The sequence below is a fragment of the Cibotium barometz genome, chromosome 16, assembly GCF_041138505.1.
Source record: "Cibotium barometz isolate CiBa-2024 chromosome 16, ASM4113850v1, whole genome shotgun sequence".
NCBI lineage: Eukaryota > Viridiplantae > Streptophyta > Polypodiopsida > Cyatheales > Cibotiaceae > Cibotium > Cibotium barometz.
The window spans coordinates 50,547,475-50,691,653 of NC_141061.1; the positions used below are offsets into that span (position 1 = coordinate 50,547,475).

A 144,179-nucleotide genomic window follows, 5' to 3' on the forward strand; every position below is an offset into this window, starting at 1 on the left:
TAGCTTCATACACAGAAAGAAAAGAAAAAGAAAAGCAAAAAATAGTAAAAAGAGCAAGAACACGTTAAGAGCAGAGATATCCGTATATACAATCAAGAACTTGATTGACCTATCATAAACCTACTGATGCTATATCTGTGTTTGCAGATATGGCAGATGCACGATCATCATACACTTCATCCACTCCCACCCTTGGTGAGAGGTATCATCTATACCTTTCTCAGATATTTCACATGTGCTATCCTGTTATTGAAACTGAATGGGATCATATAGATGTACTAGCCAGAGAGGAAAATGTTGAGGAATTAGAATGGCTAATTCGCCTATTGACCATGACTGACCCCTACTCCGTAGAGGAAATATCCCCGATAGCCCAATGCTTTCCTTTTCCACAAGATGACTATCCTCGCATGGTTACATTCTTGATGAGTTTATGTGGATGGGAAAATGAAAAGGAAATATCTGATAATGATGAATGGACGGATGAAACTCATGGCACTACTGAGGTTGACTTTATTTGTTTGGATGATGCGGATAGAGGCTTAGCCTTAGGGCTAGAGCCAGGACTCTACAACGTCCTCTTACCGTATCCTCAGTAGTAGTGTGGTAACTGGAAGGTAGGTTAGTGTTTTCTAGTTTTTTCTAGTTTGGATTCTTTAAACGAGTCTTTGATTTTCCACACTGATGTGCCTCTCGAGGTATAGTGCTTGTTAGTTGATTGTACAGGTTAAAAAGTTTGAGGTGGGTTCGCTTCCAAGTCCAGAGACTGCCGCAACGTTCATCAAAATATATCTACATCAAATTGCAAGCTGTCTCGTCAAATCAAGGAGATCTCCAATTACAGGTGTAATTCTTCCATACCCACTCTCTTTCGTTTTTTACTGTTCAATCAATTGCATAAACTATAATGCATGACCACATGGAAATTGTCAATGTACTACTTAGTTTTTGAAGTTGCTTGCATGCAAGTGTAAATCATTAATGAGCTTAACTTTATTGGAAATATTCCTAGGCAGCATGACGTCTTTAGTTAACCTTGGAATACAATTGTCTTAGGTCTAGGGTAAAACCATCTTAATGTTTGACACCTGGTCATGTGTGTGTTGACCTCTAGGACATAGCTATTACCCCTTTGTCGAAAGGATGCAAGACAAATTATAGTTCAGGAGCGAGGATCAAACGAAATAGATTAAAAAAAAAGCCTACAATAAATGGCAATACAAGTCTATGATGTGCTTTAATGTTGGCCTATCGCCTTATTGATACTTGGTAGGCGAGGAGTATTCTACTCCAAACCGATGCCTTGGTTGGTAGGGGGTAGCCTTGCCTAAAGTGAGCTAATAGATTCCTGGATAATGCCTTATGTTAAACATGGTACCAGGATCGATGTTAGTTTTGCCTTAGGAAGGTCGCCATTGTGTAAAAATTGTCACGTGCATTTTTTTTTTAAAAAAAAGGCAAAAGGCTCCTGTAACTCTAATGTTTCTTGTGTCCCTAGACTCGTGGTATTAACTTGTTCTTAGAGTAGACACAGTGTGGTCATCTGTTTATTTATTAAGCTTGGTTATTTACCTTGACTTAGGCCAGTTATAAACCTTGATTAACCTTTGACACCTTGCTTACTCTTGATTTACTTTCAATAATTTTAAACTCCTGTTAATTTGCTACACTAGCTCATTCATGTGACCCTTAAACTAAGTTTACATAACAACATCCATTGTGGTCTAACATGCTTGAATTTATACACTTTCTATCTTTTGAATTCCAGCATACTTTCACTCTACTTCCCTGTTTTGCAGACGGTCAACAACAATAACCCTCTCGAGCTTACCATACCATAGCTTCCGAGGACGGAATCTACATCAGGAAGGGGGCATGTTAACCCATGGGGCGGACATTGCGACGTACTATATTTTACGTCATTAATTTAAATATTCTGGGTCATGTGTCGGGCTTGTCGGCACCATATGTTAAGGATGAAGGGATTTGGTGATCGCTGATGAGAGGCGCACCTTGGATATCAGTAGGATAAGGGTTAGGGTCGGCCGGCCATGTATGGGCGCCCAAGTGTGAACGGCCAAGTCACCTATAAGAGTCAAATGTAACCCTAAAATCCTCATTCTCATGTGTTGTGAATACAAGAGTGCTCTTGCCTTATCTCTTTGGTTTCCTTCTCCTGCGTTTGTGAGAGAGAGAGAGAGAGTGAGTGAGAGAGCGATCGAGCACTGTGTAGCGGCACGGCGGCGGTGGCGGAGAGGCGGTAGAGCGGCGACGGCGGCTCCTCCTTCACGGCTGCGGCGCGAGAATCCTTCAAGGCGGCGATTGAGCGGTGAGTGACACACCCTTTGGCATTCTGTTTGAGCTTCCTTCCCTGGTTGTATGCTTGCAGCCATTCGTGGCTCGCATACGGTGTCTGGCAAGTCCCCAGCTACGACCTGTGCGGCAAAAGCGCACAGAGATGTTGTTTTGTGAGACGGAATCTCGTGAGAGTTAGTTTCGTGAAATGAGGTTCCATGAGAGTTTGTCACGTGAAATGTGGCTACGTGAAAGGGAGTTCTGTGAGACGAAATCCCGTGAGATGTTGTTTCGTGTGAGAACTATAAGTTCCGTGAAACAACAGTGAAGCATGAAGTTGCAGGTTCTTGTTGTTTTGTGAAACTAGAGTTTTGGGGTGAAAGTTTCATGAAACTGTAGGTTTTTGTGATGTTATTGTGTTTTATGTTTTTGTTTATCAAAAGATGCAATGTGTGTAAGTGATGATACCGCAAGGAATTTTTATAACACCGAACTCAAACGATGATTGTTAACGCCTTTGCCCCTGTGCTGCGTAGCCAGCCAGGCCAGGCTAGCCAGGCGGCGGTGGCAGCCAGCCAGCCAGGGCGGCCAGGCTGCGGCAACAACGACCACCAGGCAGCCGACCCGCCCAGCAAATGCCACGACATGAGAAGAAAGAAAAAAAAAGAAAAAAAAGAAAAGGGTTAAAAAACTATTTATTTTTTTTATATATTTTCATTATTCATTTTTATGAATAATGAAAACAACGGGCGGCCAACCCTTGATGCCATCACATATGGGCCTGCTGCGCACAGTTGGCAACGGGCGACCAGCTGGAATCGTGTGGACACTCCCCACCAACGGGCGGGCGGCCACGCCCGAAGCGACGAGGGCCGACCTGGCCCGTTATTTTATTTTATTTTATTTTTAAAAAAAACACAAAACAACGGCACCCCCCATGAAACAAACCCAACACGGTCGTCGTGCCGTGTGGCCATAGTGCCCGTTTTCCACGAAAGAGACCCACCGCACACGGCCGTAGCGCCGCGTGCTAAGAGAGAACCAAATCCCACGGCCGAATACCGAGTCCTTCGAGAGAGAGCCGTTCTATGGCCGTTGTGCCCGGCCGTAGCGCCTCGAGAATAGCACATGTGGTGATCACACATTTGGTTCGGAGAGACTAAATTTAAGCTGAGCATAGACTTTAGTATTAACCATCAAAGTCACGTAGTTTGGCTATAGTGTAAATCTGAAACCGCGGTGTGTTTTACTTGGGCTAAGAGAACCGACAATGGCGTCAGTTGTGCCCAAATTAGACGAAGTGCTTATCATGAGAAATCAAGGTAAGCCTAATTGAGCCGTAGTGCTCATAACCCTTCACAATCTTTTAACAGATGCTAGAAGATTGTGATAAACTTTGGCAAATGAGAACCATGTACAAGCGTAGTCTTGATGTGGTTATGCCTTGTGTCCAAACAAGTTGCTTACTATTTGTAGCAACAAGAGAATCTTGGCCCGCATAGGACAAGCTGGTCCTTGTTGGTAGTAACAAAATAGTGTCACTACTTGGGCCTACAGAGTAGTGACTAGTTTGATTTAGTCACGTAGATTGCCTTGTAAAAGTAATCCCTACTAAGGTGTGTATTACTTGGGATAAAGGGGCTAGCAGTGTTGCTAGCACTACTCAATTGAATGGTTTATCTAGGAGTACTAATCTGAAGGATTAGCATATGCCTAGATAATAATAGCAGATTTAGGATTGATTTGTAGAAATCAAAGGTAAATCTGAAGGGGTATAGTCTTGAGATGTAATGCTCAATGCCCTTATAGAAGTTGATCGACGAAGAGAACTATTCTTAAACTTACTAGCATGGTTTTCTCTTCTTTTTATTGCCATGCGTCGACATCCCACTGGACAGTTTCATGCATGGGGGACGCCCTATAGCATTTTGCAAGTGTAGTCTTGCCTATGTTCAACATAAGTGTGCGATTGTGAGCACATTTTAGTTGCTACCATATGAATTTGGGAAATATATTACTTTCCTACATAAGCAATTGTAATATTGCATGACATGCTATTTTGCTTACAAAGTTCATGTGCGTGTAAACCCTATAAGTCGTAAACTCAAAGTCTGGGGCTGAACTGGAGTGTTCGGAGGTAGACATATCTTTTGTTAAATCGGAGAATTTACCAAAAGATGAGCTTGGGGTGAACCATAGTACCCAGGAAAAAAGCTCTTCACACTAAAATAGTGCACAATAATTTTAGCGTGATAAAAATCCATCGCAGGAATGTTTTACAACTTTCCATAGATGATAGATGAAGACCATGTACTTTACGGAGTTAAAGTACATAGGTGGTGACTTCGGCGCCACATTTTTTGTAGGAAGTCACCAGTGGTGTAATTAGGTCAGCCGAGACTCCACAAGACCTATGCACTAGTTTTTAAGTTGACCTCTATGATAAGGACGTCCAAAAATTCGTGTTGTAATACCAGAGATTGTACTGCAATGTGCAATAGAGGGGTCAATTTGTGTAGTCACTTCTTAGCAGCAAGTGACTTAAGCATCTTGTTATAGATGGTTGTATATGGTACTCCCACTCGGGGGAGGTACGCCATTGGGTACGGAGTTACTCACAGACTAGTATGTCGATTTGTGTAGTCACTTCTTAGCAGCAAGTGACTTAAGCATCTTGTTATAGATGGTCGTATATGGTACTCCCACTCGGGGGAGGTACGCCATTGGGTACGGAGTTACTCACAGACTAGTATGGAGCTACTAGTGTGATGATAGTGGGTACGTAGTTACTCACTACTAATACATAGCTGCTAATAAAATTAAGATCCTCGAGTGAAAGATACTCTAGATCAACATTTTAAATTACCGAACCACAATCCATGAGTATCAAGGTACTCATAAATATGTTGACGTTGCTCAAATCGAGGGACCGATTTGTTCGATGGTATGTAATAAGCAAGGAGAGTGGAGTAACTTAAAAGTTACACATCACTAGTCCTAGTGAGTTGTCGAGGTTATCCGTAGTTTGATGATCCCCTCTACCTATCAAACAACATTCAATTTTGCAAGCCCTGGCATTTAATCTGTAGTGTTTGGTGTGACATATGGTTATGAAGTTCTTACAAGAGTATTCGTTTATTTGCTTGTCATTGGTTATAGCTTGGTAGAGATTGCCACCTGTGATGGGTAGGTAGCTTTGCCGCTATAATGAGGAGGCAGCAAATAATGTTCTCATAGTTATACTTCATACCAACACCAAACAGGGATAGGATGAAATTCCTAAGTTCATCATCACGAAGTACTGTGATGTTTGCATTTATATTGAATGTATGATATAATAAGACATTGAACTTGTGTAATTACCTAGCAACCTATGGCTTCGTAGCAAGCTCAGTCATTATCTGTGGATTGATAATGTGGTTATTAGTAGTTTAGAATTTTTCTTGATAGATGGTACAACCCACCCAAATAATTCATAAGTGTGTAACCACTTATGAAAGGTAATAATATGCAACAATGAAGCACTTTGTTACAAGTGTGAAACCACTGATCTGTTGCAAAGCAGTTCAATAGTACCACCATATGTGCGTAGACACTATACCACATCTTCGTTGCAAGATGTTTAAAAGTTTCTTGGAAGGACTCAAGAATAAAAATATATTAAACACGGTCTAGATTTATTCTTGGACCTATGACACCAGTGCGTAGTCCGCTTGAGAGTAGAGTTTTTGAGGACAAAAACCTTTCTTGAGGGAAAGGAGGGATATCCTCAAATATCACATAAACTCGAATAGTTGTGTGAGTCCAGACAATACTTGAAGGGATGTGTCTGGTAATAGCAACAAAGAATTGTAAGTGATTGGATGTAACTCCAGACACCCGTAGTGGTGCAAGAATCTTTATCAAACATCTCCACATACTATATGGTCTGCCCGCATATATAGTATGGCATAAGAGATAGGAAGTTTGATTGTTATATTTGAAGGGAAATCTTCGAAAGTTACATTTACTCTGAGTTAGAGTGGAGTTTAACCATCCGTAGATTGATGGTAGTTAGAAACTCAACAAGATTCTAGAGCATATGCTTGTGCAAAGATGTTACTCTAAGAGAGAAGTATCTCTCAACTTTGGAACTAATCCTTGTGATGCATGATTAGATTGGCTCTAGTTTATTTCTCCTATGGCCGTAGAGCTTTCCAAGGAGAAGTTTTAACAAGTTGGTGATGCAACATGGTAGCGTAGTCTACAAATATCTAGTAGCATAGTCTAAGAACTTGCGCTACTAGAGTGCTGTCCAGTACATTAGCTTCTGTGCTAATGACATGATGCAAAATCAAGGCATGAAATTTGCCTTGGAATTTTGGTTGAAATACCACATCACGGCTTGCGTGAGTACTACTAGACATTACCAATGACTTCCCCAGTTAATGGCACGTCGAATTGCCCGTAGATAGCGGTGGTCGAGCTCGACCGGACACGTGGGAGAAATATGCTAATTACGCCATTGACGACGACGGGTACTCACTTTACAAGGGTAGAGTATGTGTACCAACTATTGGTGACTTTCGGGCCCAAATTCTTAAAGAAAGTCATGATAGTCCAAGTGCGGGTCATCCTGGGATTCAGAAGACCTATGCACTAATAAAAAGACAGTTTTATTGGCCTAGTTTGTTTAAGAACGTCCAGACTTATGTGCTGAAATGCAGTAAGTGCCAGGTCAATAAACATGAACATCTTAAGGTTGGAGGACTACTACATCCGCTTGTAGATTCCTCAAGGGAAATGGGAAAGCATTTCCATGGATTTCATTATTTATCGGTTTACCCAAGACGAGTCGAGGGAATGACTCGGTGTGGGTGGTAGTGGACAGGTTAACTAAACTAGCAAAGTTTATTACCACGAGAAAACTATAAAAATGCCAGAGTTGGCAAAACTCTTTATTGAACATCTCTACAAGCTATATGGCCTGCCCGCGGATATAGTGTCGGATAGAGATAGAAAGTTCAACAGTCATTTTTGGAGGGAAATCTTCAAAAAGTTGGATACTACTCTGAGTATGAGTATGGCAGATCATCCGAAGTCTGATGGTCAAACTGAAAGAGTTAACCAAATTCTAGAGGATATGTTGCGTTCTTATGTTAGTAAGAAGCAATCTAATTGGGAAGAGTACTTGCCCTTATTGGAGTTTGCCTATAACAGCTCCAAACACTCAGCGACGACGACGACTGGATTTACACCATTCATGTTAATGTATGGATTCCAGCCAAGATCTCCGATGGCTATAGGCCTAGAAAAGGAGAAGATTTAATCTGTTAAGGATTTCCTTGAAGATATGAATGATATGCTCAAAGCCGCACGTGAGAGCATTCGTAGCGCTCAGGATCGCGCTAAAACTTATGCGGATAAAGGACGTAGAAAGGTGACCAGAAGGTGACTTTGTATTCCTCAAGGTTCCTGCACAGTCAGAAACCATGAAAACGGGAAAGTGTGATAAACTTTCTCTGAGATATTGTGGTCCTTTTAAAATCCTTAAGAAGATTGGGGACGTAGCATATAAACTTGAGTTACCGAAGAGTTCTCAAGTCCATCTTGTCTTCCATGTCAGTAAACTGAAGAAATCAGTTCACGGGTTAGAGAACGCAGTTTCTCTAGAGATTTTGGTGGACTTGATAGAGCCACCAAAGATACCACATGAACCTGAAAAGATTCTAGAGTATCGTGACAGACAAACCCGACATAAAGTGTACCACGAGGTACTTGTTAAATGGACAGATAGGGATGAGGAGGTAGCTACCTGGGAACGCCGTAGTGCAATTTCCAAAAGGTTTCCCCAGTTTGTTTTCGAGGATGAAAACTCTTCTTAAGGGGGGGGTAATGTCACGTAGGCTGTAATGCCTGTGTGACCGACGGCAGACCGAATGGCCATGTCCAGGGTTCAGTGGGGGGAGAGGACGCCCATGCGGAGTCATGGGCGGCCAGGCTAGTGTGGACGGCAGGCCACACACTATATAGCTTGGGGGATGAGGGGCAATCCTCATTCTTCCTCTATGGCTGGGTGGTGAGCCAGAGGCCGTCCCCTCTTGTGGTAACGCCCGTATAGCGGCGTTACGGACATCTAACAAGGTGGCTACCTTAATGAATAAGAGCACGTGGCATCTTGCGATTGGTCCGTGGAGGAGAAGTGACCGTTTCACGGCGTGAACTTTTTTGAACTAGTTCATGGCGTGAACTTTTTAGGATTGTCTCACGGCATGAACTTTTTTGGATTGGATCACGGCGTGAACTTTTTTGTATTAGCTCACGGCGTGAACTTTTTTGAACTAGTTCATGGAGTGAACTTTTTAGGATTGGCTCATGGCGTGAACTTCTTTGGATCATGAATGTGCAAGATTGATACCTTCTATTTTTTTCTTCATGCTCAGTCATTCAAACATGCATAAAATGAGTGAATTATACCCAGTTTACCTTGTATTGATTGGGCAACAAATAGATACCTTCATCTTTTATTGCCATGAAAACCAAGGTGACACGTTGGCACTTTTGGGTAGTTGTTGATGCAATCATTTTAGCTCCATGTGGGAATTTTTTATTCTTTCTTCCACCCAACTGAACAATTTTGTTACTGGGTCTTGTGGGTGGGGGCTTTTCTCCGTGTCCCTTGGCTGAGCTTCTTTGTTTCTTTCAGGGTATTTGTCCAGCTCCTTGATCGAAGTGGTTACTACTAACATTGCTTTGGCAATCCTCAACCCATCTTGTTGAGTTGTCTTCCTCCTCCATACTAATGTTTTAACATTGGTTTTAGTTGGGTGTTGGTGTTGCATGCTTTTACTACCGCTGGAACAGTTTGTGACGGTGGCCACTAAGTGGGGTTTGGAAACCCACATTGCCTCATTGCCTTGGTAGTATCCCAGCACCCGTAGTAAATCCTTTCGGACCCATTTCTTATATGAATGCCTTGTGGGATGTTGGTATGTGTGGAGTACTGCCAACTTGCTTGTGAATACCAAGTCTAATTTTTGGCTCCTTTGTGAATCTTTCTCCTTCTTCTCCTTCTTGTAGGGCTGGTTTTTGAGTTGAACCTTTCTGTGTATCCTGTGACTTTGGGTATTGTTCGTGTAGGGTTTGTGGGACTGATGCTTGTTCTCTTTTATGAGTTGATGTTACCATGCTCAGTGTCGTTCTCTCCTCAATCATGGTCCTTTTCCCTGTGTTTGTCAGGCTCCATAGGGGTATAGACATGACATTGTTGCCCTCGTTCAACAGTGCTATCCTCTTCTCCCATTGGATATTATATTTTCTGGGTGCAAATCCAGGATCATTTTCTCTTCCATGGAACCTGCAGGCATGACAAACACTTTCCCAACCAAGGAATTATTTCTGATGGAAGTGTTAACACTTAAAAATCGCTCAGCTTTTGTAGTTATCAAGTGCACGCTGCGTACTTGTGCATCAATGGGGTTCAAGGTATGGTCTATCTAAGGCTACCCATGTCTCATATGAGATCAAGTTATGACTTGATCTCGTATCTATTTGTGCAATGGTCGTTGCATGGCCTTTAGCTGTAGTAAGTTCTACCTTAAGTCGTGTTGGTTCAATGTTCAGTTCCTCTTCATCCGAGAGAGTCAAGGAGGCCATGTTGACGTGTAACAATCTCTTCTAGAGTAATTGTTTAGCTTTGGCCTCCCTTGCCTTAGCCTCTTCTTGAGCTTGCTGGATTTTTTCCTTTGCGAGCTATTTTTGTTGTTTTAAGAGCTGTTCTTGCAAGAGCATCTCTTGGGTTAGTGGTCCAAAATATTTGTTGAGTTTGCTTCCATTGACATAACCCTCCATCTGTATGCCATCAATTATCTCAATTCTAACCGATCCCTGAGGTGTGATCTCAAACACTCAGAAGGGTCCGAGACCTCTGTATTTGAGTTTCTTTTTTTGGGTGCTTTTCCTACACCATACATGAGTACAAGGTCCCCTGTTTCTAGTTCTTTTTATTTTAATTTTTTGTCGAACCAATGCTTCCTGTGTAGTTTCTCGACCATGAGTCCATGCGATGCTATTAGCTTGGTCTCATCAAGCTTCTCTAAATCGATTAGCCTTTCAGTTAATGCATTCTCTGTCAGACATTCTTGCACTGCAATCCTTAAGCTCGGAACTAGGTATTCCATAGGCATTATTGCCTCAACATCATAATCTAGATGGATGGGAATGTATCCCATCCCTACCTTATATGATGTTCGGTACGCCCATAGGGCCGCTGTCAGCTTATGTTCCCAGTCCGTTCGACTTGCTTCCAAGGTTTTGGTCAAGTTAACACATAAAAATTTCTTTGTGCTCTCTCCTTGACCATTAGCTATGGATAATAAGGTGATGATTTTCGATGGACTACTAAGAATCCAGTAAGTAAATGATCAATCACCTCATTAATAAAATGTGAGCCACGATCACTAACTAATTCTAATGGGCAGCCGAATCTCGAGATAATTTGCTCATATAAGAATTTTGATGTTGTTCGTGCATCAGCTTGCGAGGCTCTAGCTTCTACCCATTTGGTGAAATAGTCCATGGTGGGTGGCCACAATCACATATCGGGCTTGTGATGGATGTGCCGCTAGACTAATAGGCCCAACAAAATCTACTCCCCATTTTTTGAAGGGTTGTCTTACAATAATAGGGGTGAGCGGCATCTTGTCCCTTTGTTGTGGGATAGCAAATCTCTGACATTCTTTGCACCTTTTGACAAATTCTATGGCATCTCCGAACAACGTACGCCACCATAATCTTGCTTGAAGTACTTTGCAAGCCGTGATCTCACCAACAAAATGCCCTCCTTCTATCCCCGAATGAGCTTCATCCAATATCGTATACAAACTCATCGTCTTAGGACATTATATTTACCTAGCTTATATAGTTCTCCCGCAAAAATTAATTGATAAGGTGCAGCAAGCTTAATAAGCCGTCGCATTTTATCTTTATTCAAGGGTGTTTTTTGTGGAAAACCATGAGCCAGATAATCAGATATCTCCTCGCTCCTTTCGAGTACCATGTCCAATTTGAACAAACAAGCATCAGGGAGATCATCTTCGACACCAGTTTCCCATTTGGAATTCTTGACATATGATCGGCTAACACATGTTGTGTCCCTTTCCTTCTTCGTGAACTGTAAGTCAAATTTCAACAATAATAGCAACCATTGTGTGATTCTTCCCGTGGTGCAAGGCTTATTCACTAAGTACAATAAGGCTTGATGGTCCACAAAGAATACGAATTTGTTGGCCAATAGGTAATGTTGATACTTCTTGATAGCGTAAACCATGGCCAATCCTTCTCTCTCTATGGTGGTGTAGCTCACCTCTACATCATTTAATTGACGACTAGCGAAGCAGACTGGATAGTCCAATTTGAACTCGTTTGGGAATCTTGAAATTGATGAGTCATATTAACTTTGGGCTCTCTAATATGGCCTTAAAGCTAATTCTTGCAACAAGCAAGGTTGATAAATTGTAGGAATGTGTAGTGTTAATGCATAGGGCTTAAAGGATGTGAATTAAAGAGTAAAAACATACTAAGGTAGCTCAAAAAAAACATGTCCAAGACATCCACTATGACAGTACTATAGCAGAATTCTATGTCCTACAGAATAACACGCAAGTACCTGTGTTTCAAACCACGATACAATGGAAGTACAATGGAAGGGCAAGGACATGAACTCGAACATAAGGAGAGGACCACTACAATGTTTTGGCTATGGAGGGCCGCATCATCGAATCGCTGAGTGCCCAAACAAGAATATGGTTCATACGCATCAATCCCAACAAGTGACAGCTTCGCCCAATGACATGCTAGTCCTCACTTGTACACTAAATGTGGTATTGATCAAGGATTGTCCATATCACGCAAGTGGTTTGGCTTCCACTTCAAATCAGGCCACCATCTAAACCATTAGTGTGCAGCCTGGAAATATCAGACCACTCAATGTTCTGACATGAGGCCAAGACCAATTAGGAGACAAAGGGAAGAATCGAGCAGCAGATGCGACCATTTCCAGAACTGGCCGCCGCAAGAGAAGAGTGAAAAAAGTGGGTCAGGGTGACACAAGGGTCACAATCCAAGATGGATCCGAAGAAGATACGATTGACACCAGATCCACCCAATCGAGAGAAGAGGGGGATCAAAGGATCAACCACAAAGGGCCGGACCTAGAGGAGCAAAGGGAGCGACCGTCAACTCCTAAAGGAGTCGATGAGTACCCCAATTCCGATGAGGAGATAAGAAAGCTCGAAGACACTAGGGCCTTAGTAGAAGAATGTCAACGACTTCATGAAGCCAAGCTAAGGGGGCTAACCGGGTCAGGAATACAATGTATCCACAAAACAAGCCAACAAGGGAAAGGGAATTGGATGTACCTACTCCAATTCCAGAAGAAACAAAAGAGGGATCTCAAGAAAACATAATGTCTAGATTGTTTGAGGAAAATGTGATGGGTGAGCTATCCATTCCTTCCCTATGGATGAGTGCCAGACACACACCTGGGGAGAACCCTCAATCACTAGAGAACCCAGAGACATAGGAAGTCTCGCGACTGTACTGCCCCCAAGCCTGTACAAATGCCATTGGGGCAACTGTTACGTAGTCCACCAACCCTATGGACAGACATAAAGGAATGGGTAGAAGGTGGACTAAAGCTAGCTGATACTATAGAGGAAGTTCTGCCACCTCTGGCAGAAAGAACCCTAAGACCCAGGAGGAAAACCCGAGTCGTTAAGATACCAGTTAATCAAATGCTACAATCCCGATTCATCATAGTGAGTACCAAGCACTGGCTATCGTGGATGGTGGGGCGAGGGTTAGCATCATCACAAAATGTTGCTAGGAGAACTAGGGAAAACCCGATCTAAAAAGGTCAGATCTAATCATTAAAATAGTTGACGGAACATCTTCAAGGCCCATTAGACTTCTGCAGAATGTGAAACTCAAACTCTTTACGTTTCGCTACCATCATACATTTGTGGTAATGGACTTCCTATGCCAACCTGACTCATGAGGGAATCCGAATTGGTGCATGATTGGGCATTAGATCACATGTATGTGCGTAGGGATTGACAAATTTTAAAGATAGATCTGAGAACATGGAAAGCACACCCCATGGAAGGGCAATTGTTTGGAAAGCACACCCCATGGAAGGGCAATTGTTTGGTAATGATTCAGTCACACAACAACGGAGAGCGGAACACATCTGTACAAATATGCCAGCCCACGGTGGAAAATTCCAAGGAAAAAGAGGAAACGGAAATGTATGCATCACTTCCTCCTCTGAACTTCAGTGAAAACTGAATGCATGTGCTAGCTACCATAGATGTGATGCAACCCAGGGGAACTCAGTATATGAAATCTAGAACTGTCCCTACGACCTCTATTTGTATGGTTAATCGGCAAACCATTAATGAAGCATCAGAAGAGGAGACCTCTAGCATACAAGGGATCGTAACACAAGGCCATACCAGTGTTCAATGCCTCAGAAGATGGCGAAAACATAAATGATATATTGCTCGACAAAATGCCCTATTACGAAGAAAACCCAACGGATGCCCAGTGGGGCTGAGATACCTTGAGGGCCACTAAGGTACACGATGAGTTTTCCAAGGATTGGGGTGAGGAATTAAGATATCATTGGAGGGAAAACACAAGGAGAAATTCCCTCTTCAAGAGCCAGAAACACCTAAGCTTACGAAAGTTGGGCATCGAAAACAGAACAAAGCTTTGGCAGAAGCTGAACGTGAGGTAAGAAAGATCATGGCTAAAACAAAAAGTGAAAATGAGGATAAACTAGACTTGCTCTCAGTACCCAATCACTTTAAAACCTACAATGTTGTGGCAAATGGAAAGTGGGTTCCTCACAAGGAAGAAAGATCTCAAAGGAGCAGCTTGCATGTATTAATGTCTACTATTCTCAGAGCTCTACGGGATTCATACCAAGGTTTTGCATCTACACTTCGTCTCATCATAATAATGAAGGGTAGCCCCACTACCCTTACTTTTGATAACATTACTTTGATAGTAGTACTAGCAAGCACATTACTTTGATAGTAGTGCTAGCAAGCACATTACTTCTTAGCATTAATTTTCTCCCTTGAGTCACATGTGGAAACAACTCCTCGTATCTAGTGAAAGGAGTTTTGGTAAGTAAGGCTATGCTCGCAGCTTCTTGCAAATGGTGGGACAATTACTCTCTCAGAAATCTTGTGTGTGCCAAGTATTAAAAAGAACTTATTGTCATTCTTTGCCATTACTAGGGTAGGCATAGTGGGCAGATTCATCGATGATAGATGTACACTTCATGTTTGGAATGATGGAGACATCACTTTGGTATCTAGTACTCTAACCCATGGGCTTTACAAGTTGAACATGTATGAGAAATTGGCACATGCTTGTTCAGTTACTGTGACACGTCCTTTAAGAGTGATGCAGAGCTATGGCATGCCCACTTTGGTCACTTGAATTTTGGTAGTTTGAAAGGCAAGAGATAGTGTTAGAGTTTCCAAATCTTGAGGCCCATGTCAAACATGTATGTGAGGTGTGCATTTTAGGCAAGATACAATGGGCATCATTCTCAAAAGATGGATAAAGGCTATCCAAAAATCATAGCTTATATGTAGTGATGTATATGGTCCTATGAGGACACCATTGATCAAGGGATATCTCTAATTGGTAACTTTTATTAATGACTACTTTAGGAACACTTGGTGTATTCGTTTTACTGTCAAAGTCTAAGGTTTTTCCATGCTTTAGACACTTTGTTTATATGGTTGAAAATGTGTTTACACGTAAAGTTATCACCCTTGGTATACAGATCGAGGGGGTGGAGTATATGTCAAAGGAATTTCATGCATATATGGATGAAAGAGGCATAAAAAATCAATGTATATTATCTTACACACCTCAACAAAATGGTGTGGCTAAGAGGAAGAACAAATCTCTCATTGAGATAGCACATTGCTTGGTTAAAGGCTAACATTTGCCTCTAGTTTTTTTGTTAGAGGCAATCATGTGTGCCACTTATGTTATGCTAAACAGATGCCCCACCAAGGCCTTGTAGATAATTGCCCCTTATGAAGCTTAGAATGGTAGGAAGCCCTCTGTGGCTCATTTATGTGTTTTTGGTTGTCTTGATTATGCTTTGGAGCAACAACATAATAATGTGGATAATAAGGTGATCAAATGCATTTTTGTGAGATACAACTCAGAAAGCAAAGGGTATAAACTCTATTATCTAGTCATAAAGTGGATCTTGGTGAGCAGAGATGTTATCTTTGTTGAGAACTCAATTCAGCCCATGATTTTATGCAAAAAAACAACAAAATGTCACAATACATCTTTGATACACTCCTATCTTTGTACAATGCCGGGCAGCAGCCATATGTGGAACAAATGAATGCTCAACAAGGTGTTGTAATTTAGCCTAGACTAGTTGAAAATCAGCTCAAATTTTAGCCCGCATATTAACCTATTGATAAGGCAATTGTGGATGATGTAGCGGCAGATGAGGAAAGGGAAACTATGTAGGCATCCAAGAGTATGCCAAAATGGTGGGACATAGCAAATTAGCTACTCCTTTACCTAGCAAGACACGTGCACATTCCTTTACCTAGCAAGACACGTGCACATTCTTATCATGCATCTTATTCTTTTGTAGATCATGCTTTCATTGTCAGTATATGCAATGAAGAAGCATAATAAAATGATCATTGGATGCAAGCTATGCAAGATGAGTATAACTAGATTCTAAAAAATCTTTCTTGGTATTTAGCAGATCTACCTTATGGTAAAAAAGCCATTGGTACAAAGTGGGTTTTTAAGCTTAAGCTTAAAGCTAATGGTAGTGTTACTATGCTATAAGGTAAGGCTTGTTGTTGCAAACGGTTATGCTCAAGAGAAGGGCATAGATTATGATATCTTTGCATCCATGTCTCATATGACTATGATCAAGTGTATTATTGCACTGGCAATGCATCATGGTTGGAATGTACATCAGTTGGATATTAAAACTGCCTTCTTGAATGGTAATTTATATGAGGAGGTATATGTATCTCAACCTCGTGGTCTTGTTGAGGGGGACACGAGTCTAAAGAAGTATGAAGGTTAAAGAAAGCTTTATATGGCCTTAAGCATGTTCCCATAGCATGGTATGAGAAGATAAATGTATACTTGGTTACAAATGGTTTTTGCAGCAGCCAACTAAGAGTACCCTCTATGTAAAGAGGAGTAAAGATTGTTCTTTGTTGGTCATCATTTTATACATTGATGACATGTTTTTTGGTCATCGTTTTATACATTGATGATATGTTGTTTTTGGTCATCGTTTTATACATTGATGATATGTTGTTTTTTGGTCATCTCGGTTTATACGTTGATGACATCATGTTTTTTTGGTCATCATCAGATGACATGCTACTCACATGCCCCAATGAGGAAAATATTTCAACCTTCAAGGCTGAATTATATGTGTCATTTGAGACAAATTCATTGAATTATTATTTCTCATTGCATTATTATTTCAACATACAATTTATGCAACATGATGATGGTATTGTGATGTTGCAATCAAAGTACATTCAAAGGGGTTGCGCACACGATTTGGTTATAACGAATGTAAGCATGTTTCTACATCAGTAGAGACAGGTGCTATGCTTTAGTATTCAGGATGTCGGTGAACCATTTGATGTATCGGTCTATTGGGTGTCTCATCTATCTATGTAATACGAGGCCAGATATTCAGTTCAGGGTCTCCCAGTTGAGCAGGTTTATGCACAATCCTAGAAACAAGTATTGGCTCCCAAGCAAGTATCCAGATACTTGCTTGGGATTATAAGTATCCAGATACTTATAATCCCTTGGCTTATTCTATGCTGGGGTTGATATTCAATTGCACGCTTTTATTGATTCCGATTGGGGGGTGATATTCAATTACACTCTTTTCAGTGATTCCAATTGGGGTGGGTTTTATGACACACAAGTGTTTAGTGGCTTTTGCTTTCACCTTGTTTGATTCATATATATCATAGCTCAGTAAGAAAACAGTCGTGCGACAATGGCAAATTAGAGTTATGAAACTAAGTACAAGGTAACTTTTTTAGTGACTATGGAGTGTGTATCACTTAGTTACCTTTTGGCAGATCTTGGTGTTGGGACAGCAATTCCCCACCTCCATCTTCAAAGTACATTAGTCATTTGTAATGAACCTAGTGTTTCATCATCATACAAGTCCTATTAAGGTACATTATCATTATGTCAACGAGAGGCTCATTATTGTAGGAGAGGTTACCTTGGCTTATGCCTCTACACAATGCCTCCATCTTCAAAGTACATTAGTCATTTGTAATGAACCTAGTGTTTCATCATCATACAAGTCCTATTAAGGTACATTATCATTATGTCAACGAGAGGCTCATTATTGTAGGAGAGGTTACCTTGGCTTATGCCTCTACACAATGTGGCAGATATGTTCACAAAGGCGCTGTCATCATAAGAGAAGTTTGCAACCTTTCACAAAGCTTTCAGATATTTTATTAAGGGATTGATCATCCACCACATGATCCCTATTCATGTTCACATCATCACTACAAGGAGGATTTATAGTCATTTATATGGTAGTGATGTGTGAACATAGGGGCTAATAATGGGCTGGGATACTTTTTGGCTCTTTAGGAAGTTCTTTCCCTCGAGCATATATATGCACTCTTATGAGTGTGTGAAAGTGACCTTATCATGTCCCTTCACTTGTTCTTCTCTCCTCATTATTATCAATCTGCTTTCCATCTATTCTCCTTGCTTTTGCTACATCTATGTGTGTATTGCTACATTGATCTCCACTCCAACAAAGATAATATTATGGGCGATGCATTGTTCTAGAATGTGGACATGTTCACTTATGGCTATTTTAGAGATGCATTATGATTAGTATGTGTACATACAAGAGGATATGCGAATAATGAAGGTGTTGTGGCCGCATGATAGAAAAATCATAACAAGGGTCATATGAAGATTTTCTTCACTTTTGGGTACAAAATGGTCTCCTTTACTAATATCACGAGAGTGAGATTTTTTAGAATATTTTATCATGGGAGTGAATCCAATTAATTATGTATGATGTATGGTTCCTGTGTGGAGCATGGTATTAAATGATTTCCATTTGTTAGAATTATTTTTGTTGAGTGAGTCCAAAGTAATTGTGATCTAACATTGTGGACTATGTTGAGTATAGATCATAACATAAGTTCGAAACAACCAAGGTGGACATTAGATGAGATTATCTTACCAAGCACATGTGTGCTAAATATTTGATTTTGTATGGTTTGGCCCAATGTACATATGTTAGGCAAGGTTTATTTTTTATGAGATACTTTAAAAGCATTGGACTAAGGTTCAATTTTATAAATTTCTAATTTTGGAAAATCTATACTATATCTATGGTTCCAAGGGCTAAATTTATGAATATGATTTAAATACCGTGTATGTGGGAGTGGGGCCACACATCGAGGGGAGATTGCACCCAATCTTGTGTTCTTTTATTTTTATGCTATGATGTTTATGGTTTATTTCTTCTATTATTTAATTTATGAAATATTATAATCTCTATGTACCATGGTAAGAGTGGTATCAGAGCACGGCAAATTCAAGTATTGAATTCCGGGGAAAAGAAATTCAGCAAGTGATCAGCTCGGTATTCTTCTTCGATATTTTTTCCAACTCTTTTAAAGACTCTTTCAAGGAGTTATTATTTGGATTTTTGTCGACATCAAAGCATTACTGGATTATTATTTTTTATTCTTCATGGGACACCATCGACGTCAAGCACTTCAACAACCCTTCTTTCGAAATACACGACACGGGAGTCAGATAAGCTTGCTACCCTTTTCTATTTTATTTCTACATTTTCATATTATTTTACTTGCTTTTTTTCTACAATGGCAATCTATCCAAAACCACCTACTATCCAAGATCAAGTAAATGCACTTCAAGCTCAATTGTTAAGTGAGAAGAGGTAAAGAGAAGATTTTGAGCGAAAATTTACTCGTAAAGAACCGAAGACGTGCATATTCTGAATTTGATTCTTTGGATTCTGACGAAGACAAAGGCGACCAACCTAAATAAGAGGGTACTCCCAATCATGATTTCTACCACTAGAGAGGTAAGCCTAAAACTCATGCTTATGCATTGTTCAATTATTTTTTTAAAGAATTTAGAGTCCTTAGGTGACCTTTTTGCCAAACAAGAGAGGAAAAACTGTACTTAAAATTTAAATATATTGGTCAAGATGGTTCAATGATTGATATGTACTTTCTATACACGGAAAAAAATACATATTAGACTTCACTATCAGGACTCGAGTGAACTAACAATAATGCATATGTTTTTCGACTAATCACCGAAGAATATATGTAACTTATTGTTATTTCACATTCAACCTTTAAACTTTAACACCTCATTTAAAACACTTTATTCAAATTATTCTCTTTTCTGTTTCAAATAAGGTTAACCACGTGTCTGTGAAAGATACTTGTGTTGGTGTCTGTGAGAGGTACTTGTGTCGGTGTCTGCGAGAGATACTTGTGTTGGTGTCTGTGAAAGATACTCATGTTAGTGTCTATCTAAGTGATATTTATCTGTGAGACAGATAACGTATCACAATCTAGTGTTGAGAGGGATTCTATCTGTGGGTGATAGATATTATATTCTAATCCTCTTCACTTGCTAATTTAATAAACAACTGAGGTCAGTTGCAACCCAAACAAGAGGGAATGTTACGGTAATTAATTTATTATTGGGTGACCCTATAAGTGAAAAGAATAACTTGGGTGACCCAAGTGTGATCAAAGAATTATTGGGTTGTGTGAATCCAACCAATTGTGACATGTGTGACACATCTAAGAAATGTGAGTTTGATTTTGAGTGAATCCAATCAACTCTTTTGAATTAATTTTTGATGAGGGCGACCGTAGTTGGTTGTGAAGGAATTCAACCAATTGTGACACGTGTGAAACGTGTGGTGTACTCTGTGAATACGTGTGATGCACATGAAAACATTGTGGTGAGTAAATCCAATGTAGGAGTTTGATTATGAGTGAATCCGACTAACTTTGAGACATGTGTGATGCGTGTGAGTGTGATGCATGTGAGGACATGTGGGAGTGAATCCACTTAAATACATAATGACATTGTGAGTGAATACAATGTGGAAATGATTAATGTGTTTGATCACTCGTGTGTGTTGATAATTAAACTAAGCACGGTTGTCTTCTCAAATAGGAGGACTATCATGGGAGTGAGATTTTTTAGAATATTTTATCATGGGAGTGAATCCAATTAATTATGTGTGATGCATGGTTCATGTGTGAAGCATGGTATTAAATGATTTCCATTTGTTAGAATTATTTTTGTGAGTGATTACAAAGTAATTGTGATCTAACATTGTGGACTATGTTGAGCAAAGATCATGAGTTTGGAACAACCAAGGTGGACATTGGACTAGCCGAGCACATGTGTGCTAAATATTTGATTTTGTATGGTTTGGCCCAATGTACATGTTTGGGCAAGGTTTATTTTTGATGAGATACTTTAAAAGCATTGGACTAAGGTTCAATTTTGTAAAAGGCCAATTTTGGAAAAGCTATGCTATTTATGGCTCCAAGGGCTAAATTTATGAATATGATTTAAATATCGCGTGTGGGAGTGGAGGCACACACGCCGCGGGGGAGATTGCACCCAATATTGTGTTCTTTTATTTTAATGCTCTTGATTTATGCTATGATGTTTTTGGTTTATTTCTTCTATTATTTAATTTATGCAATATTCTAATCTCCATGTACTATGGTCCTGTAACAACTAGTGCCAAATTCATCCTATAAGATGAAGGTGCTTGAGGAGATGCATTCTACCCTAATGGCAGGGCATTGGGCCTTTTGAAGATAAAGAGAGGACAAGTTTCCATTGGAATGGTAAGTGGAGATCCGTACATGCTTTTTTTTTCCCAAATAATGCCTTGTCAACTCAATAAGGATCCCACTCATAAGCCCTCCCTTGCACAAGGAAGGGATGGGACAATATTTATGTGGTTGTAGATCGGTTGACAAAGTCAACCCATTCAATCCCACAAAGGTCACATATACAGGATCTATGGTTGCCAAGAAATTCATGGAACATGTGTTCAAGATGCATGGAGTATGGCTAAATGGAGTGGGTTAACAAACGGTTAAAAACCTACTTGAGGTACTATTGGGTGCCCATGGCTGAATTTGCATATAATGGTACTCACCATTTGAGTATTGGGATGTCACCATTTGAAGTAATGTATGGTTATAAGGTGAATGTGCCTATGGTTACATTCAAGCAAGAGACAATGAATCAAAATGCAAAAAGGAAGAAGTTAAGAAGATGCAAGCAGTCCTCCATCAATGTAAAGAGAATATGAAGAGTGCCCAAGCAAAGATGAAACAATATGAGTATGCTGATAGGAGACCAATGGAATTCAAGGAAGGGGATTTTATGTTCATGAATTCCCAAGTCAAGATATGAGTCTCTTAAGGGAAATACAAATACCAAGAGTAATGATCAGCTTTGAGAAGCATGGCACGAGGTTTTGGAAGAAAAAATGTGAGGTTAATGCTTGCTAGAACTTTTTGATACTCACAGTTTTGGAGGCCTCATTGTTGACATTTATGCATGTCCATGCTTGAGAGTCTCACATGATACATATACCCTCATGATACATCTTGGAGGGTTGTTTTTGGTGGCTATTCTTGAGGCATTGGAGGGTCCATAGAGGATGGATTACTCTTTTGGATAGATTTGGATCTTTTGACATGATTGGATGGCTTTTAAGGTACATAGTGACACTAATGTTTTCCTTCACTCAAGAGAGTTTCATGGACTCTTGCTTCTACCATATGCATGGTTTTGAGGACGAAACCTATTTGGGTGGGGGTGGCCTGTAACATGGTAGCCTATGGGCATGAGTCTTATACATATGAATTAATGTTTGGGCCAAAGACTAAGGGGAATAATTGTAATGAGCCAAAGGGCATGGTCATGTGTAAAGGCCAAGGAGTAGTATAATGTGAAATGGGGGCTAGGTATAAAGGACAATGGGACAAACCCTTAACGATAATGGGCCAACAAACCCTTAACCCTAATAATAATTAATTATAATTTGAAAGCTTCTTGCTCAAGCTTCCATGGTGGTACTCCCTTTGAGTGCATGTGGTAATCCATCATGAGTGCAAATCTCATCTCTCTCTCTCCCTCCTTTCTTGCAGTTGGCTTAGACATACGTGTTAATTATATATAGCTCCTAGCATCGATGCCTAGAGTGTTCCTACTTCTAGGAGTGGAATGGCTATCAAAAGTGGCTCCTTTGAATGTTTTCAACACGGGTGCTAGAGTTGAATGTGAGACTTGTTTGGCTCCTGCAACCACAACACAGTGGTTCGGGAGGAGTGTTCGAGCTCACTAAGTAATGAAAAAAAGAATTTTTCAATTATGGGTGTGTGAGTTCTCACCAGGTCTATAGGCTCAGTGGGAGGGTGAAAGTCTAGACCCATGGAATTAGATGGGGCTAGGCTGTCTATGGATCTAGTCGAAGTAGTAACGAACCAAAATTAGAAAGTGCGAGGTCAGTGGACCCAAGATTACGGGTTCTTTCCAAACATGCAACCCAATATACTTGAAAAAACTAGAAAGACATGAAATAGATTTAGATATAAAGAATTAACAAATTTTGGTAGAATTGGTCACCTCCATAGTCAAGGAGTTAGGACATCATGTTGAGCCTTAGGGAGTCGTCGAGGTCCTACTTGTGGAATGTATGAAGAAGACACTTATTCGGAGGAATCAAGTTGCATAAGATCTACTCCAACGTAAGAAGACACTTGTGGGATACATGAAGAAGACACTTATTTGGAGGAATCATGTTGCATAAAGTCTATTCCAATGTAAGAAGACACTTACCTAGAGGAATCATGTTCATTTCCTAGCATAAGGTCTATTCCAATTCAATTATTTGAGAAGACTTCTAGATAGACAAATGTTAGGATATTGGTACATGGAGGCCCCGAGTGGGATGCTCTACCCTCATAGTAGCCTTTTATTGTTATAGATTTTTAACATTTTTTGTTTGAGAAGTGTGGTGCCATAGAGCACATGAAGAGGTAGGGAGTGAGTAGGTGAGCATGAAGCCATCTGGAAAAATCACATTATCCCACATGCGTGGACCAAAGCAAAGATGTACTCTAACCATATAAGAGGGGTCATTTTCAAGTAATAAAATACAAACACTTGCACACATCTCAAGTCTCTCTATAAGTCCAAGCTAATCTATCTTGGAACCTAATTGATTTGAGTCTATTACACACACAAATCATCATGGGTGTAATTAGACACCATCCACCCTCCATTGCATTAATCTCAGCCTATATTAGCACTAATATCCCATTAGCTTCACTAATCCTATCTTATCCTCTTCTCCCCTCTTTGTGGCTAATTTTTGAGCTCTTAATTCTCCCATTTCTCTTCACCATTGCCCAAGTCACTTTAGGGGCCTCTTGATTAGTCCATTTCTAAGCGCTACCTCAAGGGAATTAGTCAATTTTGCCACTAGCAGCTGTTGCAAATCGTGAAATAGCGCTCACTGTATTTCTACATCATTTGTTGTTTGTGTTCACAATTAGGGCAAGCCCTCTTAGATGTGGTTCACAGCAATGGTATGAGGACCCTACATATCAAGTTTCATGCCAAATGATCCACTGGTTGAGTCACAACAAACAAAAACTAGTCAACTAATTTCTATCAGATTTGGGATTTTTTTGATGTTTGGAGCTGGTTTTTGTGCTTAGGCCACTCAATCTCATCAAGGGCAAGAGGCCTATGAAAAAGCCCCATCAAATTGGGCTTTCCACCACAAGGTCAATTTGAGCCTCCACTTTCTTGTCCACTTAATCATTGTAGGGTTGCATTTAGTGTGTTTACACATCAAACGTACTAAATTGGCATTGGGACTATCCTCATGAAGCTCTAGAAGGAAAAATTGAAAATTGGAAGCACACACACTACTTTCATTTCATCTTGTTTAAAGCACCCACATTTGCTAAGTTGTACGAGAAATTGAAGCATCATAAGGTCATTAGTAAAACCTTTTTATTATGGCAACAACAACGATCATCACTTCGCATATGTAGAGAAGTTCAATGGGGAAGAGTTCCATACGAGGGCTATACGGATGAAGTACCTTTTACTGCATAAGACATTGTGGAAAATCATTAAGGAAAATGTGTTAGATGAACCATGTGAAGGGTGGATTGAAAAATATGAGAAATCATTGTCACTTGTTGGATTACACCTGGGCACTAGTCTTATTCATCACATTGACTCTAAGGAATGTACAAAAGATGCATGGGATACATTGAATCTCATGTTTGGAGCTATGGCAAAGAACGAAGAAATTAACTTAAAGATTGAATTATATGGTCTAGAAATGAACTTCAATGAGTCTTTGGCTCAGTTTGTTAGTAAAATGAAAAGAATCACGACCTAGTTAGATGGTATAGATGCTAAGATTAGAGATAAAGGTAGAGTTGCAATAATCTTAAAAAGCATGCCAAAGGAATATAATGCACTTGTCTCACAACCTTGAAGAATCTACCAGAGCCAACATCTGATGGGATGTCTCTCCTCCCTTTTGGAGAAGGAGAGAGAATTAAAAGGAAGCAATCCTAACATCGTTGAGCATGCATTATTCAACAAAAGCAATGTGAAGTGTCACAATTGTGGTAGGAAATGACACTTTCAAAATGAATGCAGGTTCAAAGACAAGCCAAAGTGATCACTACAACAAGTTTGGGCACAAAGAAGAAGATTGCAGATTGAAGAAAAGTGAAGGAAACTTTATGGAGACTACTTCGACCACCAAGTCCGAAGAGATTCCTAGTGATTAGCTCTTATAAAGAGCAAGGAGACAAACACCACCACTACCCTAGCCATCTGTTGTAAAAGAGGGGTCACCATATGAGTAGACAACCATCTTATCATTTCATGTTGTTTGTTGTGTATATCCATGTGACCACCTAAGAGTAGCCAATTGAGCACCTACTAGGGGGGGTAATGTTTGTTGTAACTCACATCCAACCACCTCGAGTAGCCCAGAGATATGGCACCAAGGGGGGGTGTTGAGAAGTGTGGTGCCATTGAGCACATAAGAGGCAGGGAGTGACTAGGTGAGCATGAAGCCATATGGCAAGTCCCACATGCATGGACCGAGCAAAGATGTACTCTACCCATATAAAAGGGGTCATTTTCAAGCACTAAAAGTACAAGCACTTGCACACATCTCAAGTCTCTCTACGAGTCCAAGCTAATCTATCTTATAACCTAATTAATTTGAGTCTATTGCACACACACATCATCATGTGTGTAATTAGACACCATCCACGTTAGCTTAGTGTAATCATTCATCATTAGCATGTGATTAGCTTAATCTACTTGCATTAGTGAAGGTACCATAGATTTTAACATTTTTAAGGGGAAGGGGTCTTACATTTGGTATTAGAGCTTGGTTTGCCTTTTGGAAATGAAACTTACAGTACTTTACTGGTTTTCTTTTTAGATGGCTCAGTAGATGATTTGACCTTACCTCTCCAAGATTCTTGGGTTATCTCAAGAGTAAGATATAATTGCATTTGCCTTTTAACATCTCTTGTCTACTATGGGCTAGAGGAGAGAGATGCTCTTGCTCGACATTACAAGGAGATTTGCTTCCCTACTCGTATCCTTTGGAGTACTGTGGCCACATGATTATTGTCATGGCTAGCAGTGGGATGTGGTCAGAGCAGGTTTCACTTGCGAGATGATTTTGATTCACATTGGTGTAGTCTCAGAGTTAGTAGCCTCGTACGGGCCCCTAAGACGTGACCTCAAAGTTTATCGTAGATTCTATAGAGTCCTCTGTTACTATATTCTAGCTCATAGGAATTATCACATAAGGCCTATGTAATCCTTGTCCGTTTCTCTCCACCAATGGATAAGGTAACTCTTCTCCTAGATTTGTAGGAAAGTTGGAAACATCAATGAACACCTTGGTCAAGAATGCAAAGCCAGCATCAATAGCTCAAGCGGTTAGAATGGCTAAAGACTTTGCCAAAGCTTTTCCCAAAGAGGTTTCTTTGTGAAGAAATCTACCACACCGATGGCTCCTAAGAGATTTTAATTCCAACATGCAATCCAAACTTTCCCAAACCAAAGAGGATCAGAGGTTAGGGCCAGAATCAAAGCTTTGAAAGTATGAGACCAAGAAGAGAATATTCTCGTATGTCTAAAGGAGCATTGCAGTAACTTAAGAGGGAACATAGATATTTTTGATGCCAGCAATAACCTACACATATGATTAGTGATTTCCCTAATACTCTTATTGCTACCCATCCAACCCATAGTGTTGTGGGCCCTTGTTATCAAAGACATGCATCATTTGTTCAAAGCAATCAAGGACCTTCAGTATACCTTTTGAGGTTATCACACAAATGCAAGTTGATTTGCTATTGGTGGGATCCTTATGTAGGAAGGATTGCCCCCATAGCTTACGAATCCTGAAAATTGAAGCCTCATGAGTGTACTTATGTAGCTCATGATTTGGAGCTTTTGGTAGTTGTGCATGCATTGAAACTATGGAGACATTATCTTCTTGGGTAGAGATTCACTCTAGTAATTGACCAAAAGGGCCTAAAGGGAATATTCACTTAGAACGATATCAACATGCGTCAAAGGAGGTGTAGACTCTGCAAGAATTTGATTTTGAAATAAAGTTCAGGTCTAAAAAAGAGAATGTGGTTGCTGATGCTCTTAGTGGAAAAGCTTCCTTACTTGCAGCAGTAACCATGATCTCCAATCTATTATTTACATAAATAAAGGAAAATATTGGGACAGATGAGTTCTATACCCAAATCATTCAAGGATTGGTTAATGCAAGAAAGCAAGACCGCCAAAGAATTGGAAAATTCTAGGATACAAACTTAAAGACAATTATTATACTTCAATAATCGCATGTGCTTTCCATTGGGATGATCCACTCATCAAAGTAAAGGTTTCTAAGCAAATGCTTGATGAGATGGATCATCAAATGGAGTCTATAGGGAAGGATATTCAGGCTACTTAGGATAAGTAGAAGATGCAGCATGCTGACCCAAAGAGATCCAATCTCGTGAGTTTGAAGAGTGATATGGTGTTTCTTTGTGTATGAGGAGTTCTCTCTCATTAGGAAAGTACAAGAAGTTATCACCTAAATATTATGGTCCATAAGTGGTTACATGGAAGATTGGAGATTAAGCTTATCAGTTTCTTCTTTCTCCACATCTTCAAATCGATAATGTCTTTCATGTCAGCTTGTTGAAGAAGTATGTCCCAGATTGTCCCAGATCTTGAGCATATGCTAGAGGATGATCAAATAAATATACTAGTCCAAGGACAAGTGGAGTTGGAACCAGAAGAAGTCTTGGATGCTAGAGAAAAGCATCAAAGGAACATAATATTGAATAAATACTTAGTCAAGTGAAAGTTCTCCCAATAAAAGATGCCACATAGGAGAAAGAGGAAGACATAGTTAAAGACTATCCCCATTTTGTGAGATGAGGACATCAAGATTCTTTAAGTGGGGAAGAATGTAAGATATCTCTTACTCATGTATTATTTGGACAATGTAAAATTAGTATAAGTCCCATTCTGGAGAGCGAAAATGTGTATACACTAAAAAATGTGTAAACTCTTATTAAAATTTTATAAAAAGTTATATTAATTTAGAAAATTCATTTTTATGTAAAAATAGCGGGGTTTATATGCATAGAAAATCAACTATGATCCCATGCATATACTGCACACAATTAGTTCAAAATTTTGATTAATGGGGGTAGAGTTAAGCCTAATAAATTAGAAAAATAAAAATAATAAAATTATAGTGAAAAGAAGCAAGGGGGTATGAGAAATAATATTAAAACATGTGTAGATGGTGTGCCCAAGGCAAATAAATGATAAACTATGCATTTATAAGAGGATGTATGATTGCTTCCATAAGGTCAAATGGTTAAATAGTCTAAAACAAATGATGATCGTAGTAAAGGGAGTGATTTCAGAGAAAAGAAATAAAGAAGAGTGGTGTCATGTACATTTTAGTCTATAAAAGTTAGAAAGGGATGGTTAGCTAAAATAATGGGCAAAAGAGTGGAAAGCATGAAGAGTTAGAAAAAATAAGCCAAAATTTAAAGAAAAAGTAATGGAGGCCAATCAATATGACCCAAACCTATTACCCAACCATCACAATTTTCAATAAATAGGGGGGTGGAGCTCTCTTTTTTCTCTACGCTTCCTTCTTGAGAGCTAGAGAGTCCAAATCTGCTTAGATTTTAGTGATGTATCTTGTGTAAATAGTCCTTGGTCCCATACCTAGCCCTTGGACTGGTCTCCTTTTGCCTTGGACTAGTCTCCTTTTGCACTTGGTACTTTCTACACTTTGGGGGAGGAGATTTCTAGAAATAGACTTTTTTTAAAAAGAGGAGGAGACCTGCAACATACAAATTCAACCCCATACACATCCTCCAAGTCAAATATTCAAAGGTACATTATGTATATATTCAAAATTTATCATTTATTTCAAGTTCTTCTTTAAATTAAATTTTTATATTACTTCAAACCTTTGTAAATGTTTATCCCCTCTACATAATTTTCAAGAACAAAAATTAACCTTAGGTTCTCTTTCACCCTTAGTGAATAAATTCATGCATGAACCTGAGCCTATCCTTCCAATTTGTTTTTAAATGAGCATATGGATGTAGAATTGATTTTTGCCAAGGAATTGGAATGATACTTGAATTAGGATATGTCCCAATAATTTTAAAAAATTAAAATCAAAATACTCGTTAATTGTATTTTAGAGAGAGAAAATATATTTATGCATAAATTAAATTAGTTATGGTATTAGTTTGACCTTACAAAAATCTAGGATTATGGTACATAGATATTAGTTTAACCTTAGAAAAATCTAGGATTCTAGAATTATGATGAAAATAGGTGTAATTACATTTTAGATTTAGGTTTGGGAGAAATCCTAGAGAGAGAAATAGAGATTGAACTTAGATTCTAGAGAAAGAATAGTATAAAATGAGTAGTTTACGTATATCAATAGTAAGTAGAATCATAAACAAATTTTCTTTAGGCTTAATTATCAAAGCTCTAAGCTTGCTTAAATTTTAGGGTAGCTATTATGTATATTTTTTGAGAGAGAATAGGTAAATTACACCAATTGAGAGAGAATATGTGGGATTAGCTTCTAAATGCATGTAGAAATAAATAAATAGATACATTAAGGCTAAAAATTCAAGAAATGTAGGATTGCCCATGTGAAAGAAATCATAGAGAGAGAAAAAGAAAGCAAGGAGAATTCTAGAGAGAGAAGGAGAAGTTCTAGTAAGAGAAAGAAAAATGAACTTCTAAACAAGTAAAGGTATGGTCAACAATAGATTAAACCCCTAAAATTAATTTTAGATTATCAAGACGGTTTCAGTTTATGATTATACTAAACCCAAATTCCCTTAAAGAAAGGTAAAAATTTAGAGAGAGAAAATCCTTGTTAACCTCTAATCAAGAGATTTAGAGTATCCTATTTTAAAAGTAGAGTTATATCTCTAAAACAAGTTTAGAGAACCTTGAAAAGAATAAATTCAATGAATTTAGGAGTATAGTTTTAGAGAGAGAAACATGAGAAACTCTCTCTATCTTTATATATATATTACTAAGGCGCGAGAAATTCAATAATTGAAAGTACAAATCATTTTTTGAACTTTAGGAATCAAAATTTAAGAAGTTGTGTGAATTATGGGAAATATTCTTTCTCTCAAAGTCAGAGAATCAATTATTAAAGCTACGTATATGACCTTAGATTATAATGACTTTAGTAAGAAACTGAGGCAAATCAATAGATGTGTAAAATCTTTGATCCTTATCGAGGCATAGGATACCTTTTTAACTTTAGCTGCTAATTTAGATCCTTAATTTGATTAGAACCTTAGAGAGATTTAAAACAAATAAAGAGTACTCTCTTAAGTAGGATGAGGATCTTAGCAACTATACGCTAGAATTGTAAGGATTGATGAGAGATTAAGAAAGTTGGAACAATCCTTAAGAACTAGACTTGGCTTGTGATCTTGTGAAGTCCTCGCTAAAATTATGTGGTTGGAGGATTTTCAGTCAAAGTTCCGACTAAAGAGCAGAGAATGTCTTATCGGTGGTTTACATCGTCTCAGTTGCTGTAATGCATGATTACCCAAATAATTACTTTTTCTATTGACATTGTATTAATTTAGGGTATTGTTTTTGTGGAAGCATATGAAGGTACCACACATGTTCATGTTATGCTATGCGAATGTCATTTGAGTGGTGAGTCGCGTCATGAAGGCGGTCATCTAAGACCTTGACTCATCTCAGTTAGACGTGGGTGTGCTCTTGACACGATTGGTGTGGGGGACATGATGCGGCTTCGGAGTGTCTCATGTAGGGGAGGTGTAGTGGCCTAGATGTAGGGGAGGTGTAGTGGCCTAGATGTACATGTCAGTTATATTATGTGGCTCCTGACATCGATGCTTCAGAGTGTCTCATGTAGGGGAGGTGTAGTGGCCTAGATGTACATGTCAGTTATATTATGTGGCTCCTGACATCGATGCTTGGAGAGTTCGTGCTTTTGGGAGTGTGGCATTGCTACCAGAAGCGGCTCCCTCGGATCACAAATGTTAGAGTCGATTGCGAGACTTGTTGGGCTCCTCCGGCTTAACATAGTGGTCTTGGAGTGTTTGAGCTCAGTATACATACATTCTTGGAGTGTCTGAAGATCATGGTCATGGAGTTGAGGAGATACTTTGGTGAATTTTTACAAAGATCTTCAGTATTTTTATGTTGATACATTATGGACATTTTTTCTATGCAATAGATAGTTAAAGTATTGCAGTGATAGCACTTTTATTTGCCTCACCCATGCAACCTTGATTAACCAACGTCGCAAGGTGGGCCCCACACTGGCATAGTCAACTAAAGAGTTGAAACTTGCAAGCATTATTAAGGGTGCAAATGCAAGTCGAAGATTTGAAGATGACCTTTGTGAGCACTTTGAAGGTGGCCCTTTGTGGAGAAGCCTAGCACTTAAGAGGATTGATAAGTTGTGGGCACTCTTGTGGTGCTTTGCTTGGCAAACCAATGGTGGCTCTTGGCCACAATTGTTTGGGGCACCTCTTTGCCAATAGGATTAATTGTTTACAATTAAAAAAAACACCACAAGTGAAGTCCATTAAAAAAAAAAAGTGAAGGAAGAATATTTTAATTTATTAGGTTCCGAGATGGAGAACAGTGAAGTCGGGAAAATAGGGAAATTGCCAAGAAAATCTATGGAGACCTTTCTTCTTCTCACCGTCTCCTTCTCCCTTTCCCTCTTCCTCCTCCTCCTTTCTCTGATGGATTGATTAATGAAGCTCGGAAAGTGGTCAGAAGCCCTAATTGCGGACAAATTAAATCAGGATCCACCGTGATTGAGTGAAACATTATCGCAATCCACCGTGATTGAGTATAACAGTATTGCCAAAACCCTACGGCCGTGCAGACAGTGCAGAAAATCTGACACAATACATAAGCCCTGGCACAGTAGAAGGCAGTCGTAGGTCAATCCTTTCATTCCCCGCAACACCTTGAGGGTTCTGCAAAGTCTTAGGGTTTCTTGGGCTTCTGCAGGGTCTTAGACCATGTAAAGAGAGCATCTCAAGGAGTAGAAGAATGGGTTGCATTTTCTCCGCAGGGGCTGACAGTAAGTGTTCTTTGCCCTCTTCCTTCATAAAACATTTATTCAATGTGTATGATTTGAATTCATTGAAAATACAATCCAATTATTTAATGAATTTCGGGCCCAACGTTTTCTTCTGTCTCAGACCGTAGACGGTAAGGCTTTTGAGTTTGGGAAATGCCCAATATTCAAAACCCAATTGCTGCAGTCGCTCTCAACGCCTATTGCTAAATAAATACATTACACTTTCAAAAACAAAAGCCATGTGCTCATATCCAGCAAGGGCGGAGTGTTTGTAGAAGACTAATTGAGATGGTCTTGATGTTCTTTTTCTTTGTGTTTTTGTGTACGGGGTCATGTGGCACATGACAGGCGTTGTAGTAGAAATTTTGCATCAAATGAACTGTAGTGTGAGGCTCCCTTTGTCCTCCTCTTAGCGAGAGCTATCGATGGCCTACCCAACTGCCCTCCAGGTAATAAAGCGTGATGCCATCTTGCTGAGCTGTCTGTCAGACAGTCCCAAAGGTGGCGATGCCGAGATTGACTGTGAGGTCTCTCTCGTCACAAAACCTCTGCAGTGCATCGAAATGTCTGAGTAACCACTCTGCAGAGGTTGAGATCATAATCATGCCATCTGTATATAATAGAATGTGCACCACTGCCTAAGCCAATTGTGAGCCTGCATCCCCATATCTGTCCACAAAGAGTGAGATCTCATCAATATACAAACCAACTGCAGTAGAGAGTGGGCAGCCCTGTTTGACCCCAATAGTGTTGTAGATATCTATCCCCAAAGAGACCCCCTATTGCCCACACTCTGCCAGTCAATGCCTCATATAAAACCAACACGCCCCATGCCATGTCTAGTGGAACTTGGAGCTCTCTTCCAGGACTGAGATACAGAGTCAAAGATTTTGCGTAAATCTACAAAGCAGCAATATAATATACATCTCAACAAGCAGGACTGAGGTACAGAGGCAAAGGTTTTGCGTAAATCTACAAACAGCAATATACATGCTGTTTCTGTGCCCTTGCTCCCTCTATGATGGCCCATAGGGTAAAGATGTGATCAAGTGTGGAGTAGCTTCCCTTGAAGGGTGCCTGCTTGCCTTGATGCTGTGTGTCCAAGCCTCTTTGCCAGGAAGCTGATCTCAGACTCTAGTACTACATGATTCTTGGCCAATCATAATATTCCTATAATTATTTGGATCCATGGGGTTTCCTCCATTAGGGATGGGAACAAGAGTGTTTGTGGTCTGGGCCGGCGGGGGGGGGGGGGGGGGGGGGAGCTTTCATATAGGGCTCTATTAAAGAGTTCTGTGAGAATGGATTCTAGAAGCTAATATATGATGTCCATGTGCGAAATTCTCCACATGTAGATCTTCATGATCTTTCACCTTGCCATTATGCAACTTTAATAGAACCCTATGATGTTTACAGTGTTGAGGAGGATAGATGATGTGGGACATATGAGGTGTGGGCTGATCTAGGACATCATGAAGGTGTTGTGCATGAGCTTCCCAAAGGAGAGGTTTGGTGATGGGTGTTGGGGTTTTCTTTTCCTCTAGAATGTGCCATGCGGAGGTGTAACATGCAGTGGAAATATTCGTAATTTGAGGATCCTGTCACACAAATGCTCACACCGTCTTTTGTATCTTGAGTTTCGCGAGTTTAGCAATCCACTTTAAGACTTCAAACTTTAAGAGATTTGAGAGAGAGAGAGAGATGGAAACTGTACACCGTATGGGGTCCCAAATTACCCACTGAAGGGCCCCCTATCCCGTTATCGGAATAGTATTTGCTTTATTACTTTGAAGAGACTGACGGTGGACTGACGATAAGCCAAACGCGAGATCTCAGAAGACCAAGAGTCGGGTTGAACTGCACACGGTTGTAGAAGCACCAATGATGACCAATCTCGAGCCTATGCACTCTTCCCAATGGAATGAGGGAAGGTTGCAAATCTGAGGTTGAGGTAGGGGCTGATTGGGACTGTTTCTAGGCTGTGAATGAATGCTGAAATGAATATGAATGTTGAGTTTTACCTTCACCAAAGTGCTGTAGCAAAACGATGAAGATATGTATGCTGAAAACTGCTCCTATGCAGAAAACGCAAGGTATTCTGAAGGCTGAATGCTGTATGCTGATGCGTTTTGATGATGGATGCTGATTGCACATGCGTTGATGCTCCTAGTTGCTGAAGGATGAAACGATGGCTGAAAACGCTGAGGGCTGAAGTGCTCTAGATGCTGAATATTCAATCGTTGATGCTTCTTAGGCTGAAGGCTCCAACGCTTGATGCTTGATTACTGAATTATGATATGAATGAAAGGATGATATGTTGGGCTATTTTGACTGCTAGATGATATTTGAAGGCTTTTGCAATGGTCTAGATGACCTACATACATATGGAATGAATGCTATGCATAAATGCACACATGTCCTGATGAAAACTCTAAGGTTTCTACTGACTCTACATGCATGAATGCATCTCTTCAAGTGGGTTAAGGGATTTGGACTGACTGAGTGACTGTCTAAGGCTGAGAATGACCTATGTAGCTCGTGCTTGACTTATCCTGGACTGAGGATTACAATGGGGTCATGGCATATGACAATTATCATCCTAAAAGGTACTAATAATGTACAATGTTGCATTGATGATGATGAGCCATCTTGTCACCATGCACTACAGTGCAGAGTGCATGTGACATTTCCTCCTGCTTAGCTTGGCGGCGGCAGGTTCATGGCTTCCAAGTAGTCCGCTAACAATTTGGGGTACTCTTGAAAGAACTCCTTGTCTAGCCAAATGGCTTCGTGGATACCTTGATCTCGGAACTTCGTATAGAATTGACGTATCCGTCGACCAGAACCATGCTTCCAACGATGAAGAAGGATCTGCTTAGGCTCGATGACTTCTGCTTCGTTTACCACGTCTGGCTGCTGTTCATCTGAAACATCAAAAACTTTTGGTCCAACATATAGTTTTAGCCAAGAAACATGGAAAACACCATATCTCGCACGAATTAATCAGCGTGGAAAATTTCTTCTTTGGTTCTAAGAGTACAGGTAACAAGACTGGCTTGCCATAGATGATCTCAAATGGAGCTTTACCTATAGAAGTGTGTACTATGTTATTGTAAGCATATTCTACCAATGGTAGGTACTTCTCTCATTGTACTTCTCCCATTGTACTTCTCCAAGATGGTGAGACTTGCTATCTTGCTCTGTCCATCTATTTGGGGATAATAAGAAGAAGAAAAAGTTAGCTTCGTACCCATGTTATCAAAGAGAGCCCTCCAGAAAAGACTGGTAGTTCTCGGATCTCTGTCTCCCACAATGGATTGTGGCAATTCATGATGCTTAAAGATTTGCTGGATGAATAACTCAGTCATATGCTCTGCCTTGATAGTTTTCTTCATTGGAATAAAATGAGCCTGCTTTTATTGAACCTGTCAATTATGGTCCATATTCCATGATTTTCATTAATTGACTTTGGCAAATCAAAATGAAATCCGTAGCAATACTTTCCCAAGGTTGGTTGGGAATTGGTAGTGGCTGCAGAAGTCCAGCTAGTTTCTGCCGATCAAACTTGACCCTTTGATGATAGATCAGGCATTCCCTAATATATTGCTCAAGATCTCTTCTCATACTTGGCCAAAAGAAATACATTTCCAAGGCTTGATTTGTGGCTAAAATACCAAGATGAGCCATGTAAGGAGGAGCATGACATTCCTTCATCACCTTAGATGTGAAATCCTTTGTCACACAACCTGTCTTGCATTAACAGAAACCCATCCTTGATGGCATAAGAAGTCACTATTTCACCATGCTGCCATGTGGCACCACAGGATGTGCACAAAACAGCATTCATAACAACAGTTGGTTTGTATGAGTTATTGGTTATGCTGTTTGGACTCACGGATTCCCCGGCCATGTTTAAGAGAATGATGGATTGCATTCTCCGTGAGCATTGGAAATTCACCGGTGTGTTTTTTGATGACATCTTGTGTTCTCCAAGAATGAGGAAGAACATAGCCAACACTTGGCTATTGTGTTTGAAGAGCTTTGTAAGCACAAGTTCTTTATCAATGCGAAGAAGAGTGAATTTTTCCTTAGAGATTCACTATTTGGGGCACATTGTATCTAAGGATGGCATCAATATGGATCCTACGAAGATAGAAGCCATTTGAAATGGGCCTGAGCTATCTTTCGTACATGAAGTACGATGTTTTTTGGGTTTATGTTCATACTGCAAGCATTTTATCAGGCACTTTGCATGGATTGCTTTTCCATTGCATGAGCTCACTAAGAAGAAGGCTGTAACTTGTCTCCGACCTCTTTTCACATGATGGAACTGTTAGAAGTCATCTCCTGTCTATTTTTATACACCAGGGCCTCTGTTGTGGGTGTGCCCGCCCTGTATAGGTGTTTTATCATTTTTTCTCACTCCCCGTATTTTTTCCCCACTTTTCCCCATTTTTTCGTGGTGTGGATGGATGCCAGATGTTGGTAGGAGCCTCTGGTGGCTGGCCGACTGTCCATTCAGCAGTCGTGTGGCTGGCCGACTACCTATTCAGCAAGCGTGGAGATTTTCTACTGGCCGACTTGCTTTATGCAGTCGTGGAGGGCCATCATGCACTGGCCGACCCCATCTATGGGGCATATAAATATGCCCCATGCTCCCCACCACTTTATCATTCAGTTATCTGCGGGATCTTGTGTATAGAGAAGAGTTTACACACCTATTTCTCTGTCTCTCTTGTGCTGTCTATTTTCTGCACTCTACTTGCTCTTGTCAACCCAAGTTTGGTTATCATTTCCGCTGCATATTCTGACAGGAACTCATGCCTGGACACTTGGACAGGTTGATGGACACATGGGAAAAGGGATCCTTTGGTTGGGACAGGAAAAAGCACTAGTCTTGGTCAAAAAGTAGGAAGAAGCAAAAAGTCAAACTATGTTGACCAAAAGTTGAGGGCACCATTGGAAAAAGGACATCGAACTGGATCAAAAAGCTAAAAGCCACTTTTCCAAAAAGCAACTTGAGGGCCAAAAAGCCTAAAGCTATAAAAGCACAAATCAAGAACTTTGGCTATTATGAATATTTAAATGAGAAAAAGCAAAAGCAAGTAGATAAAGTGAAAGCAAAGCAAGGCAAAAGAAAGGACCCCTTTTCAAGTATATAAAGAAGCTTGCACCCTCTTGGAGAATCATCAAAATTTTGGAGAGCTATCTTGGGAGACTCATCTTCAAAGGTTTGATCATCATAAAAATCTCCCTCTCCACCCTCACCCTCAGCCTTGTCTGCAAGCCCCGCCTTTTTCGGCTGAACCACTAGCAATTTTGCCGGCCTAGATACACCTGCCCCTTGCTGCCGCTGCCTAGAGCTCAGCTCCGCTAGCTCCGCCGCCTAGAGTTGCCTTCCGCCCCGGCATTTTCCGCCACCCAAATTCGCCTATTTTGCATGTTTTCCGCCGCCGCCGCCGCCGCCGCCTATTAGCACCCATTATTGCCTCTCTTTCTCTCAGCTGTGTGCCGCCCACCAGTAGTGCAACCGAGCTAGTAGCACTAGCCATGCTAGCAGCAAGCACTGCTGCCCTTGTGCAGAACCTCCAGCACCGCCATCAAGAAAATCGCCGTTGCTCCACCTCCTACCACCTCTGCACCAACCCAAGAGAAGAGCTGCCGCCTTGAGCTGAATTCTTGTCCAGACCTATAGCTACCATCTTGGAGTGTACCTTTTGGGAATTCTCTTTGTCTAGTTTTGACGTAGAAACACTTGTGGGTATTTGTGAACATCAGACTTGATTCAGACATTGGATATTGGTACTCGCCCGGTGTAGAGACTCTTGTGGGTCAACCTCGTGGTGAGCTCAGCATCAAAGATCTTGTGCCTTGACACTGACTTTAGCTCGACCTTGACGTCAGCACTCTTGTTTGATATCGTATTCATTTTACTGTATTGGTCCTGGCTTGGAAAAGCTTGTGGATTGTTCAATTCTTGAAAAGGGAGTGGGGCTTGTTCCCCACTTAGCATGGTGTACTGTGTAAAACCCCTATACCCCTTGTATGTGATCAAAGATGACTATCTCATGAAAGATAACTGCCTATGAATTGTGTCAAACATGAGGCAAAAAGGTCATTGATGAGTGCCATGCTCCTCCCTATGCAAGACATAGAGTTATAATACCTACTACGCACATGATTAAATTCTATTTCTTTTGGCCAAGTATGCGCAAGGGTATTGAAGCATATGTACATACATGTATCACATGCCAAAAGGTAAAGTTTGATAGGCAAAAGGCTCCAGGTTAGCTTTAGCCGTTGCCTATTTCCTCATAGCCATGGGAAAGTAGTGCAATGGACTTTATCATGGATTTGCCTCTTACTCAGCAAGGCAATGATGCTATTTGGACCATTGTTGATAGTTTTAGATGCAGGCACACTTCTTGCCAAAAAAATATTGTAGTGGACTTTATCATGGATTTGCCTTATCCTTAGCAAGGCAATGATGCTATTTGGACCATTGTTGACAGTTTAGCAAGTAGGCACACTTCTTGTTGGTCAGATAGACCATTATGCTTGAGTGTATTTGTGGCACATGTCACCAGCCTAGACATTTCCCCATATGAAAGGGGTCTGTGTGTGGGAGAAGGAAGAATTAGGGTTAGGTTAATTCATGTGGGAGACATACACAGAGAGAACAAGGGAGAGAGAGAGTTGTGGGGATAAGTCAACTCACCAAGAGTGAGTGTGTGACTCCCCTATCACACATGTATATTGCACTAGTACACATAGTGCACTTAGTACATTAAAAGTACTAAGTGTACTATGTACTATAACTTATGGGCTTGTACACACTATAAGGGTGGGCATAGTGCCTTTACCCCAACAACCTCCCACTTAAAGGCAAAGTGCCCTTAAATGAAGAAAAAGAAAAAATCAGCATGTACATGATAATATACAAGGTCATATCAAGGCTGAAACTGGCCTCATCCAATGCCCATCAAGTGTCTGCAATGAGCAAACCGCTCCGGAGGCAAACTCTTTGTCAACAGATCTGCCGGGTTGTCATCCGTATGAATCTTAACAAGCTGAATTTGCTTGTTCTCTATCACCTCTCTGATGAAGTGATACTTCACATCCACATGCTTCGTCTTTGCATGAAAGACAGGGTTCTTTGCCAACTGGATGGCACTCTGACTGTCACAATGCAACAATGGAATATCCCCTGTATAACCCAAATCAACCACTAACCGAGATAGCCATAATGCCTCCTTGCAAGCCTCTGTGGCTGCAATATACTCGGCCTCTGTAGTAGATAAGGCTGTGCACTTCTGCATCCTGGATATCCATGACACAGCACCTCCTGTGAATGTAAACACATAACCGGTAGTAGACTTCTGGTTATCTGGATGACCGGCATAATCCGAATCCGTGTAACCATGCACTAATGCATCCTGTTTGCCAAAACATATGCACATATCCTGTGTGCCCTTCAGGTATCTCATGACACCTTTCAGTGCTTCCCAATGCTTCTTGCCAGGGTTGGCCATGTATCTAGAAACCACTCCCACTGCAAATGCAATGTCCGGCCTAGTAGCAACCATGGCATACATGAGACTGCCACAAGCTGAAGCATACGGAACCTTGGCCATATCAGCCCTGTCTCTATCCGACTATGGGCTGTCCATAGCACTGAGTTTCACATATGGAGGCAAAGGAGTACTAGCCTTCTTCCCCCCGTCCATATTGAACCTCTGCAAGACTTTGCCAATGTATTCCTTCTGAGACAAATACAACACATGCTGATTTCCATCCCGAAGTATCCGCATACCCAAAATGTGATTTGCATCACCCAAATCCTTCATATCAAAGGTTTGATGCAGCCTCTGGTTCAAGGCATCCATCTCTTTACGAGATTTCCCGGCAATCAACATATCATCAACATACAAGATGAGGATCAATAGACTGCCATCCAAAGCTTTCTTGGTGTATAAGCAGTGATCTATGTCACTTCTCCTGAATTTCTGAGATTTCATGAATGTATCAAATTTATGATACCATTCTCTTGGTGCCTGTTTGAGCCCATAAAGACTCTTTTTCAGCTTGCATACAAGCTTCTCCTTTCCACTCACTGCATAACCCTCTGGCTGCTGCATATATATCTCCTCATGGAGATCACCGTGAAGAAAAGCAGTCTTCACATCCATCTGAATCAAGTCCAGATCATCATGCGCAACCAAAGCTAACACAGCTCTAAGTGTGGTCATTTTGACCACTGGAGAGAAGATTTCCTCAAAGTCCACACCATATTCCTGCTTGAAGCCCTTAGCCACTAACCTGGCTTTGTATCTTGGCTTTGCATCTGGTGCAACTTTGAGCCTGTATACCCACTTGCATGGCAAAACTTTCTTGCCTGCAGGCAAATGCATTAACTTCCATGTTCCATTTTTGTGCAGAGAATCCATCTCTGACTTCATGGCACGCTCCCATAGAGCTTTGTCTGCCCTCTGTAAAGCCTCCTTATAACATGAGGGCTCCCCACAGTCAGTGAGCATCAAGTAGTCAACCCCTGGAACAAACCTGTCAGGGGCTCTGGAGGGTCTTGTGGACCTCCGTACCCAATGACCATCATTTGCAGGTTGCTGTCCAGCCTGCATATCACCCATTGGTGGCTCCTGTTCCATGCCATAAGGCTGAAATATCATGCCCGGTATCTCCTCTAACTGTGGTATATCCATAGGGATATCTTCTGCCATGTCTGGCTGTCCATTTGGACCATTTTCAGCACCATTTAAGGGCTGGTTTTCCTGCTGTAATGGCTGATTTACAGCCCTTTGTTGTTGTCCATGATGTCCATCATCATCAAAGATGACTCTGCTAGGCTCCTGTTGCCTTGCAGGCTCCTTATACATGCACGTTTCATCAAAAATGACATCATTGCTGCGTATGATCTTTCTATTCATGGGATCCCAAAGTCTATACCTCATTTCACCTCTGTCACCATATCCTAGGAATATGCATTTGTGAGACTTAGGATCAAGTTTGGTGCGCATTTCCCTGCGTATGTGCACGTACGCAACGCAACCAAACACTCTCAAGTGCTTGTACGACGGAGGCTTCCCTATCCATCCTTCCTCTGGCACTTTCCCACCAAGCCTCGTGTTAGGTGACCTATTTATAAGGTGAACGGCTGTCATAACAGCTTCAGCCCAAAAACCATGAGGTAATGCAGCATGTGACAACATAGAACGGACCTTCTCCTGAATGGTCGTGTTCATCCTCTCTGCTGTCCCGTTTTGTGGAGGATCATAAGGAGTAGAGAGCTCCCTCTTGATGCCTTTAGCATCACAAAAGTCCTGAAACTGTTTGGACATGTACTCTCCACCATTGTCGGAACGCAAAGCTTTCAGTGTTTTGCCAGTTTGATTCTCAACAAGAGCAACAAACTTCTCAAACACTGAGAATGTATCACTCTTCAAACGAAGAGGATAAACCCACACCTTGCGTGTGGCATCATCTATAAAAGACACAAAGTATTTTGCCCCTCCCAAGGAAAGCTGAGGCATCTCACATACATCTATGCACAAGCTCTAACTGAGCATCTTTCTGTCCAAGAGCTTTCTTGTGGGGGCACTGTAGTTGCCTACCATATATACAATGCTCACAAAACTGAAAACTTGAAAACTTTAGAGAAGGCAAGTAACCCAAACGAGACAATTGCTCCATTCCTTTGACACTCATGTGTCCCAACCGGCTATGCCACATAGAGATTTCCGGCAGCTCGGTTGCATTTACATTAGCATGGTGACAAACACCTGCATGCATAAAGTAAAGAGTGTCCACCTTAGAGCCTCTAGCAACAACCAGTGAGCCCTTACTAATTTTCCACTTTCCACTACCAAATGTGGTAACATAATCAGCATCATCAAGCTGTCCAGTAGAAAGCAGATTCTTCTTGATCTCAGGCACATGTCTGACATCATGGAGCATAAGCTGTGAGCCATCTGAAAACACAAGCTTCACATCACCTCTGCCAAGAATCTTGCATGCATGGTTATCACCCAAATAAACCACTCCTTCATTGCCAGCAGTATACCTGACAAACAAGTCTCTGCAACCTGTGACATGAAAGGAGGCACCTGAATCAATGATCCATGAGTGCATACCATGACCACCTGTAAGAAGTGAATGGGCATCAAGTGAAGAAGTAAATAGGACCTCATCCTCACTGCCACCTGCATGTGACATTGATTTCTTCAATCTTGACTCCACTTTTGCCCTTTGGCTTTACATCTTTGGCTTCATCTTTCTCTTTGTCTTTGCCTTTTCCCTTTTCTTTTTGATCATTTTTCCATTTGTAGCATTGCTTTTTAATGTGTCCCTTCTTGCCACAATAATGGCATTCCAAATCCTTTTTGGAGCGAGACTTGCTCCTTCCCCGTTCTTGGCTTTTACCCCTTTGTTGGGATCTCCCACGTGCATTCATTGCATTGGACTTTCCAACAGAGTTGTTTTTCCTGTTCATCTCTTCTTGAAGAAGAGCACCCTCAACATCTGCATATGACAGCATAGCATGCGAATTGCTAGTGGCTGTCCTGAATGTGTCCCAACTCTCTGGCAAAGTGCATAACAGAAAAGTGGCTTTGAACTCATCGTCCATTGCCAACTTTTGATTAATGACCTGGCTGACAATACCATTAAACTCATTTAGATGGGCTGTCATAGACGCCCCTTCCTTCATCTGAAGACCTATGAGTTTCTTCAACCAATACACTTTGCTTGAGGCACTTTGTTGGGCATACAAGTCCTGCAATCTCTGCCACATTCCCCAAGCTGTCTTCTCTTCACGAATGCTGAAAAGTAATGAGTCTGACACAGACAACATGATAGTAGATCTTGCCAGCTCATCCATATCTTCCCACTCTTCAGCAGTAAGAGAAGCGGGCATCACACCCCTTTCTTTGATAGGCTTGTGCTGCTTTTTCTGGAGCAACACATTGTAGCACTGGGTTTGCCAAATATCGTAATTATGCGAGCCTTCAAGCTTCTTGATGTGAAGCAATGAAGAGCTCTCACCTTGGTTGCCATAGCAAAATGCAACCTGTCAATGCCTGACTCCTTGCAAAATGTGCAAACACTGCACCAAAAAGCACACAAAGTGCTCACAGTTGTTCTTCCAAGCTTTATCTCCCACTGCGGAAGCAAGAATGCAACTTTTCTCCCACTGTATGTGATGAAAACACCAAAATCTGGTTGCTGCAGATTTAGGACAGCACCTTAAATGTGCTCTGTTGCCCTTCCAAAGTACTGTACAACAGTACCAATTGCTCACCAATGATGTACCAAACCTGTACCGGCAAGTACAGCAGCTGAAATTAAACCTTTTGGTCACTCAAAACAGTGTACAGCCATGCCAAAACTTGCACAAAGCTGTGCCAAATCTGTACCAGTGGTACAATAGCAATAAATGCTCTCCTGGCTGTCCAAATGAGTGAAAATCAGACTTTTACAGTCCCGAACACTGCATACAACAGTTCCGAACAGAAATTGGGCAAAAGCCCCTTGACTGCAAGCTGATTTCTGAGGATTCAAGGCATAAAAGTCTTGCCTGCTGCTTTGCCAAGCTCAACAAGCATACGAACTTGAAAAGCCCCTTGATGTAAGATCAATTTCTGATCATACATGGTACATTGACGCACATGAAGGCATCCAGAGTGATCACGATGCTTCCCCCTGGCCACATATACATCAAATACATGAAAGCCCCTTGATTTACAGGCACATTGAGTGCTTGTAAGGCATCAACACATTATCCACAGCATCAAATGCGATTTCTTGCATGCAAATCAATCCAATCGGCACAAAAGCCCCTTGATTTGCACTACAATTTGCTGCAATTTTGCCCAAATGTGCGATTTCTCACATCATACAACATGTATGAGTGCTTAATTGCACAATTACATCAAAAGCTCCAAATTTCGACATCCAATTTCCTGCAAATTGATCCTGATTGTGACCAATTTCCTGCAAATTGATCCTGATTGTGACCAATGTCACCCAATTTTGCCAATTTTGCTCAAAATTGAGCAATTCGACACCTGTACCTGCTCAATTGTTGATTGTACTTGCTCAATTGCAAATCCCAAAAAAAAATTGAGGAAAATACCTTGTAATTTCTGATTTTTCTTCAATTTGCAGGCTGAATTTTGTTGTTGCAGGAAAAGGGGGTGATGATGATGCTGCTGTTCTGTGCAGGTGGGGGGGGCACTTCTTGCTGATGTGCCTGCAGTGCTGAAGTTGTACATGGCTGCATCTACCACCAGCTCATCCTCGAAGATGGGGATTCTGCTCATGACTGACGTGGCCTCATCTGTTCGTTGGCGGGATTCCTAATGCCATGCTCCACCAATACCTGGCGCAGCCGCTGCATCAATGGGTAGCCTGGGCTGGCGGGATCATCCGCATATGTGAACACGTGAGAGCCGTCGAAGCGCAGGCCTGCAGAGAATGCGTATGTTGTCTTTCTCCACGTCGCCTACTCACGCGGACCACTACCCTGCTTACGAGCTCGCCTCCGACTTCGTATGCGTGTCTCTGATTGGCTGTTGGCTACCTATAGTCCACGTAGGCGTGTCGAGCTTGCCTTCGCTCCACGTCACCCAACTTGAGCGCCGCCCGCCAGAGCTACACGGCTCACCGAAACTAGCGACTATAGGGACTCGCTACGGGTCCTCGCTCACGCCCAGCAGCCTTGCGTGTGATTCAGCGCAGAAGTGGCTGCCCGCCACCTTCTCCTTCCACCCACCTGCCTGCGACTGCTGCCTTGTGGTTCGCTTCTGGCCTCTTCACACACAGGCTGCTGAATGGGAGAGTCGAGCTGCTGCCTGCATGCGTCAAAGAGGTGATAGAAGAAGAAACCCCTACAAGCCAGTGATTCAGCACTCGAGAACAAAACCAGTGCTCTGATACCAGTTGTGTGGGAGAAGGAAGAATTAGGGTTAGGTTAATTCATGTGGGAGACATACACAGAGAGAACAAGGGAGAGAGAGAGTTGTGGGGATAAGTCAACTCACCAAGAGTGAGTGTGTGACTCCCCTATCACACATGTATATTGCACTAGTACACATAGTGCACTTAGTACATTAAAAGTACTAAGTGTACTATGTACTATAACTTATGGGCTTGTACACACTATAAGGGTGGGCATAGTGCCTTTACCCCAACAGTCTGGTGGACTCTAGGACATTGGAAAGTACAAGCTTTGGTAATGGGGGATTATCTTGGAATACAAAGGATCACACTCCTAAAATCTAGGAGGGTTACTATTTTTGGCCCGACTCCGTTCACGTCATTACGTCTGGAATTGAGAAAATGGGGGGACATGCGAAAGCACATTTGGTAGGAGGTCTACCCGTTGGAATATTTTTAAAGGTAAAGATTATGTGAGAACCCATCTCTTAGATTGAGACATGTGGCAAAAGTGGATCGAAGTGAGACAAGTGGCCTCACACTTGTCAGAAAGTGGATCAAAGTGAGACAAGTGGTCTCATACTTGTCGCTTCAGCTATTGTGTGGCTCTCCACTTGTCATTATAACCTTCTCTTGCCATTTTAGCTCATGGGAGGCCCAAATCTATAAATTGGAGCCCTCCCTCTTCATTAAGAGAGGCTCTCTTGCTACACACTAGCCTCTACCACGGGTACAGGGTGCCCTAATGATGGCTACTCTCTTTCTCTCTCTCTTGAAGGCTTCCCATGAAGTATACCGCTGTTGGGGATTGTTTTGGAGGCTTCCATCGCCGCGAAGAAATATTGAAGTCTCTATACTAGTTGCACCAACCCTTGGACTTGCTGTACCAACCACTATACTTGTTGTACTTGCTGTACCAACCACTATACTTGTTGTACCAGCCATTGTTCTTGTTGTATCAGCCCAGGTTGTTGCTATACCGGCTGAACCAGCTCTATTGCATGAAACCTGTGATTTTTGGGGAAGAATTAGTACCCACATGGAGAGGTATATGGATTATATTGTTGGCTCGGCATTTCTACAGCTGGTGTTCCGGTTGAATTTTATGGTTGTCTCGTGTTGGGCCATGTTATGGCATTTGTATATGGATAATCCGGCATCTCCCGTGGGGAGAGTAAGGCCCTCAAAGCTTGTACATGATATTATTCTCCTTGGGTAATAAAATACTCAAAGTGGGGGGGGGGGGGGGGTGTCGGCCTATTCCAGTCTCTATGTAGTGTCAGCCGTGCGCATCTCTCTTTTAGAGTTTTGTGGATTAAGTGGCATATGTTTAAGGTTGTGGCCAATTTCAATGTTTAATTGCATCAATAGTCATAAGTGTTTTGCGAAACCCCGGAAGTTACATGGTACCAGAGCATTGACTCTTTCACACTCTTGTGTGAAGACGATCTTGTTGGGGTATAAAGACTGGCTATTAGTGTAGTTAAATACTCCCAGCCTATCCACTTAAGGGAGCAATCATGCATCAAGGCGTGTGCAAAAGACAATCTAATTTATGATTTTTCAGAATCTATTTTGGAATCGTGGAATTGGCTTTATTGCCCGTATTCTCGTCTATATGGAATTGGCTATTTATGCCTGATTTATGGATCTTATTATTAAGCTCGAAGGCAACCGATATGGGAAAATATCTTTTGGTTGGCATGGTGGGTTCATAACCCTCATGTCACAGCATCGAATCAAGAAAATAAAAGCTAAATATACTTTGAGTTTGCAAAGTTGGATCTTTTGTTACTTATTATGAAGTGCTTTTGATATTCACTTACCCTTGTATGCTTGTACAAGGAGAATAGTGTGTTGTTGTTTGCCTTGAGATGGTTTTAGGGAAACATTGTTTATGGCTCTCTATTGGGATGGATTATGTTTTTGGCTCCCTTTATTTGGGATGCATTGGACTTATGAAACTCATGGCTATCTCATGGATTGAGATTTTCTTGTGGCAGCCGAATTGCCTATAAACTATGTGTAGTAGAAATGCCTATGGAGCACCAGGATATCTATTCCTGTGATGAGTGATTCTTATCTTATGTTTTACACCTAAGCCCGTCTCTCTTTCAAGGTGTGTGGTCAAAGTACCAACACGGAGTGCAAGTGGTAGAGTGGACATGACGCCTGGTTCGCGGGAGACTTATGTCTACGCTAAGGGTCATGTGGACTGACACCTTGTTGGCAGGGGACTATTTTTATGCCAAGTGTTAGTGGACTGGAATCTAGTATGTTGGAGACTTGATGTTTGCGCACAAATCCGGTGGACGTTCTACATCTGCATGCACGGTCAATCGGTGTTCTATTTCTCGGCCTGGTGTTTTCATGTGTAAGCATGGAAGCCAGTGGAGAGTAGCATGAGTTTTGACGTGACAGTGGTGATTGGGGAATGAGATTTCTCCTTTGAGTTGGTGGATATGACACCAACACTTATTTGTTTGGATATACTCTTCGAGCATGAAATCTGATTTGGATTTATGGGACCGTTTTGTCTTCGCCCATTTATTTTGGGACATGGTTATGTAATCTGGACTTATGGGACTGTTTGTCTCGCCCATTTACTTGGGACATGACTATGATATCTAGACTTATGGGACTATTTTGTCCTGCCCATTTATTTGGGACATGATTTTGATGTTGTTATTATGGAGACTTATTTAGTCTCACCCATTTGTCTGGGACATGGATTCGTTCAGTTATATTGGATTTATGAAACTGTCTCCTCTCGCCCACTTGATGACACATGATTATATCTTGGATATATGGCTTGAAACTTAAAGTTGTGGAAAACTTTTAAGAAGCTGGGGAGTATGAAAGGGGTTTGGTGGACTCCAGGACATCTAAATATTTGGGAAGTACAAGCTTTGGGAATGGGGGATTATCCTAGAATACAAAGGATCACACTTCTAAAATCTGGGTGGGTTACTATTTTTGGCTCAACTTGGATGGAAATTCCATTCGCATCATTATGTCTGGAATTGAGCAAATGGGGGGACATGCCAAGGCACATTTGGCAGAAGGTCTACCCGTTGGGATATTTTTAAAGGTAAAGATTATGGAAGAACCCATCTCTTAGATTGGGACATGTGAAAAGAAAGTGGATCAAAGTGAGACAAGTGGCCTCACTTGTCATGGCCCTGTGAAAATGGAACAGCACAAGTGTGGGCATGGTGGTTGCTGAGTCAAAATATTGAATGATTCACATGGGGGGTGCCCGGACAGAGTTAATGATGTGTGGACATCCCTAGGTGTGAAGGGGGGAACTAGAACATTAAAATTTTAATGTTTTATTGAAAGTTGCCCCTAGGCCTTAGTGGCCCCTAGGGAACTTTAATAACAATTAAAGTTGGGGCCCTAGGATTATTATGGGGAGGGCGCAACTCCACTTTTGGAGTGCATGCCTCTCTCTCTACACTCTCTCTCTTCTTTTTGGAAGAAAACGTGAAGCATACGTGCTGTTGTTGGAAAGCGTGGAAAAGCAAGAGAGGAGAACTAGTCGACTGCTGAGTAGGGTGCTGCTGCTGATTTTCTGTGTGCTGGAACTGGCCGTACAGCATCCGTACAGCCCTGTACGACTGCTAGTACAGTACGGCTACTGTACTTTGTTGCAGATTTCTCTATTGGTGCAGGCGGCGCTGAATTGCTGAGCAGACACAGGAGCTGCAGGTTCTGACAGAAGCCGTACAGCAGGTACAGCCGTACGACTGTTGTCTGGTGGCTGTACTGCAGGTACAGAACTGTACAGCAGGTACAATCGGGTACAACTGAGAGCAGGCGCACCAGAATCCTCAGGCGACAGCAAAACTGGTCGTACAATTCTGTACGGACAGATTCTGACATGTGTGCAGAGGCTGTACGGATTGATGCAGTACAGATTTTCAGGTCTGCACAGTTGGTTACAACACTGAAGTGGATGCTGAGATGAAGGTACAGACAGGTACTCCCACACGCGTGATTCAAAGCTGTTGAAACAAGTGTGCAAGTAGAGACTGGTACAACTACTTCCTCAAGTGCAGATCCACGAGGTGATTTTGGTAAGCTCCGCATCTGTTCATCTATCTCTCTTTCTATTGCCTTATGTCTGTTGCAGATTTGATCTATCTGGCCCCTTGTGAGAGGAGGGGTATGGCAGATTGAAAAGGGTAGAGACAGAGGTTGAACAGTGAATGTATGTATGAGCTGAGATGTTAAATCATGTGCTTGAGATATGCCAGATGTATGCTCATGGCTGCCCTGCTTAGTGGTCTTGGCTGAATAGAGGGAGGCACAGTGTGTTGTTTTGAGACACAGATCTGTGTGTGTGAATCCTCTGTGCTAAGAGGTATTGTGGGCTGTCAGATTGGACATACAGGTGTACTCTCTTGGCTGATTTTGGTGTACTCAGCCTTTCATACTTTTGAAATTGAATAAAGAAATACCGCAAAGGGCGCCAAGCTTTGGGGCCAACAGGTGTCGCTTTGTTTTCAGATTTGGGCACTCTAGCTCCAATCTATTTTACTTTCATATCTAGACTACAAGTGGACGGGTGACTGCTAGTCCACCGCACTTTGGTTTCTACCAGAGGCCGGTTTCAAGGTTCCGTTGCCGGGACCAATCATCAACTTTCTGAAGGGGGTGAGCTCGTGGTTGCCTCGAAGAAAGCCATCGCTGAAAAATTCAGTAAACATGTCTGATACAGAGGATGAGTACTTCTATCATGAAGAGGAAGAGCAAGAGACTTCTCTTGAGAGAGATGTATCTGAGGATATTTATGCAGGAGAACAGGCTGCAGATGTTGAGCCTTATGAGGATGTAACACAGCCAGAGGATGTACATGGTAAAGAGGATGATGATGCTCGGTTCAAAGATCGTTTGGCTAGTGTTATGGATGTATTTATGCAGCTCACTCAGAGTGAGAGATTTGGTGAATTTATGAGATCCGGCACAGAGCCCAAGAAAAAGAAGAAGAAGGTTCGTTCTAAGAATCTTCCATAGGGTCATAGTGGTGCCATCCCACAGGAACCATCTCTTGGCCAGTTTCCGAACATGCAGCATGCTTATGGAGCAAACTCACAGAGTTCCTTCTTTGGACAGCCATCAATTTCTTAGCAGAATATGCATCCAGGTTATTTTGGTGGTGGCTCGGTGTTCCAATCCATGACTGGGGGTTACCCTCAGGGAGGCATGGGTATGCACGGGCCTTTTGGAGCTAATTTTCAGCCTGGTATGCAGGGGAATATGTATGGTGGTATGCAGTCCGGTATGCAAGGAAATATGTTTGGGGGCATGCAACCTGGAATGCAAGGCAATATGTTTGGTAGTATGCAGCCAGGTATGCATAATGGAATGTTTGGAAACATGGCTGGAATGTATGGTATGCCTGGTGTGGGAATGGGAATGGGAAATGTTGACCCAATGATGGGCATGAATGTTGGGGGCAGCAATCTTGCGAAGCCACTTCCATATGATAATCTAATGCCTATGGGAAAGGCGAAGGATTACAAGGAAAGGGGAGCTGCAGCGAAGTTTGATAAATTCAGTGGGGCCAAAGATAAATTGAAAGCACTTACCTTTTTACAGCAGTTTGATGCTGCTTTTTCTGGTGGGAATTACAGAGAGTCCTCTAATGTTTTTCTCAAGGGCAATGCTTTGCAGTGGTGGTCTACTCTTCTTTTGCAAAGCATAGCACCCACCACTTGGGTACAATTTAAACAAGTTTTCTCTTCCGTATGGCTCACATCTACATTTGAGGTGGATGTTATGACCGCATGGCACAAGTTGGATGCTTCAAAGTGTGAAAATTTGGAAGATTACAATAAGAAGTTTTGGGAAGCTTTACTCCCAGTGACTTCTTATCGTGCAGTGCCATTGTTTGAGTAGGTAGAGAAGTATTGTTGTGGGCTGCCCAAAGAGGTGCGAGATTATTGTATCAAGACAAGAGTAACGAACATGTCACAGATGATTGAAAATGCTATGATAGCTAATGCGTTACTCACTGGAGGATCATCTGGGTTTAAAGGCAGTAAGAACTTGAGCAAGAAAGCTGAAAAATCTGGGCATGCTTCACGTGATCCTAAGGGTCTTCAGAGACGAAGTATAAGAAGTTGCCAATGCCCAAGAGGACTTCTGAGGAAAGACAGGCTTTGAGAGATGCTCGGAAATGTTTTTACTGTACTGAAGAGGGGCATATGTCATTCAATTGTCCCAAGAGAAAGTCCCAAAAGGACTCTGATAATAAAGGAGAGCCCAAGTCAAAGAAACCAAAACCTTCTGCGGGGTTAGTTCCTGATCTTGTGGGGGAACAGCCAGGTGGTGAAGAGACAGAGTTGTGCAGGGCATGGGGCAAAGTGAGAGATCAGAATGCCTTGATATTCTTTGACACAGGTGCTAGAGCCAACTTCATTTCACCAGATTTGGCTGGCCGATTGGGGATTTGCGCAGAGGAGATGGGGCCGTTACATGAGGCTAATATGGCTTGTCCAGGGTATGCAGAACCCGTTACTCCTATCATTGGGAAGCTTCGGCTTCATTTGCAGGGTTATGTGGACAGTGAAGAGTTATTTATCATGCCACTTGATGGCTGTGATGTTTTGTTGGGGATGCCATGGTGCCACGGAGTACATGCGGTGGTGGATACTCACAATAGGAAAATCACTTTGACTCATAGAGGGAAAGAACATGTATTGGATGTAAAACTCAAAGGGGAATCTGTTCCTATTGTATCCGCTTCGGCGATTTCATCAGTAATGAAAAAGCATCTTTCTGTGTACTTGATTTATGTAAAGGATGCACAAGATGATGAGTCTAAGTCTAATTTGTCTATGTTAGATAAGGACAAGACTGATTTCTTATGTGGGTTCCAAGATTGTTTTTCCGAATCATTGCCAGGAGAACTTCCTCCTGAGAGGCCAGAAGATCATGCCATTGATCTAATTCCTGGTAGTACTCCACCGAATAGACCGTCGTACCGTGTTAGTACAGCCCAACAAGAAGAGATTATGAGTCAGGTGCAGGAGCTTTTGAATAAAGGGTTGATACAGCCTAGCTCATCACCCTTTTGCTCACCTGTGCTCTTAGTGCAGAAGAAGGATGGTTCTTGGCGCATGTGTATTGATTACAGGGCATTGAACAAGAATACCATCAAGAATCAATTCCCCATACCGAGGATCGATGACATTTTGGACCGCTTACAGGGCTCCACAGTCTTTAGTCGTATTGACTTGAAAAGCGGGTATCATCAGATACGAATTAGACCCGAGGATGTGCATAAGACAGCATTCCGAACCACGTTTGGATTGTATGAGTTCTTGGTTATGCCCTTTGGATTGACAAATGCACCTGCCACATTTAACAGAATGATGGACAGGATTTTCAGGCCTCAGAGAGAGTTTGTGGGCACATTCTTTGATGATATGATTGTGCATTCACAAACTGAGGAAGAGCATAGAAGGCATTTGGCCATTGTGTTTGCAGAATTCAGAAACCATAGGTTGGTTGTTAATGGCAAGAAGAGTGAGTTCTTTTTGCAGGAAATACATTTCTTGGGGCATATTGTGTCTAAGCATGGAGTCCGTATGGATCCAGTAAAGATGGAAGCAATTCTTAATTGGCCAGATTTGAGGACCGTGCATGATGTACGCAGCTTTCTAGGATTGTGTTCCTATTACAGGCGGTACATACGGTACTTTGCTGAAATTGCTTCGCCTCTTCATGCCTTGACAAAGAAGGCAACTCTGTTTAGATGGGCTGATCGGGAAATTACAGCATTCAAAAAGCTCAAAGAAAAGCTTACTTCGGACCCAGTATTGGTGTTACTGGACCTCCGAAAGGCTTTTGTTGTCCAGTGTGATGCATGTGGAAGTAGCATTGGTGCAGTTCTCATGCAAGAGGGACATGTCATAGCCTATGAGAGTAGAATATTGCAAGATGCTGAGAAGCATTTACAGGTTTATGAGAAAGAGACGCTCTTTCTACATGGAAACACTACTTGCTTGGGGCTGATTTCACTGTGCAGATAGATCATCAGACCTTGCGCTATTTCCTCACGCAGACTAAGCTTTCAGAGAAGCATATGCGTTGGGCAAACTTTTTGTCAATGTTTCACTTCCAGATTGTGCATGTGGAAGGCAAAAAGAATGTAGTGGCAGATGCTTTGTCACGCAAGCCACAGGTCTCTGCAGTTTCACTTGCTTATCATCATGAGCTTGATGAAATGAAAAAGCAGTATGCCCATGATGAGGACTTTGAAAGGTTGTATGATCAGATGTTTGAGGGTCAGTGGCATGAGCACTATACTCTCAGGGATGGATTTTTATTGATGCATGGCAGACTGTGTGTTACCAGGCCATTGCGACTCAAGGTTATGATTGAAAGTCATGCTCCACCGTATGCAGGTCATAGAGGTATTGACGCCACAGTCAAAGCAGTGGAGACTTTCTTTTATTGGCCAACCTTGAGAAGAGATGTTGATGCCTTTGTAAGGCAATGCATCGTATGTCAGAAGGTAAAGTTTGACCGTCAGAAGACACCATGGTTATTACAGCCTTTACCTATTCCAGATAGACCTTGGGAGAGCATTGCCATGGATTTTATATTTGATCTTCCACGGACACAAACGGGAAATGATGGCATCTGGACTATCATATGCAGGTTCAGTAAGCAGGCTCATTTCATCCCGTGCGTAAGACGTTCAACGTGGATCATATGGTGAAGTTGTTCATGGTGAACATCTTCAAGTATCATGGCTTGCCTACGTCTATCATTAGTGATCGTGGTCCACGGATGACGAGTTTGTTCTGGAGAGGGTTGTTTGACAACATGGGTACAACTCTCAAGTTTTCATCGTCATTTCATCCACAAACAGATGGTCAGTCAGAAGAGGCTAACTCGACAGTGTTGGATCTTCTCAAGTGTTATGTGTCAGAGCACAAGCAACAATGGGAAAAGTATCTTCCTTTGGTGGAGTTTGCATATAACAACACTGTACATACCTCGACAGGCAAGGCGCCTTTTGAGATTGTAGAAGGAGGGAAGAAGGTACCACCCATTTTGCATACAAAGGATAAGATCTTTGAGGTTGATGAGTATGTGGAAAGTTTGGATGAAGCTTATCGGAGAGTTAAGTTGGCACCCCAGAAAACTCAGCAGAAGCAAACGAAAGTCGCAGACCGTCACAGACATGATTTACAGATTGCATTGGGTGATTGGGTTCTTTTGCGCTTTGAAAAGGCTAGACTCAAGAAGATGAAGGGTAAAGAGCGCTTATTCCCTAAATTGAGCATGCGTTATTATGGGCCTTTTCAGGTATTGGAAAAGATTGGTGAGGTAGCCTATCGCTTGAAGCTACCAGATCATTGGAGGATTCACAATGCTTTTCACGTGAGTCTCCTTAGACCTTTCCGTGGGGATGTGCCTGAGGATGTATCAGATGAGGCTCAGCCAGAAGTTGAGGAACTTGATGAGGTTCTGATTCCAGAGCAGATACTGGCACATAAAGAAAGGAAGGTACGAGGTAAAGTTTCCCGTCGCTATCTTGTGAAGTTCAAGAACTATTCACCGATGGATGCGAAGTGGATGGAGGAAGGTGACTTAACAGATTCACCTCAGGTTTTGTAGCTTTATCTCGATGCCTTTGAGTTAGAGCCGACTCTTGTTGTGGCTCATTCAGGTTCAGCAGAGCATGGGTCTGGAGCATTACCTGATGCTCAAGAGGGGGGTAGCACCTCCACTCCCTTGATACAGACAGGCTCAGATGACATCTAGAGGTCGCTTGGTGCCTTTGTAGGACCCCATATATCTGAATGCACAACATCTAGTGCATTTCTGCTCACTTATCTCACCCGAAGGTACTGAGGCTGAGAGTACATCTGTTTATGGGACTTCTATGATATATGTGTACTAGTCACATGGGATTTTGTGGATATGTATGGTTCACAGTGGTATACAACTTGGACTATTACTACGCCATTGTTTTGCAGTGAATGTTGATACATGTGCATGGCTTAGAGAGATTGGGACGCTGATCTTGCCATATTGTATATTTCACTTTGGATATTTTGCTGTATCACCAGAATGCAATCGAGGACGCTTGCCATTTTTCAAGAAGGGGGTATGTCATGGCCCTGTGAAAATGGAATAGAACAAGTGTGGGCATGGTGGTTGCTGAGTCAAAATATTGAATGATTCACATGGGGGGTGCCCGGACAGAGTTAATGATGTGTGGACATCCCTAGGTGTGAAGGGGGGAACTAGAACATTAAAATTTTAATGTTTTATTGAAAGTTACCCCTAGGCCTTAGTGGCCCCTAGGGAACTTTAATAACAATTAAAGTTGGGGCCCTAGGATTATTATGGGGAGGGGGCAACTCCACTTTTGGAGTGCATGCCTCTCTCTCTATACTCTCTCTCTTCTTTTTGGAAGAAAACGTGAAGCATACGTGCTGTTGTTGGAAAGTGTGGAAAAGCAAGAGAGGAGAACTAGTCGACTGCTGAGTAGGGTGCTGCTGCTGATTTTCTGTGTGCTGGAACTGGCCGTACAACATCCGTACAGCCCTGTACGACTGCTAGTACAGTACTGCTGCTGTACTTTGTTGCAGATTTCTCTGTTGGTGCAGGCAGCGCTGAATTGCTGAGCAGACACAGGAGCTGCAGGTTCTGACAGAAGCCGTACAGCAGGTACAGCCGTACGACTGCTGTCTGGTGGCTGTACTGCAGGTATAGAACTGTACAGCAGGTACAGTCGGGTACAACTGAGAGCAGGCGCACCAGAATCCTCAGGCGACAGCAGAACTGGCCGTACAGTTCTGTACGGACAGATTCTGACACGTGTGCAGAGGCTGTACGGATTGATGCAGTACAGATTTTCAGGTCTGCACAGTTGGGTACAACACTGAAGTGGATGCTGAGATGAAGGTACAGACAGGTACTCCCACACGCGTGATGCAAAGCTGTTGAAACAAGTGTGCAAGTACAGACTGGTACAACTACTTTCTCAGGTGCAGATCCACGAGGTGATTTTGGTAAGCTCCGCATCTGTTCATCTATCTCTCTTTCTATTGCCTTTGTCTGTTGCAGATTTGATCTATCTGGCCCCTTGTGAGAGGAGGGGTATGGCAAATTGAAAAGGGTGGAGACAGAGGTTGAACAGTGAATGTATGTATGAGCTGAGATGTTGAATCATGTGCTTGAGATATGCCAGATGTATGCTCATGGCTGCCCTGCTTAGTGGTCTTGGCTGAATAGAGGGAGGCACAGTGTGTTGTTTTGAGACACAGATCTGTGTGTGTGAATCCTCTGTGCTAAGAGGTATTGTGGGCTGTCAGATTGGACATACAGGTGTACTCTCTTGGCTGATTTTGGTGTACTCAGCCTTTCATACTTTTGAAATTGAATAAAGAAATACCGCAAGGGGCGCCAAGCTTTGGGGCCAACAGGTGTTGCTTTGTTTTCAGATTTGGGCACTCTAGCTCCAATCTATTTTACTTTCATATCTAGACTACAAGTGGACGGGTGACTGCTAGTCCACCGCACTTTGGTTTCTACCAGAGGCCGGTTTCATCACTTGTCCATAGTAACAAAAAAACCTATTTCTAGCTTTCGATGTGAGGATTACTGTTATTACTTAGTATTTCATCCACTATCTGTGTATTTAAGACTGAAACTGAAAGTAGACTTGAACACAAATGTTTGATTGATTGATTGAAATTGTGATACAACAGGCTCCTTATATAGGAGTTCAAGAGACACGAATGAAAAGACATCCCATGACCAATAGTCATGACTCTAGGCGAAGAGACACATCCTTTGGACGAATAGTTGCAACCATTGGATGAAGAGTTGCAACCCTAGAGCGAAGGGGTGTGACCAATCGTCGAAGGAGTGTGGCCCTTGATGAAGAGGCATGTCTCTAGAGCGAATAGTCGTGACCATCCGAGTGTAGGAGTCCTCTGTAATCATGTCACTTCAGTATCTGTAATCATGAGGAGACTGTATAATGAACTAAGTCACAATCGTGACATTCCCTCCCATTTAAAATAAAACCCATGTGATTAAATGAGAGTCGGTCGTCTGCCAAAGAATTCGTGGAGGAGTTGAGGATATTGTTGCATTTCTTCATCTGTCTGCCAAGTAGAATCTGACTCATCCAAGTCCACCCACTTAACAAGAAATTCTGTAGTAATCTTCCGTCTTGTTTCTTTCTGACGAACGTCAAGAATCTTCTCAGGAACAAGAATAATGTGATCATCTTCAATCTCAGGAACATAAGAAGATAACTCCGGAATTGATGAATCTCCTTGTAAGTATTCCTTGAGCCAAGAGATGTGAAATGTCGGATGAATTTTTCCCCAAGATGGTGGAAGATCCAATTTATAACTGAGAACTGAAACCTTCTTTATAACTTTAAATGGACCATAGAAATGCGGTCGCAACTTCGGAAATACTGACTTTACTGTCTTATATCGATGCGGTGCAACATAAAGCAAAACCAAGTCACCTTCTTGAAACTCAGTATGCCTTCTGTGCTTATTCGCATACTTTTGATATTACCTTCGCACCAAGCAACTGATCAAAGAGCTCATCGATGCGAGGCAAGGGAAACTTATTCTTGATTGTCTGCTTATTAAGGGCACGATAATCAATGCAAAGTCGCATAGATCCATCCTTCTTCTTGACGAATAAAACTGGAGCACCAAAAGGACTTTTGCTTGGACGTATATGACCTTTATCCAACAACTCTGCCAATTGTCTCTGAATTTCTTGAGATTCTGAATAAGAAACTCGATAAGGAGCTCGAACTGGCGGTGGTTGTCCAGGAATTAGATCAATCATATGATCTACAGAACGTCGAGGAGGCAATGTCGTTGGCAGCTCGTCAGGAAATAAATCCTTATAAGGTTGAAAGAAGAGCTGTTGTAAATAAGAAATATCTGATGGCGAGAATTCCGATTGGTCAACTGTATTGTCTTCTGCTTCTCGCAACATAACTAAGGCAGAAGTGCTGTCGCGTTTACGCACTAAGCGTTTGACTTGCATAGCAGAAACTACAGTAATCGGTTTAGAATTAAACAAACCTCGTAATTCCATTTCTCGATGATTATGATAAAGTCGAATGGAATGATCTCGAAAGCTGATCAAAGGATCATACTCATATAACCAAGACTGTCCAAGGATCATGTCATAGTGTGACAAAGGCATAATAGAGAAATTCAGCTGATCTTGATAGTCCTGAATCTGAAAATGCAACTGCTGAATCCGTTTACTGCAATGCAAGAAAGAACCATCTGTAAGTTCCACTTGGAAAATTTCCGCACTCTGCTGAGTAGGTAATCGTAACTTGCTGACGAGAGTAGTTCCCACAAAATTAGTCGAGCATCCACTATCAACAAGAACATTGATAGGATGCTGGCCAATAAATCCCAATAAGCTCAAAACTTGTTTGGAAAGGTTAACAGGCACTGAAGTATGGTTGTGGGCATTCAGCATTAAAGCATTGACAACTTTAGAAACCCGCACTGCATGAACCACCTGCTTGCCTTTTTCTGGCGCAGAAGGATGATGATGATGTCCAGGTTCACCTTCTGGGAAACATTCCATGTTGGAATTCTGGCGAGAATTATGCTTTGGGCACTCATACCACCTGTGTGGTCCATTGCAAATTGTGCAAAGACCTGGAGGGTTGGCTTGAGAGGTTGAAGGTGCCGATGTAGAGGCTTGCTGACCTGCTGAGGTATCGCGGCGAAAATTGCGGCGATTGTTGGGTCGGCGACCTTGCCAGTTGCGTCCTCGATTCCGATTGTTGTTGTTGGAAGAGGATCCTGTTTGTGAGGCTGCTGCCTGACCTGAAAATCTAGGCCGAAAGGGCTGTTGCCGAGTAGATTGCTGACCAGAGGATTGGGAATATTGAGACTCAGGTTGAGATAAATTTCCTCTGCGATTGGGCTGGGAGAAACGAGCACTGTTTGAGGACCGATTGCCAAAGAAGGATGTCCCGAGTTGTCGTCGTAGATCTCCAAGGCGCTCTACGTAGGCAATGGCAGCATCTATGGTGAGAGGGTTAAACTTTTGCACATCTTCCTGTAAGTTGGGTTCAAGCCCATCGATGAAGCTGTGTAGCTTGTCAGCGGGGCTGAGGCTCTCAATTTCCAGAGTTAAACGTTGGAACTCTGTGATATATGCGGCTGAGGATCCTGTTTGCCTCAGGCAGCGGAGAGCAGACCGGGCATGGTAGTCCGCACTGGCAGGTTCAAAGGCCTTGCGGAGGGCGCGCCGGAATTTATCCCAAGTAGGAGTGTGTTTACCATCTGCAACACGTCGTTGCCACCATAGAAGTGCTGTATCCTTGAGTAGGGAACTGGCTAAAGCAACCTTCTTGCTTTCAACCAAATCGGTATTGGTCAAATATACCTACATTTCGAATATCCATTGGTCAAGCACGCGCTTGTCGCGGCGACCATTATAAGGGGCAGGCAGTTTGACATCGAGTTTCTTTTTTTGTGCAGCAGTTAATATTTTATAAAGAAGTTGGAGTTCTGCATTGTTTACCTCGGCAGTTGGATCTGGTTCATCTTCATTTTCTGCTACCGAAGTCTCTGAAGAAGATGGTTGTGGATCACTGGCTGGTGTGCGCGCTGGATGGGGCCGCTGCAACTGGTCGAGCCGTCTGCTGATGGTAGAGAGACTTGTCGAAAAAGTCTGCTGAAGTGTCTCCATCTACTCGCGTAATAATGTAATGGCCTGCATTTGCTCGTCTTGTTGCTGGCCCTCTTCCTCTGAGATAGATGGCATGTTGGATCTGCTAGAGGGAGTAGCGCGGAGAAGCTGGTGAAATATGTGGTACTGCTGGAGGAGAGAGTGACAGTGAATCGTCTCCCAGTTCTGCTAAGAAATCGGAGCCTAACTCCGAAGGCTCGAAGTCTTCCACCTCGTCGAGAGGAGGTGTCTCTGCAGGGGTTAAGGGAGTGTAATCTGGCACAATGAGCTCGCTGTATACTCGAACCAAGGGCTGGAGCGAGATGATCCGGTTCACTGCATCCACACGGCACTCGTCCAGAAAATATGCAAGATGTGGGTACCGTCCCAAAATAAACTCGTAATGAGCAAGATGGTGTGCTGGACACGTCAAGTAAATATGCCAGATCACCCACGCCTGGAACTGAGTGGCGTGGCGGTGACTGACGTATAATAAAAAGTCCAGGGGACTGGGTACATGAACTGGAGCCGGAACAGGTTCTGCAACAGGTTCGGGTAATGGGGCGGGCTCCGGTGTGGGTGTCTCGCGAGGATTTTCGGGCAATATGGCCTCCGGGACCTCGTCTATGTACGAGATGTAAGGCGCGGGCTGATTCTGTTGGGTTCCATTGGACACCTGGTTGAGAAGGGGAGTGTGTGCCAGAGTGGAGAGAAGTCCCTGGCGTGGCAGCGTGGGAGAGGAGCGCACCGTGTATGGAACAGCGTGCAAGAGAGGCGAATGGGCTGGCCGGCGGATGAATCCGTTGTGCTGGCCCCATTTGCTCTTTTATATTTTTTTTTTATTTTTTTAAAAATGCGTTGGTCGGCTGGTGGGTGTCCTTGCGCTGGTCGGCGGCGGCGGGTGTCCTTGTGCTGGCGGCCGTTTGGTGCTGGCGCCCGACTGCTCACTTGGCTGGTGGAAGCCACGTGTATTAAAAAAAGCTTAAGTGTATAAGCCTTAAATCACTGTGAGGATTACTGTTATTACTTAGTATTTCATCCACTATCTGTGTATTTAAGACTGAAACTGAAAGTAGACTTTTGAACACAGATGTTTGATTGATTGATTGAAATTGTGATACAACAGGCTCCTTATGAAACGAGACCCAAGCAGGGGTCACCCCTTCCTGGACTCACCTCTCCAGTTAGCACTCTATTATACACTCTTAAAAGACAATAGCACAAGACAAAATAGCAAAAAGTAATTAACAACTCTGAGCATAGATAGATGACACCACACTGAGGCCGGAACGGCCGGCCCCCCCCCCAAGGAAATGATATTATTACTTGGGAGAATTTGTTACAAGTACACGGGCCCAAGGCCAGATTTCCAATAAGCAATGCACAATGAAAACAAAGTATCAAACCCAAACATGTTTGTTGATGCCGAGTCTGAAGTCACCAAGGGCTGCCCCGTCCATAGCACCTTCCAGAGTCACACTTCGCGTGCAATCCACCCGTCCCTGGCACTACGGATCACGCCGTGCCAGTCCTAGCGATGGGGCACCCTCACGGAGTTGACTCGGTGAATGGAAGAGGAGTCCAGACATAGGAGAGCAGGAGAATTCCTCATTCTTCGCGATGAAAATCTTCTGGAGCCACCGTACCTGCTGTTGTACCTGCTGTACGACGAGAATCAGCAATTAATGAAGGTACTGTACCTGCTGGTGTACCCGCTGTACCCGCTGTACGACCAGAATCAGCAATTAATGAAGGTACTGTACCTGCTGTACCTGCTGCTGTACCTGCTGTACAACCAGAATCAGCAACTAATGATGGTACTGTACCTGCTGTACCTGCTGCTGTACCTGCTGTACCTGCTGTACAACCAGAATCAGCAATTAATGATGTGCTCCAGCCTGTTTTCTCTAAATCCCAGCCAACAGTTGTGTTTTCTTCCTCCAAAATGCAAGGGAGAGGGCTGGAAGTGAGGCGCCTTCCTCCCATGCACATAATTGGGTGTGGTAGGTGGGGTAGGTGGCCAACCCCCACCCCACATGCTATAGAAGGGTGCCCAGGCCAAAAGAAGGTGCCCACACTTATAAAGTGTCCACCTACTTTTAATGAAGTATGAAACCTGTAAGTTATAAGACTTATAACTTAAAACTCTTATTAAAATAAGGATTTCCCACCTGTTCACACGCCACAAAACCTGTCAGAAGACAAGGCATTCCACGGCTCACGGGAGGGCGTCCCCGACCCCTGAGCTAGACACACATGTCAGGCATGCAAACAAAACCAGTTCACGCGAAAACATTTCAAAGGCAGGCAAACATGAGTGCACAATGCAACATTGTTAAAGGATAATCTCCGTTCATGTACTTGCACAATACTTGACATTTCCGGGCACAAACAAGCCCACCGGAAAGTCAATTCCAGGTACACACACAGTGTACAATCCACCCGTCCCTGGCACTACGAATCACGCCGTGCCAGTCCTAGCGGTGGTAATCCAGAAACATACACCGTGTGCAATCCACCCGTCCCTGGCACTACGAATCACGCCGTGCCAGTCCTAGCGATGGAGCACCACTACGGAGTATGCTCATCCAGAGCCCAAAGCTCACACAAGAAGATAAGAGGACCATTAGATAGCTCAATGGTGACATTTCCCCGTCTTCTAAACAGTTGTCCGCAACTGAAAAGCTTCCAAATAGTCATGGAGAAGCTGCGGATAATCTTTGAAGTAGTCCTCATCAACCCACTTAGCATCAATGGGGAGATAATTCTTGAACTTCACCAAATAGCGTCTTACAAGCTTGCCTGCAGATAGCTTACGCTCTTTATGAAACACAATCTGCTCTGGTTGCAAAATCTCTTCCAACTCATCCACTTCTGGTGGATCCTCAAGGATAGGAAGACTTGGTTCCGGACCCACATACTTTCGTAAGAGGCTAACATGGAAAGCATTATGTATCTTCCAATGAGATGGCAATGCTAAACGAAAAGCAACTTCATTGATTTGCTCAATGACCTTGAAAGGCCCATAATACCTGGATGAGAGCTTGGGAAACATCCCCTCCTTACCAGATCTCTTACGGAGTCTAGCTTTTTCGAATTTCAGCAATACCCAATCATTTACCTTGACATCCAAATGCTTTCTATGCTTGTCAAGTCCGGACCTGTGCAAAGGCAATATCCAAGTCCCTGACAAAGTCATCAGCAGCAAAAATCTCATCCTTAGTACGTAGGATGGGAGGCAATACCACTTTGCCATAAACTATCTCAAAGGGAGCCTTCCCAGTAGAAGCATGCACCGTGTTATTGTATGCAAACTCCACAAGTGGCAAATACTTTTCCCACAAAGTCTTTTGATCAGCTACATAGCATTTGAGAAGGTCCAATACGGTTGAATTTGCTGCTTCACTTTGACCATCGGTTTGAGGATGAAAAGCGGATGAAAAATTCAGCTTTGTGCCCATATTGTCAAAAAGTGCTCTCCAAAAGAGACTGGTAGTTCGAGGATCACGGTCACCCACAATAGATTTAGGCATACCATGATGCTTGAATACCTGTGATAAGAAAACTTTTGCCATATGATCTGCCTTGATCGTTTTCTTGACCGGCAAGAAATGAGCTTGCTTGCTAAACCGGTCAACGATAGTCCATATAGCATCATTACCTTGCTGAGTGCGAGGCAAATCCATGATGAAATCCATAGCTATACTCTCCCATGGCTGTGAGGGAATAGGCAATGGTAGAAGCAATCCAGGAGACTTCTGACGATCAAACTTGACCTTTTGGCAAGTAAGGCAAGCACGTACATAAGCCTCAATGTCCTTCCTCATCCCTGGCCAAAAGAAGTAGCGTTCAACCATATGAGTAGTAGGTAGAATACCTCTATGTCCTGCATACGGTGGAGCATGGCATTCTTCCAACACTTTTTGCCTCAAATCTGTGAGCACACAAAGGCAATTATCTTTAAGGAGATACCCATCTTTGATCACATATGATGCATGAGTATGACCAGCCACCAAATCAGCCCATAAATCTGAAAAATCAGCATCTATATGGTACTTATTTTGCATAGACGACAAGTCTCCATGAGAGGCAATTGAGATAGAGGCTACATACGGCCTTCGAGACAATGCATCGGCCACCACATTCTTCTTTCCCGGTGTATGCACAATCTGAAAATGAAACATAGAGAGGAAATTTGCCATCCGCATATGCTTCTCTGAGAGCTTAGTTTGTGTGAGAAAATACCGTAAGCTTTGGTTGTCGGTCTTCACCATAAACTCTGCACCGAGAAGATAGTGCTTCCAAATGGTCAATGCATGAATCACTGCCAATAGCTCCTTCTCATAGATCCCCAAAGAAAGCTCCGTATCACGCAAACGGCGGCTCTCAAATGCCACGGGGTGTCCTTCCTGGTTTAGGACAGCACCTAAACAATCTCCACATGCATCACATTCCACAAAGAATGGCTTGTGCAAGTCAGGAATGATCAACACGGGCCCAGATATGATTGCATCCTTTAGTGAATAGAAAGCTTTGCTTTCCAATGAAGTCCACTGAAAGGAGACTTTCTTCTTTGTCAACTGATGAAGAGGGGCAGCAATCAAAGCAAAATGCCATATGAACCGTCTATAGTATGAGCATAACCCAAGAAAACTACGAACCTCATGCACTGACTTGAGTTCAGGCCAATTCTTGATAGCCTCAATCTTGGCAGGATCCATTCGTATGCCATCTTGAGAAACAATGTGCCCAAGATAATGAATTTCGGAGAGGAAGAACTCACTCTTCTTAGCATTGATGTGAAGTCTATGCTTTCGGAGTTCTTCAAAGACTATGGCCAAATGCTTTCTGTGCTCTTCTTCACTCTTGGAATAAACCAAGATGTCATCGAAGAAAACTCCAGTGAAAGATCGATGATCTCTAAAAATCCTGTCCATCATACGGTTAAAAGTGGCAGGAGCATTTGTAAGACCGAAAGGCATAACAAGATACTCATACAAACCAAATGCTGTCCTGAAAGCGGTCTTATGCACATCCTCTGGTACTACCCGTACTTGATGATATCCACTCTTCAAATCAATCCGGCTGAAATATGCCGAGCCATCCAATCTATCCAAAATATCATCAATGCGAGGAATAGGAAACCTATTCTTGATGGTTAGCTTATTTAGAGCCCGATAATCCACACACATACGATAAGAGAGATCCTTCTTCTGCACTAGAAGTACGGGAGAGCAATACGGTGAAGAGCTAGGGCGGATCAAACCTTTTTGCATGAGCTCATTGACTTGCTTCATGATCTCCTCCTGCTGTGATGCACTCACACGGTATGCCGGCCTATTTGGTGGAGAACTGCCAGGCACAAGGTCTATACGATGATCCTCCGGCCGTGGTGGTGGTAGCTCCCCTGGAAGTGAATCTGTAAAGCAATCTTCATATTGTTTCAAAAATTCCAGCCTATCACATGTGAGAGAATCAAGAGAATGATCAACATGGTCTACTCTATCACGAACAAAAATCATGTACGAGCAAAGACCCTTTCTCATGGCTTTATTTATTTGTATGTGGGATACAATAGGGATAGAATTCCCTTCCACACCGGCATCAATAACATGCTCTTTGCCCCTATGCATAAATGTGATCCGGTTGGTCTTGTAAGCCTTGCGAGGATCAAGACGGGAGTGCCAAGGCTTTCCAAGCAATACATCACACCCATTTAATGGTGCAATGAGGAAGTTCTCATGGTCCAAATATCCCTGAATATGCATGCGAAGCTTGCCAATAAGGGGTGTGACCTTGACTTGCTTGCCAACAAATGCACTTCCGGCCTCAATCTCCGGTCCCATGTCATCCACACTAATGCCCAATGCTGTAGCCATTACCACTGAAACGAGACCCAAGCAGGGGTCACCCCTTCCTGGACTCACCTCTCCAGTTAGCACTCTATTATACACTCTTAAAAGACAATAGCACAAGACAAAATAGCAAAAAGTAATTAACAACTCTGAGCATAGATAGATGACACCACACTGAGGCCGGAACGGCCGGCCCCCCCCCCAAGGAAATGATATTATTACTTGGGAGAATTTGTTACAAGTACACGGGCCCAAGGCCAGATTTCCAATAAGCAATGCACAATGAAAACAAAGTATCAAACCCAAACATGTTTGTTGATGCCGAGTCTGAAGTCACCAAGGGCTGCCCCGTCCATAGCACCTTCCAGAGTCACACTTCGCGTGCAATCCACCCGTCCCTGGCACTACGGATCACGCCGTGCCAGTCCTAGCGATGGGGCACCCTCACGGAGTTGACTCGGTGAATGGAAGAGGAGTCCAGACATAGGAGAGCAGGAGAATTCCTCATTCTTCGCGATGAAAATCTTCTGGAGCCACCGTACCTGCTGTTGTACCTGCTGTACGACGAGAATCAGCAATTAATGAAGGTACTGTACCTGCTGGTGTACCTGCTGTACCCGCTGTACGACCAGAATCAGCAATTAATGAAGGTACTGTACCTGCTGTACCTGCTGGTGTACCTGCTGTACAACCAGAATCAGCAACTAATGATGGTACTGTACCTGCTGTACCTGCTGTACCTGCTGCTGTACCTGCTGTACCTGCTGTACAACCAGAATCAGCAACTAATGATGGTACTGTACCTGCTGTACCTGCTGCTGTACCTGCTGTACCTGCTGTACAACCAGAATCAGCAATTAATGATGTGCTCCAGCCTGTTTTCTCTAAATCCCAGCCAACAGTTGTGTTTTCTTCCTCCAAAATGCAAGGGAGAGGGCTGGAAGTGAGGCGCCTTCCTCCCATGCACATAATTGGGTGTGGTAGGTGGGGTAGGTGGCCAACCCCCACCCCACATGCTATAAAAGGGTGCCCAGGCCAAAAGAAGGTGCCCACACTTATAAAGTGTCCACCTACTTTTAATGAAGTATGAAACCTGTAAGTTATAAGACTTATAACTTAAAACTCTTATTAAAATAAGGATTTCCCACCTGTTCACACGCCACAAAACCTGTCAGAAGACAAGGCATTCCACGGCTCACGGGAGGGCGTCCCCGACCCCTGAGCTAGACACACATGTCAGGCATGCAAACAAAACCAGTTCACGCGAAAACATTTCAAAGGCAGGCAAACATGAGTGCACAATGCAACATTGTTAAAGGATAATCTCCGTTCATGTACTTGCACAATACTTGACATTTCCGGGCACAAACAGGCCCACCGGAAAGTCAATTCCAGGTACACACACAGTGTACAATCCACCCGTCCCTGGCACTACGAATCACGCCGTGCCAGTCCTAGCGGTGGTAATCCAGAAACATACACCGTGTGCAATCCACCCGTCCCTGGCACTACGAATCACGCCGTGCCAGTCCTAGCGATGGAGCACCACTACGGAGTATGCTCATCCAGAGCCCAAAGCTCACACAAGAAGATAAGAGGACCATTAGATAGCTCAATGGTGACATCTCCCCGTCTTCTAAACAGTTGTCCGCAACTGAAAAGCTTCCAAATAGTCATGGAGAAGCTGCGGATAATCTTTGAAGTAGTCCTCATCAACCCACTTAGCATCAATGGGGAGATAATTCTTGAACTTCACCAAATAGCGTCTTACAAGCTTGCCTGCAGATAGCTTACGCTCTTTATGAAACACAATCTGCTCTGGTTGCAAAATCTCTTCCAACTCATCCACTTCTGGTGGATCCTCAAGGATAGGAAGACTTGGTTCCGGACCCACATACTTTCGTAAGAGGCTAACATGGAAAGCATTATGTATCTTCCAATGAGATGGCAATGCTAAACGAAAAGCAACTTCATTGATTTGCTCAATGACCTTGAAAGGCCCATAATACCTGGATGAGAGCTTGGGAAACATCCCCTCCTTACCAGATCTCTTACGGAGTCTAGCTTTTTCGAATTTCAGCAATACCCAATCATTTACCTTGACATCCAAATGCTTTCTATGCTTGTCAAGTCCGGACCTGTGCAAAGGCAATATCCAAGTCCCTGACAAAGTCATCAGCAGCAAAAATCTCATCCTTAGTACGTAGGATGGGAGGCAATACCACTTTGCCATAAACTATCTCAAAGGGAGCCTTCCCAGTAGAAGCATGCACCGTGTTATTGTATGCAAACTCCACAAGTGGCAAATACTTTTCCCACAAAGTCTTTTGATCAGCTTCATAGCATTTGAGAAGGTCCAATACGGCTGAATTTGTACCTCATGAAATTAATGATTTTTCAAAACCTCGCGGTTTCTTAGCCGAGGGATGAAACCTTTCGAAACAAAACCCAAAAAACCTCGAAACGTTTCTTGTGATTATGCACTTGTCAGAAAGTGGATCAAAGTGAGACAAGTGGCCTCACACTTATCATTTCAGCTATTGTGTGGCTCTCCACTTGTCATTTTAGCCTTCTCTTGCCATTTTAGCTCATGGGAGGCCCATATCTATAAATTGGAGCCCTCTCTCTTCATTAAGAGAGGCTCTCTCGCTACACACTAGCCTCTATGACCGTTATAAGCTGCCCTAATGATGGCTACTCTCTTTTCTCTCTCTTGAAGGCTGCTCATGAAGTATACTAGCTGTTGGGGACTGTTTTGGAGACTTCCATCGCGAAGAAATACTGAAGCCTCTGTACGAGTTGCACCAGCCCTTGTACGGAAGTTGTACTTGTTGTACCAGCCACTATATTTGCTGTACCAGCCCATGTTATTGCTATACCGGCTGAATGGAGAGCTGTACCGGCTGAACTAGCTCTATTGCATGAAGACCCGTGATTTTTGGGGAAGAATCAGTACCCACACGGAGGTATATAGATTATATTGTTGGCTCGGCATTTCTACAGCCTGTGTACCGGCTGAATTCTATGGTTGTCTCGTGTTGGGTTGTGTTATGGTTATATATGGATAATCGGCATCTCCTGTGGGGAGAGTAAGGCCCTCAAAGCTTATACATGATATTGTTCTCCTTGGGTAATAAAATACTCCAGGGGGCTCAGCCCATTCTGGCCTCTATGCAGTGTCAGCAGCTGTGCACATCTCTCTTTTAGAGTTTTGTGGATTAATTGGCATATGTTTAAGGCTGTGGCCAATTTCAGTGTTTAATTGCATTAATAGTCATAAGTGTTTTGCGAAACTCCGGAAGTTACAGCACAAGTGTTCAAACACCGTGGTATGCCTAAGTCCATTGTGGGGGATAAAGACTCTAGGACTACAAGCCTCTTTTGGAGAGCTGTGTTTGACAATATGTGTACTAAGTTGGACTTTTCGTTGTCTTATCACCCCCAAATGGATGGGTAAAGTGAGGCTACAAATTCAGCTGTGTTGGATCTCCTCTCGTAGACATATCTGAACAAGAAGGTGCAAGACCTGGAGTGGAAACTGGCCCCATGCGAGCCCAGTCCGGGACGAGACAGTAGCCAGGGTTCCACTCTATGCGTCCGAGGTCAAGTGTGCATTGTCTTGTACATGAAGCAGTGCCAATCCGTACTGTGAGTCTCCCTTTGGAATGATGTCAAGTGATATGTGTATCTGGGTTGCAACTGGGTGCCGGACATCTGTAGGTGCATATACGATTGCATGTAGAGAAGGGGCTAGTCCATAAGGCTACCCCAGGGCAGAGCCTTGTGCTCTTGTTGTGGGCATGGGGGAGGTGTAGAACCACCCCCAAGGGGCCAGGAGGGCCCCAGGTTGTGCCCACCAGCCTTGGCTTGGGCAGGAGGGCCTGTGAATCTCCCTCTGGAATGATGTCAAGTGATCTGTGTATCTGGTTTGCGACCGGGTGCCGGACATCTATAGGTACATGTAGGATTGCATGTAGAGAAGGGGCCAGCCCATAAGGCTACCGTAGGGCAAAGCCTTGTGCTCTTGTTGTGGGCATGGGGGAGGTGTAGAACCACCCCCAAGGGGCCAAGAGGGCCCTAGGCTGTGCCCACCAGCCTTGGCTTGGGCAGGAGGGGCTGTCAGCCAGCCCTATGGCCCATGGATAGTTAGTCGGCCCATGGATAGTTAGTCGACTGGGCCCTAGGCCCTTGAGAAGCTGTCAGCCAGCTGTGGGACAGCCCAGACAGCCAGCCCAGTGGCTGCCCAGCAACCAGCCGGTTTTCTTGGGGTGGCCAACCCATACACAGTATGAAAACATTGGAATATTTGGCATTTATTGCTATTTTGCTAGACGTGAGCATTTTATGCTGCTGGCCGACCAGGGCTAGAGAAGGGTATATAAACCCAGCCAAGAAAACGATGGAGTTATCTCATTATTCACAAGGGATTGACACTTCCAAGGGCCAGGACAGCCAAGGGGACAACTCCAATCAAGGTGAACATTGCAGGTCAAGATTCTCTCTTTATTTTCTAATCTTTTACATCATTCTAATAAAGCAAATACACCATTCGTGGTGGGGGCCCTATAGAGGGCATTTGGGACCCAATACTGTGTCCTCTTCTCCCTCCCTCTCTCTCTCTCTCTCTCTCTCTCTCTCTATTTTTCTGCACATCTACTTCAGTTGTGTGCGTTATATTTGTCGTGAAAGATTGCTGAATTCTGAGCATTGAAGTTACCGATTCAATCACGAAGCTTCCGCATGTTACAATTACATTAGAGATAACCTACAACTTCTTCATGCATATTTGGAGGCTTTTCAGTTGAGGACAAATGTTTAGAAGCTGGCCCGGGGGGGGGATGTCACCATTTGGCTGCCCGAGGGGCTCTACCCTATTTTGTGCCAAGGTATGGGAGGCCAGGGAGCTTCGTGTTGCCCGTACTGAGGCCAGAACTTATGTCACCTATGGGAGGCCATGCCTCGTGTCACCTGTAGTGTGGCCAGGATGTGGAACCCATTGTTAGGGATCTCAGTTTCAGGCTTTCCACTAAGCCAGTTCCGTGCTTGAGAAGACCTGCTATTTATAGGTTCCAAGAACGGGAGATATATCCATTGCTTAATGCATGTGCACGCGTCTCTGCTTGCTTGAAACTGATTTCGTGTGACTTGTTTTCATGTGATTGCCTTCTATGATGTGTCCAGTTCACGGGCAGGGGACTCCCACCTATAAACCGTGCGAATGCTCCGTATTCTGACATGGTTTGTGGCATGTGAACGTGGTAAGTATCTCATTTAACCCTTTAATTTTTGGGCAAAGGTTTTATAACATTTGGGCAATCAGACTTCTTTAAAGTCTGGACCACCCATTGGGTTATGCCCGGGGCCCAAGGGCCATGTGTGGGCAGCCCAATCTTCGGGCATCCCCTTTGGTCTATTAAATCCACCTTGTGGCCACTATTAATGTGTGGGCACTTAATGGAGTTGCACACCATTAATATTGGTGGGCTATGCCACTTGGCCTAAGAAGATAGGACCCCAACAAACCTCCTCTTCAGCAACCTCTCCTACGACTCCCTCCTTCCTCCTCACGTATCAAGGCGCATCTCTTCCTTGGGATTCTCCTCCTTTTGCAAGTCGACGTCTGCAGAGAAGAACTACCGGCTATTGCGCTGTACCCGACTGCCCTGTTGTTCTCATCCTATGCAAATCGACTACCACAGAGGTTAATAAGAGGAGAAAAGCTGCCGACTGCTTTTTACCTACTGTACCTACTGTACGCCTGCTGTACTTGATTCTGTACCGACTGCTGTACCTTGCTGTACTTGACTGTCCTTACTGTGCACGTTGCTGTACTCGACAGTACCTACTGTACCAACTGTTGTACCTTGCTGTACCGACTGTATGTGGTTGCACCTTGCAGTACCGACCATACTTATCGTGCACCTTGCAGTACCCGACTGTACTAGGCTGCAGCTGCTGCTGTATCCGACTGCCCTACAACACTTGTACCCGGCAGAACCCTGTATCCGTACACAGTACCTGATGTACTTGCAACCGTACCTGCACTTCTTGTACCCTGTATCAGTACACAGTACCTGATGTACTTGCAACCGTACCTGCACCTGTTGTACCCTGGTGTACCATGCAGCCGCACTTGTACCTGCTGTGCTGAAGGCTCTAGTATGAGAGCGCCTGTTCTTGTGTGGTCTCGGAACAACAGTTTCGCATTCGCTCCACTCCAGGTGTATGAGGTTGGTGGTTTGGTCATTTTGACTCTTTCGACAAGTCCTGCATCGACATTCTGCTCCGACACACTCTTGTTTGGGTAACATGTATTCATTATTTGCATTGCATGGAATATCTGGCTAGAAAGCCCTTGGAACTTTGATTAAATACTCCAATAATATACAACAATATTTGGGGAGGGGGAGGACTGTGCAATCTCTATCTTTGCATTGTTATCTTGAACGGTGTTGTGTACTTTCAGCTATATGTCGCATTGTGGTTGGTCCATATTTAAGAGTTGCCGAGCTTGTTGTTCACGAGAGGGTGTCCAGGAACATTCACACCTAACCGGTGGTATTACACCAGGGTGGTCTGGGCGAAGTGAACCTACGGTTGGGAGGTGAGTAACCGGTGGTATTACACCAGGGTGGTCCGGGCGAAGTGAGCCTACGGTTGGGAGGTGAGTCTGCCTGCTGCTTTCTTTGTATGCTCTATGCGTATGCGCGTGAGTGCTTTGGATGCATGTTGATATATCAAGTACACCCAAAGGTAACACATCAACCTGATTACTTGGATGGAAGCATGGAGATCTTCAAATGCGACCTCAATATAGGGATTACTCCACCCTTGAAAAAGAAGGGAAGGGGGGGGGGTGCGCAGAAAAGTCTGATAAGTCCAAGAATTACATTGGCAATTAGAGGTTGACTTGTTTGTCTCATGTATCATGTTTAAGACAGTTGAAAAAGGCTTTTAAAGGAAGAAAATTGTTTTCTTTGTTGAAGGACACAAGAAAAGTTGTCGCCCCTCATTTAAGCATGGTCTTATCAAACTTCATGTGCATTGAATGCTCTTAAGTGACGGCACATGTAACAAGCAAGCCTTTTCTTTTATTGGATCTCCTCATGTGAGTAATTGATTGAAACAATTTCATATGCTTTGTTATATACCCACTCAAGAACCCTCTTTAGTACTCAGCTAAGTATCTAGCCATGCATCAGGCATGCTTTAGGTCATCAGGAATCAATCTTGTCATGTACCCGCTTGTCATATATCTGGCCAGCCATTCATGTGCAGGCTGAATCTCATGTTTTGTTGCCATGTAACCAATAAGCAGGCTGAACCTGGCATTTGATTGCCACTACGTGCGGGCTGATTCTCATGTATTCTTGTCATGTGTGAGAGTGGCAACATCCTTAATGAGACATTAGGTGGTACCTGAATCATCAAGCATTGCTCAAGACGTGTATTTGCGCAGGCATCAAGCATTGCTTAAGACGTGTCTTTGCCATCTGGACTTCAGTAATTCATGCTCAATACACTTGTTCTAATATTGCGTGTTTTAGTTCAGATGTTCTTGTCAAACTATCAATTAGCTGAAGTGACTAGCTTCTGTCATGTAGGAAGCCAAGGTTGCGAGCATGTATCTTTTGCAAGCCAGTAAAGGTTATGATCTCAACCTGTCTAGCCCTATGCCATAGGCATGTCTACATGCATGTTGAGGAGTGAGCAATCATTCATGTGACAATGATGCTGTTTTGTGCAGAAAAAAATTAGAATGCCTGCTATATGAGAGATATTTATCTTTGTAAGGCTGTTATTGAGTTGAAATGGGTGTTGGAGCTCCTGCTTGGAAGATTGTTGCGAAATTACCAGTGTCAATCACAAAAACGTAAGAGACATGGAAGGGGGCCCACCAATTTCTATGTTGGGTTTGAGGCTGAGTTTCCACCCCTTTTAAAAGTGATTGGAGCCTTGATTTGTTTAGTTGTTCAGTCAGTAATACTGGAACTTCTTTTTCATCAATCTCATTTTGTTCTATGAAAATTTTCCTGCAATATGGTTTTTTTAATAGTGGCAGCCTGTTGTTGGGAGTGATATCTAGGCACACGGAACGGCTTGTCTTGTTTCAGGACCTAAAAAGAAGCTGAAAAAACCAAAGCCTTGGAAGCATACAGAACCCATCACACGAGCACAGCTGAAGCAAATGCGCGATGAGTTTTGGGACACGGCTCCTCATTATGGAGGCAAGAGAGGTGACGTCTAGTTTTTTCATCTTGAAACAACAATCCTTGCTCTTTCATAAAACTGCCTTGATGGTAGCAAATTTTTTGTTGATTTTGGGTTGATAAATTGGATGGTTTGTCATTCCAAAAGGTTTGCCACATTAGCCATAACATTGAACTGTGTGTGTGTGTGTGTAAGGACCATATGCCTTGAAACCCTAATAGGGTTAGAATGTGAATGGATGATGACACGGTAAATTGTGGCTATTGACTCACCTCCCAGCCATAGGCTCCATTCCGAAGTCAACCTCGAGCCTAAGGTTGAATTGTTGTGAGTCAGCCACGCCCTGGTGTCCCATACCACCACAGTGCACATGCCTGCCTGCCGCTACTGTGGCCTAGAGGTCCTACTCGTCTAGGCCTACCTCCTCCATTGCAAAGCATCCCTATGAGGTGACTCATCAACTAATCCGATTTTCTAAAAGCAGAATCTGAATTCCTTGAATTAGATTCACAGCTAGGAAGTGGAATACAAATTTTGTACCACATGAAACTTCAAAAGATGACCTCAAAATAACCTTTGAACTATAGTAGCACTATATCACTGCATAGTTTAGTATATCATACCAAACTCCATGTGCCTTGTTCGCCAAGTCAACTGGCAATAAAATGCCCATCAAGATCCAAGAGATGTGATCAATCGGTAAAAAAATATCCGATTAGCTCCCTATATCAGAACATCCATAGGTCGAGCCATGGGTAAACAAGATAGTCAATATAGGTCTCATGTAAAGCTTGAGATCATGCAGTGATACACATCACTCGTGTATCCACTCCTCAACCATAGTCATGCGAATGTAAATCTGCCTTGATATCTCGGCTGTGTGAACACTTGCGCAATACTCGCACGATCTTGTGTTCATTGCGTCAAGCTAAACAATACTCGCACAATCTTGTGTTCATTGCGTCAAGCTTAACAATACCCATACCCAATACTTGCACAATCTTGTGTTTATTGCGTCAAGCTAAACAATACCCATACCCATACCCATACTAACTGTGTCAAGGTCTCGTACTAATATACGAACCCTCCAATTACTTGCACAAACTGCATCATCATACCATGTGGTCTGCCAACAACTTTCTCTCAAGCGTTGTTGGTAAATACACAAGGTACATGCTTTCGTGCATGAGACAAGTTCCCAACATTGTCCATACCTTGTTGACTAGCTGTCCCAGCACCCTGGGGGGGCCGCCTGGAAGGAGAGCCCGGACCGGAGAGGCAGCAATGGCATAGTCACATGGAACGTGGGAGGTGGTTGGTCACACAACTCACGTTCCGGGAACGGATGTATGTGGAGCATGGAATGGAACGGAATGTCATAACCTCTCATTTCTATAGCTATGAAGTTATTACAGAATGTCCACATTTTCTATCTTGCAATCTCTCTCTCTCTCTCTCTCTCTCTCTCTCTCTTTCCCAGTGAGATAGCTATGTATATGTTTTCTTTCTGTTTTATTTTCCATTCCATGATGAGATATGCCATGGACATTATTGTATCACTTTGGTCTCATAGGCCCATTGGGTCTTTAGTAGACGCTTAATATATCTTTCTTTCTTTCTTTCTACTCACTCACTCTACTCTTTATAGTTTAGATTCTCTCTCTCTCTCTCTCTCTCTCTCTCGTTCCCATACCCTTTCCTGTTTCGAGTCCAAATGTCTGCGTTCCCCGTTCTAAAATCGGGCCTCGTTCCCGCTCCCGTTCCACGCTCCATGTGACTATGAGCAATGGTCATCTCTACCAGCTCCGAAAGACCCGTTTGTGCTGTACTACATCTGGTACTAAACAAGCACCAAATCTTAGTAGTCAACATTGAAATCTCAAATGATTTCTCCATACGAGATCTCCTCAATATCAGCAACCTAAATCAACAGTAGAATTAAGATTCAGTTCCCGATCGATTCAATAGTCAATAGATTTTGTTGCCTCTCCACATCTTTCAGCCAAAAGTTTCTCCCGTCCACCAAATCTAGTCCTAGTTACCATGAGGCCCAAGTTATGATGAATAGAGTCCTTCCCCGATAAAGATGTAAAAAGTAATCAATCTCTAAGTCTCTGAGATAAATTCCCAAGTCGCTTTTGGTATGGTCAAGACTCAATTGTCAGCCTTCTATCTTGTCTCGATCTCCTCTCTTCCTCCAAAATCCGTCCTCACACAGAATTTGCTCCTATGGAAGTCTCTAGCAGAGAACCCTTGACATGAACAAGAAAACTTGCAACAAAAAAGAACTCCAAACTCCTCATGCAACTAGACTTCTATGTGAGATTTCTTCCATTCTACCTTTGAGCTCATGGCTCGTAGAAGAGAATTTCGTGTTGAAGCAACCTGTTCCTAGAGAACGAACATTCTCTCAAGTTACATTGATATCCTGCCTAAAAGAGATCTTACTCTCAAAAGTAAGAAATTCGATTAGCCAAAGGTTTAACCTTCAGCCTAACCTTGGGAGTATACAACTCCACTCCCAATCCACTGTGTGTCCTCACATGTCTCTGAAGAGAAACACACTTAACCTCCTCAACAAGAGGTTTACTTCCACCCCATATCCATGGTGTACATCCCATAAAATAGGTGGATTTCCCTTCAACTACTAGAATCAAGGGATTGGTTGCCTCCGTGGATTTCCATTTGTTTTACTTTGTTCATCCCCAGCAATTATCCCATTTATGCATCGTATTTATCTAATGTATTTTACTCAGTCGTGAGTATTTTTCCCACAGTTTTAGGCACTTTTCACCAGTCATGGGTTTCTTCTACTGGCCAACTTGGCTATTTGTGTTGTATATAAGAACAGGCTTTTTGCCATTTAATTCATTCATCACTTTGCTCAAGTGTTGGATCATTGTTGGCTACTCCAAGTCTCTGCTTTGCTTCTGCTGGCTGCCTTCAACCATTCTCTCACCATCCACCTATGGAGCACCAGATGCATCCATGGAACTACACTTTCCTTGGAGCACCAGATGCATCCATGGAACTACACTTTCCTTGGAGCATCATTGAACTTTGTGGGATCCTCACACAAAAAGCATCACAAAGTCAGTAAATCGATGCTGTCCCAATACCTAGGGCACAGCCAAATGGTCTTTGACGCAAGGTCTATGACCTAGAAGTTCTCAAACATCTTATCTCTCTCATAGGCAGCCTCTTTGTACACAAGGTACAAGCTTTGGCCATCACAAGTGAGGGTATGTGATGAATCCAATGCTTTCAAAGCACTAATTGGCAGAATTCCGAGTGGTTCACACAACCTTGGTGAATTGCCATGCTCAAGACACCCAAGAAGATCCATTATATTGCTGTCCCACAGATCAGCACTGCACCTTACAGGGTCATCCAAGGTTAGCTATCCATGAGGTATAGGGCATCCTGGTCTAGAGACTTAGAAGCATCGGGAGACCTTACAAGCAATAGGTTAGCTATCCATGAGGTATAGGGCATCCTAGTCTAGAGACTTAGAAGCATCGGGAGACCTTACAAGCAATAGGTTCTGGTGTCCCATACCACAAGAACATATCCCATGTAAAACCTCCGTTAAGTCACAAATCTAAGGTGGAAGGGCCAATTTCCCCCATAGACCGGACCTTGACAACCAAATCTCCCTATGGATGTCATGGTCAAACCTCTAGATCAACCTAGTGCCAGGCTAGTTCAATCCTTATAACCAGAGACGAAAGATACCACCATATCCACACCTTCAGTTTCTCATTCAGGCCATAATTTAGCCATCAGTAAAGTGTTGAGGTATAAGGTCCCTCATAACATCTCTCCACTCCTTTAGAGGGTTTGCTCTTAGTAGGCTTGTAACTCCAAGTGGGGATGGGGTTTTACAAAACACTTGACCATTAATGCAATTAAACACTTAAATTGGCTACAACCTCGGATCTTCCCCATCTCCACGGGTCTTCAAGATGCTATATGTGATAGAAAACCTCAGTTGAAGAAAATAATACTTCCACATATACCATAAATCCAAAACTGATGAAATACAATCTCGGGAAGCTATAAAGCCGGTGTAGAACAGTCCAAACAGCTTTAGGCACCATGAACAAGTCGAGCAGCAGCACAACGGACAACCAAAAACAGGGTGGGGCAGCATCAATAGATCTGGTACAGTAGGTACATGGGCTGGTACAACAAGTACATAGGCTAGTAAGCAAGTACAATGGCTGGTAGAGTAGGTATAGTGGTGGTACAAGAGGTAGAGTGGTTGGTACAAGTACAATGGCTGGTACAGCAAGTACAATGGCAAGTACACCTGATCTCTCCCAAAGAAATGTCCAGGTTGGTGACAACACCGCGGCATCACCCCTCTTGGTGAAAATCATGGCATTTGGGTGAGCCATAACACGCCATTATATGCAAACTACCATACGAAAGCATAACATTGTCATGAATATTCCATTCAATGGTGTAGAAGGCACAAAAAAAAAAAATTTAATAACAAAAAGTACATCAGTACAAAAAACGGTGTTTTAAGAGTTTCTGAGTAACTTGGAATATGATCTATGAAGTGAAAAAAAACTTCATCAAAATTCTGGTTCTATGAATCGGCTTTATCAAGCCATAGATTCCATAGTCTCATCTTGTCAAGTATCGGCTCAAAAAGCACACCGATCACAAGCTGCTCACAACTTGCTGCACACAAGGGTAATCCTGCTATCCACCCTAAATGTTCGTAGCTAAGGCTGCCCCACTATGATGTTCAACCTTAGGATTCATTATATAGTGCCCAATAAACACTAAAACAAGGTGCCGATCTGTGAGAATATGTGAATATGAAGCGGAAGCAAATAGAGATCACACAAGAGAGAGTAGACAACCAAGAGAGATCCAACACTTGAGCTAGAGACTGAAATATTGAATGTATTGAATGAAATATGAAGGTACAATGGCCATGCTTATATACATCTCATGTAGAGCAGTCGGGCAGTAGCACTGGAGGACAAATGTCCACGACAGATAAAAGTGCCTAAAATAAGCTATAAAAATAGTGGGAAAAATCCCTAAAAATATCAAATAAATATCTGGATAAAAAGAGTAAAAGAGAGCTAGAGATGACATGTCCAACACCTCCTCTCAGCTCTAGCACGGGGGTCCGACTCCCATACGGGTAAGGAGCTGATCAATAGTATCTCAAGGAAGAGGTTTGGTGAAGAGATCAACGATGTTGTCCTAAGAAGGACAATACTCCAATGTAATGATGCCGTCGGCAACCAACTCACGAACAAAGTGAAAGTGAACCTCAATATGTTTTGTGATGAAGTTTGAGCCAACGCCAAGGCACTTTGGCTGTCCGTAAGACGACGGATCGGAGAATCCGAGAGTACATCAAGATTGCTCAACATTTGGAACAACCATAACAGCTCACATCAGGTATCCAAATAAGCATGGTACTCGGCCTCAGTAGAAGATAATGAAACTGTAATCTACTTATTGGATCGCAAGGAAATAAGACCGAAACCAAGAGTGAAGCAATAATAATCAGAAGTGGATCGTCGAGTATCCTGATCACCTGTCCATTTAGCTTCAGAGTATCCAACAAGCTCAGTGCCTTCTCTGAAAGAGAGACCATAGTCCAAGGTATCGGATAAGTATTGGAGAACCCTCAGAGCGGCCTGCCAATGAGAATGTCGAGGAGCGGAAGAAATTTGATTGAGAACATTGACACTGTAAGAAATATCGGGCCTGGTCAAATAAATAAGAGAACCAACAAGCCTCCGGGACTGTGTACTGTCCTCGAAGAGGGGAGAGGGATCATCACAGGAGAGCTTGGAGTTAGGATCCATCAGACGAGAAATTGGACGGCACTCGGTCATCCCAAATGTCTCCAGGGGCTGCTACAAATATCTGTACTAGCTAAGAAGCACTCCATCAGAAGACTGATAGACCTCCATCCCAAGAAAATAGTGGAGAAGTCCTAAGTCGGTCATCTCAAAGGTGAGAGCTAAATCTGATTAGCTAAATCTGATTGGAGCTGTTCAATCTTGGCAAGATGTGAGATCAATAAATCATCAACATATAAGACAATCAAGCAGAGCAAAGCATCCTGCATAGAGATTGTTGTCTACAAAGTATCTCTGGATCCAAGGGAAAGAAAGAATGTGTCAATCTTATCATACCACGCCTTGGGTGCTCGTTTCAAACCATAAAGGGCTTTGTGCAATTTATACACCTTACCCTCATGCCTGGGAACTTGAAAACCTTGAGGTTGTTCAACATACACCTCCTCATGTAAGTCACCATTAAGAAAGGCAGACTTGACATCCATTTGGTAAACCGGTTAGTGCTCATGAGCAGAAAGAGCAAGAACTGTCCGGATGATGGTGTATCTGGGTGTAGGAGCAAAAGTTTCCTCATAATCCACACCCTCAATACCCCTTCGCAACCAATCTGGCTTTGTGTTTGTCCAGAGATCCATCAACATGAAACTTGGTCTTAAAGACCCACTTGACCCCAATAACCTGTCGATGCAGAGGCCGGTCCACAAGCTCCCATGTACGATTCCTCTCAATGGAATCAATCTCGGCATCCATGGTTGCCCGCCACTTTGGAAGAGCAAGAGCCTCTTTAGCTGTAGTAGGCTCATATGACTGTATCATTGTACTTATCAGGGCAAGGTTACAAGAATGATGAAGTTGCTGTAATCCCCGCAAAGATTGTGCTGAAGAATCAGCAAGGTGATGAAGTTCCATATCAAAAACCGGGTCACTATTTGAATGAGTGCAGAAAGCGGCTTACAAAGGAGAAGAAAAAGGAAAGTGGCATGGCTGTAGATTCTTCTTCATCACTTGCAGCAAAAGATGATGCATCAATAAATCTTGTGCAGGGTGAGTGGACTTTTCTTACTTGCAGTTATGATGCATCATTAGAGCATATGTCTCTCAGTGTCAATGAAAGACACGACACATAGTACTTTGACAGTGGTACTTATAAACACATTACCTCACAGAGGAATTTGTTTAAGACGCCTATGGCTGCCCGTGAAGGCAAACTGGTAACATGTGCAAACAATTCTTCTTATCCAGTTCAAGGTGTTGGTGAGGTGATCCTCACAACAGCAGATGGTGCAGACTTATGTCTTCTAGATGTATTGTATGTGCCAAGGATTAAGAAGAACTTGTTGTCCATCTCCTCTTTTGCTAAAAGAGGATATGCAGTGAACTTTGAGGATGACAGATGCAGAGCGAAAGACCATGAAGGTGGCTATGCATTGGTCACTTCTGGCACATTGTACCATGGGTTATATCAGCTTGACAGGTTTGACAGGAGAGAACATGATGCTCATGTGGTTACCACTCTTACACCTGCCACGCAAGAGGTAGAATTGTGGCAATGCCGGGTTAGGGCATGTGAATTATGGCAGTTTGATGCTATTGCAAAGGCATAAAATGGTAAAGGACATGCCTCATGTAGAACCGCCACCAAAACATGTATGTGAAGGGTGCATATTGGGTAAGAAGCACAGAAATGCATTCCCAAAAGATGGATCAACCAGGCCTGTCTGGAAATTATAGCTTGTGCACAGTGATGTGTGTGGTCCTATGCGGATACCATCTATTGGAAAGCATCTATACTTTGTAACCTTTATCGATGACTACTCGAGATTTGTTTGGGTGTATCCCTTGAAAGCAAAATCTGATGTATTTACATGTTTTCAGGATTTTGTGGCACAAGCTGAAAATCAAACAGGTTGCAAAGCGCAGACCCTCTGTACAGATCGAGGGGGGAATACATGTCCATTGCTTTTTCAAAGCTTTTATGGCATAAAAGGGCATAAAGCATCAATGCACGATGCCATATTCTCCTCAGCAAAATGGTGTTGCTGGGAGAAAGAACAGGGGGCAGCTTGCAGTTACATGCTTACAGTGATTCCGAATAGACTGGTGACTACGATACACGGCAATCCACAAGTGGGAATTGTTTCTTTTTGGGGAATTCATGCATATCATGGTTGAGCAAAAAGCAACCCACTGTTGCCACATCTATTTGTGAGGCCGAGTACAGGGCAGCCTTTACAGCCATAGTAGATTGTGTATGGCTGAGGAGATTGATGGCTGATCTTCGTGAGTGTCAACAGACAGCCACCACCATACTCACTGACAGTCAGAGTGCTATAGCCGTGGCACGAAACCTGTCACAAACGGGTACGTGTATACGGAACCAATTCACTACCAAAACATCATACATACATCAACCATTCCTGGCATATACATGATTACCATCATTGTGGAACATTACATGAGCATATACATCCTGCAAACATAAACCAACTTGCACATCACGCAGCACTGGGGGCTGAAGTTGGGCCAGCCCCCCTAGAGATATCTTTATTACCAACATAAGTATTTATATGTACAAGATGCAGGTGCCCGGAGAGTACACACTCATCCAGACGACACCTGATTTATCCAACTGTGGAAACATAGGTAAACATATTACCTGCGACTCCTCGGTCACCAACCACTCCTGTTGCAACACCCTCGGTCACCAACCAAGGTTGAGCGATCACCAACCGCTCCTGTAGAACACCCTCGGTCACCAACCAGGGTAGAGTGACCGCCTTTGCACAGGTCCGGACAGCCATACAGAGATCCCAGGAGAAGCATAAGAAAGCAGTAGATAAGCATAGAAAGCAATTGCATTTGAAGGTTGGAGATTGGGTTTTACTGAAATTCCAAAAGGCTCGCCTTCGCAAGCAAACTGGAAAAGATGGTAACTATCCGAAGCTATCTTGCAAGTATTATGGACCATTTCAGATCTTGGAAAACATCAATGAGGTAGCTCACAAGCTGGTGTTGCCAGATCATTCGCGGATTCATAATGCTTTCCATGTTAGTCTCTTGAAGAGATATGTTGGTCCTCAGCCGGTGGAGCCGGTTATGGAAGATCAACCCGAGGTTGATGAGCTGGAAGAGGTATTGCAGCCTGAGCAGATTGTTTTTCACAAGAAGCGGAAAGCTGCTAGAGGCTGGCAGGCTTGTCCGTAAGTACCTTGTGAAGTTCAGGAACTATCCAGCACTTCATGCGAAGTGGATGGATGAGGCATATTTTAAAGACTATCTAGATCTTCTTGCGGCCTACTTGAAAGCTTTTCAGTTGCGGGCAACTGATTAGAAGCCGGGGGGAATGTCACCACTTCTCTGGCAGACGTTTGAAATGATGTCATGATTGAATACATGTGGAAGGGGTCCATGGAAGGATGTATTTCCCAGACCCAGCGGAGAGACGGCAGCACAAGTGGTTTGGAAGCAGTATGTCCACGCCTCTTGCGACTAGTTTGGTATCCTGGTGTGAGTTGTTGGCATGATTTATGAACTCATGGAAGGGTGGTAACCCTCGTGAGTGACTCTGGACTCATGGAAGGGTGGTTACCCTGGTGAGTACTTTTTGGTCCTGTGTGGATGGCACCTGTGAACGGGTTAGTTGGATGTACAAGATGTAAGTTGGGAGATTTCAACCACTAAGTTTGTCCACCAGCGTATGTATCTGAGTTGCACATGCATGGATGACTTGTTTTTGATGCCTGGACATTGCTTGGTATTTTTCCTGTGAATGTCCGCAGGCACCGGGGACGCCTAGACAACCCATGGATATGCATGTGCACACCTGTTTGGGACTCATATGGTTTCCTTATGTGTTTTGCAGGTGGTAAGTGTGCACACTTAACCCAATTTATTTATTATTTCATGTTACTAAGGTTTATTGGGTGCAAGGTTCACATTCACTTAAAGTGTGGACGGACACACTTATAATTTTGTAAGTGAGTTCACATCAGGGTGGACTATTTTTAATGAACCAAGGCCAAATATGAGAGATGGGAACCCGGGCACTCCCAAAAAGCTCCACAAGTTGCTATTCTGGGTGTGGGAGGGCCAAAGTGGGCAAGCCCTGACGGAAATCGTGGGCTGTTAGGAGCTGTGTGGACAGAAAAACAGCAAGTTTACTCATATGCATGAGCTACAGGTGGAATACATGCGAAGTACAAGGGTCCCAGGGCTGCTGGCTGCTATTTCTCTCTACAGGGCAGGTCGACTTCATCTACAGGGGCTGCAGGCTGATCGATTTGGCTCGAGGAGCTTGTGCATGGCTGTTGGGACTGTTTTTGGCCTTCTCTGCTGAGAATAGGGCTTGGACGGAGTGAGCAGAGCCTCTACAAGAGCTAACCGACTGTTATAAGGGCCATTATTGGCTATTTTTACAGGTTTGCAGGAGTTTTCTCACGACGAAACTTGAGCAAACATGTCCCTAGACAAGTACCAAGCCGGGGATGTGATCTAGTGGAACCTGTGGGTGGCCAGTGAGCCAAAACCATGGCTGGTTACTGTTTTGCAGGTTTGGGACAGCACTTTGTTAGAGGGTTGGTGACTGCTCTATCAAAGTACAGGAGTGGGGTTTATGCAAATCTGGAATGATCAACACCGGTCCAGTCATGATTGCTTCCTTTAACTTAAGAAAGGCATTCCTTTGCTTGTCACCCCAGTGAAAAGTAGCTTTCTTCTTTGTTAAATCATGCAAAGGTGAAGCAATCTCGGCGAAGAGCTTAATAAACCGGCGATAATATGAGCATAATCCCAGAAAGCTCGTGATCTCATGTACATTCTTCAATTCTGGCCAATCTTTTATAGCCTGCAACTTGGCGGGATCCATATGTACCCCATCCTTGGATACAATATGACCAAGGTAATGAATTTCAGCCAAGAAAAATTCACTCTTCTTGCCATTAATGTAGAGCTTATGGCGACGAAGCTCTTCAAACACTATGGCCAAATGCTCCTTATGCTGCTCTTCATCTTTAGAGAACACAATGATGTCATCAAAGAAAGTACCTATGAACTTTCTGTGTGCTCTAAAGATACGATCCATCATACGATTAAATGTGGCAGGAGCATTGGTAAGTCCAAACGGGACCACCAAGAACTCATAAAGCCCAAACTGCGTACGAAAAGCAGTTTTGTGAATATCTTGAGGGGCCACCCGTATCTGATGATATCCACTCTTAAGATCGATGCGGCTAAAACATGTTGCACCCTCCAACCTATCCAAAATATCATCAATACGTGGTATCGGAAACCTGTTCTTTATCGTCACCTTGTTAAGGGCATGATAATCCACACATCCTGTACGTCACGCCTTTCTTTTGCACCAGCAACACAGGTGAGCAATAAGGAGATGAACTAGGGCGTATCAACCCTTTCTCAAGCAAGTCATTAACCTGTGCCATAATCTCTTCTTGCTGATGACTTGCACTCACCCTGTAAGGAGGTCTATTCGGGAGCGTACTCCTAGGTATCACATCAATACGATGATCCTCAGGATGCTCAGGTGGCAACTCTCTTGGTAATGCATCCCTGAAACAATCACCATAACCACGCAAAAAGTCTATGCGCTCTCGGGTTAGATGATCTACATTTACATTCTCATGTTCAGATTGTTCTCGTACAAAAACCAAGTAAGAACAAGATGACTTCATTATTTTGGAAACCTGAACATGACTTACAATAGGTATGGTACTACCTGGAGTACCAGCTTCTATAACAAGCTCTCTACCTCTATGAACAAAGCTGATTTTCTTGGACTTATAGTCCTTCTTGGGCTCCATACGAGCATGCCAAGGCATCCCCAACGAAACATCACATCCTATGAGAGGAGCAACCAAGAAACTCTCATGATCAAGATATCCCTGTATATGAATTCGGAGTTTGCCAATGATCGGCGTTACATCAATTCCTTTATCCTCAAAGGCGGCATCTGCATTCATTTGAGTCCCAAAATCTGATACATCCAAGCCTATGGCAGCCGCCATCTTTACCGAAATGAAATTATCTGTGGATGCATCATCAAACAAAAAGAGTCCGGGCTGATCCCTCAACTGTCCCCATGCTTTACATATTGTTCTGTGATCTGGGGGCTGCCCCGTGTTACCCTGCACATCGGGCACAACATTCACATGAGGCTTTTCTGCATTAGAATCTGCATTCTTGGGGTTCTGCGGGCATTTAGGATATATGTGACCCTTACTACCGCAACCAAAACATTTCCCATCACGTACATAATCAAGCCTCTGCTGTTTTGACAACCCAAAATCATTGTGTTTACCCCCCGGCTTCTTAGATGAGTTTCCCTTTGTATCTGAGGCATCTTTCTACTCACTTTCAGAGGGCTGTCCACCCTTTTTCTGGTCATAACCAGCCCGTCTCTTGCCCTTAAATGAATCTAAATTTGACTTGTTTTTAACCCACTTTATATGAAAATTTTCAGCTATGAGTGCCAAGTTTATCAACTGCTGAAGAGTCTGATTTGGGTACACGTGTAAGCTCTCTTGAACATAGTTGCATTCCTACCCGTACTCATCCGATGAGTACCTTCTGGACTTTCCGTACCACTCCATACGTACCGTACCTTGTATGGATAAGGTCTTTGTACCAAATATGATGTTCAGTGTACAACACTTATTTGGCTCGTTTTTTAGTCAGTGGTCTTTGCTCAGTAGTTAATAGATTAGTTGTCATTTTAGTATTACCATTGTCTTTCATGCTATTTTTGTATGGTTGCTAGATATTTCTTATTTTACATACATACATACATACATACATACATACATATATATATATATATATATATATATATATATATATATATATATATATATATATATAGTGAAAAACGTGAACGTACTTAATGTACTTATCTTGATGCGTACTTTACGTACTCGTACCGTACATGTACCATACTGCACCGTACCTAAAGTACTCAACCACTCTGCTCTTGAATGATGGGGTGCAAACCTGATTCAAACTTCCATTTCTTCTCCCCATTAGAAAGAGACATAAAGGGAGTAACTTTTAGCAATACCTTCCAGTACTTAGCTATATATGTCTGCACTGCACTGTCTCCCCTTCATCCTGCTTCAACCAATCCCACTCTGTGCGTACATTCTTGGCAAAGTTTGGAGGCAAGAATTGAGCATAAAACTGAATTTTAAAGTCATCCCATGTGCGGGGAGCACTTGCATCCAAAAGCTTGGCTATCCACCAATCACTAGCTGTCTCTTTGAGATGCATACCCACATGCCTGAGTTTAGACTTCTCAGAGAAATATTTATTGCAAAAAGCAATTTCAAACTGTCTCACAAAAGCAAGCGCCTTCGTAGTATCCGTCTTGCCATGGAAGTTCTCAAACTTCACATCTTTGTCTCTTGACTTGGAACTCTCGGCTTTTCTTTTTAGAACGAGACCTGTCTCTAGCCCCATGTCTAGGCTTAGGAGACTCATGCCTGGGTCTCTTCCCACGTACTCAAGACACGCTCCTGGAGTGGTGAGAATCTTCACTTGAAGAACGCTCTCGGTGTGAAGATGCATAACGGTGACGATGATCTACATCTCCTGATGTACTGGAATCTGCATGTGCTTCCACACGGGGAGTCCTTTTTGTACCTGCATCACCCAATACATCCTTTTTGCCTTTCAAATAAGATATGGCCAGCTCTCTAGGATCTTCATATCCCATCTCTGCTGCTATGGCCTCAAAGGCTGCATCGTCACCTGAACCCTTCTTTTTCTTTTCATTCAAAACCCTTGAGGTATCTTTATTACCAACAAAAGTATTTATATGTACAAGATGCGGGTGCCCGGAGAGTACACACTCATCCAGCCGACACCAGATTTATCCAACTGTGGAAACATAGGTAAACACATTACCTGCAACTCCTCGGTCACTAACCAAGGTCGAGCGGTCACCAACCACTCCTGTTGCAACACCCTCGGTCACCAACCAAGGTGGAGCGATCACCAACCGCTCCTGTAGAACACCCTCGGTCACCAACCAGGGTAGTGGGATCACCAACCACTCCTGTACTTTGATAGAGCGGTCACCAACCCTCTAACAAAGTGCTGTCCCAAACCTGCAAAACAGTAACCAGCCATGGTTTTGGCTCACTGGCCACCCACATGTTCCACCAGATCACATCCCCAAGCCTAGTACTTGTCTAGGGACATGTTTGCTCAAGTTTCGTCGTGAGAAACCTCCTGCAAACCTGTAAAAACAGCCAATAATGGCCCTTATAACAGTCGGCCAGCTCCTGTAGAGGCTCGGCTCACTCTGTCCAAGCCCTATTCTCAGCAAAAACAGACAAGCTCCTCGAGCCAAATCGATCAGCCTGCAGCTCCTGTAGGTGAAGTCGACCTGCCCTGTAGAGAGAAATAGCAGCCAGCAGCCCTGGGACCCTTGTACTTCGCATGTATTCCACCTGTAGCTCATGCATATGAGTAAACTTCTTGTTTTTCCTGTCCACACGGCTCCTAACAGCCCACGATTTCCAGTTGAGTGCTCTACAAGTCAGGGCTTGCCCACTTTGGCCCTCCCACACCCAAAATAGCAACTCGTGGACCTTTTTGGGAGTGCCCGGGTGCCCATCTGGCCTTGGTTCATTAAAAATAGTCCACCCTGATGTGAACTCACTTATAAAATTATAAGTGTGTCCGCCCACACTTTAAGTGAATGTGAACCCTGCACCCAATAAACCTTAGTAACATGAAATAATAAATAAATTGGGTTAAGTGTGCACACTCACCACCTGCAAAACACATAAGGAAACCATATGAGTCCCAATCAGGTGTGCACACCCATATCCACGGGTTGTCCAGGCGTCCCCGGTGCCCGTGGACATTCACAGGCAAAATCCCAAGCAATGTCCAAGCATCAAAAACAAGTCATCCATGCATGTGCAACTCACATACATATGCTGGTACACAAACATAGTGGATGAAATCTCCCAACTTACATCTTGTACATCCAACTAGCCCGTTCATAGGCGCCAAGACCAAAAAGTACTCACCAGGGTAACCACCCTTCCATGAGTCCAAAGTCACTCACCAGGGTTAGCACCCTTCCATGAGTTCATAAATCATGCCAGGAACTCACACCAGGATACCAATCCTTCCATGGAACCCTTCCACATGTATTCAATCATGACATCATTTCAGACGTCTGCCAGAGAAGTGGTAACAAAACCCAGTGTTTCATACACGTACTAAGCACATAGAGATTCATTATCATTATGTCAGGGAGAGGATTTATACAGGGGAGATCTCATTATCTTACTCCTCTACATAGGCCAATGTTGCAGATCTGTTCACAAAGGTGTTGCCTCGAGAGAAGTTTGAAGCTTTAGGCTTACTCTCCTACATAGAGTGATATGCTGCCAACCTTATACAGGTTCACATTGCCACTACAGGGGGGATCTATTGGCATATATGCTATGAGTAGTGCCACATGTGAACATGGGCTAAACAAGGGCACTTTTCTCCCTTTGGGTTTTTCGCCTTGGATATCTGGTGTGAAAGGACACCACCACTTTTATTGTACTTTGATATTATGGAGTTGACTCCCTAGCTCCACACATTCCAATGCAATCCATTGGGTAAGCATAAATCACCATCCCACTGTGTACTTGTTGCTGTTGATTCTTTCAGTGTGTGTCTATGTGGAACCCTAACCCTGATCTGTCGCAACAGCTATGCAGCTTCTATCAAGTTAAGCAGAAGGGGATGTCATGTGCATCCCGCGCTTGGATGCCACATAGACATATTTGTACGGTACTGGTGCAAGGCCTGTGGTGGTTACTTGGTCCCATATGAGCCCTTGTGTGGGATGAGTCACTATTGAGCGTCATGGTCAGGTGTACAAGTCGCGTACATGGTTATACTCATGGTCATGGTCAACTGTGCATGTCCCTCACATGATGCCAGTGCATGTCCCGCATGCCTTTGTAACACTTTGGAAATGTCGTAGAGGTGTCCTGGGCACTTAATTAGGCTTGCAGTCGGGTGTAGGGGCACCAGGTAGGTCATAGGAGTTCTTATCTAGGAGCACGGTGCAATTGGCCTTCAGAAATTTGACGGGCGGTGAAACAAACACTCGCACATAAAACACTTCAACACCATTGAGGACCTAGAGAAGGAAAACAAACAGGGGGAGCTAGAGTGCTCCTACAAACAGTACACGGACACTGATTGGCCCCAAAACGCAGTGGCGCCCCTTGCGGTATTTCTTTAATTGATTATAACAGCTTTGATTACAATAAGGCTGAGAACTCAGCCGTCACAATAGAACTCTTGAAGCCTGCAAATACCCTGCATCATGGCTTCATATCCACTCGGCATCCACAAACAAGTCCAGCCATTGTTCACATCAAAAGACTCTCACACATTGAGTCTTGCATACAGAAGCTTTCTCCCATGATCAGGTCTGCCACAACCATCCATAGCTTCTCACCCTATGAACAGCATCACACCCTGACACATCCAGTGCTTCTGCATCACAACACAGACTCCCAAACTGTCTCTCAAAAGAGATCTCGCATCACAGCACAGCATACCATACACACCTGTACCAACCCTCTCTACCTTCCCAGGGTATTACCCATCTTTGTCATGGATTCCTTGTCTCCTGCCTAATCAGTAGCAAGGCTGTACCAAACATGTGTCCATTCTTGTACCTTCTGCCTGCATGTGACCTATCTCCTGGAGAAACCCAAACACATGTTTCCTCGAGAAACCTACGACCTGTTTCCACATGAAACCCTTAGGCTTGTTTCCCTTTGACACACTTGTCCTGTTTCCATACATAACCATTCACTTATGCACCATCCAATCACGGTGCCAAAAACCCATAGACCCGCTTCCATCATGCTGGTCTAAGCCTGTCCAGTCTGGCTGTGGAGATGCCTCAGCGATGCGGTCTGCTTCATGATGCAAGAAAACCCGCCCGCCTAGCTGTCACATGCAAGTAACATGCTCCACGACCACCAGTACCTGGCCAAATTCATTGCTGTGTGCCCATCCTCTGCACCGCTTTCCCACACCTGGCATCCATCTGACTGCCCAACTGGCTGTCCACCTAACTGATCGCTTGCCTGGCTGCCCACCTATCTGGTCGCTGGATGCTGGCAGCCCGTGCATATAGCACTCTTGATATCCATGCACTGGCAGCAATCCATCTGGCGCCCAAGGCTGTTCACAGCCCACCTGACAGTGCCCAGCAGCAACCAGCAGCAACAGTAGCAGCATCACCCAGCAGCTGTAGCAGCAGCAGCAGTGGCTCCTGGCGGTGGCATCAGCAGCAGCAGTCGCCTGGCTCGTGCGCAAGCAGCACCACCACCCGCTGCCTGTAGCCATATGTGCAGCAGCGCCACCCACCGCCTATAGCCCATGTGTAGCGGAGCTGATTCCATACGGCGACCACCTTGACGACTCCACACGGCGACGATCAACGGTGATCCACGCGTCAACCTGCCTCTTCAGCTCGCCTCCCTTCTCTTTATAAGGAGGTGATGCGCTTTCTCAAAAACGCCAAAAGCAAGATTAAAAACACATGCTTTTTCAAAATATAATAATAATATTTTAAGCATCAAAGGTTTAAAAGCTTATAACTTTAAAATTCCCTTTTGTCCCCTTTCACACTTGGGCTGGCCACTATTTATGAGTTTCCTTTTCATACCCAAACTTGATGCATGTTCACACTTTTCCATCCTGTGCCCATGCCCACCTGCTTGTTGTCCAGAGGGAAAAACACAGGGTCGTAACATACCCCCCTCTTGAAAAATAGCAAGCGTCCTTGATTGCACTCAATAACACAGTAAGCATCCAATGAAGAAAGAGTCCCCATATGACCAAAGCAATGCCCCTCCAGTGCATCTGGGTGATGAAACAATCATCCTGAACAATAAGGTCACACTGTCACATCAAAGTGACAAACCACTCTTGCTTGTTTCTTCAGAACCTGTAGCAAAAGTCTAAAACCAAGTGGAAACACATAATCTGTGTTAGCCAAAAACAAAACTATGCATCATTCTACATATGACAGACATATGCATTCGCAAACAATATGCTCCTCAAGACGCTCTACCGTTCCAAAATAACAGTCTCAGGGTTGCTCGCAAGCCTTACACCCATGGATATCCACGACTGGAGGTACAACATGAGCATATGAAAGCACTCAATGCATCCAAACAGTACATCCACTAAGTACTTCCCACATATGTCCCTCTTGATGCTTTATCCACTCTGCACATGGCCATCCCGTAGGAGCCACACTGAGTGATACATCCATGAACATAATAAAGTACTTGATGTATCATACCAACATACATGCATCACACCACACAATCCAGAGTACTACCCAAAGTATTCTCAATGGTACCAAGATCCAATGGCACCAGAATACAATAATACCTCAAAAAGTGTATGCATACATGCACAAATAGAGTTCGATCCATATATCCATGAATCAAACCAACTCTAGGATTGCTTGCAAGACTTATGCCCTTCATAGAGTCTCGAAGTGTTAACTCAGGTTGCCGCAGCCTTTGAGCTCAACCAAACCATGCCATTCCAAAGGAGACCAACTCCACAAATAGCATCATCTCAAAATCCAATTGACCGATCCTGTGGTCAAGAATAGCCAGAACCATATGACAAAGATCAATCTTCCTCAGTCATACCTTAGTTCCAAAGGCAAAAACCATCCATAGTTGTAGTTATAGTTCAAGGTGCGGCCGACTGTGAACCATACCCAACTTTACCATCTCATGTGACTAGTACACAATATCATAGAAGTCCCATAAACAGATGTACTGTCAGCCTCAGTACCTTGGGTGAATACAAAGATGTCACCAAGCGACTCCTAGATGAAAAACTAAGCCTGTCTATAACAAGGGAGCGGAGGTGCTACCCCCCTCTTGAGCATCAGGCAATGCTCCAGACCCATGCTCTGCTGAACCTGAATGAGCCATAACAAGAGTCGGCTCCAACTCAAAGGCATCAAGATAAAGCTGCAATACCTAAGGTGAATCTGCTAAGTCACCCTCCTCCATCCATTTCGCATCCATCAGTGAGCAGTTCTTGAACTTCACAGGATAGCGATGGGAAACTTTACCTCGTACCTTTCTTTCCTTATGTGCCAATATCTGCTCGGGAATAAGAACCTCATCAAGTTCCTCCGCTTCCGTCTGAGCCTCATCTGATACATCCACATGCACCCAGAAACCTGCTTGCACTCCACCCAAGTGGTAAGCACAAGTCCCAATGAAGCATAGTAGATCACCACTGCTAAACATAGAAAGAAGCTGCCTTCCGAACCCATGAAGTCTCCGTGAAGATGCCACTGGTGACTAATTGTCGAAAGCCATAGCCTTCAACCCATCTCTTGCACCATAACACTTCAACTGCTTCTTGTTCGTGGCTGACTACTTCCTGTCCTTGATGTCTTGATGTCTTTTCTCCTGAGCTTCCTCTTTAGCTTTTGCTCTTCACCTCATATAGGCAAAGACACACAATCCTGCACTGTCTCCTATACTTCCTTTTCACTTTCCACAAGTTGAAGCTTTTGATGTAACCCTCATGAGACAACCACGGGCTCGCCTCCTTGAGAAAGTCGACGATGTCCCGGCAACGGAACCATGCAACCATCCTTCAGAAATCTGACGGGCGGTGAAATAAACACTCACACATAAAACACTTTGACACCATTGAGGACCTAGAGAAGGAAAACAAATAGGGGGAGCTAGAGTGCTCCGGCAAACAGTATACGGACACCGATTGGCCCCAAAACGCAGTGGCGCTCCTTGCGGTATTTCTTTAATTGATTATAAGAGCTTTGATTACAATAAGGCTGAGAACTCAGCCGTCACAGTAGAACTCCTGAAGCCTGCAAATATCTTGCATCATGGCTTCATATCCACTCGGCATCCACAAACAAGTCCAGCCATTGTTCACATCAAAAGACTCACACATTGAGTCCTGCATACAGAAGCTTTCTCCCATGATCAGGGCTGCCACAACCATCCATAGCCTCTCACCCTATGAACAACATCACACCCTGACACATCTAGTGCTTTTGCATCACAACACAAACTCCCAAACTGTCTCTCAAAAGAGAACTCGCATCACAGCACAACATACCATACAATCGACACACCTGTACCAACCCTCTCTACCTTCCAAGGGTACTATCCATCTCTGTCATGGATTCCCTGTCCCCTGCCCAATCAGCAGCAAGGCTGTACCAAACATGTGTCCATTCGTGTACCTTCTGCCTGCATGTGACCTATCTCCTGGAGAAACCCAAATACATGTTTCCTCGAGAAACCTACGACCTGTTTCCACATGAAACCCTTAGGCTTGTTTCCCTTTGACACTTTTGTCCTGTTTCCATACAGAACCATTCACATATGCACCATCCAATCACGGTGCCAAAAACCCATAGACCGCTTCCATCATGCTGGTCTAAGCCTGTCCAGTCTGGCTGTGGAGATGCCTCAGCGATGCGGCCTGCCCGCTTAGCTGTCACATGCAAGTAACATGCTCCACGACCACCAGTACCTGGCCAAATTCATTGTTGTGTGCCCATCCTCTGCACTGCTTTCCCACACCTCGCATCCATCTGACTGCCCAACTGGCTGTCCACCTAACTGATCGCTTGCCTGGCTGCCCACCTATCTGGTCGCTGGATGCTGGCAGCCCGTGCATATAGCACTCTTGATATCCATGCACTGGCAGCAATCCATCTGGCGCCCAGAGCTGTTCACAGCCCACCTGACAGCGCCCAGCAGCAACCAGCAGCAGCATCACCCGGCAGCAGTAGCAGCAGCAGCAGCAGCAGCAGTGGCTCCTGGCGGTGGCATCAGCAGCAACAGCAGCGCTCAGCTCGCCTCCCTTCTCTTTATAAGGAGGTGATGCGCTTTCTCAAAAACGCCAAAAGCAAGATTAAAAACGCATGCTTTTTCAAAATATAATAATAATATTTTAAGCATCAAAGGTTTAAAAACCTTATAACTTTAAAATTCCCTTTTGTCCCCTTTCACACTTGGGCTGGCCACTATTTATGAGTTTCCTTTTCATACCCAAACTTGATGCATGTTCACACTTGTCCATCCTGTGCCCGTGCCCACCTGCTTGTTGTCCAAAGGGAAAAACACAGGGTCGTAACACACGGTGTGTGTGAACCTATGTTTGCATGGAACTAGCAACACCCAAAGGTACGATTGTGGACAATCTTGAGCCATGGGCTGGTCTAGACTATGGGCAAGCCTTAGGCTCATGCGTGGGGGCACACATGAGCCCTAGAAGTTAGGAGCCTAGAGACCAGGGACCCATATGTGAACATAGTAACCTGGACCGGCAGAAACGGTCGGTTCGGACCGGGTCGGAAACGGAGTTTCCGAGTTTCCGCGAGGTCGGAAACGGCAAGAAACGGAGTTTCTTTTGAATTTATTTTAGACATGTAAAAAACATGCATAGAGACATCCTATTAAATAAACTTATGTCAAGAGATGCAAAAAACATGCATAGAGACCTCAAACAAGACACATCAAAGACTCAAGTGGACATTAGAATCATAACACTTAACAGAATGTAGATAATGGACATGTATGATGTCGCGGCAAATTCATGTGAACCATAAAGAACTAAAGGCTGAAGGCCGAAGCATACATAGCAAGCTGCAAATTGTGATCATAATACATCATACATATCAGCAATGATCATCAAACTTGGGAGTCAGAGGTTCAAAAACTACAAAATAACCGACATGCCGGCTGTCCATAATCCCTAAGGATAAGAAAAACTAAACAAAAAACATGGAACATCAGTGAATCAGTGATCACTGTTGAGCCTCATCTGAAGCACCTGAGGAGTCTGAATCCTCCTGAGAGTCCTCATGGCTCTCGCGTGTGTCCTCACTGCAAGAAGATGAGTCCTCTCCAGTAGCCTCCTCTCTAGCAGCACTAGTACTAGCTGCAGCCGGCCTCCCTCTCCTACGACGACCACCACGTGTGTCGTGAACTGGTGTTGTGGCCTCCTCGTAAAGCAAAGTGTAAAGATCTCAGTCCTCTTGTAGAATTGTGGGAATATCCCGCACCTTCTCAATGTCAATCTTGTCGACATTCACTTGCATTGGCTCAGGACCCATAGCTGCCCGCTCAAGAAGCTTCAAGTTACAATTGCAGAAAACAAGACGCTCAAGTTGGGCTGTAGTCAACTTGTTCCTCCTCTTCGTATGGTAGAGCGCCCATGTGCTCCAATTCCTCTCACAAGTTCCAGAGATGCAATCTTGTGAGAGGACTCGAATGGCAAGACGTCTCTGTTCAAAGAGCAGATTTAGGATTAGTACATTAATGATTATACAAATAAGGTGTCGCCGTTAAAGCTTAAGCAGAGGGACTTCTTACTCACCAACGTAGGCACACCATGTCCATATTTCTCCCACCATGAGACCGGCTGAAGCTGCGTTTCTCGAAGTTTTGCAGTAGGTCTTGTGAAGTAGCCAGTGTTGTTGCGGAAAGCAAGGAGATCATCCTCTAAGCATCGCAACATCTGCAAATTGCCACCACACCATTTCTCCACATAGGTTTGGAAGTCATCGTTTAGCTCCTCACACTCAAGCTGATCCTCGCTACGCCATAGAGGATGCAACACATGAGCCACAGCATGGATTGGTCTATGAAACCAAACCCAACGGTTTTGCCAAATCTGCTTGATCTCCGCGATTCTACAAGTTACAAGTAACAAACAAAACCAAAGAAAGACTTTAAAGTTATAACTTAGAAAAGAGCCAAGACAAAAAGGCAATTTGGCAAAGGCTCATGAGCCATGAGTCATGAGCGAAGAAGTACGTACCTCTCTACAGATAGGTAGGCATTGTTGTCTAGTGCCTTCCCGATCCTATCCATGTACTCATAAATGAGGCCTAGTGTACTCCCCTCCGTGTCCGTGATGCGCAAGACCGTGTAGATGAGATTTAAGGTCTTCACTAATGCCTCTGCCTCTTCCCACCATGCTTCATTGAGGATCTTGCGTCTAAAATCCACAAACTTTGGGGTCATACTCTTACCCGACTGGATCCATGCATCACAACTAATAGTGCGAATCAGATTTGGCCACACACGAAGAAGCCGCTCAAGCACTATGAACATGTATGCAAACCTCGTAGTGGATGGCTTGAGAAGCTCCAAGGTACTATTAGCCCTGTACATGCTCAAAACCTTTGGTCTTTGTGTCACAAATTTGACAATGCTCCTCGCGGTGGCAAAGATTTCATTGACCCAAAAAATTCTCCCCAAATCCTCAATCAATAAATCAAGACTATGGGAGGCACAAGGGGTCCACACAATTGTTGGGAATGCATCCTCCAACATACTCCCCATGGAGACACAATTGCTTCCATTATCCGTAATAACCTGCACAACATTTTGTGGGCCAATCTCCTCAATCACCTTCTTGATGTGTGTCCAAATAAAGAGACCTGTAACGGTGAGACCCGCAGCCGATGCATCAATGGCCTTGTAAAACATGGTGCCTTTGCAAGAGGAGATAAGCACATTATACACATTCCTCTTGCGTACATCTGACCATCCATCACATAAGATAGTGCAGCCATATTTCTTCCATGTTTCTTTCAAAAACTCAAGCTGGCCTTCTACGTTGAGTTTCTCCTTCTTTAATTCTCGTGTGCGGATTGTCTCAGCCGAGGGACCCTCCCACTCACAGCCAATGCGGCTAACGGCCCGCATGGTCTTCTTCCATTGTATGGTGCGAGCCACATTGAAAGAGATAGCACACCGTATAAACAAGCGCGTGACCTCCCTTGTTGCCTCCTTCATGGCTTGCTTTTGCAAGCCTGCTGTAATGCTTGCTCTTTGCAATGAACCCTTTGCAGGCACTTCCACACTAGGTAAAGGTGTCCTCTTTGCACTAGGGCCCTCACCCACACTCGAAGATACATCTGTCTGGCTCTCAACTCTAGTCCTCTTTGAAGAGGCCACTTGGCTCGAGGATGCTTCACCTGTTGCATGTGCTGCCATATGTTGCTCACCAACATCCAAACCAAGGCGTTGCTTTCTCCAACCCTCAAGTGATGCCAATACATCGGGCGGCACATTTTGACATAAAGCGACATCTCTGCCTGGGACATGCCCCAAATGGTCTTTTACCCGGGTCACTGAACCTGTTTTTTCATATCCACAAAAATTACATTTCCACTTGCGGGAACCCCCACCTCCGACATATCCATCCCCTTTTGTTGCATACTGCCAATAGGGATCGGTAGGCATAGTGAGACTTGAAGTTGAAAGCACTTACCCTCGAGAACACTTGCCCTTGGAGGCTTGGAAGTTGGGCCTTGAAGCCTTGAAGAATGGGCAGCCACCTGTGAGATTGGAGAGCACTGGAGCAAGCTGCCTGCAGAGTACAGGCCTTGGAGCCTTGTGGGGGGACACTGGGGGCAAAGGCTTGAGCCTTAGGGCCTTGGCCCTTTGTGGTGAAAAGGCGCAAGGTTCGAAGAAGCGCAGCGCCGCAGGAAAGGAGAGCGAAAATGAAAAAACGCACGCGCCCCCCCCCCGGTCAAAACCTGAAAAAAAAAATACACGGAAACGGCGTTTCCGCCGGCCTGCCGTTTCCGGAAACGCCCGAACCATTTCCAGGGGCGGAAACGCCGTTTCGTGCTACTATGTGTGTGAAAAACGTGGATTTATCGCATTTTGGGCTTGTCCTCTACTAGTTGGCCTGCTTATATGCTGTTCGTCCAGCCCTATTGCTCATGCCCACACCTATGAACAAGGTGCTCAGCCCCCAGGTAATCATCTGCAAAGGCAAGGCTGTACCGGCAGATCCAGGGCAGCCAGCAGGCATGTAGCAAAACGCCAAGCAAGAGGGATCAAGTCTGGGAATTAACGCAGGCAAGGTGCTGTCTAGTACACGTGGAGAAAAGCAGGCAGGTTAGGCTACTCCTCCAATATAGTTATCTTATTTCTTTAGCTGGTTTGTTTTATATTTTTTTCCATGATGCAATTACTTCATGGATATATTAAAACACCCTTCGGTCTTTTGTAGACATGAATCTCTTTTTTTTTCGTAATAGAAGATATATTACCAAAATTACTTTACAAATGGCCACATGGCCGCCATGTGATGTACTAGCTTTTCCTCACTAATTACTCCGAACCACAGGTGTAGCTCGGAATACCCTCATCCAATATATAGCTGTGTCATTCTCCACCAAATGAGCTGACCGCAAGGAAGAAACTTGCCACAATAGTAGCCCTTTTATACGACCTATGTGAGCTGTAATACCAACTTTTGCATCAAATATGAAGGCATTCCTAGTTAACCAGATATGCCACAAATCTGTCCACCTGAAAAAATGAAAGAAAACTGAATGTTTTGGGTTATCCGGCCCATTCGAAATCTTGTCAAAAATCCAGTCTTTAACCTTTACGGGCCTATCTGTCAACGGAATCCATAAACGAGAAAGGAAATCCTACACCTTCTTTGCCACCGGACATAAAATGAAAAGATGCAGGCATGTTTCCAAGCATGTCGTACAAAACACACAATTATGAGAAGCAATCCGCCGCTTTCGCAACTAGTCTCCCAATGGTAGGCCTCCAACTAGCATGCGCCATAGCAACACCTTCCATTGATATAGAATCTTAGACCACCAGTCCTATAAGATTTCTTACTTCCACCAGGTCTTACTTTTCCTGATGTTTCACATCCTATTAGCCTTCTCAGTGATCCAGTGCTTATTTTCCACCATCATATGGTACACTTGATTTGTTGTACGTTGGACAATGTCCTCCGCTTTCTAAATGTCCAATCTAATCAAGGTTGTTGATCTTCCAACTCAGGAATATCACCAAACAGTGTTAAGTCCTGTCCTCACCTTCTCCCATAATTGTATATCCATGTGGAATCTGAAAATATTGACGGATTTTCCGAAAAGACAATAAGCGGCCTTTACGTAGCAACAAAGCATCCATAATTCTCACTAGTCCCAATCGAGCCATTCTATTGAATTTTAGCCGCTCAACAAGTTTGTTAGGCCACTCCAGAAATCGTGAAGTAGCCAATACCTCACCTGCCATAGAATTCAACTGCAACTGCTGATCTGAAGGCTTCCATTTAGTGTGTGCCAACACCTCCTTCCATTAGATCATCAAATGAGAAAGGAGAGGTATGAAGCCACCACTCGAACTTGTTGGGAACCATTCACTACATCCCACCATTATTCATCAATCCTGGTATTACCATGCACAAGTGCGACCTCCTCTATGAGGGCCTTGCTCTGATGTGCTGTACCGAGAGTGATTTGCTTGATTTGGGATGGAATGGCCAGGTCATACAAAGGGGATGCATCACACGCTTCCAATTGGAGTTGATGCTAGTTCGCAAGCTTTGTTGGCATGGATTTATGCACAGATAAATGATAAGTTTGTGTATTGGAAATCTCAGGGTTGACCTATGTATGCTTGGCTCAGAGTGGCACAATCCATTATGATTAGCATGATATCTTTTTTCTTGCCTTTATTGCCATGGACAGGCAAAGCTTTGCATCAGATACAACAGCCAATTAGATTTATGCTATGGAAAAGAGCAGGAAATAAGCCAGGGCAGACGTGGATTTCTTGGGAACATGTTACTACTCCGAAGAGGAGTGGAGGCGTAGCCCTATTAGATGTCAAATTACATATTGTCGCTAGGAGATGGCCTTTATTGCAAGATATGTGTGTCTCTCAAGAGCCATGGGTGGTAATGGCTAAGGCCGATTTCTGCATATTTATGTATACGTAGACGTGAATCTCTCTCTCTCTCTCCCCCCTCCTTTCCTTTTCTTTCATAGAACACCTGCACCAAACCTTCTTTTTACACTTGAAAATCATAGTTGTATACGAAACCTGTACCTAACCTGCGTATAATTTTTCTTCATTTTCTCTTTGCTCCAGACTGAGTTGTGCTCTGCACATGGCTTTCCTTCAGCCTATGCATATCTGGTTGTTACATACCTAATGTACCTCAACTTGATCTGTATACTGTGTACACTCTGTGCTCGAGCCAAACACTTAAGGTACATGCTGTACAAATGTACTTAATCGCTGGTTTATGCTAGGTTTGCAGCAAAGAGACCCCACTTTAAATCCTGATTTGGCCCTTACCCCAACGACCTTCTTTGGCTGGGCAGTCTCCCTCCCTCCCTGCCTCCCTCTTGAACGTCTACTTTGAATAGTTTTTGTTTTCTGGAGTTTAACGGCTACATATTTTTTTAAAATTTTAAAAAAAGAGGGAACAATCCTTACACGCTTGTTGTGCAGAAATTTGGGATGCCCTTCATGCAGCATCAGAAGCTGAGACGAGTCTCGCACAGGCAATTGTGGATAGTGCCGGCATCATCGTCACCTCAGAAGACATGTCAACATGCTACGATGAAAGAGGTATTAGCTTGAATAACTGCTCATGTTATTTGTATAGGTGTGGGATGCCCTATCTCAGTGATATGCCCAGCTGTAACTTTGTGCAGGTGCAAAGTATGACTTACCAAAGTATGTTTTAAGTGAACCTGTGAATATCTCAAAAAATGAATGATTGGGCGTCTACAAGAGGAAGACTAGGGCTTTTATGGTCTTCTAGAGCATGCACAACTAACCAGTCTTTGGAAGTGGAGCTGCACATACATCTTGCGTTCCTATGAAGCTGAATTCTCTATTGTAATGAGGTTAAGTTGTCAACCTTATTCAGCTGGCTCCGGAGGCGATGAACTTGTGTGTTCCGCTATGTAATGAACACACCACAATGTTCATGACACTTGCAATCAAAGCATGAGACTTCTTGCATCAGTGATATAGCTTCCAGAAAGACCAGACTGTTGGTGACTGGCTTGGATTTCGAAGACAGACATATTTGTGTTTTCTTATGCAATAATATTCTCCTAAATAACCATAGGCTTGGCCCCTGCATGTGCTCTTTGGGAACTTGCTGTACGAAATAAGGTGGTTCTGTGTCATATTGTTGAGCCCAAGTTTTTTCAGTTTTCTAAATGAAAAACCTTTCTTAAAAATATAATTGAGGTTTATTTTTTTAAGAGGTATTTTGAGGTCTCATTATCTATTTGGTCCTTGTAATCTTTTCGTCTCGGGCAGCTCGTTCATGGGCTAAAAGTTTTTCTTTATTTTCAAGTCTAGATAGAGAGTACCTTTTTAAATCCTTACAAGATTGGATGAAAAGATTCTAAATTTATAATGTCCCTAAAATAATCTTTTCATTACCCGCCAAAATTTGTGAGCCAATCAAAAATTTTCGAACCACCGAAGAAATTTGAATTTTCTTTCTAGCAAGTGCCAAATTTAAAACATTAATTATAAAAAAGTCCTCTCTTTCTGGAGGTTCTTTGCTTCTCATTCTTTCTTGCTCCTTTTTAAGGTATTTGCTTCTAGCTTTTTTTTCTCCTTTCTTTATGCCCACCTCTTGAAGACGACAATCTTTCGCAGATTATGTTGTCTTCTACTACATGAAAGATAAAATTGAAGATTGGAAGCCTACAAAGACGGCCAAGTGGTATCGAAAGAAATAGATTTGCTTTTCAAAGATACATAAATACATCTTCAATCTCATGGAAGTGAGAAATATGCTAGCTTGATATTTCTTGCACCAAGTTATGCTTCTTGAAAAAGCAATTTTGTATCTTGTTTACTTTAATCCTTTTAATATAGTTTGCGCTTTAAAAAAAAAAGAAGATTGGATGTCCCAAAAATTATCCAAGTGACAGCGGATATTGGGAGTACATTTGTTTATAATTGGAAAGCTAGAGTTATTGACTCCAATCTCTTAAGAACCAAAGTGTGGTAAAGAAGGTTCTTGTTCAATATGTCTACATGCACAAAGATCTCCGAATCAAACCCAGCCTTTAAATTTTGAGGTTTGAAATTGAAATTCCAAGGTTCAATATGTTTACACGCATAAGAGCTCCAAATCAAACCTAGCTTTGAAATTCTAAGGTTTTGTCTTAATGGTAAGTATAAGCAATCATTTTCTTTTTCTAGTTTTGCATAATAAAGTAATTGTCATAATTTTGTTATGTTAATATATATATATATATATAGATTCTAGATGTGTATGCTTCTTCCCTTATAGTAAGTGGAAGCGAACACATGTAATAGTTGGTGTTTTTGATGCCATCCATGGAAGCATATGGGAGCTTCAATATGTTATGATCTACAACATTATTAGCTAAAGTTGGTATACTTTTTTATGATGCAATGCACCTTTTGATGAAATTCATGAATCAAGCTTTCTTATGACAATCAACTATCTAATTAGATCTTAATCTTAATCTAATTAACATGATTAGTGCTAAGCTAAGCTAGGGTAGGTGATACCTAATAACAAACATAATGAATGAACTAAACTAATTTAGCTTGAGACTCAAGCTCAATTAGGTTACAAGATTGAGACTTATACTCATAGAGAGGCTTGAGAGCTTGTTACATTTTGCATTACTTGAAATGGTCCTCTTTTATATGAGGAGATTACAACAAAGCTATGATATCTCATGTGGGATAACTTGGCTAGGTGAGTTGGCACTCTAGCATCACTCATTTCAACACCCCCCCTTGATGCTAGATTCGGTACAATTTTTAGGCTTTCACTCTTCCTCTCTTTCCCCTTGTGTTGCTAGGCTACTTTGGCCTTTATGCTACTTTAGCATTATAGCTACTTTGGCTGTGAATTTCAGCTTGAGTGCATCATATGGCCTCAGAGGCTGATTACATCACACTTTTTGTAGAGACAAGGGGGGTGAAAAGTACAATGGTTCTTTCTCTACTAGAAGAGCACGTCTTGGGCAGCTTTGGCCTCAATGTAGTTTGCCTGCTTCTTTTTTTGATAGCAATCTCCTTCTAGGTGACCAATTTTTTTTACAATAGTCATAAACAAGCTTTGGTTTATCTTTATTGCGACATTCATTCTTGGTATGACCAAGTTTTCCACAGTGATAGCATCTTGAAAGTTGAGATGATTGATTTATCCTTTGAAATCTCCCACCCTTTGTATACAATGCTTGCTCACTAGAATGTGATTTAAATGATTCTTTATCTTTGAATTTGGATTCTTGTTCAAGTAGAGATGATTCTATATCTTGAAGTTAAGTGTTGGGCACATTTTTAAGTGTAGCAACAATTGATTTATAAGGTTCTTTGTCAACACTTTTTAGAAATACAGCAATAGATTCATCTTCTTCAATGGCTTTCTTTAATGTACTAAGTTGTTGTTTGATACCTTTGAATTTACTGATGTGTTGTGCTATGGTCTCGGTCTCCTTCTTGTCAAGCTAGTAATGAAGCCCAATCCTTTGTTGTTTTGAAGTGACTCAACTTCCACTTCTTGAATGTCAATAAGGTGCCAAAGCTCCTTACGCATAATGGTCTTGCTTTGCCATGTGTAAAACCCATCACTATTAAACCTTGAAACAACTTTAACACGTTCCATACTGAGAAGGTCTTATTAAGAAGCTTTTGTTTTGCTTTGTTAGCAGTGTCTAATCTCGTACAAATTTATAGTTAAATCCTGTTGATTCTCTTAAAATGATTTGATGAGAGGGTCTTACCATGAGTTTGTGACAAATCTCATGGCAATGTCTTTTACTCTCTTACAATGATCTCTTACAATGAGGGATTGAATGCATGAGTGGTTAAGATTTACTGCAAGAGAGTGAAATGCTTCTGAATGGCAATGACAAATCTTCAAGGCTTAAATCATTCCCAACTTTTCAAACTTGAAGCTTTGATTTACTAATCACCTTCTAATCACACTTAATTATTATAATTAGTGCTTAATCCTTGTTTGTTATTAGAGGGCCGAAATTGGAGGATGAAATTGGGCTTATAGGAAGCAAGGTTGATGGGTCTTTTGTATTAGCTATACTATGCTTGATGGTAATCAAAGGCCCAACCAAATAATCAGGTCAATTTGAGGCACAAATCACGGATTTCACGTCGTCATTCACGAATGGTTTTTTTGACTTCCCGGCTTGTACACTAAAGCATTTAACGTGGGATTTGGATTGTACCATGTGTTAGCTTGGGATAGAAGGGCTTGGCCTAATTGTATGCACAGATGGCGAATGGACGAAAAAACCAGTCTGGCATTTAGCGCTAAAATCGAGCGATTTAGGATAGAAATGACCAAGAGCTCTTGGCTGTGTGATTTATCCTAGTGTTGAGAAGGAGTCTTGCAAAGTTTCTTGGCTAATGGAGAAGGGAATGAGCAATGGTGAGCATTTTGATTTTGGGCCACACATAGAAGAGTTGGATAAGATTGGGGCTAGTAGACAATTAGGTGAGTAATAGAGATTTGATTAATATGAGTTAAAGCTAAGCTAATGGTGGGGAGCTTAAACCAAGCTCTGATACCATGATGAAATTCATTGATCAAGCTCCCTAATAACAATCAAATATCTAATTAGATCCTAATCCTAGTCTTAATTTAATTAACATGTGATGATTAGTGTTAAGCTAAACTTGGGTGGGTGATACCTAATAACAAACATAATGAATGAACTAAACTAATTTAGCTTAAGACTCAAGCTCAATTAGGTTACAAGATTGAGACTTGTACTCATAGAGAGGCTTGAGAGCTTGCTAATCTCTTCCTCTTCCACCCCTTGGAGACAAGTCCTTGCCATTTCCAAATAGGATAATAAGTGAAGGCTTGAGAGCTTGCTAATCTCTTTCTCTTCCGCCCCTTGGAGACAAGTCCTTGCCATTTCCAAATAGGATAATAAGTGAAGGCTTCAGATGCAAAATATTAAACGATGTTCATACTAGTAGCATGAAACCTAGTAGAGAAGCTAAGAAAATGAGGCTTAGTTGGACTATGCCATTATCCATATTTGTATACTTCTTTGCAATAGCCTAAGGGGAACTAGAACTATGCTTATTTGTAGTTCTATGTGAGAAGAAAATATACTAGAGCTTTTGGATGAAGGATGGGATATAAAATGTAGTCAATTCAAGGAGTGCATGATAAATAAAGCCTTTGTATCACTTAGATATATTATGAAGGATGGGATATAAAATGTAGTCAATTCAAGGAGTTCATAATAGACAAAGCCTTTTAGAATCTAGATATATTATTGGAAAATAGAGCTTGCATGTGTCTTTTTACTATATTATTGGCAAAAAGTGACTAGAAAATTTGTAAAATTAGATGAGGACCTTAGTGAAGAAAAAGAAATCATCAATATCAACATTCTCATGGAAGATGAACTTTGTGTACTAACACTCCCATAAGAGAGAAATGCTCCTGAGCTCAACTATGAATAGACCTATACAACAATGAAATGGAAATTCTATCCAACTTTTGCTATTTCTTCTCCTTTTTATTTTAGATTTTTTCGATCTTAAGTTCAAAATCAAGTATTTTGATTCTAACGAACGAAATTGTAGATACCCAAAAGAAAGAAATCTACAATCCAATGTAAGGAGATACAACATTCTACTATTAAGATACAATCATTCAAATGAAAAAGATGAGGCAAGAAGAGAACAAAAGCATAAAGAGCAATACACAAGTAAGCTTTGGAAGTCAAACAATGTTCTCATTCATAGAACCATGCATTTCTTCTCTTTACCTAGGAGCAATCATATAGTTTTAGACCTTGGCACTTAATTTTATTTGGAGTTTTGCCTTCTCTTTCGATTGATCTCATAGATGATGTGTTTGTTGCCTGAGGAGCCATTGTTTGCTAATGTTAACATTGTTGAAAATGTAGAGAATGCAAAAAAGAAAGAAAGCATAAAGCCAAATCTTGGGGGGTTTAAATCGGTTGGATGATTCGATGCTAGAAGAGAAGAGATAATTAGCCTTGATGTTCAAAAAAATAGCCTCCGAAAATTAAAAAAAAGTTATTTGTAATTGAAAATTGATAAAGTTTAATGCTAATGAGTGTCTTAGGAAAACGAGGCCTCGTGCTTTCGAAAAAGACAGTTACTTTGGGAAAAGATGCTTACTTTTTTAGAAAAGACAGTTACTTTAGAAATGAGCCCACGTGTTTTTAAGAGCTCTGTTGCTCGGAAAAGAAAATCTATCTCGAAAAAAACTCCATTTAAATTAGATAAAGATTTTTGGAAAATGAGGCAAGATATCGTCACTTTCTTTGTTTTGTGTGAGTCAAGGTTAACTTGACAAAAAATGTGTAATGTTTTTTACTTGTGTGAGCAAAGTCACACAGAGGCTATCATGAAATCCAGGCTGATGCTGATGGCCAAGTCAAGGCAAAACAATTTGATATCTAGCCAGTCTGCAGGATGCCATTCCTTGCAATCAAGCAATATCTTTGATTGGATAAGATGTTAAGTATATATTGCAAAACATGCTCCATCTCATGAGCTCAAGCTCTACAAATTCAGCCTACACAAAAAACATACCATTGACTAAAAGTAAAGATCACTTTGTTTAGTGACTTGTAATATTACTCATTTAAGTGAACTACATGTGTCTCACTCTTTTGTCTCTAAGAGAGCTTAGCAACTTTTGAATACACCTAGTAGCATAAAAATGCAGAGCATGCATAAAGTCTCTCTGTCTCGATCGTCTCATTCAATCCCTCTTCTCTTCCTTGTAAGCTTTCCTCGCGTCCTCGCAATGTCTCTCACACACAAAGCAAGGAGCTAGTGCTTACCATGTTGATATCTAGAAAGAGTATATCAGTAGCCACTTAATAAGATAGATCTATGTGTGCATAGCCCCAAGATAAAGTGAACAACACCATCATTGCAACATGATAGAGAAGAAAGTCATCAGCTTGTGAGCATGAGCAATCATTATTCATGAGAGTGAAGAAAATAGCACACTCTTGCTAAACACGCACACACACGCTTCCTTTTCATACATAAAAAAAGGTAGGAATGGAAACAAAAGTGACTGTAAAACATATTAGAAGGACATAGATCTTTCTCACTCTTTGTCACACACACACTCGTTTGTTCCATCACAAGTTGTGCTCTTGACTTTCTCGCTTCCATACTCATACAGACATGCATTACATAAAAGAATATAAGCATAGACACACGATTCATTGCATTTACTGGGTGAAAACATTAGAAGGAAACAAATCTTACCCTCTGTTCACACACACCTATCTGTTCTGTCACAAGCTCGCATGTGCTCTTGACTTTCCTGCTTTCATATTCATACACACATACGCATGCATGTACATAAAAGAAGATATGCATGGACACACGATTCATTGCATTTAATGGGTGAAAACATTAGAAGGAAATAGATCTGGCCCTCTCTTTTGCACATTCGTACACATATACACACATGCATATGCATAAAAAAGGGCCAAAAGGAAGAATTCACATGGTTAGAGGGGGTGTCAAGGGCCTATGAGGCTTTGGGCACTCAAATGGATACTAAGAGTCTACCCACAATGTCTCTCTAAGAGCTAACAAAGACAAAGTAAAGCCTTAGGACACATATGTTTGTGGTGGCACATGGTAGTGGAGGGTGCACCGACGAGTAGCACTAGGGGTACTTGGGCATAGGTAGCCTCAACACTTTACCACGGGGTTTTAAAGACCCTTGCCAGATGACATTAATGGATGGCATTGATCTAAATCGTGATGCCTTTTTGGGTCGTTGGATGAAGTAAACTCGGCCCAGTAAACTATGCGGAGTAAACTACAAAGTAAAATAGAAAAATTCCATCTTAGTTTATTTTATAGTTTACTGAGCAATCATAGTTTACTTCCTAGTTTACTTTGAAGTGGGCATAGTTTACTTCCTAGTTTACTTTGAAGTGGGCATAGTTTACTTCTTAGTTTACTTGGCAAATCATAGTTTATTTCATAGTTTACATCATAGGGTGAGGATGAATTTGGGTTTAGGACTTAGAAAAATTTGGAGCAAAATGTTATGTGCAAAAGAGGATTTGAATCGGAGACCTAGGGTCACCATTGGAAATATCCTACCACTACACTATACCTTCAAGCAATGGAATCATGTGGTTTCAAGCCATTATCCTGCACTGTTTTCTGGCACTACGTAGTTTAATGGGCCGAGTTTACTTTAAAGATGGATGGTCAAGATTTGTGTGCGCAATCTTCAGTGCATGGTGGCCGTGGATTTCACTTGACAAGCGTCTTAAAGACCTTGTGGTCTATAGTGGCAAGGCATAGGGAGGGAGGGGGTAAACTTCAGTGCATGGTGGCCGTGGATTTAACTTGACAAGCGTCTTAAAGACCCTGTGGTCTGTAGTGGCAAGGCATAGGAAGTAAACTATCATAGTTTACTTCCTAGTTTACTTTGAAGTGGGCATAGTTTACTTCCTAGTTTACTTGGCAAATCATAGTTTATTTCATAGTCTACATCATAGGGTGAGGATGAATTTGGGTTTGGGACTTAGAAAAAATTGGAGCAAAATGTTATGTGCAAAAGAGGATTTGAACCGGAGAGCTAGGGTCACCATTGGAAACATCCTACCACTACACTATACCTTCAAGCAATGGAATCATGTGGTTTCAAGCCATTATCCCGCACTATTTTCTGGCACTACGTAGTTTAATGGGCCGAGTTCACTTTAAAGGATGGTCAAGATTTGTGTGCGCAATCTTCAGTGCATGGTGGCCGTGGATTTCACTTGACAAGCGTCTTAAAGACCCCGTGGTCTATAGTGGCAAGGCATAGGGAGGGAGGGGGTTGCGGGGCAGGTGTGGCACAAGAGGGGGGGTCACAGGGTATCTTAGGGTTTTCTTTTATTCTTTTTCTAATATGCATGGGCGAAGGGACCCCAAGCGGGTGGGTGAGTTGGTTTTATTTTTTGAAAGCTTAAAATAAAATATTTTTTTTGGAGCAAAAAAGGGGCTAGTTTGCTAATATAATAATAAAAGAAAAAGGGTTTTTTTAATAACTAAAGGAAAGAAGAGATAAAAAGGGGTTTTTAATAATTAGTTAATATTTGTTAACTAATTAATTAATTGGTTTATTTTATTTATGTATTTAATTATAAATATATTATTTATTTGTTTGACTATTTTTATACATTTTTTGGTTTTTTATCATTCTCGATAAAGGTAATAATTGTACACTTGAGTCGAGGTTCAGGAAGGGACTATTTTACATATGTACACATGGGCTAGCATTCGAGGCTTACCATGTGCATGCTCAGTGGGGGGAGCAAGCGAGGGTAGAGAATCGTTTGTCCATCTATGACAAAATCTCGGATGCCACCACTACGACTGACTTTGTTAGTATGCTTAATTGAGCTGTCTTTCCAGTTCCAGCTTGCGAGTTGGTGTCACAACATGGCGCACACAGTTGTTGTGGGTTTGTTGGTGAATATTGCTCGACGGTGCCATTGAAGCATGTGCATGGTTCTCTTTGGGGTTTGGCACCATGGGTGGCTCTTCTTCTTCAATAGGGAGTAGGGCCACTGCACACGAGTGAGGTGGTACCTCTTGTTGCTTAGGGTCCACAGACTCTTTCAACTTTTCTGAAGGCAGTTTTGGCATAGGAGTCGAGGTGGAAGCCATTGCTCTCCATTCCTTCTTAAACTTTGGAGTTAGCATTACAGGCATGGATTTTGGCCTCCATAACCACTTGGATTTGACGTTCGAGGGTGTGTTTGTAGGGGTCTAGAGCGGCACGGGGGATTTCTTGGATGTCGAAAAATGTGGGGATTCACTTTGTAGAATCTTTATGCTTCTAGTAATTTTATCGGGATATCCAACGAAGCTTTGAAGCCTAAGATGGTGCTAGGTATTGGGTCTTTTTGGCTTTAAGGGTTGTGTAGACAAAATGAGGTTTTTGGAACTTACACAGACTCAGCTTTTGGGGTATTTTTAGCTTTCGGGGTTGTGCAAACAACAAGGTTTTTAGGACTTATATAGACAGGTTCCCTTCATAGAAGCCCTAGGCTTCTAGCAACTTGACAAGGATCCAATGAGCCTCAGGGTTTCGGTAAAATTATGTTTCTTAGGGAGCCTGCTTTGGTAGATTTTCACTCACGATTGGGCTTCGAACAAGGTCCTTATATGGGCATTGTACTTGCCTTGGCTAGCTAGAGTACTCTTGGGTACCCATCCCTTCTTGGTGCCCTCCCTGAAGGGTTGTTGAGATTGAGATTTGGGGAATGGACTTTATCTTTGCCGAGACAAGGTTGTGGATCTCCATAATGGTTTAAGGGGGTGGCCAACGTGGGCGAGTGTGTTGTTTAGTGTTAGAGATTACCTAAGGTGGTGGTTTATAATAAGTGGAGAATTAGGCTTGGGATGTTGATAGGTTTGGGATGTCCTCATGTACCAGGAGTATGGTGGTAACCACTCTGAAGGGAATCTTGGGTATTGAGGTCCTTCTTCCGACTAGCCCATGATCCATTCCCTCTCGAAGATAATGCTCTCTTTCAATCTCCTCTTGAGGATGATGCTCTCTTTCAATGTACCTATGGGAGTCACATAAAACTTGCACAACACAAGTTTAGGTCCAATTAGAAACTCAGCTTCAAAATAACCAACAATCATGGATTGGGAATTGTTTACCCAAGTAATGGTTGAGGCGGATGGTGGGTGGGCCTAATGAAGTCCACAAGTAATGGTTGAGGTGAGGGGTGGGTGGCCTAATGAGGTCCACAAGCAACTATTTTGGCTATTTCTTGTTGCTATTCCAACTCACAACAACACTCCTAAAAGAAAACATAAAGCCGCTGGGGTAGATCTCATGTCTGTGACACTACCAACCTAATCAACATTTGTGTATCCATGTAGTTGTATCTTTGTACTAGCCTCATAGAAAAGTTCATAATCAAGTGTGTTGACTTTATGTACCTAAGAATCCCGTAACCCACATCCAAGTGTGGCTTCCTAGGGGCCTGCATAAACTAACTCACAAGTCCAACAACAACATAGCTCAAATCTGGCCTAGTAATTGTCATATAGATTAAGCTACCCATTAGTGCATGTAAATAGTGGGGTCCTTTAAAACCTCACCTCTATCTATGGAAAGCTTTGTGTTCTACTCCAATGGCACTGAAATAAACTTATAGTTTGCTATACTATACTTGGAAAATATGTCTAACCCGTATATATAGCTTGTTATACTATACTTGGATAATATGTCCAAGTCATATTGATTCTTTTCGAACATCAAGGTACGTGCCACTTCTGTAATGTGATAATTTTCCTTTTATAACACCATTCTATTGTGAAGTGTATCTACATGGAAACTATCTCTTGATCCCCTGCTTTCTCAAGAAATCACTAAACTCATTGGAGAAATACTCTCCTCCACCATTTGATATGAGGCATTTTGTTTTCTCACCTAAGACTTTAAATCTCTGAAAGTGAGCGAATACCTCACTTTTCTCCCTCATGAAATAAACCCTCATCATCAATGAATGTAACATAATACCTACAAAATTGAATAAACTCTCATCATTAATAAATGTAGCATAATACTTGCAGCTTGCAATTGTTACAATCTTGGTCGGTCCCCATACATCTGAATGTATAACATCCAATGGCCTTACATTGACGTGCTTTTAATGCAAAAAAGCATATTTGGTTTGCTTACCAAGCTGGAAGAGGAGCTAAGCTAGGCTAGGCTAGTGAGAGAATATACTTTTTTTTAAAGAGAGAGAGAGAGAGAGAGAGAGAGAGAGAGAGAGAGAGAGAGAGAGAGAGAGAGAGAGAGAGAGAGAGAGAGAGAGAAGAAGCTCCCTCCAAAATCTCCCTTGATCAAGCTTGCTTTTTCCCAAGCCTGGATAGAGGTGACCTCTTCCATAGCTCCTTCCTGAAGGTATTAGGGATGATGAAAGTGCTTGTGATGGTTTTACGTGTGCAGAGAGAGAGAGAGAGAGAGAGAGAGAGAGAGAGAGAGAGAGAGAGAGTTCTCAAGAAGAGAGAATATTGAATGACTCAATCATGGTGGATTAGATGTTATTGAAGTTCACCAAGTACAATGCTTTTGTAGGCTTGAGAGTAGCCTTAGCTTTTGACACATACATAAGACACATGCCAACACACACACTTACACTAATGACATGTGGCACACTTATGCATTAGATATTTGTTGGTAGGACTTCACCCTGAGGGCATGCACTTATACCATGGGCACTTTTGTCCCACTGGGTTTTTCCCCATAGCCATCCAGGTGTGAACGTGCACTTTAGGGTTAGCTAGTATATAAGTAATCTCTTTGTATTTTGTAGAGAGCTTACTCATTTTTACTTTCTCTTTGTATTTTGTAGAGAGCTTTCATCTCTCTCCTTTGAGCTTGCCATCCTCTCTCACACTCTACACCCTTGTGTTCTTGTCATTGAGCATTGTGTGTGTGTGTGAGTCCAGCTCTCCATTTTGTATGATCCAATAGTGGTATCAGAAAAAGGTTTTTCCATAGCTTGGTTTTTTATTTTCTTCATAGTGCGTTCAAGCTTTCAATAGCTTGCTATCAAGCTTTTAAATAGCTTTCTATAATGTGTTCAAGCTTTCAATAGCTTGCTCCATACTGTGTTCAAGCTTTCAATAGCTTGGTTCTTTTCAGTTGGATTAGCTCAGGTTAAAGCTCTTCAATGGTGGTCCAACTTCAAGTTTTCCATTGAAGCTTGCTTTTTGTGTGAACATTGAAGAAGGCTTCCTTATCTTTAATCGATTTCTCTACTTCAAGCAATAGCTTCATTCTAGGTGTTTTAAATCATTGGTTCCACTCATTCACCAAAAGTGAGTCTAGCATAGCTGTGTTGATCCACTTTTTCACAATTAGATTGTTACGCACACAGTTGAATCATTTTGTCGAAACGGTCCGATCTCACCAATTGAATCATTTTGTCAAAACGGTCCGATCTCACCAGTTGAATCATTCACTTTTTCACAATCGGATTGTTATGCACACAATTGAATCATTTTATCAAAATGGTTTGATCTCACCACCACTGCTTCATTTGTAGTCAACACGTGGCATATAAATCACTCGTTTCTTTGATCATTTTCATCTTAAATATTTTTCGAGTACAATCATTTTGATTCAGCAACAAGTGGTTTCTCTGATAAAAAAAAATCTAACTAGTCAGATCGAACTACTCCACTTTTTGGCCAATTCTACTTTTTGGTTGATTCTTCTTTTTAACCAATTTCACTTTTCTTGGAGATTCCACTTTTTTGACGATTTCACTTTTTCGGTGATTCCACTTTTTTTGATGATTCCACTTTCCCGACGACCCTACCTCGACCACCATGTTTCCACTTCTAGGATCACCCGATTCTACCTTTTTAGGATCAATCAATTCCACTTTTTGGATTACCTGGTTTAACTTTTTGGATCCAATGACTCTCCCTTATTGAATCGCCTGACTTTAATTTCTTGGATCATCCGATTCCACCTTCAAGGAAAACCGTTTTCACCTACAAGGATCATCCAATTCCACCTACAAGGATCATCCAATTCTATGCTGAATTTTAGCAATTTATAGATTGCTGACATCAATTCAAGCTTTATTGTAGCATCTTTTCTTTCAAAATTCTCTAGCATATAACTATGGCCAACAACTCTACAAATGATTTAAATTAAATGGATCAAATTACTCCCTATGGAGTTTTATGGTTAGAAATACCCTTATTGCAAAGGCTTATGGAGTCATGCCAGTGGTGACAATGCCTACCCTATCTTAATTGCTCTTGCTACTATCAAAGGGGTCAGGGCCAACAGATCCAACAACAAGTTCCTTAAATTATTGCTAAACAAAGAAGACGGGATTCACATGATGCTCAAGCTTTGGCATTGATTGCCTTGTGAGTTAGAAGGTCTATTATTTTGCACATTCGCTCTTGTAAAACATCTATGCTTGCTTCAAACACTCTAGAAATTTCATATTAGAATAAATAGATGCAAGGATTGCCTTTCTTAGAAGGTAACTTGATTTAAAAAAATGCAAGAAAAGGGGCCCTAGTGTATAGTAACTAGGTCTAACCATATAGTAAAAGTCGGCAATAATAGTGGTGTGTACTTCAAGAAGAAAAACTCATGGATTTTCAAGCTTGTGGAGGGAGTCAACATATTCAAGCTTACAGGTTGATTATCATCACCTCTAAGCCAAATATGGAAATTTTGAAGTACAATTAGCACGTTCTTCTTTTTGAATCGAAGTAGTTGAAATGTAATTGTTTTCTTGTATTTATATTCTCCGTGTATTAATAGAGAAAAGAAAATGGGCAATTAGTTAATTTTATGTCTCATTTTGGCCTTAATTGCCCTTAGTTAGGATATTAAATGGGAAAAAAAGCCCATGCTCATTTATTTAGATTAATCTAGTCTCTCAAAACTCTCAGAGAACTAACGAAGAAAAAGAAATGAATATTGGGAAGGAATATTGGCATATTTTAATAAATCAAGTGCATCTATGAAGTGCAATTAACCTTAGAAGTGGACTTTTTTCATTTATACCCTCTAGTTTATTTACAATATCTTATTTAAGGCTTACAATATATGGATTAATCTATCGCAAGATTAAGGGTATTGGATTATTTTTTAAGGCTAGACTAAGGTTATATGTATAGGTTAATAATGCATCGTTCGAGCCTTTACAACCTAACGTATAAATTGATTTTAATTTGTTAAATATATTGAATTTATAAATTTATTTAGGTTTAGAATTAATAAGGAACCATATGTAGATAAATTACACATTTACATATACATATGAATTCATGGAAGTGAAGGTGCATTTAATTACACAAAAGTTTAGAGATTATTTCCTAGATTTTTACTACTTTGGGGGAATTCAAGTTAAAATTATGGGTAGCTAGATGTAATTATGGTTAAAACAAATAAGGTTTTCCTTGAGATTTAATAAGACCGTAACCCCTAGAAGATATTAATCATGTGCATATGAATTATATTATATGTGTAAAAAGATGCACAATTGTTTATGTGGAATAGAATTATGAATTTATTGTAACTCATGTCTCGTTCCCATTTTCCTAACAATTCTGAATGGGCCTATCTATCTCATCTTCAGCTTTCTTGGGTGAGGTCCCATTCTTGATGAGAATAGTAGGACTGCGTCTCCTTCCTTGAAGATTTTGAACTTTGTGTTTCTGTCAACCTGGATCTTTCTTCTTTTCTTTGCATAATCTCGGTTGTCCACTCACTGTGTAGTCTCTTTTCATCTAGTTGAGGGAGGTGCTCAATTCTATGCACTTCTGACTCTTTCAGAGAGAGTCTTTCTACCACGGCTATCTTGAGGCTTTGTGTAAGGAACTCCATAGGCACTATTGATTCCAGTCCATACACCATATTGAATAGCATAAGTCCCGTTGTATTTTTGTAAGATGTTCTGAAGGCCCATAATGCTGAATGCAGCTTTGTGTCTCAGTCTATCCTATTTTCATTTACCATCTTGACCAAAATTCCTTTCAGGATTCTGTTGGTCGATTGTGCCTGAACATTTCTACGGGTAGTAGATTGTTGATTTCTTATGTATGAACATGTGTTGCTCTATCATTTTCTTAATCATTTCATTAAGGGAGTGGCTCCCTTGATTGCTGACTATCTCTATCGGGCATCCTATACTTGTCATGATAGTTTCGTATAGAAAATTTACAACTTGACAATGCCTTATAGTCTTTCAAAGCCTTAGCTTCTATCCTCTTTATGTAGTAATTTGTAGCCACCAACAGTATATGTATTTGTTCCTTGTTCTCTGAGCTGCTAGCTTGAATGAGCCTACAAAGTCTAGACCCCATTTTTGGAATGGCTCAAGTGGAAGTATCGAGGTGTGAGGCATTCTGTCTGCATCATTTGTCTTCCTAGCCTCTAGCACATGTCACACTCCTTTGCAAACTTATGGGCATCTTTCAATGCTATCAGCCACCATAGTCCTGCATTTGAAACACTTTTCATCCCATGACCTCTCTAGAAAAGGGGCCTATGGGGGAAAAGACATGTCGAGAGGAATTAAATCATCTCATTATACCAGCTGGGTCTCTCTCTATCTATGATGAAGAGGTGAGCATTTGGGAAGTCATCCTCCACCCCATCTAGAGTTTCTCCCAACTCCAATCATCTAGAATGAAAACTGCATGTTTGTTTCCTGTAGTGTGCTTAATGGTAAACTCAAACCCTTAACAGTAGCATCCATTTGGCTAAATTTCCTACCACGTTTGGTTTGTTTACCAAGTATAAGAGTGCGTTATTGTCCATATGAATTTTAAAAACATTAACCAACAGATAATGCCTAAATTTCTTGATCAAGTAGATCATCCCCAATGATTCCTTTTTTGTGGTGGAGTAGTTCCTCTTCGGCTTTGATAGTCTTCTGCTGCTTGTATAGTAGACCAGTTGGAACTAACCTTCATGTGACATGCATCAAAGCACTTCTCCAATGGAAAAATCAGAAGCATCCACGATTACATGGAACACCAGATCAAAATTTGACACTGTTGAAGAATTGGTGCGATGACAATATTCACTTTAGATTCTAGAATGCCTCCTAACAGGACCTTGACTAGACATATTCTGCATCCTTCATGGTTAGACTATATAGGGCTATTGCCATGTTCACGAGGAACCTCATGAATCTACTGTGCCATTTGATCAGTCCTAGGAATCTATCTAAATCCTTGGTGTTCTTAGGTGGCTACAGTTTTACAATGATCTCGACTTTTTTCGGATCTACTACCAGTACTTTTGCAGACACTATGTGCCCTAAATAGAGATATGATCTTGACACAGTAAAAGCACATTTAGCTAGATTGAGGCTCAATCTGGCTATTTTGCACTTCTCTAAACACATCATCAGGTGCTTTATGTGGTCATATTTCTTTCCAAACACACAGAGATTTTCCATGAAGACCCTCATGAAGGTGGTTAAATATTCATAGAATACTTCTTGAACCATCTTTTGAATGTGGCTAGAGCATTCTTAAGCTCGAAGGTCATCACATTGAAGGCAAAATCCTCCCCTTCTGTTACAAAGGTTGTTTTCTCCTTATCTCTCGGAGCCATGCGCACTTGGTTGTACCCCACTGAGCCCATCCAGAAATGAGTATGTCTCACATCTTGCTACCGCATCTAGTAGAGAATCTATGAATGGTAGAGGAAATGGATCCGATATGGTGGAAGCATTCAGTTTGTGGTAGTCTAAGACTCTGAGCTTCCCATTCTTCTTTGGGACAATGACTATTCTTCTTTATCAATCGGATAGATGAAACCCACTCTTAATAGCTTATCTATATCCTCTTTGACCTACTTGGCATAGTTAGGGTTCATTCTATACCTACACTTCATGATAGGAATTGCATCCTCCTTTAGATTGATCTTGTGGTGATAAAAGCTGGAATCAGTTCCTTTCATGTCAGAGTAGTTCCTATGAAAACACATCCTTGTAGGATCTCAACAGCTCTAGGAGTTTTCCTCTAAATTCCTGGTTCACTTTTGCGTTAACTCTGCTTGTTCTGAGCTCTTGATCATCTCCTAGGTTACTTCCTTAAGCTTATCTTCTTGGACCCTCTGATGTTATGTCTCTTCAGTTGGTCTTCTTCTTGCTTGAGAGACACCATGGCCTTCTCCTGCTCGACCTGTATTTCTGCCATCCTATCTTGAGTGTCTTCCTCATCTTCCTTTGTATTGTCTTCATTCATGAGCACCTCAGGATGAGTGATTAGGACTGTATTTCTGCCATCGTGTCTTGAGTGTCTTCCTCATCTTCCTTTGTATTCTCTTCATTCATGAGCACCTCAAGATGAGTGATCAGGACTTCTATATTGTATCTTTGTACAATTTGCTCAATCTCTACTTCAAAGAGTGATAGAAATTTTGGATTTTCTTTTAGGATTTTCTCTTTTGCATCATCTTTCCACCCTTTCCAGGTAGTTTAAGTCTTCTGCATGCAACAATCGGCGGCCGACTGACCAAATTTAACTTGTCTTTCCCTGCAACAGAGATGCATGCCTTCTTTTTCCCTCTCCGGATTGTAATCCTATCCATATTCTATTCTTCCACTTTTGAGCCACGGGCTTCCGAATAGCATGGGATATGTACCCTCAATCTCAGTCATCTTTAGGACTATAAACACGATAGTGAACATGCATCCTACCACCTCAATTTGTTCTCCCTTGATGATTCCAACTAATTGGACTCTTCTTTGATCAGCCATCTAGATCTAGAATGGAGCAGGCTACATATCTATAATTCCTAGCTTCTTGGCTAGGCTGTCTGATATTATACTTACTCCTGATCCTCCATCCAGGACGACCCTTGACACTCTCCCCCCTTTGATTTTTATGGTCACCTTCGGAACGGTTGTGTTACTGTCCTGGACTATTTCCATATTCTTGCACTCTACGTGGATTTTCCATTTCCTATATGGTCATTTACGCTTGTAAATGGATTCTAGAATATGACATGCTCGATAGTTTTAACTCTTTTTTTTGGTATTCTAGAATACACTTAAGAGGACACATCAACACTTGTTTGTATTCTAGGATACAAGTGCCTGTTTAGGTTGTTTTCATGGCCGCTCTTACATTCTCTTTCTTAATTGTCTTGGTGGTTTTCTTTTATTACATTACCTTAATGCGTTCTTATGTTTGCAGAGATTTAGTGATGCTTTTCTCAAATTGATGGATAACATATTTAACCTTGACAAAACCTTAGAGGATGATGAGGAGTACCAAGAAGAAAAAAGCTCTTCATCGTAGGAAAGTGATTTTGTGAAAGGCAAAGTTAGTATGAAGAAGCCAATCCTTATAAAGCTACCACAAGTGGTGCAAGAAGAAAGTTCCCAGAAGTAGTAAGGGAACATAAACTACTGAGCTTTTTGAGGTTGAGATTATCCCATTAGGTCCTCCAAGAGCCCCACTTGGAGAGGTGATCTACATTGCAATGAGTGGAACCTTGTGAGAAAAAGGCCATTGTTTCTTCTTGTGGAGAACATTGAGTATCCTCCAATTGATCCTTCTACAAATCAAAGAAGACTTGAGGTTCATAGCATTGTTGATAGTCATGTTCGCGATCTCAAAGTTTGAATGGAAGACAAACCCAGGAAGACAAACCCACTACAAATGTCGTGCCACTTCTTGTGCTTATGGACAAGGAAACTTGTGCTGATAAGAGGAGCTTCCAAAATTCAAAGGTTGATCAGTATAGAGGTACTTTGTTTTGGGTGGAACTCATTCTTTGATTGCAAAAAATGAGCCGTGCCCAAAGTATCCTCATGTTGAAAGTTATAAAACTCCTTTGTGCTAGGTCTACATTGATTTTACTGACGAAGCAAAGCTTTTAGCTTTGGACCACAACCTCAATTCAAAGATGAGGTTATCCATGTCGTTTCTTCGAAAAAATTGTTTCTTTCATAATGAATGGGTTAACCATATTAAAGAAGGAAAGAAAGTCGAGGAGGCTTTCAAGGTCAAGCTTTGTGAGCAAGTTGGACTTATCACCAAGAAACCTAGAATGGGTCAGAGATCAAGTAAAGCCAATACTAAAGGGCATGATAACTTCTTCTGGCTAGCCTTCCATGATGGTGAGATTCGGGACCATCAAGAGGAAATCTTTAAGTTATGGGAAGAAGGAAAAATAGAAGGTCAGAAAGTGAAGCTTCCATCTGCAAGTTAAAGAGAGGGAGAGGTAGTAGCAATAGGGTTTGATTTTTTTGCAAGATTTTTAGAGTTCAATCAATAAAATCTATGAGCTTTTTTGAGACCCCCCTCCCCCCCCACACAAACACAAAGCCTAAAAGGCACTTTTTCGGTGTGGATTGAAAAAAATCCACAAATATTGACATATCTCTTTTTATACATAAATCCAAATGCACTTTGACCATTGCCCTTACCCTCTTGTATGGATACGAAACCCCTTATTTCATTGATTGTAACTTACATATCTGTTCCTTCAACTACCACTTGTCTCTTATAATTTCATGTTTCTTTTGTATACTCTAATATTTTCCCTCATATTATGTATAACATTTCTAATTTTATATTTTCCACCCGTTCTTCAATGTTTCTAATGTATGCACTTGACCGCTAATAATATATATGCCTTGTACCTATAGAACATCAATGCTTCAATAAAAAAAGGAATAAATCTCTATTAACCATTAGAGAACACAACCATTAAAAGCTCTAATCTCTTTTAAAAACTTTAATTTTTTAGATACATCATTTGGTCTTTTTGTATGATTAAAAAAAGAAATACATCTCTAGTAATCATTAGATAACACAATCTTTAGAAGCTCTAGTTAACTTTTTTTTATAGATGCACAATTTGGCCTTTTTAACACTAGAAATGAGCTCATAAGGCCCAAAAACCCTAGAAACATTTGTAAGCATGGGTACCTTTGATGAGTTTGCTAAACCTTCACCTGCTGGCAACAAAAAGGCCTCTATAGGTACCACAAGAATTCCCGATATACGTCCCGACGTAGTATGGAATTACAAGTCTCCGAGTGAAGGAAACACACTTATCAATCAACACTTAACTTTTCTCTTTTTTAAATGCGTGGAAGCTACAGCATTAACTCTTTCTAAATGTATGTAATGGGAGGCTAAGTTCCTTTTACTGAACTCTCTCCCAAATTTACACACACTAGATTATTTGATGTGGCACTTCTTTAAATGGAAACCCTATCTCCACTAAGTGATTTTCACTTTAACCAAGATTATGATGAGAACCCACATGGTTTCTTTTATGGCTAATAGCCAAAATTGTTGCACTCCATAATGAGGTTATGAAGTAGACAAGGTTCTTGCACTCCATAATGAGGTTATGGAAGTAGACAAGGTTCTTTATTAAGAAGCAGCACATAAAGGCAAGATCCCTTTAATTTGTTTTCTCATATTATTCACAAATCCGTTACATACTTATGAGTTATTACAAAACCGAACTGAAATGAGACATCCTTGAATGTGAGCCATCGTTGCCGTCATCTCTTGCTTTGAGGACCACAATCTGCTAAACCCAAGGAACAACCCGACTGCGTGCGCTAGAAGGCCACATACCTATATATATGCTAAGGGTGGTGGCCCTTCGATTCTCCAAGGTCATGTGTTTACACCATATGGGCTAGCCTAGCCCATAGCCCAACTTGTCTATAAACCCTTTTTCTATGGTTCCCAACCATAAAGTTTGAATACCTTAAGACCATCAAAGCTAGGCATGCCAACCTTGTTACACACGATGTCTTCCACAAAGACTCAACTCAGAACTGTTGGCTCGTGCTCACGAAAGCTATGTCATGTATATATGGTGTGAGATGGTTTCATGCACCCTTGCAATGAGTCAAACTCATCACAGCAGGTCCTTGTTGGAGTCTGCGTGTGTGCAGACTCTAAGAGGGGCCTATAGATCCTTTTTTCTTGCCAAGTGAAGGTTTAGAAAACTCATCGAAAGGTACCCATGTTTATAGTCATTTTTAGGGTTTTGAGGCCTTTTGAGCTCATTTATGGTGTCAAAAAGGCCAAATTATGCATCTATAAAAAACATTTTTTCAAGGGACTAAGAACATTTCTAGTGTCAAAAAGGCCAAATTGTGCATGTATAAAAAATTGTTTTTTTCAAGGGACTTAGAGCATGTAGAATCTCTTTTATGTCACATGCATATTTATTCTCCTTGATATCATGGTCTATATGGAGAAATTGATTATATGTATACATAAAGGTATTTAGGATTTATGTAGACAAATTGAGCACATCCTAATTGTAATTCATAGATATAGGACTAACTCCAAATGTGTGAAAAAAGCTCATAGATTTTCAAGATGCAAAAAAGCTCATTAAAATTTTTTACCTCTTTAATGTAGGATTCTTTGTCTCTTTGGAATTGGGAGATTTTTGTCCACACCTAAAAAGAGCCATAGGGTGTGTATATGTGTGTGTGTGTGTGTGTGTCCTTCGGGTGTAGATCCTAATAAAAGCTCGTAGATTTTGTTGAATTCCCTAAAATGCTCACAATAAAAAGCTTGCAAAAAGATTTTAAAAAGATTTCCCCTGTAGTGAGGAAGATTCTCTTAAGCCCATTTTAGAGGAATTTAAGAACAAATTAACATTCTTTACAAGGCATTCATGAGAAGAACATCATCATCAGTGATCTTTCTTGTATCAAAGCTTGGGGGTCTCTCTTTGGAAAATATGGGTAAGGAGTTTGATAAGTAAGTTTATCCAGCTTTTTTGTTTTTACTATCATAATGAAGTTTTTTTTATTTGTTGCATGCTCATTTCACATTACTTTTTCTTAGGCAATTTTTTTTTCAATTGTAAATATTGGGCTAAAGTATAGATATACCATCCTCATACAAGTTTTTACTATCATAATGAAGTTTTTTTAATTTGTTGCATGCTCATTTCACATTACTTTTTCTTAGGCAAATTTTTTTTAATCAATTGTAAGTATTGGGCAAAAGTATAGATATACCATCCTCATACAAGTCAATCAAGATCACTTGAATGTTTCATCTACCTCTTCAAGTCACACGTAAATATTGGGCTAAAGTATAGATATACCATCCTCATACAAGTCAATCAAGATCACTTGAATGTTTCATCTACCTCTTCAAGTCACACGTAAGATTTTTTTCTACTTTATTAATTTTCTTTAGACCGTTGAAGTGTTTGTAACTTAGTCACTTCTTATGTTTGTAACTTCACTTCTTATGTTTTTTTTTTTGAAGTCTTTCTTTTTCTTAAGTAGACATGTACTAGATTTTGTTGAACAACCTTGTTCTTTAATTTATTAAAGTCACTAAGGCAACTTTACTTTAGGTCCCTAGATTCTAGAATCCAAAGATTATTTTTTAATACTTTGTTGTTGGTTTTTGTTTTATAGAATAAAAGCTTACGTGCTCCTCTTAAAAACATTCCTCAAGAGTTTGAACAACACCTGGCATGAGCTCGAAATGTACTCTACAATCCTTTGCATCCCTTAGATCTCGGTTGGTAAAACTTCCTGACCTAAGGAGGAGAGTGGGTAGGGGGTTTGTTGTTTGAATTTGAAGAATTTTATGAGATACTTCTTTTAAACCCTTTTCATGTCGATCCATGTGGTGGAAAAAATGCTACTACCCCCATACTTTGATGCCATTCATAGAGTAGGACTAGGGTATCAAAAAGGCATTCCTTGAGAGCCCAATTCTTGACCTCTAATTCATTACACAGATTCTCAAATGCATAGTATGCTCATGTGAATGCAATGATACATTCAATTAGATGCAATCGAGTAGGACTAGGGTGTTACTTGAGATGCAATGATACATTCAATTAGATGCAATCGAGTAGGACTAGGGTGTTACTTGAGATGCAATGATACATTCAATTAGATGCAATCGAGTAGGACTAGGGTGTTACTTGAGATGCAATGATACATTCAATTAGATGCAATCGAGTAGGTAGGGTGTTACTTGAGAGCCCAATTCTTGATCTCTACTTCATTACATAGATCGACCAAACTTATTGACCTACCTTTCAGAGGATGTGGATGATCCTCCTGTTAGCTAGTGTCTTCATGAGGGTAGAGTTGAGAATATGGAGAACTTTGTCATAGTTCATCCTTGCTGATGCACAATATGGTTTTAAAGCACCACATTCTGTATATGATGATGATAAATATGGTGTTTCTACTTACAAAAAAAGTAATTAAAGTTTTTAGAAAGGTTACTTCTTATGAGTCTTGGGTAGTGGTCTTCTTTCATGCCCATGAACAAATCTCTACTATAGAGAAGTCTTTCATTGATAACCAAATGGTTCACCAACTTTGCATCTGGTAAGCAACTTCCCTTTTAGAGAAATCTCCATTTTACTTCCTTGACTTTGTTTGTATCTTAGTTACTTACCTTTGTCTTTTTCGATTGTTATAGGACTAAGCCTAGCATTTAAGGTTACAAACTTTATAAGCTTTTCTTTGCTGCTTGTTGCTTTGCTGCTAAGTTTGTGACAATCGATTTTCACTCTCTTGTTGGACTCAACGGGTATAGAAAGTTTTAATTTTTTTATAAAGCCTAATTACATAAATATTTTTGAAAGGCCAGGGTCTTTAGAAAGCATAAAGAGTTTAGTGGCACCACCAATGAGGTCATAAACCCATATCAAAAGCCTCAACTTCTTATTATGATGGAATTCATTGATCTCCTTCCTTTGAAAGGAGAGTGTATGTTGGATTTGTTTACTGGCATAGGTACAACTATGGTTAGTACATTGAAGAGAGGTCGTAATGTTGTTACGGTGAAGCTTGATCTTGTGAAAGTAAAATTCATTGAGCAAAGGGTTGTTACTCTTGAAGAGCTTCTTTATGAGTTTCAAGAGGTTGGGATGAAGAACATGGCTGCAAGCCCTCGAGTTGTTGATGCTTCTGGAGATCCCCAACCTCCCTTTGGCTAAGAGGAGAGCATGTAGCTTGTTGATCTAGAGCCATACGAAGACGCTAATGGAGTAGAGGCAAATTGTGGAGATGGCCACCACTCTCCACCTTGTACTACATCTTAGGAAGAGCATTAAAGTGAGATGCATGTGGAAGAGGATCTTCCACATGCATCTCACTTTTTAGGAAGAGGATCTTCCACCACTCTCCACCTTGTACTACATCTTAGGAAGAGCATTAAAGTGAGATGCATGTGGAAGAGGATCTTCTCTTTTTTCCTTAAAGACCATATTAGGGAGTTTGGAAAAATCCCAATTCCTTTTTTATAAGATTAAAAACACGGGAGCATGGTGAACCCTTTTAAGCTTTTATCAAAACCAGCTCATTCGACATATTGTTTGGAAAGCTCTTGAAGAGTAAGTTCTAAATCTGCATTCTCCAACAAATTTGGATTTGGTATGCTAATCATACACCAAAAAGTATATTAAAAAGAAAATTCCCAAAGTAATGGGATTTTTCCAAACTCCCTAATATGGCCATCTTAGCTAGTTTCAGTCTTTTGTTTAATGGGATGTCATGTTTTGAGAACTTTAGTTTTTGGAATTTGACATTTTCTTTTTGTTCAAATCTTGTAGGCCATTTTTGTTACTCTTGGTTGTAAATTTCAAGCTTTTTTTCTAGTGATCTTTATGTTTGTCTTTGAAAGTATTTTAAAAAATGTCACTTTTGATTCTTTTTAATGTAGACATGAAGTTAGAATTGTTAAAAATATCATATTTATATGTGTAAATGTTTTGGAGTCTTTTGTATACTTTAAAAGCTTTTGGTATTTAAGTAAGTTTTTAAATTGTAACTGTATTTCATTTTACAAAAATTGAAATATTTTATGAAAAGAGGGATTTTCAAAGGTTATTTATGTAGCAAGTGCGTTTGAGGTGGCTCATTTTTATAAGTTCTAGATCACTTGAGCAATTTTGGTCTTTAACATTCTACAAATGTCTAGAACTTATAGATTTTTGGTAGTTTTTATACTTGGGATTGGTGTCACCGTGGAGTTCATGCATAACTTAGCCATATGTATTGGCTTAATTTGGTATCCCTTAGGATCTTTTGTTTATCTTTGAACCTAGAACATATGGTATAGTCATTAGAGCTACTCTAGCTCCTAGGGACCCTTTTGTAGAGGTCTTATTTTGGAGCCATCAGAACATATGGTGGAATTCTTAGAGCTACTCTAGCTCTTGTTGGTGACCCTTGTGTAGATCTTCTAGTTGTAGTTGTAAATTTTAATGGAATGATAATTCTTGATACGACATTTACTAGAATTTCTTATGCATGGAAATGTAAAAATATAGTGTGCATTCTCATTGGTCGTGCCCTTCCCTTAGCACACATCTATGGTCTCTCTTGCACCAATTATTATGGATTGTTTCCTTGTTCCCATTATGATTGCATTTAAAGACAAGAAACCTTCAAAGATGGCAAGGTTAATGTTTCACACCATTTTATATGATGTAAATCCATTTTATGATAGAACCCTACATTAGTTCTAGTTGTGACATAAGCCAAGTTAGATGGTAGATATGTTTTTCTTGTAAATTGGGTCCCTCCTTCCCTTGCTTAGATTGTGATATTGTGATGAGGAGTTTAAGTGGATTATTACATCAACTGGTTGCCTAAAGGAGATGGGCATTTCGTATAATGGGTCAGTAGTACAAGATTAGTAGTAAGATTAATGGTTTGATGGTTTGACATAGGCACTTCCAAATAGACTTTGGGTATACAATAATATTATGCCCTTGTTAAGGGAACCCTACCCCAATGTGTCATGGGAAGTTGCCTATCTGCCGAGCTAGACTCAAGAGCTCCACCATAGCCACTCGTCACCGCCGTCTTCCCACACTCGTTGTCACACCGAGGTGGTTGCTCTAATCCAATGGGTGATGCAAACTCTCTCGCAAAGGTCATGTTGGATCTCCGTGGAAGAGGATCGTATTGGTAGCCTAATCACTCAAGCAAGAGGGAGAGAGAGAGGAAGCAAGAGGGAACAAGTGATTACCACGAATCACTCCCAAACCCAAACCCTAAGCACACCACACATGCTAGATTAGAGTTGTCAGAGAGAGGGAGAGAGAGAACACTCCACTTCTATTTTGCACAAATGGGAGAATGAGTTATAAACAAGAGAAATTGGCTTTTATAGTTCCAAGCCTTTTCCCACTAGGCTCTGCCCGGGAGTGACCCTGGGTGCCCAAAACATAGTTACAAGGATTTTCTCTATGTTTTGGCCAACTAACCAAGATCCTCTTGTTTGTCCTTCAAAGCTCAATACTTGGGAGCATCTTTTGGGAATTTCTCTCATCAAGTGACAGGGTTTACAATATATAGTTCCGATACCCATTACCTAAGTGTGCGGACATAGTTGTCATAGGAATGTGTGTGGTTAACATCCCTTTCTTCCATCTCCCTCTAATTTTCTCATAAATATACCTCATAAATCAATGATGTTCATAAAGCTCATGTTTAGTATATCCTTCAAGACTTGATCTGCTAGATACTAAGATAATAATACAATATTGTTTATCCTAATGTAGAGCTAAAGGTGGCAGCTCTCCCCTGGAGAACCTACCTTGAGGTCACATCATCCTTGTCTTTTTGCATGTAGGAGGCACATAGAGATCCTTCAAGACTTGATCTGCTAGATACTAAGATAATAATACAATATTGTTTATCCTAATGTAGAGCTAAAGGTGGCAGCTCTCCCCTGGAGAACCTACCTTGAGGTCACATCATCCTTGTCTTTTTGCATGTAGAAGGCACATAGAGATATGGCCTATGATCTATGGGGGCCACAAAGGGGTAGAACCATTAGTGAGAGGAGGCTACCTCTCGTCGCGCAAATATAACTATAGAGAGGACTTTAGAGGTCGAAATGGCTATCTATAAGAGGAATAACATGCCTTGGTATACATTGCTTGCTTCTGTGCTTTCATAACTTGTATGGAAGGTAAAGATCATGCTCATTTAAGATTTTCAAAACCATGTGGTAAAAGTTGTTCCTTTGTTGGATGAGAATTCATGACCTTTCATGTGCAATAAGAGTTTTTGAAAGCTATGAGGAGAGCTACTGCACCGCTAACTTGAGCAGGGAGGAGCTCTCTCTAGAGGAATACACACAAAGGCACTCGAAAGCGACTAGACGCATGGAACATAAGTTTCATGATCATGCCTACAAGATTCTTGCTATTGCCCAATGGTGATGGATTTATTCTTCTAGTTGCTTTTCAGGTATGATTCCATAGAAAAAAAGGGTTTTACCACTCATAAAAGAAAACTTGTACATGTTATGCTATTCTGAATTGAGGCCTAAGAGGTAACAGACACTCACTTCACTTACTAGTTACTTTTCTACTATGATTGGAGGAAAAAAATGTTGTATCACACAAAAGAAAACCTATACACATTATGCTATTCTCAATTAAACCCTAAGAGGTAATGGACACTCACTACATTAATTGGTTGGTGAAATTGTTGGGATGGATGCTCACTTAATTAATCAATGTGTCCAGGAAAAAAGAGGTGTTTCACATGTTGATGACAAGAAAGGTGAAAGATGATGCTGTAAGCACAAATTTTGTAAATGCAAAGAAGGTTCTGTTGTATGTGAGGAAGGAGACTTATTGGGAGTACATGTTTTGTCATCGATGAGGAATCACTCTGGTTAAGGAATTGTGATGTCATGGCTTGGAACTTATTGATGGGTTTGAGGTATTTTGGAAAGAGCAAAGGGGATTGATGCCTTACTAGAACTTTGGAAAGACATGAAGAGTACTGTGGAGTTGGATAAGTAGCCAGAACTGGAGGAATCCTCACAAAAAGACTTGTGTACAGGTAAAGTGGTCTTGTATGCCTCTCATGCCTTATATTCCAATTATGCACCTATGTAAGATTATTTAATCTAAAGATGTTCATGAGCCTTTAACAGATGCATTTGCAGCTTGTGTAAAGTCTAGAGTGTTACCATCCACACTAACCATTGTTAAGCCATGGACAGACATAGAGGGTGTTACCCTCCACACTGACCATTGTTAATCCATGGATGGACATAGAGGGTGTTACCCTCCACACTGACCATTGTTAAGCCATGGATGGACATAGAGGGTGATGGGAGCATGTAAAATGCATCATGGAAAGAGAAATATATCACCATGTATGTCCTTGTGGTGGTTAGACTACCCACTTAGGCAAATACATAAAAGCAAGCATGACCAATGGACATGTATTGTCATATACTTCTGTGTTTTTGTGCATTCACTTGACATTCCAATGGATACTCTTATGGTTGTTGGTGCTCATATGTGGTTAAATCTTTTGAGAACATCCAAGAAGAATTGGAGTAGAGAAGGGATGCCTTGGAGGGTCCACAACCCTTGAGGGAAGAGGAAGTGCAAGACCAAACTAAGGTGTGTATGTGTAAATGTGATCCAATAGAATGACTTAAGCCTTTTGAGTCTTTTTTGTAGATACGAGTCTTTTCACGTATGCGGAGGCCATAATGGGAGATGTTTTGGATATTGTAACTAGCCTAACATGTGAGGAGGCTCATGTTATACATCTTATGTGCACCATGTCTTGCAATAATTCTTTTAACATCATGAAATGCTTATTTTTTACAAGATCAACTCCTTTTTGGGGAAGGTAAATGCTCAAGAACTTTCACATAAGAACAATCCTTATGTGGAGGTTGCATGATTGGTGTGGGTAGACTTCCCCATGCCTGGTTGTTGAGCTCATTCAAGGTAAAGGCATACCATGGTAAAATGAGTTTTTGAGATACCTATCTACTATAGCAACAAACCTTGCAACCTCTTTTGCAGTGGACGCACTTGTGAGTTGGCAGACCATTACTTACTAGTACATCTCCATGTGAACAAAGTTGACTTCATTCTACATCACATTCTTTCTGCATGTGGTTACTTGCATGAATATGGAGAAAAGGCAAGTAATGAAACCCAAAACAACTTAGTGATACATGCTCAGTAAATATTAGTTTTATGTATCCTTTTTTGTAGGTGTGGACCTTACTACTAGGGGTATTTTGGCACAAGGATATAAGTGAGACTCCAAAGATTGATAGGGAGCAAGGAGAGAGGGTATCAAACATATTCTTTTTTTCCAAAAGAAGCAAATTATTGGAATTAGGTCTCTGCACATCCCTTTTGAGTGCATGAAGGTGGATGGATCATATATACGTGGGCTTGCAGAGCAATCAAACCATCTATACAAGTAAGTCTATAATTGGTTTTTGCAGTTAAAGTATCACGACCTTTGGAAGATTGGTAATACATAGTGTCTTCATGGTGCGCAGATGGCTACTTAGCACATTAATAGAGCCTCGTGTGATTATGTGATTGATCTATTTAGCTGTGGTGAGTTGCAAGGCCAATGTAGTGACATACTTCACCATTACCTTTGCATAGAGAATGATGCAAGGTTGGTTCAAAAAGTCCTCTCAGATTTACCATACGACGTAAAGTGGATGTAGTCTTGTGTGGCTACTTTATGGTTTCCATTTTGGTGCTACTATGCCTCGGGCTATATTCGACTTTGATCTCACATTTGTGGTTTTAATTTAATGATACACTTGGATTTTTATAACAAGATATGTGGTTTTTATTTCTTGATGTGAAAGGGGTTTTGAATCTGCAGTACCTTGTTTCATTTAACATATATGGTTGGAGATCACGATATATAAAGTGGTCCATATAGTTGTGATTTGGCTATACAAAATTTTTATCTAGTTTGAGATAATGATACATATTAATAGATCTGTGGTTTTTATTTCTTGATATGTAAGGTGAATTTACTTTTGGTAATAACATATGGTTTGAAATCACATTTTGGTTTGAGATCACGATATGGTTTGAGATCACAATACGGTTTGAGATCACGATATGTATAGTGGTCTATATGGTTCTCAATTGGTTATATAAATAGTTTTATTTGGTTTGAAATAATGATACATACATGGATCCTATACACACAATGCATAACCTTGCAATATATGGTGATAATAGGTTCTTTGATTTTCTTGCATAGATGTATGATGTTGTAAAGTGGAGGATATCAATAGTGATACATTTGAAGAGTGTATATTGAGGTATATGGTGACATTGGCATGTCCAAGATTCTAAGAATAATAGGGAATTGCTCGAAAAGGCTAAAAAAATAGCGGGTTGCTTAAAAAAGCTTGTGAGATGAGAGAAAGCTTGTAGAAATCCGAGTAGGTTCTCTTGGCCCTCACCCCCTTGTCATCTTTTCCTTGAGTTGATCTTTTGATTACCTCAAATTGGGCTATCCTCTTAGGTGAAGAAGGTATACCCTATAGTGTGTTTTTAACTACGATAATAATTTATGGGGCTTGTTTGCATACTATAAGGTTTCAACAGATATCATATCTTGGGGGATTGTCAGTTCGAGCTGTCTTAGTTTGATTCTAGGTTTTATGCACTGTACAACATTTGGTGTGCAGAAAAAGGGGCATCTTTGTCATGGACATTGTATCTTTGAGATAATTACCTCTTCGATAGCATCTTCATCATTGTCATCAATTTTTGTTTTCCTTCTCGTAACATTTCCACACTCTATAGTGCCAATTTTCCTCGAGGGGGTCGCTCACAAAAAATGTGAATATCACGTGAGTTCAACAGAAGCATATTTTTAATTTATGAAACTTATAGAAATATATTTACATAAGGGTATGATTTAAAATTTTTTCAAAAAAATTTACAGATTCATAAAGAAAAGGGGATATTATATGGATTAAAAAATTCACAGATAAGGGATTTAAAATATAGGCCTTGAACGCACACGATAGGGATATTCTACATAGAGTGACCCCCCGAGCAATTTTCATACACTTTGTAGGTTTCTTTGTCATCAGTGATCTACTAGAAACTATCTCGATTGCATTCAATATTAGGAATTGACAGTACCTCTACAGGTAGTTGGAATAATTATGTCTTATGTGCCAGATTCATTATTTATAGACTAAATTAGCAGGCAATGATGTATTTGTGATGCTTTTATCTCTAAGGACAAGCTTGAACGAGGCATGTTTGAACAGTTCATTGGTGTCTTCTACTCTCATCATAGCTTTACCGGATTCATAATAGCATAGTTTTACATCCACAATTCAGCTCATGAAGGGTAACCTAAATTTCTTACATTTAATAAGTTAGTTTCAATTCTCTTGCAAAGAAGAGCAATCTCAACAAAACCATACTAGTATGCATATGGGATATTAGACATTTACTCCACTAGTCAAAAAGGTAAAGATAAACTTTTCTCAAGGCGGCTATAAGCCAAAGGTAGAATTAAGTGGAGTCTTCTGGTAAGGATGCCAAGAAGGGGGGTATTACCATGAGAACTAGCCTTATATTAATTAGGAAATTAGTGTACACATTAGTATTTATTGTATTTTTGCCAAATTTAGATCGTCCAGTGTCACCTTCTAAATCATTCAGAATCTGGATCGCTTCTCTTTCCAAATTGTGCAATCCCAAATCCAGATCGTAGTCTATTTCAAATTTTTGATCTTAAATTCTGATTATCTATGATCTAGGTTGTCGTCTCGTCAATATTGAGATTGCTGATCAAATTCTTGGATTGGCTACCAAGTTTCAAATCATCCAAGATTTGGATCGTCCCACTTTTCACATTGTAAAGGTTTTCGGATCGTTTGATCTTCAGATCATCGCTGCCGCCGCTAGTATGAGGTCGTTCGAAATTCGGATCGTCGATTTGAGATCTAGATCGTCAACTCAAAAATCCTAGACTTGGAATTGCCAATCCTAAAGGATTTCTTGAAAGCAAAAAAACCAATAAAATATTTACATTAGTTATATGTATCTTGCACATGTTTATTCATTTACATGTTAACTTTTTACCATTTCACTATAAAAAAACCTTTAAAAATACAAAAACATCAAAGGACCATAAAAACCCATTAAAAACTCTAAAAAATCATAAAATACGCATCAAAGGAACCTCAAAGAGAAATTTTAGCACTGGATCATGTACTTATGCATTTGAATTAGTCCTATTCTAACTTGACCTTAAAATACAAGACTTCAGCTCACACACTGACTTTAGGAAGTGGTACTTGACCATGCGTAGAGTTGGCCTCCTTGATTGTGCCACACTTGAGCTTAGAAGCTGACAAAGAGTCCTTCACAAAAAAAAGAGACTAGATTAATATTATGGGGTATAAAGCTTTTGTTTAGTAGGATGGAGTCTAGCGAGTGCCAAGTACAAATCCTGTGGAGCTTCCGTTTTTTCAATTATTCGTGGTGAATCATTAAGAAAGACTGAAAGGGATCATGTTTCTCACCAAGCTGGAGAGAGATGAGCTATTAGTGAGTATGCATGGGAAAGAACGAGTACAAACTTGATGAGGTGGTAAAGCCTCTATGCTACAATATTGTGGTTATCATGAGACTACAAAAGTCCCATTCTACCTTGATCATAATGGGGTTTTCTTGGAGCAATAGTCACTTCTGGCATTACTAGGTCATGAACCAAAGATCTTGGATAACCCAAAAGTTGTCACAGAGCTACTATGTGTGATGGATATGAATTCTATGTAGATATGGAAGGAAACATGTATATCCCCACATAAATCTTTTCCTATATATTATATCATTCGGCGTGCCAACCTAGGGCACAATAACCTCATAGAGTCCATGAAACTTTGAGAGCTTGCATAGAACCTATTGTGGCTCAATGTCCAAATATAATAGATAGATTCTTCTTAGGAGAGTTTGAGCCAATCAAGGTGATAAGGGCCTATACAAGAATGCCCATGGTAACCTCTTTATCATACCATTGCATAGAAGGATGTGGATAGAAACCACAAATTTCATGATGCACCCTATCAACATAGGTGTTATCATCCAACTAGTGTGTATGTAGATGAGGATGGTAACATATCCCAAGAACATATGATGAAATGAGAAGTACAAAAAGATCTAGGTAGAGGGGATTCTTCCGATCCAATATAGACCTAGAGCATAGAACTTCAAGGCCAAGAGAAGTGAGGACTTCTCCTAAGTAAGTCATGTCAAGATCAAGAAGCTATGTAGCAAGAAAAGAATTTTCATTCTATTCCATAAGGGAAATTACCCGCATACCCAAAGCTAAAGTTATGACCCTATAAGGGGGAGAAATTAGCTTTTACTAGTATGAGAACCATCATGTGAGAGCCTTTAGAAGGAACCAAGTCATTAACCTCGGTTGATCTAGTAGTACCAATCCATTTGGGATGGAGAGAACTGCAAGAGTTGAGAGCCAAGAATATAGAACCACAAGTATACCCATAACTTGTGGAATACCAGTATATGGATACCTAATGATGAATTCAAGCTTTGTACCTCATGAATAGAATTTTTTGGGGCACCAACCTCCTATGGTTATGTGGGACCATCCTATACTTGGTACCTCCCACACAACTAAACCAAGGCACATGGCCACCACCACAATAGCTTGAGCCAATAGTAGAACCAACTGAAACAAGGTCCAGAACTCATATAGCCCATGAAATGAGAAGAACTACACATGTGGCTCCAGCAGTTTGTTAGACTCGTAAGGGGGTGGGAGAAGAACCAGCATATAGCCATCCTAGGATGAGACCCTCTCTCATAGCCAAGATAATTTCGAAGTTCAATGGAACGGGAGATCCCTATACAACCATTTGGTTTCTTTTAAGCAAGTCTATATAGTAGAAAGGGTGACCTATCCTAAAATAAAGATTGATATGCTTGGCTTAACCTCGGAGAGAGAAATGCTTTGTTCTAGTTTCATATGCTAGAAGATTCACAATAGAGAGAAACCATAGAATACCTAGAGCTGGCAATTATGAAAGATCCCTGCCCCCACCGCGCAATGAATTTAGGGGTGCTAGCAGCGGAAGTAGTACTTCTTGCGTGGGGAAGGGTCCCTCACTCGTCGGGGCCTTGCCCACGGATATCCGGACAAGAAACTAATCGATCGGTTCTTCCAAAACTGAACCCAGAAAAACTTCCCTCACCTGGAAAGCACGGGCGATTCCTCCAAGATAATTTTTCTCTAACGTAGTCAAAAGACTTAACTAACTAAATTGATCTGACCAAACCTATAAGTCCTATTGTCAGATCAAGGAAAAGATTGCACTTGGATCATAGAGACCAACGCTTGTTTCCTCATTGAGAGGCAAACCGTTGATTCTTTTCCATAGAACAATTTTTGTCCAGGATTTACTTCATCTATCGTAGCGTAACAGAATTGAGTCTCAATTTAGGGATCCATCTGTCCAAGCCTAACCCCATCTAGTCCTATGGGTTAGCCAATCGCTCAACCATTGTAGTGATGGGATCCAATTAGAAATTTGGTTAGGTTTTGTCCCGGGTACCAGGGAAAAGAGTTCCCAGGCCCCTAGACAGATATTCATGAAAACTTAAAACTAGTCACACCACTTACACACCCAATATGAAATTGCCTTTTTCACAGATTTAACTGTCTTTAAAACAATCATTTAATGAAATCATGGAGTCACTGATCACAATCCTCAAAATCTCCGATTGAATCCTTAATTCCAATCATTCCTTTATCGGTGTACCTATGGCATCATTGGCAACTAGAACGCTCACCACCTGTCCACTCAGGGGCCTTTTCGATGGTTCCTAACTCATGGTACTCGGCAATATATTCACATATCAAAATGGAATCTCTGTTGAAGATCAGCAAGATCAACCAACAACACCATATTAGAGAATTTGGGAATCTCCCAATTCCCATTTTTGAATACTAAAAAAAGGGGACATGGATAACATGTTTGTAAGTTTCTCAAAGCCCTATCATGTGACATATCATTGGAAAGCGCTTAAAAAATGGGATCTAAAGAGCCATAAACCACTCATTTTGGATTAATGGTGTTCAAGTTATGGAAAATCCAAAGTTTTGACCACATGTCCCAAACTTGTAGGAAATTCCCATATTCCCCAATATGGTGTTCAACGGATCTATATAAAAAAGCCATGGACTCATCCGTTGAGGACGAGCAAGGTCAATCAACCAGATCCATGCGCGAATTCAAAAAACATCTCTTACTTCTTGTTCCAATATCTTCCACAATGCACGTGTGGGTATCTTCGGTGACCCAGAGCCCGAGCACCGTATGGTCAGCACCCTCTAGGATCCTTCGCAGGTGACCTAGCACTTCACTCATAGGCCGCTTCCTTGGTCCCTCCATTGACTCTCTGTCAGCTATTGCAACTTATCAAATTAGGTCTCCACGACCTCATTCACAAGATGGTCAAAATGCTTTCCCAGCATTCTTGACATAAAATAATCATTTAAAAACAGGTCATAAATACAGTTTCTAAAATAAACTCTCGTCTTTCCACATTGTTCCACATTATTTAAATCGCATCCATTTCATAAGAATTTCCATTCTCATCCGATTACCTCATTTTTATCTCATCACATCTTTCCTCATTTATCCTTATCAAATCTCATCCACTCGCATCTACCCATCTCCACATCTCATCACATCACATTCACTCACACCCATTCATAACTACCCCGATCTACATCACATCACATCACATCCATTTTACCTCACATCTCAATCATTCTTATCTACCCTGATTCACATGACATCACATCTCATTTATTCATATCTTGATTCACATCACATTCACTCATATCCATCACATTCATTCTCATCACCATCACATAACATCACATCACATCTATCCACATCATCTCTCATTTATACACATCTCATCTCATTCATCCACATCTATCCAATCGTTCACAAGTACGATCACCCATATCTATTCATACATTCATATCTATCACTTCACATCCACATATATTCATGTCACATCACATCTCTACATCACTTCACATTCTTTCACATACACATCCACATCACATTCTTTCACATACACATCCACATTGATTCTTTCACATACATCTATATCCATTCTTCACATATATCCACATCCATTCTTCACATACATCCACATTCATTCTTTCACATACACATTCACATCCATTCTTCACATATACATTCACATCCATTTTTACATCCTTATTTACACATGACATCACATCTCATCCATTCATTCACATCTATCTGATTGACATCACATCTCATCACATCTATTCACCTCACATCTCATCACCTCTATTCACATCACATCCACCCATCCATTCATTCACACCTATCTGATTCTCATCATATCTCATTATATCTATTCACCTCACATCTCATCACCTCTATTCACATCCATCCATCCATTCATTTACACCTATTTGATTCTCATCACATCTCATTATATCTATTCACCTCACATCTCATCACCTCTATTCACATCCATCCATCCATTCATTTACACCTATCTGATTCTCATCACATCTCATTATATCTATTCACCTCACATCTCATCACCTCTATTCACATCCATCCATCCATCCATTCATTCACACCTATCTGATTCTCATCACATCTCATCACATCTATTCACCTCACATCTCATTACCTCTATTCACATCACATCCATCCAGCTATTCATTCACACCTATCTGATTCTCATCACATCTCATTACATCTATTCACCTCACATTTCATTACCTCTATTCACATCACATTAGTCCATCTATTCATTCACACCTATCTGATTCACATCTCATTACATCTTATTCATAGAATTTAAAATTTAAGAGAATTCTAATTTTGATATAAAGATTCTTTATGCATAAAATTTAAGAGAATTCTAATTTATGCATCTTAAATTTAAACATAAAATTTAAGAGAATTCTAATTTTGATATAAAGATTCTTTATGCATCTATTTACGCATAAAAATCAACTTCAGTGGGAATAACACTTTTATAAAAATCCTTTTATGCATCTATTTATGCATAAATTTAATTTTAAGGAAAATAACACTTTTAAAATAAAATTAAATCCTTTATGCATCTTTCTATGCATGAAATCAATTTAAATGAAAATAACACTTTTGAAATAAAAATAAATCCTTTATGCATCCTTTTACGCATAAACCAATTTTAATGAAAATAACACTTTTGAAATAAAAATGAATCTTTTATGCATCTTTCTATGCATAAAATCAATTTTAATGAGAATAACACTTTTCAAATAAAAATAAATCCTTTATGCATCTTTCTATGCATAAAATCAATTTTAATGAAAATAACACTTTTGAAATAAAAAATAAATCATTTATGCATCTTTCTATGCATAAAATCAATTTTAATGAGAATAACACTTTTGAAATAAAAATAAATCTTTTATGCATCTTTCTATGCATAAAATCAGTTTTAATGAAAACAATACTTTTATAATAAAAACTTCCATTATGCATCTTTCTATGCATAGAAATTGAATTCAATGAAAACAACACTTTTATAATAAAAATTTCCATTATGCATCTTTCTATGCATAGAAATTAAATTCAATGAAAACAACACTTTTATAAAATAAAAAATTTCCATTATACATCTTTCTATGCATAGAAATTAAATCCAATGAAAATAACACTTTTATAATAAAAATTTCCATTATGCATCTTTCTATGCATAGAAATTAAATCCAATGAAAACAACACTTTTATAATAAAAATTTTCATTATGCATCTTTCTCTGCATAGAAATTAATTTTTATAATTAGTACCAGTGATATCCATGCATATTCATAGGTGAATATGTACATGGAGTAAATAAAAATATTTCTTTTAGAATGCACAAATGGTGGGGATTACTCTGTTAGAAAACATAAAAATAAACTTTATTTTTCACAAAATTCAAGAAAATTTTATGATAACCTCCTTTGTATGGCTGACCATTTCTCAATTTTTAACATTCTATTTTCAATTTGAAATTAAACCCAATTTGAAGTAAAGTACTCTAATATACTCAATTTTCACTTTCTAGTAAACAATAAGAAAAGTTTAATCAATTTATTTGTTAATCATTCTAGGATAAAGAAAGGCTGAATTCTTAAGGAAGAGAAGGGGATAGCCTTTTTATCAAAGCATAACATCAGGATTTACTTTAATCAACTATTTAAAAAAAAGGAAATCACAAAACCATAGATTTAAAATTAAAAAGTAGAAATTCTAGCTTACATGAAGTTTTGTAAGCTTTCCTTTGGCTTGAGGGATTGAGGGTTCTACTCTTGTTTGTGGCCACCAATTTCTTTGGAGAGGATTTAGTCAAAAAACAATTGAATTATCAAGATAATTCAATGTAATTGGCTCTGGGTAGGAGTAGAGTAATAGTGCATAAACACTATTAACCTTTTACAAAGGGGGAGGCTTCTATTTATAGGAAAAAGTGAGCCTCTAACCAAGCAAACTAATTCTAGAATTTTCCAGATCAGTTTGGTCAATTTTTGACGATTTTGAGGTCAGTTTAGCTTACTTTTTGGATCTAGTTGAAACAGGAGAGAGGAGAGATGAAAATATCTCATGATTTTTAAGTTTAAAACTCCTCCACACATGTGAAATAGGCGTCTCCTTCATGAGGGGAGATCCCCACACTGAGGTGTCAAAAATGCATCATTTCGTCTAAATATCTCTTCTTTTTTAACTAATAAACCTTGTCCTTAGTCAACTCTTCATCTTATGTGAGCATTTACTCATTTTTGGGAGATTTTCCTTTATTCTTTAATTGATCTCCTCCCTACATTTAGATTAATCTTATTGGTCCATAGGAACCTTAATTGGAGTATAATTCAAAAATTTCTAAAAATCTGGACCCTTAGGTTAAGGTCCTTTATACCTATTTTTAATTAATTCCAATTGCACATTGGAAAGTTCTTTTTGAGTTTCTGTTTCAAGGGAAACCATTTTAGACACTAGGAGGATTCTTATATCCAAAAATATCTCAATTTTGAATTACATCCCTCTAGATATTTTCTCTCTTCAGGCTAAAATAGGCTAAAATAGGCTAAAATAGGATCTTTCTTTTATTTAAGAGAGGGGAATAATTATAAGATCATAAGGGGAGGTTCTTACACCTACACACCTCAAAAGCTAGAGGGAGGAATCTTACATCCTAGCCCACTTAAAAAACGCGAGATATCCTGAAACTAGAGGACAACTCTTTCCCTTAAGATCTAATTGATTCTGGGGTTCCTTATAGTTTGGTGAACCCAACAGAATCCTGGGATAAAGATCCCTTATATAGAACTCATCATCAGATAACAATTCACTTAGATCATATCATTCAAATCCTTATCACAATAATGGTCCATTAGACCGAAATTTCCATCTAAACAGTCCTCCATAGGAATTTTCAATTATACAGATTTTTAATTTGACATCCCTTAACTTGATCCACTGGTGTTAACAGCAGCAATCTGTCATAGCACAATCCACTAATCTCATAGTGATTTGCTAAAGTCATTAACGTCATTCCAGTTATGAACATCATCACAGGGACTCGTCCCATTCATCCTCATTGTGGTTTTGCTCAGCTTATTACATTTCAACCAAAATTCAAGAATCATCATTTTTCAATCAGAATCCAAATCAACTCATTAGTTCTCAACCATAATTTAAAAATCATATCAACCACATTTAAATTCATCATCTCGATAGCATTTATGCTTATAATTTCAAGGTCTTAGATTACCTCATATATAGTGCCAGTAAAGAGCTGCAGTTATACCCTCAGTATATACGGGTAGTCACGGTCCTTGGAACTATAAGGTAAATATCATCATGTCTAGGCCTCAAGAAAGTCAGGGATTCCATGCAATTGCGGTACTTCCATCTGAAGACCCAATTACTAATTTATGAATTTCAGTCTGAATATCAATTTGTATGAATTTCATCACACAATTACAACCTTTTACTGCTACTTCATAAATTTTTGACATTATTGGCTTCTCGGTTGATCCACATTAGCCAATTTGCTTTGATACCAGCTGAAAGATCCCTGTCCCCCACCGCGCAAGATATAGGGGTGTTAGCAACAGAAGTAGCACTTTTTGCGTGGGGTAGGGTCCCTCACTAGGGGCCTCGTCCACGGATATTCGGACAAGAGACTAATCCATCGGTTCTTACAAAACCAAATCCGAAATAACTTCCCTCACCCGGAAAGCACGGGCGATTCCTCGAGGATAATTTTGCCCTAACGTAGTCAAAAGCCTTAACTAACTGAATTGATCTGACCGAACCCATAAAGTCCCATAGTCAGATCAAGGAAAAGATTGCACTTGGATCATAGAGACCAACGCTTTTTTCCTCATTGAGAGGCACAACTGTTGATTCTTTTCCATAAAACAATTTTTGTCTGGGATTTACTTCATCTATCGTAACGTAACAGAATTGAGTCTCAATTTAGGGATCCATCAGTCCAGCCTAACCCCATCCATGTCCCGTGGGTAACCACTGTAGTGATGGGATCCAGATAGAAATTTGGTTAGGTTTTGTCCTGTACTAGGGAAAAGAGTTCCCAGGCCCCCTAGCCAGATATTCATGCAAACTTAAAACTAGTCACACCACTTACACACCTAATATGAAATTACCTTTTTCACAGATTCAGCTGTGAAATTGCCTTTTTCACAGATTCAGCTGTCTTTAAAACAATCATTTAATGAAATCATAGAGTCACTGATCATAATCCTCAAAATCTCTGGTTGAATCCTTAATTCCAATCATTCCTTCATCGGTGTACCTATGGCATCATTGGCAACCAGAACGCTCACCACCTGTCCACTTAGGGGCCTTTTCGATGGTTCCTAACTCATAATATATTCACATATCAAAATGGAATCTCCGTTAAAGATCAGCAAGATCAAGCAACGGATCCATATAAAAAAGCCATGGACTCATCCGTTGTTGAGGACCAACAAGGTCAACCAACCAGATCCATGCCCAAATTCACAAAACAACTCTTACTCCTTGTTCCAATATCTTCCATGATGCACGTGTGGGTATCTTCGGTGACCCAGAGCCCGAGCACCGTATGGTCAGCACCCTCTAGGATCCTTCATCGTCGCAGGCGACCTAGTGCTTCACTCATAGGCTGCTTCCTTGGTCCCTCATCCATCGTACCGGAAGCTCACCATTTTAATTGAACCGAGGCTGGTCACATCAAGACCTCGGTCGAGACCTTGCTACGCGAGATATCCTCCATTGACTCTCCATCAGCTGTTGCGCAACTTATTAGATTAGGTCTCCCACGACCTCATTCACAAGACGGTCAAAATGCTTCCCTAGCATTCTTGACATAAAACAATCATTTAAAAATAGGTCATAAATACAGTTTCTAAATTGTTCCACATTAATTCACATTATTTAAATCACATCCATTTTATAAGAATTTCCATTCTCATCCGATCACCTCATTTTCATCTCATCACATCTTTCCTCATTTATCCTTATAAAAACTCATCCACTTGCATCTACCCATCTCCACATCTCATCACATCACATTCATTCACATCTCATCCATTCATAACTACTCGGATCTACATCACATCACATCATATCCATTTTACCTTACGTTTGAATCATTCACATCTATCCCGATTCACATGACATCACATCTCATTTATTCACATTCTTATTCACATCACATTCACTCATATCCATCACATTAATTCTCATCACCATCCCATCACATACATAACATCACATCACATCTATCCACATCATATCTCATTCATACATATCTCATCTCATTCATCCACATCCATCCAATCGTTCACAAGTACAATTACCCATATCTATTCATACATTCATATCTATCACTTCACATCCACATATATTCATGTCACATCATATCTCTTTACATCACTTCACATTCTTTCACATACACATCCACATCACATTCTTTCACATACACATCCACATCACTTCACATTCTTTCACATACACATCCACATCACATTCTTTCACATACACATCCACATCCACATCCATTCTTTCACATACATCTACATCCATTCTTCACATACATCCACATGCATTCTTTCACATACATCCACATCCACATGCATTCTTTCACATACATCCACATCCATTCTTCACATACATCCACATCCATTCTTTCACATACATCCATATCCATTCTTTCACATACACATTCGCATCCATTCTTCACATATACATTCACATCCATTTTCATCACATATCATCCACTCATATCCCATATCATTCATTTACATCTTGATTTACATGACATCACATCTCATCCATTCATTCTTCACATCTATTTGAATGACATCACATCTCATTATATCTATTCACATCACATCTCATCACCTCTATTCACATCACATCCACCCATCCATTCATTCACACCTATCTGATTCTCATCACATCTCATTATATCTATTCACCTCACATCTCATCACCTCTATTCACATCACATCCATCCATCCATTCATTCACACCTATCTGATTCTCATCACATCTCATTACATCTATTCACCTCACATCTCATTACCTCTATTCACATCACATCCATCCATCTATTCATTCACACCTATCTAATTCTCATCACATCTCATTACATCTTATTCATAGAATTTAAACATAGAATTTAAGAGAATTCTAATTTTGATATAAAGATTCTTTACGCATCTATTTATGCATAAAAATCAACTTCAGTGGAAAAAATACTTTTATAAAAATCCTTTTATGCATAAATTCAATTTTAAGAAAAATAACACTTTTGAAATAAAATTAAATCCTTTATGCAACTTTCTATGCACGAAATCAATTTTAATGAAAATAACCCTTTTGAAATAAAAATAAATCCTTTATGCATCCTTCTACGCATAAAACCAATTTTAATGAGAATAACACTTTTGAAATAAAAATGAATCTTTTATGCATCTTTCTATGCATAAAATCAATTTTAATGAGAATAACACTTTTGAAATGAAAATAAATCCTTTATGTATCTTTCTATGCATAAAATCAATTTTAATGAGAATAACACTTTTGAAATAAAAAATAAAGCTTTTATGCATCTTTCTATGTATAA

General features: G+C 41.4%; 2 protein-coding genes across 4 annotated transcripts; one reads left to right on the forward strand and one right to left on the reverse strand.

Annotated features, from left to right (window-relative positions):
- Positions 1-31,688: 31,688 nt before the first annotated feature.
- On the forward strand, positions 31,689-101,862 carry LOC147630712 (uncharacterized). Of its 3 annotated transcripts, none has more exons than XM_086810683.1 (5): positions 31,689-32,161; positions 73,284-73,326; positions 73,794-73,916; positions 101,090-101,209; positions 101,296-101,862. In XM_086810683.1, exons 2-5 carry the CDS (start codon positions 73,302-73,304, stop codon positions 101,358-101,360), a joined length of 333 nt encoding a protein of 110 aa, XP_086666809.1. In that variant the 5' UTR covers positions 31,689-32,161; positions 73,284-73,301; the 3' UTR covers positions 101,361-101,862. The 3 variants fall into 3 exon arrangements, with proteins under 3 accessions (XP_086666809.1, XP_086666808.1, XP_086666807.1); XM_086810681.1 differs by lacking the exon at positions 31,689-32,161 and adding an exon at positions 73,427-73,552 and having other exon boundaries at positions 73,309-73,326; XM_086810682.1 differs by lacking the exon at positions 73,284-73,326 and having other exon boundaries at positions 31,691-32,161.
- On the reverse strand, positions 95,827-98,053 carry LOC147630713 (uncharacterized). The gene is made up of 3 exons (XM_086810062.1): positions 96,621-98,053; positions 96,177-96,492; positions 95,827-96,084 (listed from the first exon to the last, which is right to left on the reverse strand). The coding sequence occupies exons 1-3, from the start codon at positions 98,051-98,053 to the stop codon at positions 95,827-95,829; spliced, it is 2,007 nt and encodes a 668-aa protein (XP_086666188.1).
- Positions 101,863-144,179: the final 42,317 nt, after the last annotated feature.

Bases quoted from the DNA above. Each gene is read 5' to 3' on its own strand.
- LOC147630712 (XM_086810681.1), top strand. From the start codon at position 73,450: ATGAGAGATATTTATCTTTGTAAGGCTGTTATTGAGTTGAAATGGGTG. The intron at 73,917-101,089 runs GTGACGTCTAGT...CTTGTTGTGCAG, and splicing joins TCATTATGGAGGCAAGAGAG to AAATTTGGGATGCCCTTCAT. The intron at 101,210-101,295 runs GTATTAGCTTGA...AACTTTGTGCAG, and splicing joins AACATGCTACGATGAAAGAG to GTGCAAAGTATGACTTACCA.
- LOC147630713 (XM_086810062.1), bottom strand. From the start codon at position 98,053: ATGCCTACCGATCCCTATTGGCAGTATGCAACAAAAGGGGATGGATAT. The intron at 96,493-96,620 runs GTACGTACTTCT...TGTAACTTGTAG, and splicing joins GCCTACCTATCTGTAGAGAG to AATCGCGGAGATCAAGCAGA. The intron at 96,085-96,176 runs GTGAGTAAGAAG...CTCTTTGAACAG, and splicing joins GACATGGTGTGCCTACGTTG to AGACGTCTTGCCATTCGAGT.